Source organism: Microcaecilia unicolor, chromosome 10, assembly GCF_901765095.1.
Source record: "Microcaecilia unicolor chromosome 10, aMicUni1.1, whole genome shotgun sequence".
Classification (NCBI taxonomy): domain Eukaryota; kingdom Metazoa; phylum Chordata; class Amphibia; order Gymnophiona; family Siphonopidae; genus Microcaecilia; species Microcaecilia unicolor.
This window is the reverse complement of record NC_044040.1, coordinates 49,329,039-49,459,900: the sequence shown is the minus strand read 5'-3', so window position 1 is coordinate 49,459,900 and position 130,862 is coordinate 49,329,039. Positions and strand designations below refer to the sequence as shown.

Here is a 130,862-nt window from a genome sequence, read left to right as displayed (position 1 = left end):
GGGAGTCAGATGTATACGTAATATTGCACATATATAAACTTAAATGTGAATAAAGAGTGGACTGGTACTAGATTAAAGCAGCAGTAATGTTTGGAAAATTTATTTTATTAAGTACTGTAAGGAATCGGCTAAGGGCTGAAGCAGAAGGAAGACAGCTGGTCTAATAGAAGGCTTAACAGGCTACCGCGTTCCTTTAGGGGTGGAAGGGGAAGTGGACAGTCTAGGCCTGGCTTCCTCAGAGCAAGCTTGAGCCTACGTGTGTGTAAAAGGTGGTTCTTTCATGCCAAAATCTTTTTGTATGGGCTGACCTGGGGAAAGGAGAATCACCACCGCTAGGGGGAGATGAAGTTGTCTGGAGTCCAGAACAACAGAAGAAATCCAAGAGCTGATGGCAGGAGGGGAGCTTGGTTTCAACCTTAGGAAGATGCAAAGAATGGTGCCAATGACGGTTTCCACTGCAGGGCTTGAAGGTTGGTTATAAAAGCATATCTGCCCAAGGTTTCGGAAGAAAAGGGGCAGAACTGTTTAGAAGTAGTTTCTTGCAGATGTGGTGGCGGTAAGCTCAACCCGTCAGGAGCAGGACGTGATGCTGAAGCCAAACAGCAGGTTCCTGTGGAAAATAGGCCCTGGTTTCGGGGGGAGGGGGGAACAGGACTGTTTGTAGCTCCGGATGCAGGATATCCCAGGCTACAGGAAAGGAGCCAGTAGGTGGCTACTGTATTTTTTTCACGGGGTGCTCTCTATGGGCCAGGTGAAGCTGGGTAGCAGCAGGACTTTGGCAGAATCAACAGGGCCACTGTGAGAAGCAGGGGAACTATACCAGCCATTCCCAACCCAGTCCTTGGGGCACCCTTAATCCCATCGAGTTTTCAGGATATGTACAATGAATATTCATGAGATAGATTTGTATGCATTGCCTCAATTACATGCAAATCTAACTCATGAATATTCGTTGTGGATATCCTGAAAACCCGATAGGACTAGGTGTGCCTCGAGGACTGGGTTGGGGGAATGACTGAACTGTACACCGATGTTAGAACTAAGGAGGGTTATAACATAAGTCTGTAGATAGTATAAATAAGTTGACATGTCAGTGTTAGAGAGCAATGTTAAGGGCTGAGAGGGGCTTGAGCATTGAAACTTCTAGAATAAGACTGCATGTGGTAGTGTAGTAATTTTTCTACTGCTGCTAGCATGGGTATCTAAGATCATGCACAGCCAGGACCCAGTAGAGTAGTACTTTTCACCATCCATGGAGATGTACCAGAGAAACAATATTACCAGCTAGAGGAGTTTGAAGAGTGATGTATTAACAGCATCTTAGGAAGACCCAGTTCCATTCCAGGAACAGTGCATCCCAACCACTGAAGATTCATGTCTACCAGGAAGGAACCCCTTCAGCCAGCACCCCTTAAATAGATCTGAGTCCATGAGGTTGAAGAACCTGAATGCAGGTTCTTTCTAGATAGGCACTTTGAGGGTACTGACAAATCACATTTGTTGAAAAAAGAGCCATAGATGCTGTCGCTGAGGTCATATCGCTAATTTACTGAGCCATTGTTTTCTGAACCTTAGTCCTTTAAAGTTCCATTTTTGGTTCTCATGCCACATCTGAGTGATTCCTTCATACTGGTGGAGAGCAAGCCAAGGGTGCAAATGCCCATGCTATTGGAAGAAAGGCACACTTGGTTTGTATACGTGAATCCTAGAGAGAGACTGGGAGATTTAACCAATTGATGAACATTATTCATAGAGCGCCCCATTTTCTGTGCATGTTTGTCATTCCTGAAGAGAGATCAGTATCTGAAGTTTTAATGAAAACTTGTCTGCATGGGGGGAGTAGTAACATCAAGTTTGGGAGCAAGGCTAAAAGAGACTAAACAGATTACCTGGGTTACTTTCCTGAGCAGGTGTTCTTCATGATCAATTTCTAGAAGCTTTTTGTGAATTGCCACAAATGTGCACAACCTCTCACATTGTCATCACATGGGGGCCACCTCAGTTCTTAAAAAGCTTACTTAGAAAGGGGGGGGGGGGACTTGATATACCACCTTTCTGTGGTTTTTGCAACTACATTCATAGAGGTTTACATAGTATATACAGGTACTTATTTGTACCTGGGACAATGGAGGGTTAAGTAACTTGCCCAGAGTCACAAGGAGCTGCAGTGGGAATTGAACCCAGTTCGCCAGGATCAAAGTCTGCTCCATGAACCACTAGGCTACTCCTGCTGCAGTACTAGACAACCTGTAGGACAGATGGGAGGGTAAATGGAGATTCAGATTCTGTTGAATACATGTCACAGTTTGGTAGCTTTTGTTTTCTCTGAGGATAAGTGGAATTATTCAATCTCACAAATGGGACTTCTTAGATACAGGTTGTCTTTAACAAAAAGGGGAAAACGGAAACGAGCAGACATCAAAACTGTTTTGGGGGATAAGAAGCCTTTTATAGTGGGCGTGTGTCTATGGGTGTAAATTTTATTTTATTGTTTGAAAGCAATCTGGAAATTGAAGGGCTTCTTTAAGGCAAGCAGACCCCTGTTAACATGAGGCTACTTCTAGAGGTTAACACTGCCATTTTTAAACCTGGAACAAGACAGGGTGAGAGTGGAGGTGGGGGGGAGATCACCTCTGGCTAAACCTAGAAGTGGTGGTGCAGGAGGGGTTGGGTTGGGAATGGTGGCGATCAAAGGACCTCTCAGATTAGCTGTGGGTGCTGAATTTCAGTGTCAGTACCTACGTAGCTGTAATGAGCAGCCATAGATAGGACAATCTTTTATGTGGTTGGATCTGGCCACTTAACTGTGTGGGCACCAGTGCTGAATATGGCCTGTGTCCACCTGAGTGCCAACTCCACCCCTGCACTGCCTGGGTAAATGCCACTGAATATCAGCACCTGGCCTGTTTAGTGTGGTTTAAGCAGGAAGGAGCCTGTCCTGCTGGCTTAAACCACACTGAATTAAGGACCCCTTAACTTTTACTTTTCTCATTTATATTTTTTATTCATTTTGTTTTTTCATGCTTTAATCTCAATATTAACAAACAAAATAATGCACACTGTTGTGTGTTAGCGTATACTAAATCAGTGCACAGTAAACAAGTAGTGCATAACAAATGGAACAAAAACACACGTTCCAATTTCCTAATAATAATGACCTGGTGTAGATCATCCTCCAGTGCGAAGAATACTGGAAAAAATGTTCATGGGAACTGCAACAGCATTGCAAAGGTAATTCTAGGAAGCTGGCTAAGTTAGATGGCATTCTAGTCGTTTGCATAGCTAGCCATTATGGTTCAGATTCTGTAAATGGCGTCTAAAATCTAGATGTATCTGATTAATGTGCCTAAAGTTACGCACAGTATATAGATTAGCACATAGGACCGAGGCACGGCTATATATGCCACTGAAAACCTGGTATAAATACCGCACCTAAATGTAGACATGTTCCCCCAAATTCTATAACCATGCACATAAATTCAAGTAACGCCCCTGATACGCCTCCCATGGCTGCACCCCTTTTCAGCTATGCACATTGGAATTTACACATTTAGAATAGGCCTAAAAAGCACCTATAAATTCTAATTATTGCCAATTTATTTATTTATTGCATTTGTATCCCACATTTTCCCACCACATGGCAGGTTTAATGTGGCCTTACATATTGCTAAAAAAGCGGTTACAAAATTAGTGATAATTGGTGGTTGTTGGCCAATTATTGCATATTGGCTCATTACTCAATTGAGTACATAAATTTGTCATGCGCACAATTTTAACACATGCTACTTGCTGTGACTTATATAGAATCTGGTCCTGTCTGGCTACAAGCTATTCTGTAATTAACCATATATCTCTGATAGCAATTAGCAGATGAGTGGTCACATAAGCAGAGTTTGGCTGGAGAGTGGGTGAGGTCCACAGTTGCATGAATACTGCAAGTTATGCACATACCTTCCAGATCTAAGCATAAGTATTTGCACTAGCTCTATGGCTGGCTTAAGTGGTTGTGCATAATTACATATGTGCATATATACCTGGTTATGCTAGTATTCTTTAAAGGAAAATAAGTGCTTGCTTATCATAGGTTTTTTTTTTACATATGTGCTCCTTTCATAGAGCTTCTCTCAGAATGTATAAGCTTTTAAAGAGAGTAGCCTAACTTTTACAGCAGTGGACTAAGAACCAAGGAAGCCAGGGTTCAAATCCCACCACCGTTGCTGTTGCTGCTTGTGATCTCTTGGTCAAGTCACTTAACCCTGTATTTTCTCAGGTACAAATTTAAGATTGGGATCCCTCCAGGGACAGAAAAATACCTTCTGGACATGAATGTAACTCACGCCATTACTGAAAAGGCATGAGTTGAACCAGAATCATGTTTCCTAATGGTTCTAGATTAAACCAGTGTCACAATCATTACGTCACGTCTGTAAAACCATATTAGCCACTTTGGAATATTTTACTTCTTCAATGTGTACTTTTACATGGACTGCATTTTTCTTCTTCAACCCAAAGCACTTTTGTATTTTGAAAAAAATATAGGCTGTAAGAAATTTTCATTTGTTTGAAAGCATGCCCATAAGCAGTATGAAAATGTCTAGTGCTGCAGACTTTGCAATTAATTACAAAGTTTTCTTGATCTGAAAAATTAACAGCATCATAAAGTATTTTTAACTGGCAAGTTTTTATGTTTTATATTAATATAAATCAAAGGAGAAATTTTATAACTCTCTGCATGGGTAAAAGCTTTTTTCTCTGGGCAAACTTTGGCAGATTTTCAAAGGTAATACTTCCACTCTGGAAATTATTCAAGAAACTATGCACGTAGAATACTGTTTTCAGTTCTGGAGGTCATGTCCGGTGACAGTCCAAAGACAACAAAAATGATGAAAATTAAGGAATTAAGTACCTAAAAAGTTGTCAGAGGAAGTGGTAATAGTGGTTAGTGTATCTGGGCTTAAAAAACAGTTTGGACAAGTTCCTGGAGAAGTCCATAGTCTGCTATTCTGACAGACATTGGGAAGCCACTGCTTGCCCTGAAATTGGTAGCATGGAATATTGCTACTATTTGGGTTTCTGCCAGGTACCTTTGTGACCTGGATTGGTCACTGTTGGAAATAGGATACTGGGCTAGATGGACCATTGGTCTGACCCAGTATGGCTATTCTTATGTTCTTACATATTGGTAATGTTCACAAAGCAAACCTTTTTCAATGGAAAGTAAGATCTAGAACTAGGAGGAATAATGTAAAGCTCCATGGGAGTAGACTGGGAACAGAGAATTATTTTTAAAATCCAAAGGGAGAGCTTGCGATTTCCTCCCAGAGGAGATGGTAGAGACACATACAGTAGCTTAATTTAAAAAACATTATGGCATAAACAGGCTCTCAGGTGGCAGGAGGATGGAAATGGAGCACTGGATAAAATGCATGTAGTGGTAGTTGCAGCCCTATAACTAATGAACTCTGTGGTAAAGTATTAGAAGAGAACTTGCATGGAGCAGCAGTTGCAACCCTAAAAGGCAATAGTATTTCTCTAATAAATTAGGTAAAGGACATTGGTTGATGCATTCACCAAAATTCCTTTATGGAACCCAACCCCAGACATTCTTCTCCTAAGTGAACAAATGGTCACAGTGCATAGTGAATAGAACACAAATACAAAAGAGAAAACCAGCACAGATTTTAAAACCGCCACAACAGCAGAGGGAACAACCTTATAGTAGATGAAAGATTTTTCTTCAAATGTGTTTTTTGTTTTTTTTTTTTGTGGAATTTTAAATTCACAAACACTACATTCCCAAGTTGGCCATGTTTCAGCATATGCCTGGTTGCTGGTCTGTGGTGAGTTAAATGGCTTATAGATTCCTCCTTCCTTTTTCCCTTTTTTTTTAATTTCCTTTTTAAGCTGTTTTTGTTTGTTTTATGATTTTCTGTCTTATTTCTATTTATTGCCATTTTCAGTATTATCATTTACTATGTACATTTTCTACTATTTCTTACTTGTATTGCCTACTTATAAGGGTATGTTTACTAAGGTGCGTTAGCATTTCTAACACACCTTTAAATTTAAGGCGCGTTAAACGCTAACACGCCTATACATTTCTATGGGCGTGTTAGCGTTTAACGCACGTAAACCATTTACACGGGTTAAAAACACTAATGTGCCCATAGTGCACCTTAGTAAACATAGGCAATAGTTTGGTCTGCATTCTCATTTTCAGTAAAGACTAGGGTGTAAGAGAGTAGGTGCTGTTGGGTTCAGTATTCACTACTATCTGAAAGATCTTTGCCCTTGTATTTTTCAGGTGTATTTATGGCTGTTGGGGTTATTTTTTTTTTCTTCTGATGTATTCTGTAATGTGCTGCTCACCTTTTCAAACCTTGTATGTATCTAATTATGTATTTACAAGTTTTGTTCAACATTTGTATCTGTTGCCCCTGATACAGTTCTATACCAAAGCTTGTGCAAGTTGGGCTTCTAGTACTTATGACCTGGGATTTGTTTTTCTTCTGTTTTGTTTAATAAATACTTTGTGGAATTAATCTGCTGAATAGTCATTCTTCCATGGTTCTAGCTGTAGGCAGAAGGAATAGGACATTCATAGATAGTGGGGTTCCCCAGGAGTCTGTTTTGGGACCGCTTTTTTTAAACTATTTATAAATGATCTAGAGATGGGAATAACTAGTGATGTAATTAAATTTGCTGATGACACAAAGTTATTCAAAGTTGTTAAATCACAAGAGGATTGTGAAAAATTGCAAGGCCACCTTAAGAGACTGGGAAACTAAATGGCAGATCATGTTTAATGTGAGCAAGTACAAAGTGATGCATGTGGGAAAGAGGAACCCAAACTATAGCTACGTGATGCAAGGATCCATGTTAGGAGTCACTGACCAGGAGAAGGATCTAGGTGTCAACACTGATACATTGAAACCCAATACAGAGAAGGGTGACAAAAAATGATTAAGAGGATGGAACAACTTCCCTATGAGGAAAGACTAAAGGAGAAGAGACAGCTGATGGGAGAGTGGCCTAGTGGTTAGGGTGGTGGACTTTGGTCCTGAGGAACTGAGTTCAATTCCCTATGTAAGCCGCATAGAGCCTGCCATGAGTGGGAAAGCGCAGGGTACAAATGTAACAAAAATAAATATGATAGAGGTCTATAATATATGGAACGGATAGATGTGAAAATCATTTTCCAAAAATACTAGGACTAGGTATGCAATGAAGCTACTAAATAGTAAATTTAAAGCAAATTGGAGAAAATATTTCTTCACTTAGCATGTAATTAAGCTCTGAAATTTGTTGCCAGAGAATGTGTTAAAAGCAGCTTAGCGGGATTTTAAAAAGGTTTGGATAATTTCCTTTAAAAAAAAAAGTCCATAAACCATTATTAAGATGGACTCGGGGGAAGATCCACTGCTTATTTTTAGGATAAGCAGCATAAAATCTGTTTTTACTGTTCTAGGATCTTCGACCATTGTGCTAACCACTAGGTCACATTCTCAGTTTAGCAGTGTGTTGGGGTTAATTTATATACAGATGCTTCCATTGTCAAAAGAATGTGTATACCCCAGGAGCTTGTCATGCCATCCTTTGAGGAATCATGAAATTGTAGGCTATCATCATTTCTAGCTTAGATTCCTCCATCTTTTCTATCTTAAATAAAATGGTATCCGTAATGTGTCTAATACAGTGCTTCTCAATGCAGTCCTTGGGGAACATCCAACCAGTCAGGTTTTCAGGGTATCCTCAATGAAGATGTAAGAGAGAGGCTTTCCTTCACTGCCTACTTCGTGTGCTAATCTATTTCATGCATATTCATTGTAGATATCCTGAAAACCTGACAGGCTTAGTGTGTCCCAAGGACTAGATTGAGAAGCACTGCCCTAATAGCCTCTAACAAAGATCCCCTCAGATTTCCCCCCCCCCCCCCCCCCCCGCTTGAGAGAGGGGTCCAAGAGGAAACCAGTTAAGCCCTCATTTATAAAGAGCTCCGCTGGTTCATATTCTAAACTCCAAAAGTGCTCTGATTCCAGCTCAGGTAAGTACTACAAAGGAGAAATCTGGGCCTGTCTGAATAATAGTCAAGGCCTAAGTCAGGGTAGCTCACTTGCCTTGATATGGATGTCGATATTAAAATGTTGAGTTGGTTTGAGTCAGGTGAGCCACTCTTCGATCTTCCTATCAAACTGTTCCTCAAAGACTGCTAATGCCAAGGTTGAAGAGGGCATTGTAGGTGAGACCATGTTTTGTTGATTCATCTGAGGTGTATCAATGGGCTTGTTCAGGGTCCCCGGAGGATGGCACATCCTATTCAGCATCAAGGAGTATGAGTTCCCCTCCACCTCCATTTCCAGGCAGTTGGTGTATATATCAGCTGCCAGTATCTGGGTACGCTCACTATTATACGCTAAAGAAGACCAATGCTGATGCAACTTTGTCTCCACTTAATGTGCAATAATGCTAGTTCTTGATGTCTATGAAGTAGCCAAATCCTCCTTTGGGTGGCAATGGCCCCAGAATACCTCCTTTTAAAAGGCCATTAAAAATTCTCATTCTCTGAAAGATGGAAATGGGGAAAAATATTTTTATGCCAGGGACCTTTATCCAGGTAATACCATTGAAATGTATCATCATGACTACTTACTGTAAGTCATGTTTAAAAAAAAAATAATAAAAACAATTTGTCCTCTGTTCATTTTATCCCTGAAGCTTTTGTAATGGCTCTTACCTTTCAACCTGAAAACCACTTCCTTTCCTGTAACATGGTGGTATCTGGGCCAGAGCTAAGGAAATTAAGCAAGACAGTGAAAGGCTGATATGGAAAAAAAAAAGCAACACTTCTTTTAAATTTAGGTCTCTAGAACAGCTGCCTAGCACTGTCAAGGCAGGAGCAACTAGAGACTGCTCCCTCCTGCTTTGTACTTCAGAGGCCACAGATGGGGTAAACAATGCTGCAGAGGGAGATCTAAGAGGAAACTGGAGCCACAAAAATGAGCAGGCCCAGAGGCCTTTAAGGGCCTTGTTTACTAAGGCACGGTAGTGTTTTTAGCGCGCGCTGTGTAGACACCCATAGGAATATTACAGTTGTCTACACGGTTAGTGCACGCTAATACTTAGTGTGCGCTAAAAATCACTACCGTGTCTATAGCACGGCTTAGTAAACAGGGCCCTACATTTTATAAATTTGGCAGGGGAGGGGTTCAGGCTCAGAGCTGGCTGCTAAATGAGACGAAACAAAGATGAAAATTCATTTGGTTTGTTTTTCCCCTTCATTTTTTAAAATTTATTTATTTCTCATTATTATAACTATTACACAAGCAAATCACTTGTAGAAGAAAAATATCCACTATACAATTAAGTCCTGCAGTAATATTCAATACACAAATAATAAATTTTATAGCTTCATATAAGTCCACTACAGCAGTCCAATATTCCTATATTTGGAGAAAAAAAAGAAAGGCAATAATTTTTCCAAATCAAAATGAAATATAGACATGCTTCAGTTCAATTATCTTCAAACAGAGGCTCTTTTATCAGTTATAAAGGAGGACAATTGATCTGGGTCAAAATATACATATTTCACTGCTTGGTAGGAAATCAAACATTTACATGGGTATTTAAGATAAAATGATGCTCCCAATCGGAGTACCTCCTGCTTCATTTGCAAAAACTTTTGTCATCGTTTTTGCGTTTCCCTCGATAGGTCTGGGAACATACGAGTTTGCAACCCACGAAAAAATTTTTCTTCTGAAAACTTTTTTTCAAAACCCAAACCTTATCTGAGGGTAACGCTACTGTAGCCAATAGAGTAGTAGCTGTTATTTGCTCAGTATCCAACATTTCCAACAAAGCTGAAACGTCAACAGGAATCCTGTTCAGAAGGAATTGGTCCTAAGGAGCTTAGCCAAGCTTGGGTGGCAGAGCCAGTGGCGGGAGGCGGGGATGGTGCTGGGCAGACTTATACGGTCTGTGCCAGAGCCGGTGGTGGGAGGCGGGACTGGTGGTTGGGAGGTGGGGATGGTGCTGGGCAGACTTATACGGTCTGTGCCAGAACCGGTGGTGGGAGGCGGGGCTAGTGCTGGGCAGACTTATATGGTCTGTGCCCTGAAAAGGACAGGTACAAATCAAGGTAAGGTATACACAAAAAGTAGCACATATGAGTTTATCTTGTTGGGCAGACTAGATGGACCGTGCAGGTCTTTTTCCGCCGTCATCTACTATGTTATATGTTACTATGTCAAGTGGTTGATTATTTTGAATATTATTTCTTTGTTGATTTTCCATTCCAATCCCTTCATTTTTGAAATGAAAAATAAGTAAAACTGGGAATTAAATTAAAATGTTCTATTTCAAACGGCCTCAAATTTCTACAAACCTTTGGGCTTGCTTAGTCCGGCCACAGAGGCGACTTCAGGAGAACACCTCTTAACAAGGCAGTATCCCACACCAAAGCATGAAGCTATGCACTTTAATTTTAACCCTTAATTGTTCTATGTGAATTTGTTGATAAAGGCTCAAATAAACATCAGGGTGTCTTGTCTATAAGTTCTTTGACACAGCAGACATGCTGTGTCTTAAACCTTCAGGAAAGTAGGGTGTATGAGGCCACAGATGGAATAACGAGATGGACTACTTCAGGAATTAGAGAAGGCAGATGTTTTATTCATAACCCGACACGAGCTGCATCAGTAGTCAGTCAGATCTAAAACATTGATTGGAAAGTCCTCCTTATCAATGACAATACAGTAGAATACAAAGATTATTCTCCTCACAACTCATGAGACATGCAGTGGAAGTTTGCGAGCATTGCTAATCAAAACTTTGTCTTTATTTGTATTCATGAACATCTCAGTGTTGGTAGGGAATGGTGTGTCTGGATAAAAAAATATATATATACAGAATTCAAGTGTGGGTGGGGAAAAAAAAAAACAGGATTCCTATATAGAAAGAGAATAGAATCCAAAGAAAACTTGACCTCAAGGTTATTGATGTGTTGTGATGGGAATTAAGACCAGTGCCCAGCAGACTTCCACAATCTGTGTCCTGAACATGGCAGACAAAACAGTATCAAGTATACTTTTTTAATATCACATACATACATTCATTTCATGTATGCTATGAATGCAGGTGCTGTGTATCCTCGTGAGGAAGGGAAAACATCTTAAGGTTGAAATGTCAAGTTAGCAATTGATAAAACCATAATAAAACCACTCTTCAGACTGCCCCAATTTGACTACCCCTATCGGACTGACTGTCTTTAGATTGTAAGCTCTTTGAGCAGGGACTGTCCTTTATGTTAAATTGTACAGCACTGCGTAACCCTAGTAGCGCTTTAGAAATGTTAAATAGTAGTAGTAGTAGTAGTAGTATCATTGTTGTGGTGTTTCAAGATTGCATGATATTGAACTGCCTATATATGGTTAATATGGTGGTGAATTGCCAGCTGCCCTGGTTATGATACCAGTATTCAATCCTGAAGGTGTGTAACCTGCATGGAGTGGTGGGTGTGACTGTTCACCTTGCTGGGCAGACTGGATGAACTGTGCATGTCTGTATCTGTCATTTACTATGTTAAATGTGGTTAAAACTTTAAGCTGTTCTATATTTTGAGCCCTACAGTTTCCTCCTGCTCCTCCTTTGGCTTTGCAGTTCAATTGGAACCAGTTTTTTGTGCCATCAACTATCATTCTCAATTATGCAGAGATTTTTTCTTCCTTTTGTAGCTCCTCCCAGCCAGCTCTATATAGCTCAGTCACTACAGTGACAGACCTCAGCTAGGATCCATGTTTAAGGCTCCTTCTGGAACCCTGCAGACATGGGCCTAAATTTGACCACTAGATGTCACCAAACCAAATGACTAAGACACCCTCCCTCCTATGAGCTGTTCAGCCCTGAGTAGATGTCCTGACCTAGAGGTGGTACCTTATCTGTTGCAGTGCAGCCACTAGGCTAACTAACCATGGGTGGCCTAAAAATACCCCCCCCCCCCCCCCATTTTAATTATTTTTCTTGGCTTCTCGTTTGGTTTCACTTTGAGTCTAGCATCCTTTATCTTTGTTTTCTGTATGTTCTAGGAAGGCTCCCTGAACTTCAATACATTTATCAGAAAGTAAATAAAACTCTGCACTCAGCTTTTCCATTGTAATTAACACTTAAATCAGTGGTTCCCAAATTGTGGTATCAGTGGATCTTCATCAGTGAATGGAGTGACACATAGGGCCACTACCCCTCTCTTTGCACTACTGTTGTGATCTTTGCCCAGTAGTGGCAGTGAGGTCCTGCATTTACAGCTGGCATAACTGCTGCTACTGACGTCCTGCTTTGGATGGGGGGGGGGGAGGGGGAGAGTAGAACTCTGCTAGTATGTTTCCATTATCGTCTGAGGTCAGATGAATTTTCAGTTGCTAAAATGGGATCATACTAGATGAACGTTTGAGAAGCACTGGCCTGAATTTTCCCCAATCACTTTTCTCCCTAGGGTTATAAGAATTTTCCAGTGTTTTGCAAGACCTATGAGTCACACAGTGTGTTACTAGTTTTTACATTTTTTTAAAAATGTTTGAGGACATATTTAAGTGAAATGTCTTTGGACAACTTATCCCATAAAAGAGGTCTAGTCAAAATCTAACTAACCAATCAGTTTTTGAACCAGCCAGGTAAGTACGCTGCCAGCCAATGGTTCAGCATGCCAGTTTGCTTCTCTGAGTAGCTGAATGGAGCTTCTCTCTCCTCTATAAAATCATTTGGTGTAGCATTTTCTCACAAAAACATACATACATGTATGCAACCCCCCCCCCCCCCACATACACACACACACAAAGGGTTGCTGAGGATGTTGGGTGGAGGGGGGAGAGGCTGCTGAGGCTATAGGAGAAAATAGGAGGCTAGGGAGGGATAAAAGCAATAAAGTTGAAAGAGGACACAGACTGGCAGAGAAACCAAAATTAAGGCAGTGAGGGGTTGTTAGCAGGACACAGAGAGGGTTAAGTGAGACTTGGTTGGGAGGCACTGAGGGTAGGGTGGAGCAAGTGGGAGAGGGGGTTAAAGGGCTGAAGATTGAGTAGGCACAACGTAGCCGTGCAATGAGTAGAATTTTCTGTAAATTTTGTCTATCTTTCCAGTCTTCAGAGGTAGCAGACTGGGTGTGTACAACACCATGAATTTTCCAGTGCTCAAATCATGTCATTTTGATGGGCCATGCTTCTCATTTTGTATAATCTACATCTTCATTCATAATGTTTTCTACTTTGTAGTTATTTTCAGGCGTATACACTGTTAGAAGTTAGGTTCACACACATAAATCAGCCATGTGTGGGACAGTGGATGTAGGCCACCTGAAGGTTGATGAATACTTTTCATAACATTCATAGAAGAATTTCACAGGACCTTTTGGAGGGCTTGCATGAAACTTTACACCCCTTTTTTGCATTGTGTTCATATAAAAAATGGAAAATTGAGAACACAAAATACCTTTTTAATGTCCCTTAACATAGTCATAAACCAAGCAATGTAACAATGGGCAGGAGATGCAAGTTCTTTAACTGAACTTTTACAGTATTTAAATATTTGTGATCCCAATATCACGTTTACATCTACTATTGGACATACAGAAGTTGATTTTTTGGATATTCATGTCAAACACCAATTGGGTATTTTTTCCACCACCATTTATAGGAACCCCACCGATCGCAACACCTTACTACATTATTGCAGTCATCATCCAATAAGTTTAGGTGACAGTATCCCAGTAGGTTAATTTCTGAGATTAAAAAGATTGTGCTCTTCAGAGCAGGATTTCAAAGCACAATCCCAGCAGATGGCAACCAAGTTTCAATAACGAGGTTATCTGCCATGAGTAGTTAGGCAAGCCTATAAAAGTGCAACACATGCACATCAGGATTAGCTCAGCTGCTTAACCCCTGCGTCCATGAACAGGACAAATCTACAGTATGTGTGTTACCTCGTTCGTCACATGCACTTCTTATTCGTATCATTATTCGCAAACATTGGGATATTATGAGTGATTATCCAGAGTTTTCACAAATACCTAAATTTGCATATACAAGCGGGAAAAATCTGGGAGAGATATTAACACATGATGGAGCAGGGGCGTAGCCAGACGGCTAATTTTGGGTGGGCCTGAGCCCAAGGTGGATGGGCATGGAATTTGCCCCGCCCCCCCTCCGGTTTGCTCTTGCTCCTTTCTCCACCCTTCCCTGCCCACAAACGCCAAATATTAAATACTTGAGCTGGTGGGGATCCCCAAACCCTGCCAGCTGAAGATTTCCTCCTCCTCCTCGAGCATTCAGCACACTTCCAGATGGCAGCCAGCAGCACTTGCCTCACACTGATGCTGCTGTCCAGGCTGTGCATGCTCAGTGCTTTTGCATATGTGAAAACTGAGCATGTGCAGAAGGGCCGGTCTCAGCGCCAGCTCAATGCAAGTGCTGCTGGCTGCCATTTGGAAGAGCACTGGCTGCCCAAGGAGGGAAAATTTTCAGCTGGCAAGGTTGAGGATCCACACCAGCCCAGCAAGAGTGTCACAATTTTGGGTGGGCCTGAGTCCAAAGTGGGTGGGCCCTGGCCCTCCCAGGCCCACCTGTGGCTACGAGAGCCTTCAAAATCTTGTTGGACATTTTCAGAATGAGCACTGTAGTTGTTGCATGTATGCGTTGATAACCAACTGTGTAGTAAATCCTAGGATTAACAATCTATTTCTAGTCAAGTGATGTATGTAATCAAGTATCCATGCTCTTTATTTTTATACTGGGCAAATACATCGCAACATCAAGTACCGCACTTCAGAAAATTTGAGCAATATAAGAATGGGTCAAGCAGAAGCACCTTTGGTAGTACATTAGCAAATAGCCCAAGAAGAGGAGACAGAGCTGCATTCTGTGGTTGTTACAACTATGGTTGCCTCGAGGTGGCGATATCTCATGGACTTTTATTAGAAAAGAACAAAGTAAGTTGGGGGATACAGTGCAACCAAAGAGATTAAATAAAGAAATAGAGTGGTCATTGCTCTAATTTATTATTTACAAAGAAGAGATTTGAATTACCCAATCGTGTATAGACACGTCATCCATGATTTACTGCATGTCATCAATTTATTAGCATTCAGCATCCCTGGTTGTTCAATTGCTGATGTTGGCATGGTCAGTGAGTTCCCTTTTTCAGGATGTCATTCAATGTAACAGTTTTTTTTTACTTTAATATAACTATATTTATGTCTTATCTCCAAAAGAAGCAGTGAAGCAAAGAATAGTACTATGCCAAGAAAAGACATTTGTCGTTTTTGGAGAATAATTTTCAGTTCAATATATGAGCTCAACTTCATTTATGCACTATCAACGGTTTATTTTGTGGTTTTGGAACATTTGAACTTGACACTGGCTTAACTGCATGGCAGATGTTACACAGCACTTCTCCAAGATAAAGTTTTTTCTCTATTTTATTTAGTTACATTTGTACCCCACGCTTTCCCACTCATGGCAGGCTCAATGCGGCTCACATGAGCAATGGGGGGTTAAGTGACTTGCCCAGAGTCACAAGGAGCTGCCTGTGAGAATTGAACTCAGTTCCCAGGACCAAAGTCCACCACCCTAACCACTAGGTCACTTTTAGAGGTCATTTGTTTTTACAATTATTATTTATTATTATTATTTATTGCATTTATACCCCACATTATCCCACCTATTTGCAGGCTCAATGTGGCTTACAGAGTGTTGTTATTTTTTTTTGTTACATTTGTACCCTGCGCTTTCCCACTCATGGCAGGCTCAATGCGGCTTACATATTGTATACAGGTACTTATTTGTACCTGGGGAATGGAGGGTTAAGTGACTTGCCCAGAGTCACAAGGAGCTGCCTGTGCCTGAAGTGGGAATCGAACTCAGTTCCCCAGGACCAAAGTCCACCACCCTAACCACTAGGCCACTCCTCCACTCATAGTCATGACAGGGTCTTAGATACAATCGGTAGTAAGCAGAAGATGTATGAGGGATTAGAGAAGAAAGTGTTAGATAGGGTGGTGTAAGAGGTGTATTTTAATACTTGGGTGGGTTAGGTGGTGATTTGTGTCATTAAGGGTTCTTTTTGTAGGCTTTGTTGAAGAGATGTGTCTTCAAAGATTTGCGAAAGTTGATTAGATTGTCCATGGTTTTCAAAGCTGTGGGTAGTACGTTCCATAGCTGTGTATTTCTGTACGGGAAGGTAGTGGCGTATGCCTGCTTATATCTAAGTCCTTTACAGCTGGGGAAATTCAGATTGAGGAATTTGCGGGCTGATCTTTTGGTGTTTCTGGGCGGTAGGTCCACTAGGTTTAACATGTAAAGTGGGGCATCTGCGTGAATTATTTTGTGTATGGTTGTGCAGATCTTAAACTCAATGCGTTCCTTGAGAGGGAGCCAGTGTAGTTTCTCTCTTAAGGGTTTCGCACTTTCGTATTAAGTTTTTCCAAATATGAGTCTGGCTGCGGTATTCTGGAGTCACAATGAAAAACTGGAGTCAATCAGCATCGGTAGGAACAAGATGATTCTTTATTATCCTTTTAATCAGCAACTATAAATAGCGGAGAACCCGACACAGCTGTGTTTCAGCATAAATGCATCAGGGCAGGGGTAACAAAGTGTCTTGCTTTGTAATTTTCAGCGAAACATCTAGTGCTGAACGGCTTTTATAGCCGTTTACTTTACTTGCTATGCTTCATTGACGTTGATTCTAAAGGACTAAATGAACATAGAACCAGCTACTGATTCATTAATTTTTTTAAGATTACAAAGCAAGACATTTTGTTACCCCGATGCAGGCATTTATGCCAGCACAGCTGTGTCAGGTTCTCCACTATTTACAATTGCTGATTAAAAGGAAAATAAAGAATCATCTAGTTCCTACCTATGTTGATTGACTCCGCCTTTTGACTCATCTGTAGTTCCTACCTATGTTGATTGATCTCACTTTTTTGCTCATCTGTGGTTTGTTCCATTCCATTTTGAGTCCATGCAGTGATGGAAATACAACTGACAGTCCTAAGTGTTAGAGGGCACATGGGTTCCAAGTATGCAGTCTTGTAATGATTGAATTATTTATGAGATTATTTTGCTCAATACCTTCTTTTATTGTTATATTGCTCAGTTACTGTCTACATATACACTGTGTTTCAAAAATAACTAAACAAAACTTGTTTATGCATAACTGTCAAACAAAATTTAAAGTATGTTGACAATAGTAAGGGGGGGAAGGGGACAGGGATGGAGGATAGGGGAGGGGGGAAATGGTTAAAAGCTTGATGACTGCCTTTCTTATTCTATGGTCATTGTGTGTATCGTGATATTTGAATTCTGTACATTCACATTGTTGGAAGTGTTTATTTAAGACTGTCATCAATAAAAACATTGAAACATAAAAAAAAGGAGTGGAGGAGTGGCCTAGTGGTTAGGGTGGTGGACTTTGGTCCTGGGGAACTGAGTTTGATTCCCACTTCAGGCACAGGCAGCTCCTTGTGACTCTGGGCAAGTCACTTAACCCTCCATTGCCCCATGTAAGCCGCATTGAGCCTGCCATGAGTGGGAAAGCGTGGGGTACAAATGTAACAAAAATAAAATTAAAGCATGTTTTCTGCATAGCTATGTCAAAACTTGACTAATTTCAATAAAATTTGGGATATATCATCCTGAATAAATTTGCAATATGCCTACACTCACGCTGGGCATCTCACCTAAATGATGTTGCCACCACCTAGCGATTATCGTCATGATACTTGCTGATGCCATTTTGCTTTAAACATAAATAGTTATCATGGTTTTTCAGTCAGGAGGATCTGATCCTTATTAAAAATTTGTATCTGAGAAAAACTGTGGATCTTAGTCTAAGAGTTTCCAGAAAAAAGGTAGAAAGCGTAGAATATGTTTTGAAGAAATTGTGACAAACGGACTCAACTGATCGCCAGTCAGGAAGTGGCAGGGCCTGATCACTTCACACTGAATAAAGCATTGTTACAGTTGAAGAACCAGGTAGTGAAGTGACGTAATTTAGGTGAGGTGGCCAGTGTGAGTGTAGGCTTATTATTATTATTATTTATTGCATTTGTATCCCACCTCTTTGCAGGCTCAATGTGGCTTACAATACATCATGGATAATGGAAGTGTGAGGAGAGTACACATTTGGTGTTACAGAGGATTAGGTTACATGGTAGAGTAGTACATAATAATAAGAGACAGAAAAAAACCCAGAAGGCATTCATTTACATTCAGGGTATATGTGGGAAATTCAGATGACTTGGTCTTTGTGATAGGTCTTGTTGAAGAGATGGGTCTTTAGCAGTTTCCGGAAGTTGGTCAAATTATTGCAAGTTATTGCAAATTTATTCAGGATGATATATTCCAAATGTTGTTGAAATTAGTCAAGTTTTGACATAGTTATGTAGAAAACATGCTTTAATTTTTTAAAGTGTATATTTAGCTGTAAACCAATCCAGTTTTCAAGTTCAGTTTAGGTTGTGTATGGTCTTAAAAGCATGAGTATAACTTGGCTATTAGGCCCTGTTGAAGATTTACCCCCTCTATATAAAAACAAGCTCATATGGGTGAGATCTTCTTGGCCACAATGGTGCAAGAACATTTCCTTGTCTTCCACATTCAATGACCCTCCCAGAGACAGAGCCCATTTTTTGCAGTAGTATGCTATCTTCAAGTTAGACACTTTCTATCTAAGAAGCATATTACTTTTTTCCAGTGTTAACACACTACCCTAAGATTTGTTTTTATTATTTTATGTAAGTAAGCATGATTGTGTTATAACGTTCAAGCCTGTCCTTCAGCTGCTGCATACATCATAAGTACAATTATCATTTAAAATAATAAATCCAGAAGTTGGGCTGCCATTTCTCTGCAGCTGTGCCGTGAACATTGGTACTCAGCATTATTAAAAGAGAAGAAAGATTTTCATCTCACTACATAGGGAAATACCATCTACAGTATCTGATTTGTTTTTACCCACTCATGAATTGCTGATGCAACATTTTTATCATGGCCTCATCGCTTAGGGTTCCACTTAGTAGAAATGTCACATGTGAAGATCCAGTATGGCAATACTTATGTACTTATGGGGATTACAATAGGTTTGGATGGCTTCCTAAAGGAAAAGTCCATAGACCATTATTAAAATGGACTTGGGGAAAATCCACTGCTTATTTCTAAGATAAGCAGCATAAAATGTATTGTACTTTTTTGGGATTTGCCAGGTACTTGTGACCTGGATTGGCCACTGTTAGAAACAGAATGTTGGGCTTGATGGACCTTCGGTCTGTCCCAGTATGGCAATACTTATGTACTTATGTAAGTGAAAAACTATGGTTCCACCTTGATACAGTTCAACAGGATATTTGAGGGTTTCATTTAGTTTTATTGTTCTGATGCTGTATAAGTACAACTACTAATGGGTGAAAGGGGAGGTCTTGCAAAACTGCATCTTTATTTTAGTGCTATAACTTGCAATTTTAGGAATTATTTTCTCAAAAAGAAAAGGCCTTATGGTCTGATCTATTCTGGGTACTTTTGTTCTGCTCAATTCCATGTAGATTCTGAGCAGATTACAATAAGTCAGCACATATGCTGAGAATTACGTAACCTAGAACATGATATAAATTTGGATCAACTAAACTAAAGCTTAAAATATTTAGGACTTCTTTTACAAAGCAGTGCTACCAATTAGTGGTGGCTCAATGCAAAGAAGCCCATTCAGTTCCCATGGTCTTCTTCGCATTCAGCGCATGCTAATTGTTAGCACCGCTTTGTAAAAGGCGCCATAAATATTTTAAGATTTAGTTTAGCTGATTCAAATTTACTTTACTTGATCCAAATTTATATAATGTTCTAATTTAGTGCAACATTGTGCAACAATTGCAGTTTTTGTTATAATTTAGGAAGTCTGTTTTGACATCTAACTGTTCTCTTCTATCTGAAGATACTGTGGTGAGGAAGGAAACATGAGTATGACTGACATGTACCACTGGATATATATGTCCACGTAACCTATAAGAATAGGGAACCTGGTCACAAGCCATACAGCTGCTCCATCAATCACCTGTAGCTTTGAGCAACATTCTACTCCTGCTTAATGCTTGCATATCATCTCCAGGATTATTCCATTTTAATTCAGATGTACAATCAAGTTGCCATGTTTTATGTCAATGACAAGGAAGAATGGATTCCCCCTCCACTCCTCCCCCCCCCCCCACTGACGCTGGGAAGTACCAAGAATTTGGGACTTTGATTTCCAAACACATTCAAATTCAGGCCATTTACACACTGGGTGATCAGAGCCATATGACCAACTGGCTCAGTAGTGTTCTACAGCTTCATCTCTGGATTATCCAACCCTATAGGACATTTTTCACACCTGGCAAACTCCTCAGACAGACCTATTTGCCAACAGCAAACATACAAAATTACCACTCTATTCTTCAGTACACACATCCCAAGATTGACTGGTGAGGGATGCACTGGAGATAATCTAGACTTCATCACACCTTCATGCTTATCTTCCCAGCTCTCTCATTGCAACAATTCTGCACAAATTTCAAAAGAGATTTGGTCCAGTAATGCTCATAGCACCATGGGAACTGGCACAAAATTGCAGTTCTCTCTCCAGGCAGATAAAAGGATCCCTCCTACACAGGGCCGGTCTTAGGCAGAGGCGACCAAGGCGACCACATAGGGCCCCGCGCCTAAGGGGGCCCCGCGCTCAACTCTGCTTCACTCGTAACTCCACTCCGACCTCCGCCGCTGCTCGCCTTAGTCACCTGAGATGATCCTCATTCCCACGGCTCGGCCGCTCCGCTCCTGTCACCACCGGCGCGGCGCCCACTCCCGGCTTGGGCTCGCTGAGCCCGCCATCAGCTCCCGAGTCCCCGGATCCCGGCGACTAACTGAGCGATGCCAGCGAGCCAGCCCAGGCAGCGACGGCCCTGACGGCGACAACAGACAGTTGCAGCGCGACGGCTCACCTCCAGGCTCCAGCTTCCCACTCAATGTCCCACCTTCTGATGTATTTCCTGTTTCCGGAAGCGAGGGCGGGAGTCATTGAGCAAGAAAAGCTGGAGCCTGGTCGGAGTTGGTGAGGACGTGAGGTGAGCCATCGTTGCTGACGCCAACAGTTGTGCACTTATGCCAAATCGAAATCGGATTCCATGCAGGCAGGAGATCAGGAGAAGTGTCTCTCTCATCTAACGATGCTTGCGGACAGTGCAAGGGTTGGTAATGTCTGCCTCCCTGAGAGGAATTTGGCCCAACAACATTAGTTGCTGGAGAAGCAGAGCAAGTAAGATCTTCTGGCTTGGAAGAGGCTGTTTCTAACATATCTGGGTTATTTTCACATAGATCTGCAGATATTTATCCTGATAAAAATTTAGATGGCAATAGCAGATTTAGCTAAAACACTGCTTCCAGTAATTAATGATATGACACCTCGAATTAATCATTTGGAAGCTAGACTGCAATCACAGGAAGAAAAGATTACTACACTAAAATCTGAGAATGGAAATCATGAAGTAGCAAAATCTGATATAAAGTAGGTACAATCAGTTCAAACTATTTAGTAACTGATGTGGCTACTTGCCTCTCTGGTTTGATGGGTTACAGAGTAATAGGGGAATTTGAAAGCTCTGGATCTTTTCTTAATATTTTTCCTTTATTCTCCTTTGTTATGAGAATTGGAACTACTAATTGTAGTGGACTTGAACTGAATAATTTCTGGGGAGGGGAGGTTTCATGATAGCCTTGTGCTTATTATTTCAATCAGTTTTTTGTACAAGTTTAGCTTCATTTGCCTTTATTTGAAATTTCATAAATAAAAAAATGTTCTAAAAATGGAATAATCTTATCAACGGGGTGGAGCTAGGGTGGGGACGGAGCTAGGGTGGGGCAGGGCTAGGGTAGGGCGGGCTAGGGTGGGCGTGGCTAGGATGGGCCCCCACCAAATTGGTCTGCATAGGGCCCCGCACTTGCTAAGACCGGCCCTGTCCTACATCTGAGCCACTGACTGCCTACGCTCTCCCCCCCCCCCCCCCCACCACCACCACCATCACCACCATCATCACCATCAAAAGTAAATGACAGGGATTAGGTCTTCTCTTTCCCATGAAGAAATTCTTCTAATTGTAGTGGATGACCTTGAAAGAAAACCAAACACTTACAAGGGAACCAATGGAAAACAAAATGGTACCACTTGTCTGGGACCTAGCTCTCAGCAAGAAAATGACTTCCTGCATGATCTGGAAAACTCTGAATTCAAAATTGTGTGAGGTAAAAACAGAGGTTCCCTACATAGTAAGTGGAGGGAATAAAAGCAAAATTTAAAGACCTTCACACTTAAACAAGGGCTAGAGAGATGTAACCTGCACAGAGAGGAAGGTACAACTAGACTAGATGACCACACAGGTCTATCTGCCATCATTTACTGTGTTATTTTGAATCTTCTGTCCAAAAAATCATGTGTCCTTTTTCTTAAAGTACATCTTCAAAACAAATAATTTATGACTCAAGCTAAGAGGCTAACATAGTGTGGATCTCAAAGAAATTTCACTAGTGGATCTTTGTATTTCATTGGAATGGAGTTTTTCAGCATTTCTTTTGAATTACCCAGTGAAGAACTTGGGGCACTATGCTTCCTGTTATCCATCAGGAAACAGTTGCTGAGTTATACAATTATTTTTGTGTACTTTTTGGAATCAGCAAGCACAAGCCATCACTCCAGAGCATCCAGGCAACATACAGATTAATCAGACTGTAGTTCAACACATGAAACCTTATGGTAAAAACTGTAATTCAACACTTCAAACCTGATGGTAAAAATCTTCATATGACTAGAGAAGGTTGGGTTTGTGATTTTTCAGGCCATCTCTGGTCAGCAATTTATATTATCCCCATCACATCTGGGCTTAGTAGAAATTCACTCACCACACTGCTGAGCAAGAATGTTAGAAAAATATTTTGAAACCATATACAGAACAAACCTTTTCTGTGAAAGGAGTAAAAAATAAAAGAAAACAAAAATCTGTGAACTCCAGTCACTGAAGCAAGATATGTTTTTACAGGTTGCTTTTATAACTCATTCCAATGCATTACCTCAGCAGGTTAACCACGTTCATTACAAAAAGGGGTTTCCGAGAAGCGTGAAGGTTTCCAGAACAAGCCTGAGCTGGTCAGGACATTTGATGGTCTCTCCGCATCAGACAGCTGGTTGTGAAAGAGGGAGATAAGATGAGCCACGCTCATTTCAATTTGAACAGGCTGTGAGATCTTTATCTGACATAATTTTCTTATGATGCATTGTGCCCATCCATATCAACTACTAAGCTCTACAATCCCTTCCTCACTCTCAGAGATCTGTTGAATGGTTAAGAAGCTCTGGAGAGGGAAAAGTCTTTATCCAGTCAATATTCAGCCTGCAGCAATCAACATTTTTGAATGCCCTGACGTCAGCTAAATTAGACCCAAATATTCAATGCCAGATCATGTCCAGATATCGGCATTGAATATCCAAATATGACCGGTCAACAGTTGGCCACCAGAGCTTATGCAGGTCCTGACTGAAAGCCAGGACTTGCATAAGGGCTATAATCTGTTCAGGAAAGACAGGGTAGGAAGAAAAGGAGGGGTATATGTTAACGATAATATTAAAGCAACAGCATTGCAGGACTTACAAGGTAAGGAAGAGGAACTGCGGATCAATATGGAAAGAGAGAATGGAAAATGTATTTACATTGGTGTGATATATAGGCCTCCTTCATAGGCAGAAGTCGACGGAGATTTAATTGAAGACATTCAAAATATAACTGTGAAAGGGGAAGTACTACTAATAAGTGGTTTTAATATGCCACATGTTGATTGCAGGGTCTTCTAGAAGTAGGGAGATCCTGGATTCTCTACAGGGAGAACTGTTCCAACAGTTGGTAATGGAGGGGCCATACTGGAATGGGGAAAACCTTTCTGACATTATAGTGGGTGATTGTGACAGAACAGTGTGTTTTAAACCTGTAAAATTGCCTTTATTAACTTTTGAAGTGCATTTCTCTAGTTTGGCCAGCAGGTGGTGCATGTTTTATGTTAAAGCTGTTATAGAAAATGCATGCCCTCTTTTAGTTTCATGTAGTGAAGAAATTAATCTAAAGTACTGTGAGCAGTATACTTTTAAAACTTGTTGACTGGGCTGAGGGATCTGATTGGCCTGGAGTTTGAAATTACCCAGCAGCGGTTGCTGGCTGTTGTTTCAGTCTTAGCCCAGGAGAAAAAAGAGACAGATCTCTTTGCTGAAGCTCAGTGAATTATATGTCCTGATCTTTCCAGGTACGGTTTAGACACTATACAGATGTTTAGTTAGTGTTATAATTGATCCATATTTCAGTTACCTGTTATTGTTTGCTTTTTTTTATTTATTTATTTATTTATTAAATTTCAACTTTTCAAGTATACAAACTTGTTCAGAAAAATTGGATATAATGAGGTTACAATATAATAGGCAATATATCATTTATGAAACTTCCCTCAAACCAATACAAGTCCTCAAATTCCTGTTATTGTTTGCTAATTGCACTATTTAGTTCCACTGTTTGATTTTTAAAAGACAATAAACAATATGGCTAGGTGTTTCATAACAGTGATGATCTGGCATCCAGTGTTCACCTGATGGTGTGGTTCAATATTAAGAAAGGTATGGAGAGGGTTCATTCAAAATTGAAGGTTCTGGACTTTTAAAAAAACTAAGGGGCACTTTTGCTAAAGCTTAGAATACACTAACGAACATTAGCATGCACTAAGTACCACATGACCCATAGGTATAAAACAGGATGTGCATGGTTTAGCATGCAATAATTCAGTTAGCATGCACTAAGCTTTATTAAAATGGCCCCTAACTTTGCTGAGATGGGGGATTACCTCAAAGAGTTGTTAGCAGGATGGGAACATCTGAAAAAAGTAGGAAAGCAGTGGGCAAAACTGTTGCCCCTAAAATAGCTCCTTTCAAACCTTTTTGTAAGGAAAGTAAATAAAAGTAAGAGGAAAAGAAGGCCACACTTGGTTCTCAAAATTAGTATCTGAAAAGGTAAAGGGTAAAGAGATTGGCTTTCATAAATTACAAGAGCACAGAAAGAGGAAGACAGGCAACCATATCTGAAAAAGCAAAGAGAAGCTGGTAAAGTAGTCAAGAAAGCAAAGAAAGAAGAAAAATAGCCAATACAGTAAAATGAGGCACAAGGTATTCTTTAGATATGTTGGTGATAGGAGGAAAAGTAAACATGGCATTGTGAGACTCAAGGGTGAAGGGGAGGAATATGTAGAAGCTGACAAAGATAATTGCTTGACAAATATTTCTGTTCTTATTACATTTGTACCCTGTGCTTTCCCACTCATGGCAGGCTCAATGCGGCTTACATGGGGCAATGGAGGGTTAAGTGACTTGCCCAGAGTCACAAGGAGCTGCCTGTGCCTGAAGTGGGAATTGAACTCAGTTCCTCAGGACCAAAGTCCACCACCCTAACCACTAGGCCACTCCTCCACTGTTCTGTGTCCACAGATGAAGGGTCAGCAGTAGTATTGCAGAAGACAAACACAAATAGGAATGGAAGTGTGCTAGACTCTGAATGATTTTCAGAGGACTGTGTTCATGAGGAGCTAGCTAAACTAAAGGTGGGTAAGTGAAGGGACCAGAGGTTGGGAACTACAGACTGGTTAGTCTGACCTCTGTGGCAAGTAAATTAATGGAAACACTTTTAAAACAGAGAATGTGACGTTTATGGAATCCAATGGATTGCAGGACCTGAGGCAGCATGGTTTTACTAGAGGCAAGCCTTGTCAAACATTTTTACTGGATGATCAGCAAGTTGGATTGGGATAGTGCTATATGTGGTACTTTGATTTTAGCAATGCCTTTGACACAGTTCCATCAGGGGCGTAGCCAGGGGTGGGCCTGGGCCTGAGCCCAAAGTGGTGCAGAGAGAGAGACGCTGCGGCCAAAAGAATTACAAAGATCCACTGCCGGCCTTCTTTCCCCTCCCTCCCCCTCGGGCAGCGCAGTCTAACACTACAACAAAGCTGCACCAGGTCCGTCCATCCTACCGCTACGCTGCTGCCCTCCGGCTCCATCTTTGTCTGTTCTTCTTCTGCTGCTTATCTGCAGCAGATCCGCGCGCTGCCAGGGCTGTCGTCAGTGTCTGTATGCTGCCTATGACTGCTTCCTCTGCGCTGGCCCTGCCTAAGGGGCGGGGCCATCACAGAGGAAGCAGTCGCAAGCAGCATACAGACAGCCCTGACTGCGCACGGATCCGCTGCAGATAAGCAGCAGAAGAAGAACAGACAAAGATGGAGCCGGAGGGCAGCAGCGTAGCGGTAGGATGGACGGACCCGGTGCAGCTTTGTTGTAGTGTTAGACTGCGCTGCCCGAAGGGGAGGGAGGGAGAGGGAGGGGAAAGAAGGCCTGCAGCCAGCGTGCCAGTGGTGGCTGGGGAAAGGGAGGGAAAAAACCTGCAGCACATGCTGGCAGGTGGTTGGTTTGTTTGTGTGTTGGGGGGGGGGAGAGAGGAGCACTGTTGGGATGAGTGAGTGAGACAGGGTAGAGCTAGGTGGGGGGAGAGACGGAGAGATGCTGCAAGGGGAAAGAGAGGAAGAATTGTTGGATATGGGTGGGATGGGGAGAGGGAGGGAAAGGGCATGAGAGAAAAAACGTGTTGGACATGGAAGTGGAAGGGAGAGATGAGAGGGGAAATGTTGAACATGGCATTGAGGTGAGGGAAAGGAAGGAAGGCGAGATGGTGGTAGGTGGGGGGAGGGGTAGAGAGAGATGTCAAACCAGGGGCTCAAGGCAGGGAGAGGGAGAAAAGTTGGACATGAAGGTGGAGAAGAGGAGAGGAAAGGAGAGATGCACAAGTGGGGGAGGGGAGAAAGAGGGAAGATGGATCTAGGGAGAGGAGATAGACAATGGATGGTAGGGAAGAGAAAGGGAAAATGCTGGACAATGGGGGAGGGGAGAGAGATGGGACAGGAAGATGCTGGTGGTGGGAGGTAAAAGGGATAGGGAAATATCAAGCTACAGGGTAGAAAGAGGGAACAGATGCTGGGCTGGAAGCGTGGAGGGAGGGAGACACTGGGAATGGTGGAAAGCATGGGGGAGAGGCCCAGGGAGTGGAGATGACAAGGAAAAAAATGAGAGAATAGTGATCACACGGGGTGGAAATATGGTAATAGCATGTAGATCGAAGATGGAAGGGAATGGAAGGCTGGGAAGGAGAGAGATGGGGAATGGGAGAGCTAGTGGGTGAAAGGAGATGGAGATGTGATAGATATCTGAAAAGTAAAAAGAAGGAAAAGGTTTAGAAAGAGGATGAAATTTGAGTGTACAGAGGCAGAAAAGAAAAAAAAAGGAAAGTGGTAAAATGGAAGAATCAGTATTTCAGAGGTAGGTGTAGTGAGGAAATGAAACGACAGGAGAAAAAAGACAAATGGACAACCGCTTGAAGAATTAGCAGAAGACAGACAGGAAAGCGGGAAAGAGAAATTGGAACCAACATAATGGAAAAATAAAATGTCCAGACAATACAGGTAGGAAAATCATTTTACTTTGAATATTTTAAATGGAATATGTTAACTTTGGGAAATGTGGATAGCGGATGTCTTTTTATTGTGTTAAGTAGAAAAGGAAATGTGCTTTTGTTTTGGGGTTTTTTTCTCCAGTGTTGCAGTAAATGCTTAGGTTCCCAGTTCAATTTTGTCTATATATTTTTATTTCTAATTTGTGATCCCTTGTTCTGTAATTTGTGAGGGTCTGTTAGTGTGACTTTAATGGCAGATGAGGAGAGGGAATTGGGGGAGGGGCTTTATTTTCTGCCCTGGTCACCAGCATGGCTAACGGCAGCCCTGACCCTTGCTGTAGCTAGTGGGGATTCCCAAGCCCTACTAGCTGGGGTCTCTTCTGAAGCTGGCCAGAGATGCCTTCTTCTACTGAGCTTGGCAGATGGGGGCAGCATCCTGGAGCCACTGACAACTAAGCATGTATGGGGTGCTGGCATCAGTGGCTCGAGGAGTTGCTGCTGCCTACTGGGCTTGGTGGAGAGGAGTTCTGGCCATCTTTACTGGAGGCCTTCAGCTGACAGAGATTGGGGATCCTCATCTGCTAAAGTATTTATATTTTGAATTGGGAAGTGCTGGGGGGGGGGGGAGAGAAAATTTTGTGCCCACCCACTTTGTGCTTAGGCCCACCCAAAATTGGCTGTCTGGCTACGCCACTGAGTTCCACATAGATGACTTACGCCCTAAAGTGACTAACTTGGTTAGGAAATGATTGAGTGGAAGGCTAGAGGGTAGCGATAAATGGAGCGTACTCTGAGGAAAAGGATGTTACCAGTGGTGTGCCGCAAGGTTCAGTTCTTTTTAACATTTTTGTAAGCAATATTGCTGACGAGCTGTCTGGCAAGGTTTGCCTCTTTACTGATGATATCAAAATCTGCAATAGGGTAGACACCCCTGATGGTGTAGATAACATGAGGAGGGACCTAGCGAAGCTTGAAGGATGGTCCAGAATTTAGCAGCTTAGATTTCATGCTTTAAAAAATGCAGGGTCATGCATTTGGGTTACATAAACTTGAAGGAACAACACAGTTTTGGGGGTGAAGTACCATTGTCCAAGGAAGAACAGCGAGATTTGGGTGTGATTGTATGTGATGATATGTATCTTATTTTTGTACTCCTCTTAGGTTTATGCAGATTATAAATGAATGAATGAACCATCTTGGTTCATTCATTCATTTATAATCTGCATAGCAGGTAGAAATCTGTCTAATAGGCAGAAAACAGGTATAATCTGCCAAACAGGTAGAAAAGGCTACAGTGAAAGATAGAAGGATGCTTGGGTGCATAGAGAGAAGAATGGCCAATAGGAAAATGGAGTCTATAATTCCTCTGTATAAGTCTTTAGTGAGACCTCATTTAAAATACTGTGTACAATTCTGGAGACTGGACCTTCAGAAAGGTGAATCTGCTATCAGGCTCAGGAAGGAGCCCGACTTAAACAGCAAAGTTTCACTGAGCCCTGCTTGCCCTTTCACGCCTCCCCCTCCAGGAGTATTGCGGGAGCTTCAGGAGCAGCGGCAAGATGAGCTTGGGAGTATGTCTGGACTCATCGCTTCAGTTTCCCAATTGTCCCCAGAAGAAATACAGCCAGTGGAGGGATTGCCCCTGGCCTTGTCATCGGGTGGAGTGTCTTCCCCAGCGGTCAGTGGTGGTGAGTTGTGAGTTTTGGATGGGTCATCTTTGCTGGCTGGCATGTTTCTGTTCTCAGTGGAGTTATTTCTACTCTTCCCAAGCCACTGGTTAAATCCGCCATGGCAGATATGGAAGCCATCTGGGGAGCCTTAGAAAACCTTCATCAGGTACACTCTTTTCATTTCTACAATTACTGAGTCTTCTTCTTAGTTGAAATCTTGGGAAGATACTACCTCACAGCATTCTGCAAGGCTGGGAGCACTTGAAAAGGTAGTACTGATATTAAAACAGTAGTAGATCTGTACTCTGGGGATAAGATTTTATTTCTACACAAAATAGGGAATCTAGAGAATGCAAGCATGAATTTGAACCTACGTCTACTTAACTTTCCAATTTCAAGATTACTTTCACCGAAGGAACTATTTAATAATTTTTTAACATCAGTATTAAAATACCCAGATTCTAATATGCATCTGTTACAAAAGATTTACTATATTACTTTTTCATCTGTGGAAGACTCTGAGAACTTGAATGTTTCAGCTTTATTGGAATCCTCTCAAGTGGAAATATCAGCAAGATCTTTTGGTTTCATTTGTTTTCTTGCAAGATAAAGAATCTATCTTGAGACTGTTCTATAGATCTGCGAATGCTGTGTTCAATCATAGTAAAGATTTTGTACTTCCTGATGTATCTAGATGGACTCAGCTGAGAAGGGAAAACTTTCTAGCTATGTGCCAATCAGTTCTTGCTTTGAAGGCATCTTTTTAACTACATTTCCCCTGTAAATGTGATTTCTTATCAAAATGTTAAATATATGTATACTAGTAAAAAAGGCCCGTTTCCTAAACAGATGAAACGGGCGCTAGCAAGGTAATCCCCACTCCCTCCCTCTTGAGTTCCAGAGCCCCCCCCTCGGCGCATCACCGAAGACCCTCCCCCCGGCGCATCACCCAAGCCCCTACCCCCCCTCCCCGGCACATAAACCCCCTCGCCACCCGCAGCCGCCAATACTAACACTGTCCAGCCACTGCTGCTTCTCCTGTTGAGCAGCAGCGGCCTGGACAAAAAGAAAAAAGCAAGAAATCATTTAAAACCTAAAACAGTGCTCTGTAGACAGCCAGCTGGCATTGGCTGTCATCTCTGCAGCCGCTCCTCCTCTCCCCCATGACATCGCTGCGCTCCTCCGGGGTCTTCCGCCAGGGGCAGTGACGTGCAGGGGACAGGAGGAGCGGCTGCAGAGATGACAGCCAATGCCAGCTGGCTGTCTACGGAGCACTGTTTCAAGTTTGATTTTTGTTTTTTTCTTTCTGTCCAGGCCGCTGCTGTTCAACAGGAGAAGCAGCAGCAGCTGCGGGTGGCGAGGGGGTTGGTGTGGGTGGGATATGGGCTTGGGTGATGCGCCGAGGGGGGGTGGGGGCTTGGGTGTTGCGCCGATGGGGGGGGGGCACTGAGAGCTATTTCGTAGGCAGGGAGAGGAGTGTTTCCCTACTCCTCCCCCTGCCTAGTTGGGGTGTTGATGTTTGCCGGTTGGGGGTGTGGCTGTGTTGCCCCGCTCCCTGCCACTTGCTCCGAAGTGGCAGGGAGCGGCGCACTGACAGATGATTCCCAGGCAGGGGGAGGAGTAGGGGGAAACACGCTCCGCGTGTTTCCCTACTCCTCCCCTTGCCTTGGAATCAGCTGTCACTGATGTCTCTGACGTCAGTGCGTTCTAGCCTGCCTAGAAGACCACCTCCGAGGGAGCCACGGTCCCAGGCAGGTTAGAACATTGGAGGTGTGTATTATTATATAGGATTATGTTTCTTTGCAATTGCAGACTTTTCTTCAAACTAAAGGCATTTCGGGGACTTCTGCAATAGCATTCTAATAGTAGGCATTATTATGTACATTGTGGGGGTATATGCTCAGATGCTTTTTCTTTTTTTTTTGTTTTTTTTCTTTCTCCAGCTTCCTATGGAGTTTTTCTTTAGGCTCCTCCCCTTTTTTTGTGGACTGTATTGGGTGCCTTGTAGTTAATATGTTATTATGAATTTTCTTCATTATCATTTCTGGATTTCTTATCAAAGTTGAATCTTTGATGTATAATGTGAAATGATATACATTAAAAAAAAAAAAAAGAAATGGAAGGGGCCACCAGAGTACGGGCTCCTTCGCGGAACAGCATCTGCTTGCTGAGGCAATACAGGCGAGACATGAGAGATGGCTACGACCAACTGAGAATCGGCAGAATTGTACGATAGCCTGAAAAGCCCTCCTGACTCATAATGTTAATAGGTCTCCTTCACAACTGGACTATATGAGAAAAAGGGGAATAGAGATTGGGGGGGGGGAGGGGAAAGAGGGGAGAAAAGTCTGAAAACTTTGTTGATGACAATCTTCTTACTTACGCCAATGTATGAAGTAACTTTGCAACTTTGTGTTTGTAGCGCTCTAGTTATATGTATCAGGTTAAGTCATCAATTATAAAAATTGTTGAAACATAAAAAAAGAAATGGAATGGAATGGAATGTTACTATTATTTGGGTTTCTGCCAGGTACTTGTGACTGGATTGGCTACCGTTGGAAACAGGATACTGGGCTAGATGGGCCATTGGTCTGACCCAGTATGGCTATTCTTACGTACTTATATACACAATGGAGGGCAGCTACTAAAATGGTCTGAGGAGTGGCCTAGTGGTTAGGGTGGTGGACTTTGGTCCTCAGCAACTGAGTTTGATTCCCGACACTGACAGCTCCTTGTGACTTTGGGCAAGTCACTTAACCCTCCATTGCCTGCCGCATTGAGCCTGCCATGAGTGGGAAAGCATGGGGTACAAATGTAATAAAAATAAATCATAAAGAGTTATGTGGCAGACAAAGATCTCAATATGTATGGTATAATAGAGATATTTTAATACCTCCATGACATAAATGCACAGAAGTTGACTCTTTCAGTTGAAAGGAAGCTCTGGAATGAGGGGGCGTTGAATGAAGGTGAGAGGGGACATACTCAGGAGTAGCCTAAGGAAATACTTTTTCATTGAAAGGGTGTATCCCAGCTTCACTGCTTATTCCTGTATGGATGACATATGAAAAGCTAATCTTTTGTACCGTGCTTCTGCAAGAATGGTTTTGAAGTACTGCATTGTGTTTGATTTTCAACAGTAGCCATAAGACGTGGTGGGCAAAAAGAGGTGACAACCCAGGGGCCTGGCTGGAAAAATGCCGCACAATAGCTGCCACCTCTGTCATCGGTACTATACAGTGGCAGCAAAATTAAGTTCATGTCTTTCTCTGCTATCATTTACTATATTATTATGTGCCTCCACCTCCTAGGAAGGAAAGTGGCTTTAGGAGATGGTCACATGGTTATGGTCCTCCCCAGGAAAGCCGCAATGTCAGACGGGTCCCCCCCACCCCTGACCACACAGGATGTGCTTAGCTCAGCAATGTTTCTGGCCTTAAGGACACTTGCTAATTGTCTGTGATCTCTTGTTTACCCTTCAGCTCAAACCAGGCCAATTAATCTCTTTAATCAAACTAGAAGCTTCTTTTCATGCTGTTTAAGGACTCGTAGCCACTTTAAGCTGTAGTTCTAGCAAAATACTTATCTAATTCAGCATGTAAAACTATCAATATTAAGCTCTCCCTCCAGTGTCTTTTTACAAATACTGTAGTTTGATGACCCTTCATAGGTTATTATTGAGCAATCATTTGCTGACCAATAATAACATATGTGTTGCTTTAAGGGGAAAAAAAAGGTTTAAGAAAGCAATCAGGCAACTGAAATAGTTAAAAGTTTCATGGGTGGCTACCAGCCGCAGATGCATAAATTCCTCCCTCCTCTTGTGGTGATAGGTCAGACAGTTCCTTGACTCTGGAAGATGGGTGAGAGAGCTAAACTAATTCTGTGGAGCTTTGAGCTGCTGTGCTTCCTGCTTGCCTAACATTCCATTTTCTGCTGGAATTATCAATTATTATTGAACAATACATAAATGCCCAATAATATATTGTAGTTCTCTTTATAAGGTTCTAAAAACTTCTACATAATGCATTTCACCATGTTTTGATTTCTGTACTGTTTCTTGTCCCCACCATTGAGATTTTTCAAGGAAAGAGTGGAGGAGGCATGGAACAAATATTTTTTTTTATATTATTCTTGGGTTTAACCCTCTATCATCACCCATTCCAACTGTTTTACCTTTAATATATTTGAATGCCTCTATTCTATCCCTCTCCTTCCTCTTTTCTAGGGTGTACTTAGATCCTTAGCTCTAATTTAGACTCTTCAAAATGTTGGTAACCCTTCTCTAGATTGCTACTACCCTGCCTATAACTGCAATGAATATGATACAGGTTATCCTCTATCCCTTTTTCTTCTCATGTATTGTGCTACCCTGTGGTGATTTTCTGAAGGGGAAAAAAAAAGAAGATACCATATTGGCTTGTGATGAATCAGCAGAAGGGGAAGGAAGGGGGATTATATCTGCATTGACCTCCCCCCACCCACCAAGTCTGCCCCCTCCCCTCCCCCATCTATGCCCACCACTTCTTCTCTGTCTCATTATCTAATTTAAAACAGGTGGTAATGCTGCTTCCTCCTCTCTCTGCTCTTCTGTACCTCCAGGTAGCAGTGATTCAAGCTCATGGGGTTTGTGATCTTCCCTGCTTTTGTCCTCCCAGCAATAGTGTTTAGGGCTACTGGGTGCCATAACTGGCCTTGTTGTTTTCTTCCTAATGTTTCTTCAGAGACCATGAGCGGGCAGTTTCTCTTTTGCCTCATAAGATGATCACTGTAGCTCCTTAGCCAGCTCTGATTCTCTCCTCTATCTGTCTTGTGGCTCAGACACCTGCTCTTTAAACATCAGGTCAGTGATCTTACATCCTATAATTAACTAAATGGAGTGAGCACCATACAAGAGCATGCTGGATCCAAAACTGAATATAGTACCCCTTGTGGGCATCCCTGGTGTTTTGGCTTGCAACGATGCCCAGAAAAGAAGAGAGAGTACACAAACTTTCCCAAAGATAAATGCAGTTTATTTACAACTAGTACCACACTTTTAAAAGCAAATACAATATATTTAAAGCTAATAATAATAATAACAACACATCACCGCAACAAATGACAACATCCTGTCTCAATCACATCGTTCAACTTAGGCTGGGAAAGTCCCTCCAACCAGCGGGCAAAGTCAGGAATGGTGTTAACGGGAGTTCTCCAACAACTCGTTTGCCCTAGAGATAGGACTTACAACTTCTAGGACTTTGCAACCTAGTTAGATAATGGTGTTTCTTCCTGATTCACATCCTACCTGTCTGGGTCAGCCAGCAGTAACCCCAACGAGCATGCTTTGCTTAATTCCTTTTATGGGTTTTCCTCTCAATGAGCATATAACAATCACAGGTATACTGCATGATCAGAACAAACCAACTTATATAACATGAAGCAACAGAGCATGTGCAAAATACAAGGGCCAATTAGAGGACAGCAGATGTTCTAAGAGTCAGCTGACATGTTTACATAGTGTAAGCCAGAGGACAATGGACAATAATATAAGTTATTACCACTACATTTGGGTCCAGGGCCAACCTGGCAGTTGTCCCCTTGAACATGCTCTGTTTATCCCTAAATGCTTTGGAACCTGGTACTTCCACCTGAGGAAGAAGGGTGTCAATAGGTGAGATTCCCCCCCCCCCCCTTCCACCAGGAAAAAAAACTGTGACCATAAGAAAGGCTGGTAGTATTTACAAATACTATGAACTTATTCTACTGTATATGTTCTGCCCCCATTGCTTGGGGCAGCTTGTGCTGTCTGTTTATAACAGATTACATGTGTGTATATTTTTTAACTATGTAAATGGACCAGGTCCATGTATTTCTGCAGTCCACTTTGATTAGCCTCTATGAATTCCTGCGTTCTGCTCTCAGAGCTTTGTTAATGCTTGCCTCTGGGCATACTGGGAGAAGAAGAAGAATCCCCCTCTCTCTAATCTAATTGCTCTGTGTATAAGAATTGAGAGAGATGGTAGCTGTACCTAGGTCATAGATCCAGTATGTAGAGGTCCACTGCTTGTTTTTTCCTCTCAGGGTAGTAAACCATAGTGATGTTTTACCTGTGCAGTTACCAGTGCTGCTGCTGTGATTTCTGTTACTTCTGTTTTTCAGTATTCAAATTACCAGGCATTAACAGGTCCTCATCTCAGGGAGAGGGGGCTAATCACATACACAGACTCACTCTGTAAGTACAGAATCCCTAATCTGCTGCAACACAACTGTAAGTGATTTGTTTTATCTTATCAGCAATTGGATTAAATAAAGAACAGGATTAAGGATTGGAGTTTATTCTTGGTAACCAGCAGCCCCAGGTTTAAGTCTCTGAATAGACTCAGTATATAGCACTGAGTTTAGGAACAGGCTCAGTACATAACACTGAGTTGAGTTCAGAAGAGTATGCTTACAGCAAATACCAACAGAGCACTCAACCCGATGAGGTGTTAAATTCCATAAAGCATAATAATTCCTCGGGATACACCAAGCCAGTCTGGTTTTCAAGATATTCACCATGAAAATGCATGAAATAAAATTACATGCACCCAGTGGCGTAGCAAGGGGGGCTGCCACCTGGGGCGGTTCGCCATTGCACCCCCCCCCCCGGGTACAGCACGATGACATCCCCCCCTCGGCACATCAACACCCCCCCCCCGACCCAGTACCTACCCTCCTCAACTCTGTCCAACCAGCTCCCGCACCCTACCTTTAAAGAAATCTCAGAAGCCGTGGCGAGGCGCAGCGCCTCGTGTCTGCATGTAAAAGAAGTGTGGATCATCTCATCGGGCCTTCCCTCACTCTGTCTGTTCCACCCTTGCGGAAATAGGAAGTTGCGTCAGCGGAGGGCGGGACAGACAGAGTGAGGGAAGGCCCGATGAGACGATCCACACCTTTTACATGAAGGCGTGAGGCGCTGAGCCTCGCCTCGCCACGGCTTCCGAGATTTCTTTAAAGGTAAGGTGCGGGAGTTGGTTGGACAGAGCTGAGGGTAGGCACTGGGTCTGGGGGTGTTGATGCACAGAGGGGAGGGGTGTCATCGTGCTGCACCTGGGGGGGAGCTGGCAGGGAGCACCCCCCTTGAGCTGACATCCGGGGTGGACCGCCCCCCCCCTTGCTACGCCACTGCATGCACCACCTCCATTGTACGCAGATCTATCTCATGCATATTCATTGTGGGTACCCTGAAAACCTAACTGGCTAGGTGTGTCTCAAGGACTGAGTTGAGAACCTCTGCTATAAACTATTCACATAAATTGAAGTACCAAGCGTAACAGAGTATTCCCAGCTAGGTAAAGAGCCCTAATATCTCCCCCACTCCACCCTGATTGCATTGCTAGCTCTCCTCTCTATTATCCTTCCTACCATACCCCAAGTCTTAGCAGGCTGCTCCTTTCTCCTGCCTAAAGAGGTCACCAGTCCACTGCTACTCAGCTGCAGGGCCTTTCTCCCATCTGGAGCGTACTACTGCCTCTCAGCAACTGCTCAACAAGTCGGCAGGACCATTTTATTTGGGAAGAGTTTCTATGACCATGAGTTGCATCCCTGCTAGGTCCAAGGCACAATAGCTGAGTCACTAAGATGACAAATTTGCAAGACTTCCCTTTGTCAATCTCAACTTCCAGTCACTCTAGATCCAGGACCCCATGTACACTACCATTCTTTTTGGTTAGGTTTGAGAATCTATCTTCCAGGGGCATAGCCAGACCTCGGCGGGAGAGGGGGGTCCAGAGCACAAGGTGGGGGGGGGCATATTTTAGCCCACCTCCCCCAGCCGCCGACCTTCCCCTGCCACTTTCGACCCCCCCCCCCCCCACCGCCGCAAGGTACCTTTGCTGGCAGGGGGGTCAAAATTGGAGCGGGACTAAATCTGTGGGGGTCCATGCCCCAGTGGCCCCCACCTAGCTACGCCCCTGCTATCCTCCCGATGAAATATATTCCTGTAGCCTTCTCATATAATGATTGTAAGCCCTTCTTACAATCCATTGTGTCAGGTACAAACTGACATTGTGAGCCCTCTAGTGACAAAGAAAAAAAAGCCTACTTAAAACTACTTTACCTGAATGTAGTAAACCACTATGATAGCTTTCAGGCAGTATATAAGAAATATATATAGTCACCTTATGATGGTGGTACAGCTCTGATATATAGGAAGAGTCTGGCTGGACTATCAGGAGGTGGATCAGCAGATACGTTTGGAGGATAGTATTGTTTCATGGCAGGGCGTAGCCAGACAGCAGATTTTGGGTGGGCCTAGGCAAGAAGTGGGTGGGCACCAAGTGTTCTCTCCCCCCCAACCCCCACAAAAAAATATCTCAGCTGGCGGGACAATGCTTCTCTCCACCTTGGCAGCCTGCAGCAGGCATGCGCTGAAAAATGAGAATGCGCAGATGCCAGTATTGTGGAGAGCAGCGTTTTTGTTATCATCAGGATGAAGTCTTCAGCTGGCGGAGCTTGGGATCCCCAACAGCTACCGCTAAGCGTATGCTACTGTTGGGTGGGCCTGAGCCCTTACTGGATGGGCCTTGGCCCACCCATGGCTACACCACTGTTTCATGGATACCCTTATATATATATATAGTTTTTTTAATTACATTTGTACCCCACGCTTTCCCACTCATGACAGGCTCAATGCGGCTTACATGGGGCAATGGAGGGTTAAGTGACTTGCCCAGAGTCACAAGGAGTTGCCTGTGCCTGAAGTGGGAATTGAACTCAGTTCCTCAGGACCAAAGTCCAGCATCCTAACCACTAGGACACTCCTCCACTAAATAAGTGCTGTTATTAAGAGTGTAAGTTCATAAACATCCAATAACAAATGCCAGCAATTCCAAAAAAATTGTAATCAAACACACAAAAGAATTTGTATACACTTGGTGATATCTGCTCCTAACAGAAGGACAATAAAGTTAACAGGTTTTCTGCAACATCCTGCCAGGGTTCACAGCTGAGGTAAGCAAGTCCAGGCTACAGCTTTTCTAGCTCCTCAGCCAGGGCTGCAAGCATATCACACACAGTTTTTCAGGCTTTCTTTCTCTCTGTAATCCACCAGCTGGGAAGTGCTTATACTTATTAAAACATACTCTTCCTTTAGTTATCTTCTAAATCTCCTTATGTACTTTTGCCTTCATGGGATTTACGTAAGGCAAAGGGGAAGGCTCCAAACTCTTGCCATGCTATGTGGTTTTCTGTTTTCTCCAAAGCTTTTTGAGTTTTACTGGAGCCTTAATTGCTTCACAAGTACTGATTTTTCTACTCTTTAGTGCCATTCAGAATAGAAGGGAGGGGCTAGAGCTCTTCCAGATTAAGCAAGGAAAATATCTCACAGCTTGATGATCAAAAATAAATACAAGCACTAGGCTTCTAGCGGGGGACTAGCACCCGCATTTACCTGCGGGCTGAAGGCGCCTGAGCGAAGCTATAATGCAGAGCTCATTTAAATTAGATTTAAATGAGATCTGCTTGTATTCCACCCCTAAGATCAGAGAACAGCACTCTGATCGTAGGGGCAGAATAGCACCTTAACCTAGAATTAGGGTTAAGGCTCCCCCCCCCCCATCAGAGTCAAGCAACCCAGGCTGTCACTATGTCCTGGAGGTCCATAGGACCCTCAGATCCACCTTCCAAAACAAGGCCCTGTGGCCTAGTGCCCCCTCCCCCAAGCATCAACACCAACCCCTGCCATGAGGACATATCAGGCTGGAGGTCTGGTGGACCTACGCCGCCCCCTGACCGCCCCCTGCCATGAAGGCACTGGGGGGGGCCAGATGTCTGGTGGATCTCCAGCCCCCCAGCCCCCCAACACACAAAAAAATATACCTGGTGGCCCAAATGGGCTGCTGATGCAACTCCCCTCCCCACCCTCCCTGGTGGTTTAGTGGTAAATCCTCCTCCCCAGTACCTTCATGAATACCTGCCACAGATGCCAACGCAGTCAGAGGTGGACAGTGTTTTTTCTATTTTAAATGCATATTACAGTATATATTTGTACAGAAAATGCTAAAGATACAAACTATTATAAATGAAATTATATATAATACAGAAAAAAAAATCACAATAGCATCTATCAAACCCACACTAGGAGGGAGACCAGGACAGAAAATTGAGAAGAAATGTCAGCAATAAACAAACAGCAAAAAAAAAATACTGCCACTCGCTATGCAGCTTTACCGGCTTGTAGGAAGCTTTTCTAGTTAGCCTGGGTTTGCTATAGCTGATGTAACCGACATAGGCTACATTTAGCCAGCTGGAATGGAACAGAGCACATGCCTGCCTGAGAGGATGTGGTATTTTAAAATTTGTAAATTCCTGACTTGGTTCTTTTTTGTTCAGAATGCCTTATTCCTTTAAACAAAGTCATGATTTTTTTTTCCAGGGAATTGTTAATGCGGAGATAGGGAGTGGGATTCTGTTAGGGCTCATGCAACTTACGAGGTTTGTATTTAATAGCAGTAGGAGTGTATGCTGGGTGGGTATGAGGCATTGTTGAACAGTTATAATAATAAGTGGAAGGGAGGTTTTGATGAGGACCCAAGATGGCGGCGTGAGTAGAAGCACCCGTGGGAGCTCCTGAACCCTGCTCGAAATTTGCGCAACTGAGCTTCCTTAAACCCGAAATGGGAAAGAGGAAAGGGAAGTCTAGCTTGCCTGTCTCCACGGGCAAGGTCGACCCCCCTCCGCTGCATCAGACAACGTTACAGGAATCAGGCCTTCGAGTGCTTGGAACCGGAGGCAACACTTTGGGAGGTCCGGGAGATCTTGGAGACCGGAGCGCAGAGGGAATTTCATTGAGCCCTCCCCAGATAACAGTTCCCCCAAGACCGGGGGTTGAGGCGAAGACAACGAGGGAACGCTTAGCAGAATCCGGAAGTCGGTCCCCTGCAGGCGTGGATGGAGACCCCGTTGCTTCTTCGACGCCGGTGAGAACAACAGCCCAGACAGGTTTGCTGTCTGAAGGGAAGTCCGGCGAATCCCCGTGGAACCTTGGAGGATTGACTAAACCACCGACTGTTACACTTGATTTATTATGGGAAGCAATTCAAGGCTTGAATACCAACTTGCAGCAAATTTCAGGTATATTGAGGGGAGAGGTGACTGAACTAAAGCAAGCTCAAATAGTAGTAAAATCTGAAATTGCAGAACAGAAGACCAAAATGGAGACTTTTGATAAAGATTTAGTAGCAGTGAACTCTTCAACTTTAACGTTGATAAAAAATAGCAACTTCCAGCAGCGAAAAATAGAATATCTAGAAAATCAGATAAGAGGCAATAATTTACGATTTCTTAATTTTCCTAAAGCCCCCCTCACTCCGGCCTTAGACATGCTTAAAAAATATTTTTCAGAGGTATTAGGTATTCCCCTTGAGGGACTACCACCTATTACCAAGACACAATATATCTCTGGAGCTGGTCTGAGTAAGTTGCCTATAAAGCCCCAGTCTGATGTAAATTTGACAGAATTTTTAGAGCAATCTCTGGAGGTAGTGACTGAAAGAACTACACTGCTGGTTACATTTGCTTTACAACTGGATCGGGACAATATATTCAAACTTTATTTCAGACACATGAACTCTCCTTTTCTTGGATCAAAAATACAGATATTTCCAGATTTTTGTAGAGAGACTCAAAGAAGAAGAAAGCAGTTTTTGACGTTAAAAGAGAGGGTTCTCCGAATAGGAGGATCCTTTATATTAAAGTTTCCTTGCAAGTGTTATATTTCTCTGAATGCTGTTAATTACATTTTTTTTGACCCAGGGAAGTTAATTGAGTTTATTTCAACTAAAGAATAACTGCTGTGAATTCCTTGATTGCTAGCGCTTAACCTGGCTGTGATACTGAAGGTTCTATCTACTCTTTATTTTCCTTTTTTCGTTTACCTTCTTTTTAATTTCCTAGATCTTGGGTCAATATTTGTGGACTAAATAAGAGGATGTTTTTGCCTTTTTGATATATTTAGTTAATACTTTAATGTGTGAAGTGTGTATCTATGTATTATTGCATAAATGTAAATTTAATAACTTATAAATAAAAATTAAAAAAATAATAGGTGGAAGGGTTAAGGGAGGGAGATTGAGATTTAAGGGTGGTGGGTAGCAAAGTGGGATGTTGAATTGGAATCAGATGTTTAATAAATTGTTGTTAACTTATAGGATGGGGGGGATAAACGGTTTAATTATTTGATGACATGGTACTCTTGACTACTATTATGTGTATTCTGCTTTCACACGTGAGTGTGTTTTCTGGAGTTCTATTTGTGAAGTCTTAATATTGGATTGTCGTCAGTAAAAATGTTGAAACAAACTAAGTCATGAATGAGGCAGACTCTGGCGTCTCCACCTATCTTATTTTTTCTGTGTGTTTCAGAGCTTTGTGGTGCTTGCACTAATAAAACCAGTTCCCAGGAGTTACTGGCTTCAGACATCTCAAGAAAACAGCGTCATTATCTTACCATCTTTCACTCTGCACACAGCATCTTCTGCTGGGGAGGGAGAGAAGGAACAAATGTTTCTTCTACAGTCCATTGATCGTTATTAAATTTTGGGGTTTTGCCAGGATTGGCCGCTGTCGGAGACGGAGTGCTGGGCTTGATGGACCTTTGGTCTTTTCCCAGTGTGGCAGTGCTTATGCTTAGCTTATGACTTCTTTTTGCTGCCGGGAAGGACTTCTTCATAGCTGGCACTGTATGTGTGAGAATGTGGGGCAAGTGATTTGGCTCAGATTGTAAGCTCTGTTGAGCAGGGATTGTCTCTCTGTGTCAGGTGTTCAGCGCTGCGTGCGTCTGGTAGCGCTATACAAATGCTATTAATAATAAAATAATAATAATAATAATAACCTTTCATTGGAGGAGAGAGCAACACTCCTTCCTCTTCCAGCCAGCGCTGCCTACAAAATGGCAGTTCCCTGCCCTGCTCAGTTCATCCCAGGATGCACTGGGCAGGGCAGGGCAGGACGCTACCATTTTGTAGGCAGTGCTGGCTGGAAGAGGAGGAAGTATTGCTCCCTCCTCCAACTAGAGAGATGGGGGGGGGGGGGTTACCATTAGACCACCAGGCACCAGAAAGGGGCGGTTGCGTTGGCAGCCCACTTGGGCCACCAGGTATATTTTTTTGTGTGTTGGGGGGTTAGGGGGCCTGGAGATCCACTGGACCTCCAGCCTCCCTATGACCTCATGGTGGGGGTGTTGGGGGGCCATATGTCTTTGTGGTGGGAGGTGGGAGTGCCTATGGGGCAATAGGCCACCAGTAACTTGTTTTGGGAGGTGGGTATGGGGTACTATGGACCTCCAGCCCCTGTGTTTGATAGGTCAAACAAGTGTGGAAGGATTCCTCCCGCACTTTCCCAGAATGATCAACACTAATAATACACATAAATTTTTCATGTTATTAGCATTGATCATTCCCTGCGCTGTTACAGCACTATTTTTAGGCACTGTTTCTGAACAGAGCATGGAATTGATCATCGGGGCATCAGACTTGAACCTGCCCATATGAACTACATCAATAACAACAACAATAACAATCAGAACAATTTGATTGTCCTCTACCCAGGGCTGACCCAAGGATATCAGAAGCCCTAGGTGAACCTTCATCTGCTTTGCACTGTCCCAGGGGTGGCTCAAGGCCCTACTCCCTCACCCCTGTCCCCAGCATCCCCCCCCCCCTCCTGTCTTAATCTCACCCCAGTGCCAGAATATCCCCTTCCCCTCTCTACTTACATAAGTATTGCCATACTGGGAAAGACCAAAGGTCCATCATGCCCAGCATCCTGTTTCCAACAATGGCCAATCCAGGTCACAAATACCCGGCAAGATCCCTTCTGGCCAACATCTCATTTTCTCATTCTTACTCCCACCCCACATCCATCACCTGCTACCCTTGAGCACTGCTTAGGCCATGTAAGTACATCCCACCACCTCCACTGAAAGTGCAACCATCTCCTGCCCACTCTAACAGGAAGTCTGCATGGGGAAGATGCAAGACAGTGCTTGAGCACAAGCCTGTCTTTACAGGGCTCATGCACAGCTCACTCTATAAGCCTGGGGCTACCATAGTAGGATGTTGGGAGTTGCAGCTGCAGGCCCAGCAAGCAAGGAGAAGACTACTGTTGCACATGGGTAAACCATGCTGCCCCCAATGGATGCTCAGTCCATCTAGTGGCAGAGCCAGCCCTATCTCTATCGTCATCGCTTCATCCCCTCCTCGGTAACTTAATTGGCAATACAATTTTACATGTTTTGCCAAAGTAATACATATAGGAGTGAAAAGAAAAAAATTTAAAAAGACGAGAAAATTTACAAAGCAATAATAACAACAACAACTGCCTCCTATTGATACAGGAGTATCTCTGATCTTCATGAATCCACAATCAGAAGGGACTAAATGATGCAAAGAAAGAAACTGTTGCTTTTACTGCCACTTCACGGTGCTTTACTTGTAGTAGCAAGTCCAGAATGCAATACTCAAAGTACACAGTAGTTTAAATTGATAAAAGGTTTTCGCAAGGACAGGCTCTGACTGCCAGGTTTTAGAAAGGGCGGGGTGGGTGTGGAGAGGGGGGGGGGGGGTTGCTCGCCTGCCACGTGACGGGGAGGGAAAGGATCGCGTTTTGTTCTATCAGAGGAGGTGAGAGTCTGTCTGTGACAGTGGAAGAAGGGGGGGGTGTAGAGAGTGACAGCGATTATGTGTGACAAAGGCGGCAGCACTTGCAGGAGGCAGCAGGCACTGTCCACTGCGAACAGACAGTCCTGACCTGCAGCAGCAAGAGCTTGGGCCGAGACCCCCCCCTCCTCCCTAACTGGGGGCACTGAGGGAGAGACCTCCGGTGATCCTCTCTGCCCCCCCCCCCCCTCCGGGACCGCGCGCGGACCATGGCTTCCCCCAAGAAAGGATTTTACCGCCAGGAGATCTCGAAAACAATGTGGGAGGTACGGGAGAGGTACCGGGACCTGGTGGCCGTGGGATCCGGAGCGTACGGAACAGTCTGGTAAGGCTTCTAGTCCCCCCTCCCCCCTCCCCTTTATGAACAATACAAAGGACAGCCCCAGGGCTTTGTGTCTGCTCCAGCTGTCAGCCACACCACTGCTGCTGTGTTTGTGTGCAGATGTGTCTTTGTACGTACAGCTACGTTCTATGTATTTTTGTGCGCCCCCCCCCCCCCCCTTCTCCAGGATTTACTTTCCTGCACCTTTTGGCATGTGTTGTGTTGTGTTGTGTTGTGCTTCGGGGAAAGGGAGGCGTTTCCGTGCTGCTTTTATCAGCTCGGACTTTGTTCTGGGCTCTCTGGAGTTTCTCTCGCAGCTTCTCTTCCTGGTTTCAATGAGAAACAGTCATCAGTTTTCTTTGCCTCGGTGCCCAACTGATAGCTCAGCCTCAGGGAGTTTTCTTTTACTGCAGCTCCTCTTCTGTTCTGTAAAAAAAAATGCACTTTTTAAGCATCTCATCATGAAATGGTTAGCTTCAAAGAACACAGATCCGATTAATTTTGCAATGCCTCTAATTTCTCATATAGTGCAGACACAGAAACCAGGATATTAAGTCACTTTCTGGTGCCACTGTGTACTTTTGGCAGAAAGCGATTTTCTTGTTAACAAGACTTACCAACAATCTCGGACCTAATGTCAGATTTTGTTTTTTTCACCCCAATCCGATTTTATACTTGTGCAATTATTTATGCTAAGTAGTATGTTTTACTGTTCATCACATTGGATCCCTGTAGGGAGAGAGCTCTACAGCTATGAAATAAAATACAGGCCAAGGCCATTCAGATTATCTGAAGACACTGGACTCATGAAATGCCTTTTCAAATATGGATAATTCAGAAGGTGGGGATGGAAGTGGAGGTGTTTCCAGCAGCAAGGTCTGCTAACAGGTGCCATCTTTACACTCTGTGTTTCCAGCTCTGCTATAGATGGACGGACAGGAGCTAAAGTGGCCATTAAGAAGCTGTATCGCCCGTTTCAGTCCGAGCTGTTTGCCAAAAGAGCTTACCGAGAACTCAGGCTCCTCAAGCACATGCAGCACGAAAACGTGAGTACTGTGTATCTGCTGAGCTGAAAGGCGAGAGGGCTCACCTCCAGCACTGCCGTTTGATCTGGGTCCATGTGAGTAGTATTGCTGAGAAACCAATTTACAGGAAAATCAGATTGGTCCTTGCAAGCATGCAGGGTTGCTGTCAATAAATTTAATGACAATAAATTAAAAAAAAAAACCTGACATGTCCATACAAAAAGCAAGTTACAAATTCAGGTATAGTTGAAAGGTTCCTGCCACAGAGGGTTTATAATGTAAGAGGATGATATTCGAAAAGGTTTAACCGGGCAGGAGAGGCTCCTGCCTGGTTTAACCCCGCTGAGATGGCCGGCAGCTATTATTCAGCAGAACTTAACTGGGTAGTGCTGTTGAATATCTCTGCTAAACGGCCATCCTCTAACTGGCTAGGTTAGGGGTGGAGCATGGGCTGATCCAGCAGGTAGCTGGTTAATGGTGATAGTCAGTCCGCCAACTGGCTAAGGAAGCGTATAAAGTTAGGTCAGAAAAAAAGGCTAGCTTAACTGTATGTGCCAAGTTAATTTGGGGGCCCTTTTACTAAGCTGCATAAAGCGTCTACGTGCACCCACCCAACGCATGCCAAAATGGAGTTGCCACCTGGCTACCGCTTGGCTCTTGCGGTAATTTCATTTTTGGCATGCGTCCAGTACGTGCGTCCAAAAAATAATTTTGGGACGTGCGCCAAGTGGCATTTGATGCACGTAGGTCATTACCATCCGGTTACCGCATGAGACTTTACCACTAGGTCAGTGACTGGCGGTAAGGTCTCAGACCTAAAATGGACACGTGCCAATTTTGATTTTGCCCCACGTTCATTTTCGGCAAAAAATTTGAAAAAGGCATTTTTTGCAGGCGTGCTGAAAAATGGATCTGCGCACCCAAAACATGTGCCTACACTACCGCAGGCCATTTTTCAGCATACCTTAGTAAAAGGACCCCTTTATTATTTATTTAAAATTTTCTAATCCACCTACAACTAGGTGGAGTACATAAAAACATTCATAATAAAATCAACAAACAAAACTGTCCATAATCTACATAGAAAGTCAACCCCATTCTTTAACAAAAAAAGTGTGTTTTTAGACCTTTCCTGAATCGCTCTACACTACTACATAACCTCAAATAGCCAGGTAGCCCGTTCCAGATTATAAGCCCAGCAATTGAAAAAGCTGTTGCTCATGTTTCTGCATAAATTACAACCATCAATTTATCATTTGAAAGTAGCATAGTAGATTCAGATCGTAAGGTCCTGGCTGGTCAGTAATCACCTGCTTAAAATACCATGGAACAGAAGATGAATATAAAATCTGATGGATCAATCTCACAATCTTACAGAGGTAGACTGACCATTCGGTCAACTGGGCAGTGCCCGAGGGCCCAGAGGCTGTGCCCCATTGCCCTTGCCTGCCGCTGCGGCTGCTTTGCACACCGCAGCTGCCTGTGTCCTGTGCCGGCTCCACGGTTTAAAATGGTGGCCACTAACTCTTGCGTGACTACAGTGAGAGGTCGCAAACACGGAGACACCATTTTAAACTGTGGAGCCGCAGCAGCAGCAGGGATGGAAGAAGATGGGAAAGGGGAGATCGGAGGACATGCTGCTGGACATGGAGGAAGGTAAGGGCTGCGGGGATGGTGGTAGCGTGTGGGGGGCAGAGGCAACAGGGGCAGTGGCAGTGGGGGGGGGAGGGCGATGGCAGTGGGTGGGGCAGAGTACTTTCAGTGCCCAAGGGACCAGAGTACTCTCAGTCCACCCCTGCAATCTTATATTGCACACAAGAAGCAATTGGCAACCAATGCAAAGATTTCAACACCAGGAGAATGTACTCAGATCTCAATACTCCTGCTAATAATCTAGCTGCTGCAGTCTGTATAATCTGTAATGCATGCATCCTAGACTTCACAATTCCCAGATAAAGCACCAGGCTCTGAATATTGACGTGTGCCTGGTTAACTTCCAGGTCAGTGCATATAACCAAATATTCAATGCTGGGAGCCATGAATACCTAGGATTAGTTCAACCTGTGGCTGGGAGCAGTTCACAAGCCGCTTATCGCCACAGGCTGAATATTACCCCTTATATTTGTACCCAAAGTAACAGAGGGTGAAGTGTCCTACCCAAGGTCACAAGGAGCATAAGTGAGAGAAGAGGGACAGGAAGCCTGACTTCCGGAGCCGGTGCAAGGGTACTAGGCACCCTAGGTGAACCATCAACCTTGTGCCCCCTCTCAATTAACTTTTCCATTCCTAGCAACTCCCTACCCCCCCCCCCCCCGCCAAGATTTTGATAATTAAACTCAAGAATCATGATCATCCCGGCACCATCGCTCCCAGCACAATCCTATAAAAACATATTTGAACATCATACTTTTAAGTATTACAGTTTCGTTTTATAAATAATGTTTATATATAATGATGGCAATTTCCAAAAGCCATTTACGGTCAAATAAGCTATTTGAAAAATTGCCCATTCTTCTTGCAGCTAAAATTACACACTGATGATTCTTTGAGTTTGTCTGGCTGTCAGAACTTATTTTACTTTGACTGAGGGGCTCTTTGCTACCCCCCCCCCCCCCACCCCCAACAAGCTGCTGCTGCCCTAGGTGACTGCCTGGTTTGTTTAATAGTTGGGCCTTCCCTTGTTCTCAGTCCACTGCTCTAAGCACAAAGGCCACTCGTTCTGTCATGAGCATGTTGAGGTCTTGGGCTCTGTGAAGCTGCAGTCTTTGGAAGTTGAGAACTACTTTGTGGTGCATATAGGGATGAATTTTGGCTCAGTGGGAGTAATTTTATAAAGTCATTTTCCCTGTATATGGTCACATATTTACATAAGTGGCCCTTTATATAATTCTAATTGGCGTAAAAGTATATGGGATCACATGATGGTTTGTACTCCTGCACAGGGACAGAGTGTGGACAGTGTTTGCAAGTAGATTATAAATACACTAATTTTTGTAGTATTTTAATAATCTAGGCCAGTGGTCCCCACTTCAGTCCTCAAGGAAGGGCCACTAACAGATCAGGTTTTCAGGATATCCCAATATACATAAAAGAGATTTACATGCCTACTTATCTCCATTGCATGCAGATGTCTGTTATGCATATTCATTAGGGATATCCTGATACCCTGATCTGTTGGTGGCCCTTGAGGACTGCAGATAGAAACCACTGATCTAGGCATAGACATTTACACCTGCTCCAGGGAGGGTGAAAATGACTATGCTTGCAATGGAGTCACGATTTATTTATTTATTAGGATTTATTTACCGCCTTTTTGAAGGAATTCACTCAAGTTGGTGTACAGTAAGAATAGATCAAACATGAGCAATAGGCAATTACAGCAGTAAAAATATTCACATAACAGTACAAAGTATGGCATAGTATACTACTTACAATGTCAACACAATACGTAATAGAACATTTTTATTGATAGCCCTAGCTGAGATAATATTTAACCATCTCTCTGAGCTCATGTGCAACTTTCTTCAAATCAGTCACCTTACTTTCTAAGAGTTAGAAAGTAAGGTGACTGATTTAAAGAAAGTTGCACATGAGGTCAGAGAGATGGTTAAATATTATCTCAGCTACGGTAGGAGTGGATAAACATGTCCTGCTGCAGTATGTGCAGCCCGTGTCACTCCTTGTGTGTGTGAGTGAGACTAACAAGTTAGTTACTTCTTCCATTAAAGGCCTGGTTGAAGAGCCAAGCTTTCACCTGCTTCCTGAAGTAGAGATAGTCTTGTGATAAGCGGAGCCTTTCAGGGAGTGCATTCCAGAGTGTGGGGGCTACTCCGGAGAAGGTTCGCTTGCGGGTATCACATCGTGTAATGTGGTTAGTGATAGTTCTTGAGAGGACCTTAGGTGTCCTTGGCGGTGTGTAGAGGATCATCCTATTTCTGCCAGTTATGTTACTATTTTATAAAGACAAGTAGGTGGCTACTTGTTTAAAAAAAAATGATTTACAATAGGCTCCTGAAAATACTACTACTACTACTATTAATCATTTCTATACTAGACATACACAGTGGACACTGCCTTATAAAATTACGCTCCATATGCCCAACTGTGCACTGAATGCTGGTAGTATATATGTATCAGTGAAAAAGTCATGTTAGCAGTAAAAGTTTGGCACAATGTCGTAAAAAATGTTTTCTTCAGTTGGCAAACCATGTTAGTGCTCGAATATTATTAGTACTAGCGTAATGCTTATGGTCTGCAAATACCTTGTGAGTTCAGCGCAGATTATATAAAAAGAATCTAGGCATATCCAGAGAATTACAAGCTTATAATCACTTATAACAAATATATCTTAAATAACCATGTCTTAAGAAATTTCCAAAATAATAACAATCTGTTGACTTATCTAAGACTATTGGGTAGACCATGCCACAGTTTTGCTGCTATAAATGAAAAAGAGGGTTGATAAACTTCCTTATATCTAACCCCCTTAATCAATGAAAAATGTAAGATAAAAAAATCTCTTATTCTTGGGATAATATGACATGCTGGGAGGGCTACCAATTAAAACATATACTAAGGAGCAATTCCATATAAAATTTTGTACAAAGCTTAAAATTTATTCTGGCCTGATTAGGTAGCCAATGGACCTTAACCAACAGAGGAGTAACACTGTCAAACTTACCAGCTGACTGTGGGACTCATTTTCGAAAGAGAAAAACCTCTAAAAAGTGGCATAAACCAACATTTGGACTTTTTTCTCAAAAAAACATCCAAATCAGTATTTTCAAAACCTATTTTTCAGATGTTTTTCATCTGCAGTGCATCCAGATCTCAAGGGAGCATGTCAGGGGGCATGTTAAGGGCATTCCTAAGATTTAGACGTTTTTCAGCCATAATGGAACAAAACAAAACTAAAGAAGACATTTTGAACTAGACCAGTTTTTATAATGAATAAGGCACAAAAATGTGCCCTAAATGACCAAATAACCACTGGAGGAAATCAGGGATGACCTCCCCCAATACCCCTCCAGTGGTTATTGACACCCTCCCAATCTCCAAAATTGTGAATAAAAATATGATTTACCAGCCTCTATGACAGCCTCAGATATAGCCAGGTCTATGAAAGCAGCATGCAGGTCCCTGGAGTAGTATAGTGATTGGTGCAGTGCACTATGGAGTGGGGGACTCTGGTCCCTATCTCCCTCTACCTGTCACACTTGTGATGGAAACTGTGACCCCTCCCAAAGTCACCCAAACTCTACTATATCCACATATAGGTGCCCCCTTCACCCATAAGGGCTTTTGTAGTGGTATACAGTGGGAGGCAGTAGGTTTTGGAGGGCTCAGAGGACAAGATAAGGGAGCAAAGGTGAGATGTGTACCTGGATTTTCATGAAGTGCACAGAAGTGCCCCCTAGGGTACCCCATTACTCTCCTGGGATGTCTTGGGGACCAGTCTGCTAAAAGTGCTGGCTCCTCCTACATCCCAGTGGCTTGATTTTCTACGTTTTGCACTCATTTGGGGTTTTTTTTTTTTTTTTTCGAAAATGGACCAAAAAACAAAATGTCCAAAGCACAAAACCTTATTCAAAACAGTATTTTCGATTAAAAAAAAGAGACACGTTTTTCTTTTTCAAAAATGACCTTCTTTCCTATTCAGATTTTGAACATTTTGTGCAAAATGTTCAAAATCAGACTTCGACGTCATATCGAAAATGTTAACCTAACTACAGAAGTAAACCTGTGCAACCTGCATGTAGCATGTTGCAGTAATCCAGTTGGTTTATTACCAAAGCCTGAACCATCTTAAACTAAGCACGTTCAAAACAAGTGTCTTGCTCTTTTTAAATGCCTTAAGCATATACATTTTCTTTGACAGCAGAGTAACATATTTGTCAAAGGATAAATTACTATCCAAAATGACTCCTAAAACTTTCAGTTACCAAAAAGAAACTAGACCCATTAATAACTAGACTTTGATAAAGAACAATCTTGTTTTGATGGATATGATAAAAAGAATTTAGGGGGTCTTTTACGAAGGTGGAGTTGCGTTTTTAGTGCAAGCTAAACGCTAGAGACACCCGTAGGAATATATGGGTGTCTCTAGTGCTTAGCGCATACTTATTTTTAGCACACGCTAAAAACACTGGTGAGCCTTTGTAAAAGGACCGCTTATTCTAAATTCAATTTTAACCGGTCTGCAGTAATTCAGTTTTCAACCATATTAACACAAAATTCTGCACTAGATCTTATATCAGTTGTGGAATACACAATAGGAAGCATGAAGTAATGTTGATTAGGATTATTTTGTGCTTCTTAGAGACATGTCAGTGTTGAAAAACACGAGATAGCGCAACAGTGTGGAAAAGGAACTGCCATACATATGTATGTGTTAGTATCGAAGAATTCTGCTATCATCAGTGAAGGGTGATTATAGTTTTGCCTTAAAAATGAGGGATTGGCAGCCCAAAAAATGTTGTTGCATTTTGTTTCCTGTGCAGCATTGTTCGTTTTGGTTACACTTCATTTTTGTTTTGGGAGCAATGTTGTTAAGAGTGTGCTGTCTTTGCAAATAGTGCACACTATTATTGGCAAATTAAAAAAAACATAAAGGGGCCCTTTTACTAAGCCACGTAAGTGTCTACGCGTGCCCAATGTGCACCAAAATGGAGTTACTGCACGGCTACGGTGTGGCTCTTGCGGTAATTTCATTTTTGGCGCGCATCCACTACGCACATCCGAAAAATACTTTTTTATTTTCTGGCGTGTGTCAGCTACGTGCACCAAGTGGCATTTGATGCGCATAGGTCATTACTGCCCAGTTACCACGTGAGTATTTACCGCTAGGTCAATGGCTGGCAGTAAGGTCTCAGACCCAAAATGGAGAGAGAGAGAGAGAAAGGTAAAATGAGGTGAAGCATCCAGCTGCTGAATGGAGATGCACAGAAGAGAGAGAGAAAAAAAAAGATGAAATAGAACAGTCAAATGTCAGAGACAGATGTAGAAATGAAAGGAAAACAGGAGAATAAAGAAGAAATGAAATGAGATGAAGATGACAGAAGGAAAGTTGAAAGGAGAGACTGGGAACAAGAGGATTAGTAAATACAATGCCCAGACAGCAAAGGGAGATCACACGTTTTCAATTAAGGGACTGGAATATGTCAGCTTTTCTAATGTACAAGCCCGAATACATTTCTGTTTCTTTATAAGACCAAACAACAGAATGAGAGCAGTAACTTTAGAGCAAAAAAGTAACCTAATACAAAGAATAAAGCTCTAGTGGCAAAATACGTGCTTACAAAAAATGAAGAAAAAGCCCTCAGAAACCGTGGGTAAAATACCCAGGGTTTAGTGCGCGGTTATATTATTCTTATAACACACACCACGGTTCTATCATTGGGCAAAAAACTTCATTCCGGATAAATTTACAATTTAATGGCCTCTAATACGGCTTATATTTCTATTTCTCCCAGGGCCACCAAGAGACTAGGCCGGGCCTGGGGCAAGGCCACCCCGCCTCTGCCCCCTGCCGCTGCCACCCCCCCTTCACTCCCCTCGCTGCTGCAGTCCCCGGTCTCACCTGCCTGCCTTCTCGGCTCCGGGCCCCCTTCATTCAAAGCGACAGTTGCAGATCGCGTCTCTTCTGGCCTTCCCTCCCTGTGTCCCGCCCTCATCAGATGTAACTTCCAGTTTCTGCGAGGGCGGGACACAGGGAGGGAAGGCCATAAGAGACGCGACTGCCGCTTTGAATGAAGGGCACCCGGAGCAGAGGAGGCAGGCAGGTAAGACCGGGGACTGCAGCGCCGGCAGCCTAACCCCGCCGCCGGGCCCCCCTTGGAGGCCTGGGCCTGGGGAAGTTTGCCCCCCCCTCTCGGCAGCCCTGGTTTCTCCTGCGTTGCAGTGCATTCAGACTTCTCGGAGTTCCTAATTTATTTATTTTTTGTTACATTTGTACCCAGCGCTTTCCCACTCATGGCAGGCTCAATGCGGCTTACATGGGGCAATGGAGGGTTAAGTGACTTGCCCAGAGTCACAAGGAGCTGCCTGTGCCTGAAGTGGGAATAGAACTCAGTTCCTCAGTTCCCCAGGACCAAAGTCCATTACCCTAACCACTAGGCCACTCCTTGTTGGTGGTTGATTATTTGAGGTTCTGTCTTTGTTCTGCAGGAGTGATAGAAGTGAGATACTCTTAGTGTGTTTTTTCTAGCTAAAAAAAGGTGTTGGTACTCAAATGTCAGGCCATTCTTCAGGAGTGGATTGATCCTGAGGGATCTGCCCCACAGCAGCCAGGCCTCCTGCAGCCAGGCACAGAATCTATGAAAAGACAGAATAGGTATGCAGAGACTGGGCTCTTTCACTAATACCTGGAGACAATGGGTCGATTTCAGCAGACAATGGAAAAGGTAGCCCTGACAAAAAGCTCTGGGTATTCTACTAGTGTTTAGTTTCTGTCTAGGGATCTGTAGCAATCTGACTTGTTCTGTTTTTCCAGAAATAAGTATATTCATGTTCTGAGGTGCTGCCTTTCTATAGGTAGGGTTGTTGCTATTTGTGTCCTGGATGTAACTGCTGAATTCCACTACACAGAAGTCCAAAACCCTTTCCCTATACTGACTCACACCTCAGTCTTCACACTTACTGCCCCCCCTTTCCTGACTGGAGCTGTGAAAGTGACCCCCTCCCCCACCCCCAAGTCCTTACAGCTTTAGAAGACATGGTGTTACAGGAGCCCATTTTTACTCCTTCAGGTCAGTGGCAGGGGACCATCAGGCAATCAAAGACACCTGCAGACAACCAAAGACCGAAACCCCAAGAACCAAAAGGGCATAACCTAAGCTATATCTCCGCCAAATTCTTCCCTCCCTGTCAGTCTTCAGCCCCAGTGCATTCTCAGTCACTCCCCTCAGTGACTCTCTACCAGGGCTTACTTTTTTCAGTAATCCCAGTTTAACCAGGGATTACATACAGAACTCCCCCTGGAATATTTTATGTAAATAACTGTTCGGGGGTGTCTCTGTAAGGCCTAGGAAATAGTGTTAAATGTCTGGGGAATATCTTGTCCTCTAAAGATTGTTCTTTGTATATATTAGCTTTGCCTTAAGAACCTGAGGGCTTGTTGCGGTTTGAGTAATTTGCATTCAGGAACTGTAGCATCCTTCATAAATTTTTGAATATTTGCTGTTAATGTGGGGGGCTGGGGGTGTATGTGTGTGTGTTTAGGCCCAGGTTTCTGCATTGGAACAGTCTAGAGCCAAATTTTGATCCTGTTGCTAGTATGGACCCTGACCCACAGCTGAAAATAAAGTATGTTGACTGATCTTCAGGCAGCCTTCCCTCACAGTTTTGTTTTGGTTTGTTTTGAGTGAGGGTTTTTTTGTTTTGTTTTTAATTAACAGAAGGCCACCGCAAAGCCTTGATGTTTGCTGGCATAGAGGCCTGTGCTGAAGTCTCTTACTACTGCTACCTTTTAAAGGTGTAAATGCACAGGAAGTGGACCTCTTTCAATTTGAAAGAAAGTTCTGGAACGAGGGGTCATAGGACAAGATGAAAGATAGTAGACTCTGGAGTTGTCTGAAGAAATATTTCTTTATAGAAAGGACGACGATTGATGTGGGAGCAGCAGTACGTCTTTTGGGTTAGCGGGGGACCAATCCAACTTCTGCTCCTGCCCCTCTCCCCCTCCCTAGTTGCAGATGCTGTGTAAGGCAGAAATTTGATAAGGCCACAGCCCCTGTGGCCCACCTCATTCTGATGCTTAGGGATGGATCCATGGAAAAATCTCCCAGTGGAGATGAAGTTAGTATCTGTATTGAAGAAAGCATGGAAGAAACACATAGGAGATTTTTCTAAAGGAGAACAAGAGATTGTATCAACCTTCATGTTTTCTTCTTCTATGCCATTCTCTGATTTGGGGGGGGGGGGGGAGGGGAAGCTTTAATGAAACTTCTGATCCAAGAAACCCTTCCAAAGGCATTTTTTCAGAATGTTTTCCTTTCATCATGCCATTTACTTGTAAGAGTAGTGTTGACTTTGATAAAATTATTTCTTTTCGTTGAAGAATTATTTCTTAAAAGCAATTTAATGAGATCTACCTATGATTCATAGAATTTTCTAGTTCATAGGCCCCGTATCAAGAAACAGAAAGCAATGTTTCATCCCTTTTGTGACCGTCTTCCAGTGTTCTACCATATCTCCTATAAGTTGCTTCTTCTGGTCCATAAAATCTATTTTACTGGTTGTCCTTCCTATCTATTGCAATTCTTGCTTCCTTACCTCCCTGCACAGGTCCTTCAGCATAACCTTCTTCAGGTCCCTCAAGCCATATTGTCCATCTGTCTGCTATCCAGCAGAAGAGTTTTAGCATCAATACAAGTGGACCTACGATTTGAGCACTGTTTGGCTCTGCCAAGTCTAAGCTTAAGACTCGTTGATTTGGCAAAGCCTTTGAGTCCTGAGCAGCTCCTTTGCCACCTGATTGAATTGGGAGTTTGAAGTGCAACAGCATTGGTTTTGTGTTTACCCCCCTTCTTTCCTTGGCATCCCTCTGCCATTCCATTTTTCTCCTATTTTTTGATGTAGTTCCTTTCTAACAGTTTTTATTACCTTTTATTTATTATTGTAAACCGCCTTGATAGGTTTTCTCTAAGACTGTGTGTCAAGTCTGAATAAAGTTGAACTTGAAACTTGATGAGTATATATTTTTATATATAGGACATACATGGGGGCAATTCTGTAAGTGGGCACCTCCTTTTAGGTGCCCTGAAGCATGATAGGAGCCTTTTCTATAATGGCTCCTGGGCACCCAAATTCTATTAGGGAATACTACATGGCTTGGCCCAGCATCGGTACACATTCTACAGATGTGGTATAACTTCAGATATCTAAATGCAACAAGGGCATGTTTAACTTTTTGTATTCTGTAAATTGCATATTTAAGTAACAGCACCACCCATGCCCCTCCCATGTGAATACCCCCCTTGCACTTACACACTATGCTGCTTACACACACCCTTGCAAAATAGGGCTTAATCGTTTTCCTGCCACTCGACGCATGTAAGTATACACTTAGGCCATAATTCTATAAAAGTTATGCTCCTAATTCATGAGCATAATTTACGCTCCTAAATTTTTGCTCCTAAATTACGAGCATAATCTATTTTGAAGCCTAGAGTATGCTCATAATTTAGGATCGTAAATTTAGGAGCATAACCTTTGTAGAATAAGGCCTTAACCTGCAAAAGGGCCAATATTCTTTACAAGTGATGAATTGCTGTTATTGTTTCTAGTATCGCTATTCACTCTCACGATTCCTGGCACTGTCCATGGTTCTGCTTTGCGTGGACGGTCCAACCAGTGCTTCACTTTTGGCTTGAGCTCCAACAATAAGGGCAGACTTAGAGTGAGGAACATGATGTCATGATTGCCATGATTATAATTACCATTTTGCATACATGTGTGACGGAAGGTGTGCTTCTGCTTTGTTTAGAGTTTGCTGCAGTTTCTTGTTTTGTGTTGATAGCATGTTTATGGTCTCTGCTCTTGTTTTGTGTTTTAGGTAATTGGAATACTGGACGTGTTCACACCAGATTCAACGCTGGAGAAATTTAATGATTTGTAAGTTTTACATTTCTGGCTCTGTGCAGTCCTTGGTTTGAAGGTGTGCCTGGAAACCTGATGCTGAAGTGGAGGCTCAATAATGTATAAACTATGAGTTTAAATTTCACTTCTTGGAAAGTAGCATTGTTACGTTTAAGCTACTTTGTATAAAACAAGATATGGTTTATTTCACCTTAACACATTAGTGCCCAACGTTGCCATATGGGATTTTATTATGGGAACATTGGGCACTAATGGGTTAACATTATGTATATGTTGTGTGGGTGACTGAGCATCCAAATGGCAGATGATGTTTAATGTGAGCAAGCGCAAAGTGATGCATATGGGAAAGAGGAAGCCAAACTATAGCTACGTGATGCAATGTTCCACATTAGGAGTCACTGACCAGGAAAGGGATCTAGGTGTCATCACTGATGATACATTTAAACCCTCTGCTCAGTGAGCAGCGGTGGCTAAGAATGCAAATAGAATGTTAGGAATTATTAGAAAAGGAATGAAAAACAAAAATGAGGACGTTATAACGCCATTGTATCGCTCTACTGTGTGACTGCACCTTGAGTATTGTATGCAATTCTGGTCATCGCATCTCTAAAAAGATATAGTAGAATTAGAAAAGGTACAGAGAAGGATGATGAAAATGATAAAGAGGATGGGACAACTTCTCTTTGAGGAAAGGCTAAAGTGGCTAGGGCTCTTCAGCTTGGAGAAGAGATGGCTGAGAGGAGATATGAACAGGTAGATGTGAATCGCTTGCTTACTCTTTCCAAAAATACTAGGACTAGGGGGGCACACAATGAAGCTACTAACTAGTAAATTTAAAACAAACCAGAGAAAATATTTGGCCACTCAATGTGTAATTAAACTCTGAACTTTGTTGCCAAACATTGTGGTAAAAGCAGTTAGTTTGGCAGGGTTTAAAAAAGGTTTGGATAATTTCCTAAAAGAAAAGTCCATAAGCCATTATTAAGATGGACTTGAGAAAATTCACTACTTATTTCCAGGATAAGCAGCATAAAGTGTGTTTTAGTGTTCTGGGATCTTGCCAGGTACTTGTGATCTGGATTGGCCATTGTTAAAAACAGGATACTGGGCTTGATGGACCTTTGGTCTGTCCCAGTATGGCAACACTTATGTTCTAATGTAGCGCTACTACTAATACTACTTATCATTTCTACAACACTACTAGATGTATGCCACGCTATACACGAAACACATAAGAGATAACTCTCTGCTTGACAGAGTTTGCAATCTTTTCAAGACTGATAAACAGGACAAGTAAGAAATTAGAAAGTATTGTGGAAATGATTAAAATAGACATGGGTACTGAACAGGTGCATAGGACTTAGGAGTCCTTGTCACCTCTCGTTTAGACTACTGCAATCTGCTTCTTGCTGGCCTCCCACTTAGTCACCTCTCCCCTCTCCAGTCGGTTCAAAACTCTGCTGCCCGTCTCATCTTCCGCCAGGATCGCTTTACTCATACTACCTCTCTCCTCAAGACCCTTCACTGGCTCCCTATCCGTTTTCGCATCCTGTTCAAACTTCTTCTACTAACCTATAAATGTACTCACTCTGCTGCTCCCCAGTATCTCTCCACACTCGTCCTTCCCTACACCCCTTCCCGTGCACTCCGCTCCATGGATAAATCCTTCTTATCTGTTCCCTTCTCCACTACTGCCAACTCCAGACTTCGCGCCTTCTGTCTCGCTGCACCCTACGCCTGGAATAAACTTCCTGAGCCCCTACGTCTTGCCCCATCCTTGGCCACCTTTAAATCTAGACTGAAAGCCCACCTCTTTAACATTGCTTTTGACTCGTAACCACTTGTAACCACTCGCCTCCACCTACCCTCCTCTCTTCCTTCCCGTTCACATTAATTGATTTGATTTGCTTACTTTATTATTTTTTGTCTATTAGATTGTAAGCTCCTTGAGCAGGGACTGTCTTTCTTCTATGTTTGTGCAGCGCTGCGTATGCCTTGTAGCGCTATAGAAATGCTAAATAGTAGTAGTAGTAGGAGTAGGAGTTAAAAGCAGCTTTTAGCCTAGATTTGAATACTGCCAGAAATGGCGCATGACTACTGACTCTGGAGTCTATTGCAGGCATATGGTGCAGCAAGATAAAAGGAAAGGAGTCTGGACATGGCAGTGGAGGAGATGGGCATAGATAAGGGAGACTTACCTGACGAATGGAGTTCCTGGGGAGGAGTATAGGGAGATTATCTATCTATTTATAATATTAAAGCAGTTCTAAAAGACTCCACTTCTGATAGTAAATCTGCACTGTAGCATACTGGGAGGCGAGCTTGCATTTACCTAAAACCCCCAAGCATCTATATCTCAAAATTACACCAGATGGCTTTTAATCATTACCATGGGTGATTTTCATCTTTGTAATATTAGCTCTTCCATACCTAGACCCATTCTTTAAAAGAAAGGTCTCACACAAATTTATTTTTTTCTGTCATTATATCCTTTTAGATCACATCTCTTATGAATAAGGTAACCAGCTGGCTTTGTTTTGCCAGGACAAGTTACCAAATCCTGGTTCCCCACCCCTACCCCCATATGCATGGGATAATTCCGTACAGCCCGCCAAAAGATAGGTGCCAAAAAATGCACGCGAAATGCTGGGTACTAAGCGCTGTTCTATAAAAACATCTGGACACCTAGATGCTATTATAGAATAGCCCACAAGAGAGATGAAGAGGAAGGACGTGAAACTCGGCCATGTTGGCAACACGTCCGGTCTTATCAGTCAGTTGAGCAATGTTCATAAGCTAAGTGCTATGATACTATTTGAAGATGCTAACTGAGCAACATTCTGTGACATCAGACTTGAAGATGTTTGTTCTACACTGGAAGTTTGAAAGACAATTGCAAAAGTAAAGTTTTGTATAAAAACTGGGACCTGTGAGGAAGAGGCTATTTTTGCATTATAGACGCATCTGTGCTTCAATGTGCCAGTTGTTCTGAGGATCCCTAGAAATGCAGTTATCAGTAGTAGAAGATGAAGAATTCTATGAATAAAATTGCAACCTAATAAATGAGTATATTAGTGTCACTTTTTACTTACTGATAGATTTGGATTATAGAATAGTCGGTATTTACGCAGCAACTTTAGGCTCAGGCACTTATACCTGGTCTTTCGCAGATATAAATGTTCATGCTTGCATGTTGCACTTTAGCATATAATGTATAGTATTCTGCAAGTTACATGCATAAATGTGGGACCCACCCACATCCCCCATGGTCACGCCCCCTTGCAAAAGATGCATTATGCACGTTGCATGCATAACAGGGGCGTAGCTACGTGGGGCCATGGGCCCCCATAGATTTGGCCCTGGCCCCCCCTGCCGATGACCCTCTCGACCCCCCCTACCGCCGCCATCGCCGTCTGGTACCTTTGCTGGCGGGGGACCCAACCCCCGCCAGCCGAGGTCATCTTCTCCGGTGCGGCTGCGTTGCTGATCTGCAAGGCTTCGTTCTGTTTCTGTGAGTCTGACGTCCTGCATGTACAACGTGCAGGACGTCAGACTCACAGAAACAGAACGAAGCCTTGCAGATCAGCCAGCAACGAGGCCATGCCGGAGAAGAGGACTTCGGCTGGCGGGGGTTGGGGTCCTCCGCCAGCAAAGGTACCCGACAGTGATGGTGACGGTGGTGGCAGAAGAGGGTTGGTGGCGGCGGGAAGGGGGGTCAAAAATGGCAGGGGGGGGGGTCGGTGGCGCCGGGGGGGGGGGCTAAAATGTGCCCCCTCACCTCGGGCTCTGGACCCCCCTCTCGCTGAAATCTGGCTAAGTCCCTGATGCATAATTTACAGAATAGCGCTTAGCGCGCACAGAAGGGTTACACACTTGACTGTTACATTCACATATGTAGGTGCTGATGCTCTAATCATAGTACACAAATGGTGCTTACATTTCAGTGCTAAGATTATAGAATGAGAGGGTTATAGTCCCCCTGCTTTCTTTAGGGATATCAGAACCAAAGTCCACCACATCGGAACCACCATGAATGCACCTATGTATGTGTCTACCTGTAAAGTATGTAAGTATGTGCTATGTAAAATATATGCTTATTTACAGAATAGTGCTTTGGTAGAATTTTGGCATTTACACATGTTTATATGTCATTATTCTAATCATGCATGTAATTGGTTTATAACTGTGAGCATGTACTTCATAGAATTGCTCTGCAGATGTGTTTGTGTTCTGGACAGTAAAACACTAACCTTCTTTCATCACCTAATTATATCCCCCCCTAAATGGAGATATCATTAGGAGAATTACTTGCACTTCTGGGACACTGAACTGGGAGATAAGGGGTGCACCTATGATACAGATTCCTTCCACTTCAGTACTAAGTCTCCTCAGTTTTGAAATAAGGGTGTGCTTGGGAGACAGATCCCTCTCACAATTCTGAGCTGTTCTCCATCTTCCTTCCTTCTTCCCAAACAGATGAGCCCTTGGTTACCCCTTCCCTTTGTACCACCAGGTTCCCCTGAAAATGAACTCTGTAAGGAAGTTCTCGCCTTCCAGATCTCTTTGGATTTGTCATCTGTTTCACCCTTCGGTTCAGCTTATGTTCCTCAGTCAAGCCTTGCCAGTTTGTGAGTTGCCTGCAGTCTGTAGCAAGTGGCTGGGCTGGTCACATAAGATGCAGCATCCATGGCTATGTGGTAACCAAGACAGTAGCCATAACCACTCCTGTCCTCTAGACTCCTAACTGGAAGGTATGGGTTCCTTCTTCCATATACTTCCCTCCCAACTGGAAAAGTGGGCAGTCTTAATGACCTCAGTTTACTATTAGGATCAGAACAGGAGCAGGAGCTCTAGAATGTTCCTCTTTGGGAACCTACAGGGCACATGTTGGTGATCCTGCTACATCTATTTACCTCTTTCATCCCACTTATGATTTTATAGGCATCTACGGTAACTCCTCTCAGCCATCTCTTCTCCAAGCTGAAGAACCCTAACTGGTTTAGCCTTCCTTCATGAGGGAAGAGTTTCATCTTCTTTGGTTGCCCTTCTCTGCACCTTTTCTAAGTCGGTCTATTTCTTTTGAGATGGGATGAACTGCACACAGTACTCAAGACATGGTTTCACCATGGACCGATACAGAGGAATGTATTTATTTAGCAGCATTTTAAGGCAAAACTTCTTTTCTTCTCCCTATGATTTAGGACTTCAGTTTTTCACTTCTGTTCCAGCATCTCAAGACATTATAACCACTTCCTTTGTTCTTTTCCTTTATCCCCATACCTTTACTCTGTCATAAACCTTTCAGTCCAGTTTGCCACCGTCTCCCCTCCCCTCCTGTCATCCTTTTGATTCCTTTAATTAATGCACTGTACTTCTGCCAGGTCATTTGTCTGCATCTCTAAGTAGATTATAATAAATTGATCATGCTGTCTCCATCCTCCTTGTATAGATTTTTCTTGCATTATGTCTGCCAATTAGCTTTCACTTCTGTACACAGCCTTGATGTTTCTGGTAGAAGGCTCAAATTAATTAAACCTGAAACTTTTCCCCTTTCTCCAGGAACTAAGCCAATACCTAAGGCAGAGCAGGAATACTGCATAGGCGAACTAGGCATGTGCCTAGGGCCCAAATATTTATGAAGGATCCTTTCAAATGTGCTAATTCAGTGGCTTCCAAGGCAGAATTTTGCACCGGTAAGTCTGCTGCTAGCAGAATGAAGTGGGGGTGGATGAACCAGAGCCACTGCTGTCCATAGAGGTCTCTCTGTTCTCCCTACTGTTGTGCATTGTCCTCCAGTCAGCAGGTGGCATCAGTGAGCAGCACTCCTTATCTACTGCTTCCTCCTCAGATGATTTTTCTTTGCAGTAAGAGCCAGGTAAAGTCCCATCTATGGGAGTTTAATTTCTATTTACATGAGAATGGAGGTTCAATGCATTCATTTGCCTAGAGCCTACCAAAGGGTTAATCCTTCCCTGTACCCAAGACCTAGCCTCTCTCGGATATCTTGTGTTTCCTATTGTATGATGGCAGAAAAAGAGGCAAAAGACAAATTGGGTTCTAATGCCACTCTGTGACATCGCTTAACCTCCTCTCATGGCCATTCCCAGTGGGGAAAGCCATCTCCATACTCACCCCCATATTTCTGCATCATACAGGTATCAGGCAAGTTGTACCCCTGTAGTAGAAAGCATATTAAGCCCCCAGACATTGAATTAATAACAGAGGAATGCACCATGAGAGGGTTCTTAGAAAGCCAGGATTGGCCTAAAAGCTCCCTCTTGGGCCTGGATAACTTGGCAGCTTTATATATATATACATACAGTGCAATCCGCTTAAGTGCAAGGGTCTGGGACCAAAGAAATGCATGCAGTTAACTGGAGTGTGCACTTAACTGTTGTGACCCAAAGAAGCTTGACATCTGATAAATATATGTACAGTACTGTTTATTATTATACGTACGGTATACAGTCTCCGTTAACTGACGTTAGGCTTACTTGAAGTAATCAGTTATAGTCCTCTGTACACTCTTGGGTCTGTGAGTTCCATAGACTACGTCTGCCAGGCGGTAAAAACTGTCATAGCACTGACATCCAGTGGCCTCCAGTTAGGCCCGCACGATGTTGAGACTCTCCAGCGCTCTTGCAAAAGTGACAGGAGGAGGTTGTTGAATTTCATCAGCATGGTCTCGCTGCTCATTTCATCATCTGTTTCATCATCCGCCGTTGTTGACTGCGTGTAGGCGCATATATGGACATCAGTGCTGTCGTCAGCTGTTTGTAGATCGTAATCAACAGCTACGGAGCGATGAAACTCCTCTGTAGTAACACTGGCTGGGATGTCAATAGCCTGTTCATCTGACACGTTTGCAACAGCTGCATCTGTTTCGTCTCTCTCCACATCCTTAACAAAGCTTGCTCGCTTGTAGCAGTTCACAATGGTTGCCTGTGTAACATGATTCCAGGCTTCTTTCTGCATATGTAGGGAATCCAACAGTGATAGATTTTGAGCCAGTTCAACAGCACGTTTATCCTTGGCAGCCTGGTCATCCATAACGCTCATCAGACGACGTTGCACAAGAGCCAGATAATGTTGTTTGAAATTGGCTATTATGCCCTGATCCATAGGTTGGATCAGAGAGGTAGTGTTTGGTGGCAGGAAGACCACCTTGACATTAGATAGCCTCACATCATCCCTGTGTGCAGCACAATTATCACAAAGCAACAAACTCTGACGCTTTTGTGCCCGCAATCTAGTGTCTAACTTCTTTAGCCACTGCTTCCAAATTTCCCCAGTCATCCATGAATTTGCATTAGCCTCGTATGACACAGGAAATTGCTTAACTTTCTTAACGCAATGGGGCTGTTTGCTCTTTCCAATGACGAGGGGTTCCAACTTCTCACTCCCATTCATATTGCAGCAAAGGAGGATCGCCAGTCGGTCCTTCGACGTTTTACCTCCAGTAGTTTTGGCATGTTTGAATGCAAGTGTTCCATCAGGAATCGCTCGCAAGTAGAGACCGTTTTCGTCAGCATTGAAAATGTCACGAGGTGCAAACTCGTTCAAGATGGTAGGAAGAACTGAAACAACCCAATTTTCAGCACCGAAGTCATCAGCGTCTTATTTCTCATCATGCTGTTTCTTGAATTGTTTGTTGTTCCTCTCCTTCCATCTTTCCAACTATCCAACAGTGGCTTTGAATTCAGTTAGTCCAAGACTTCCAGCTAGCTGGTTAGCTTTCTCCATAAGCAGTGGACCACTGACAGGAAACTGTCTGCTCCTGACTCAAGAAAACTACCGAAGAAGAGCATCTTCTACCTCCTCAGCTTTTCCTGCCCTTTTACGTTTCCTGTGTGGATTTGTATTGTTTTGCCAGTCTTCCAGAAGCTGATCTTTGACTGGGATTTGACACCATATTCTTTAGCAATAGATGCTTGACTTTGTTTGTTTTCTAATTTTTAAGAACTTCTATTTGTTCAGCCAGTGCTAAAGTCTTACAGTTCCGCCGCGACGACGACCACTCCAGTGTACACTTTAACAACACTCTTTCGCTTATTCTACCTGTGGCAGTTAAAGGTGCAATAAATTTAAAATCTGGTTGGTTGTCACATGCCAATCGGCTTCCATATTCCGTGCGCGCGCTTATGCGGAGTCTTTCCTGCAGAGGAGCGGTCTTAAACCATGCATATAAGCGAATCTTGCACTTATCAGTGGTGTGCTAAACCGAAGTTTGTCCCCATAGAAATTGATGGCACCAAAAACGGGACCAAAGTACGGCATGCAGTTAAACAGAGCATGCGCTTATCCGACGTGCATTTAAATGGAGTGCACTGTGTGTGTGTGTGTGTGTGTGTATATATATATATATATATATATATATATATATATATATATATATTAAGGTGTTTCATTTGTATTGTGCTGACATTGTATTATATCTATATTATATAAATGTTCTTATATGCTACATATTAAGGTATCATTTGTAATCCCCTGCCATTTATCATATTTCTGTCATATGTTTGTTTTACAGTACTGTATGCTAATCTTATTACTAGGATTCAATTTGCCATCTCTGATTTTACCTCATTGATTGTAATATATTTGGTCATTTCACTATTGCTATGCTGTTAACAAAATTTGTAAGTTTTATGTCAAGCTGTACCTGCTGAACACTGCCTTGAGTGAATCTCTTCATAAAGGCAAAAAAATAAATCCCAAAACATAATAATCTGTTTATTTAATTTATATTTATTGATTGATTAATTGGGATTTATTAACTGCTTTTAAGAAGAGATTTACCCAAGGTGGTGTACAGTAGGTTCAGTTTAACAAAAAATGTATTCACAGAGGCATTCAGAGGGTCACACAAAGAGGGGAAAATGTTTTCTCTTATTTTCTGTCCTCTGTATTGTGGGTTAGATGCTTTTGCAGTCCATGTATTGCTGTTTCAGATCCCAGTCCCAAGCTGTAAACAGATGAAAATCCTGTTTCAGATTCCTGCTGTTGCTTGTTTTTGAGTATACTGGAACAAGCTTACTCTGTAACAGTTATGACTGTCTAGGGAGGGGCCAAGACTGTCTTATGCAACACAAGAGACCACAAGACCACAGCCGTCTCCAGAAACAAATGAAAAAAGAAAAAGAAAAACAATAGCTTCCAGCAAAGAGCTCTTTTTAGTCAGTCTTTCAGAAACTGGAATTTAAATTTAATACGGTACCTTGTAAGCCACATTGAGCCTGCAAATAGGTGGGGAAATGTGGGCTACAAATGAAATAAGTAAATAAATAAATAAATTCCTTAGTCCGGCTCTGCACTTGGAAGTAATGATGAAAGACAGTGTAAATTGTGATTGCATTTAGCCATGTTTTTTCTGCAGTAGCTAATAGTGCATTTCGGGAAGTTTGAGATGCTGAGTGTCCTAACAGCTTCCACCAGAGTGATGTAAATAATAGGTCTGAAATCAGCTGTGGTGAAAAGGCTTCTTTTTCTATTTTGCACAAGTCTTATTAATGGGGAAGTTCTTTTCAGTGGGTGAATTTGGACTTCAGATCCTTGAAAAACTGTATTCCTTTATTTATTGATTGATTGATTGATTGAGGTTTATTAATCGCCTTTATGAAAAGATTCATCCAAGACGGTTTACAGCAAGTACAGTTTAACATAAAACTTACAATTTTTGTTAACAGCATAACAATAGTAAAATAACCAAGAATAAACGTAAATACAATAAGGGGTCCTTTTACTAAGCCGCGTAAGCGTCTATGCATGCCCAACACGCGCCAAAATGGAGTTACCACCCGACTACCACGTGGCTCTTGCGGTAATTTCATTTTTGGCGTGTGTCCGATATGCGCATCTGAAAAATATTTTTTATTTCCAGACACACGGAACGGACGTGCACCATGTGGAATTTGATGCGCATAGGTCATTACCAGCTGGATTCTTTACCACTAGGTCAATGGCTGGTGGTTAGGTCTCAGACCCAAAATGGATGCGCGGCAATTTTGATTTTGTTGCGCATCCATTTTTGCCCCCCCCCCCTAAAAAAGGGCCTTTTCCAAAAATGGATTGGCACGCACCCAAAACCCACGCCTATACTACCGCATGCCATTTTTAGTGCGCCTTTTTAAAATGACCCTGGAAGATTGGAGGGTGGCCAATGTAACGCCGATTTTTAAAAAAGGTTCCAGAGGAGATCCGGGAAGTTATAGACCGGTGAGTCTGACATTGGTGCGGGGCAAAATGGTAGAGACTATTATTAAGAACAAAATTACAGAGCATATTCAAAAGCATGGACTAATGAGACAAAATCAACATGGATTTAGTGACGGAAATCTTGCCTCACCAAGCTACTAAATTTCTTTGAAGGGGTGAACAAACATGTGGATAAAGGGGAGCCGGTTGATTGTGTATCTGGATTTTCAGAAGGCGTTTGACAAAGTACCTCATGAAAGACTCCAGAGGAAATTGGAGAGTCATGGGATAGGAGGTAGTGTTCTATTGTGGATTAAAAACTGGTTAAAAGATAGAAAACAGAGAGTAGGGTTAAATGGTCAGTATTCTCAATGGAGAAGGGTAGTAAGTGGGGTTCCCCAGGGCTCTATGCTGGGACCGCTGCTTTTTAACATATTTATAAATGACCTAGAGATGGGAGTAACTAGTGAGGTAATTAAATTTGCTGATGACACAAAGTTATTCAAAGTCGTTAAATCGCAGGAGGATTGTGAAAAATTACAAGAGGACCTTACGAGACTGGGAGACTGGGCGTCTAAATGGCAGATGACGTTTAATGTGAGCAAGTGCAAAGTGATGCATGTGGGAAAGAGGAACCCGAATTATAGCTATGTCATGCAAGGTTCCACGTTAGGAGTCATGGACCAAGAAAGGCATCTAGGTGTCGTCGTTGATGATACGTTGAAACCTTCTGCTCAGTGTGCTGCTGCTGCTAAGAAAGCAAATAGAATGTTAGGTATTATTAGGAAAGGAATGGAAAACAAAAATGAGGATGTTATAATGCCTTTGTATCGCTCCATGGTGCGACCGCACCTTGAATATTGTGTTCAATTCTGATCGCCACATCTCAAAAAAGATATAGTGGAATTAGAAAAGGTGCAGGGAAGGGCGACGAAAATGATAAAGGGGATGGGACGACTTCCCTATGAGGAAAGGCTAAAGCGGCTAGGGCTCTTCAACTTGGAGAAAAGGCGGCTGAGGGGAGATATGGTAGAAGTCTATAAAATAATGAGTGGAGTTGAACGGGTAGATGTGAAGCATCTGTTCACGCTTTCCAAAAATACTAGGACTAGGGGGCATGCGATGAAGCTACAATGTAGTACATTTAAAATGAATCAGAGAAAATTTTTCTTCACTCAACGTGTAATTAAACTCGGGAATTCGTTGCCAGAGAATGTGGTAAAGGCAGTTAGCTTAGCGGAGTTTAAGAAAGGTTTGGACGGCTTCCTAAAGGAAAAGTCCATAGACCGTTATTAAATGAACTTGGGGAAAATCCACTATTTCTGGGATAAGCAGTATAAAATGTTTTGTACATTTTTGGGATCTTGCCGGGTATTTGTGACCTGGATTGGCCACTGTTGGAAACAGGATGCTGGGCTCGATGGACCTTTGGTCTTTCCCAGTATGGCAATACTTATGTACTTATGAGGTAAAGTTTAAAACAGTAAATTGAAAATAATAGAACTACCATGAAACAGTATCAAAAATATACACATTTAACAGCACTGGAATTCAAATACCAGAGATATAATACAATGCTAGCGTAATACTAATGATACACCTAATAAGCATGCATTAGAATATTCAACTAACATAGATATGATGCTAAATATTTTCTACAGTACTTTATTCTAAGGTTTGATGCTTTTCTGTGGAGGAGAGCCTGCTAGAACTCAGTATTTCTTGCTGAGATCAAAAGCTATACAGAATATTTGAGATTTATGGTGTTTACCTTAAGGTTTTTCCATACTTATCCCAAACCTGTTTTAGCTTCCTTCCTGTACTGTGCTCAATTCATAGTTTAGGCTGCTCCTGTCACTCTGCTGAAAAAAAAAAACAACTCACATTTTACTTTGTGAAAATACTTTGTCATGGAAGTCTGCAGATCTCAGAGTGAAAGCACTGCTCTCATTTCCTATTCCTTTTGACAGTTTTTAAAAACAAGCATCAATAAAATTTGGTTCCATTTTCATAAGTCTTTTTCCATCTTTACTGAGGTTTTTTTTTTTTTTAATGGTTACAAAAAAAATCTATTGCGGTTTCTAGTATTGCTCCATTACTTGTAGAAAAAGACATGCAATCCCTTTACAGTCTCCTGTTCTGTTACAGCAGTTTGGAGAATTCTGAAGCCTTGTACCGTACAAAAAGTTTCAAAGCTAAACAGAGTGAAGTTGGTTTCACTAGGGCAACAAATAACCTCCTTATAGCAGCATTCCACCTTTTACCCTCCGTTACTCTCTCCTTTGTCCTCCCTTCCCCTGTATAATTTTCTCTCCCTCCCAACCCAGCCTGACACCAGCACTCTCTTCACCTCCCTCCCCCATATTCTAGCACTCTCTCCTCTACCCCTCCTCCTGTATTATTTTCTCTCCACTTCTTCCAGCCCAGCCTGATTACACTCTCATCTGTATCTTTCTGCAAAATACTCCCAGCACTTCCTTTCTCCAGACCTGCCACAGCACTGTCTTTCTGTCATCTCCAGCCCAACCACAAAACCTTTCACCCTCCCTAGTTCTGATGGCTGGCCTCTTTGACAGTGGCAGGAGCTAACACAATGATTACGCACTGTCTTTCTCTTTCCTACACATTTCCCTGTGAGTTAATACTAAAAGCAGCCTGGCAGGCACTCTTGGTTTTGTGACTGCTGTTAGTATAACATCCCAGGCCTTTCCTTGTTGCAGCCCCTAAGCTACTAGGCCTGGATTAAAAAAATCATTTTCGGGCCTCATTGAACCCCAGAGTAGAGACTTGCACAGGAATAGGGTTCGTGGGAATCGTGGGAAAGCTGTTCCTGTGGGATTCCCATGGGGATGGAAACAGTTCCTGCGGGGTTCCCGTGGAAGTGTACGCTGCACTTGGGCCAACCTCTGACTTACCAAGTACCAAGTTCTTTGAGTTCTGTCTCCTTCTCCTCCTCCTTGCTTTAACAGCACAGGTGTGGAAAGTCTCCATTAAGAAGGTGGTAAAGACACAAATGGTGATGAAATTCAAAAAGGGATGGGATGAACACAGAGGATCTGACACAGGCAAAAGCATCAGATGTCACCTGAACTTACTGGCGCGTGCATGTGGTGACCTCTTAGCACACAGTGCCAGTGAATCAGAGACAAGTCTTACATACTACTACTACTTATCATTTCTATAGTGCTACTAGATGTACGCAGCGTTGTACACTTGAACATGAAGAGACAGTCCCTGCTCGACAGAGCTTACAATCTAATTGTGCCCACCAGAGTGTTTCAGCTTCCAGCTTCCGTTCCTTCCTTGCCTGCAGTGCTGTGGCTCGAACCCAGAGAGAGACTGAGAGAGCTGACCGGGATTATTTTTTTAATGTACCATTAAATTCTTGTGGGGATTGGTAAGATTCCAATGGGGACGCGTGGGGATGGGTAAGATTCCAGCGGGGACGGGTGGGGACAGGTAAGGTTTCTGTCCTCATGCAACTCTCTATCCCAGTGCAGTCCCCCCATCTGGGCTGCCTGCCAGCATGTAATTGTGTATGCTTTTGCTGTATACACATCTCAGCAGCCTGTGTGCGAAAGGTGATAGGTGCACTGGAACCAAGAAGGTTTAATACGACAGGAGAAGGCATGATGTCACAAAGTTGAAGTCGGTTTCCCTCAGCAGCCGCTATATTGGTGTATCCAAAACAAATCCCTCAAAATCCCCAACCCTCCCAAACTCCCTAAATTTAGGCGTACTTTATAGAATATACCTAGGCGTATTTTTTGATGGCGTGGATTTTTCATGCACCATATAGAATCTAGCCCACAATGGGCCAGATAGGCTCATGCCATCTCCTGTCTTATTAATAAGCCTGATAACATCCAAAAAACAAAGTGTCCATAGTATTTTCGGGAAAAAAAAAGATAGACGTTTTTCTTTTTCAAAAATGACCTTCTTTCCTGTTGAAAATTTAGACGTTTTGTGTAAAACGTCTAAGTTCAGATTTAGATGTCATATTGAAAATGCCCCTCCACCTAACTTTGTGAGTCTAAGTGCTTTGAAAATACGCCTTCACAAGTTCTTGGATAGTCTACTACATATGCTATGTTTATTGGTTGTGTTTTCTTGATCTGTAGACTTTTAAGTAGATCTTTGATGCAGTGTAAATAAAGATATAAAATAAAACATAAATGTGATAGTTCCATGGATTCCAGAAGCCCCATTAGTCTTTCTTCTAATCTCTGCCTTCCCTATCTCTCTCTAATCCTCTTCTCTTCTGCCTGTCCTTACTTCTTCATGCCCTTGCCCTTTTCTTCTGTCTCTCCTTCCTGTCTCTTTACTGTTCCTTCTTCCTTCTCTGTCTCTTGCCTAGTCTTTTGCTTGCTGTCTCCACATCTTTGAGTTTCTTCCTCTCCTTCCATGCCTCAGAAATTCTCTGATGTATTCAGTTTCCTAATGAAGTCAAAATCTAACTTATATTTCATAGAACTGTAAGGTGAGATGAGAGAAATCCATTTCTGATAATTTGTGGTAAAGCAGTGCCCACAGTCTGTCAGAGCAGCCAGAAATTTGACTTTTGATCAATTCTTACATTACATTCTTTAATATTGTTTCTATAAATTAATTTGTAAAGCTATTTTTTTCTAGTTGGCTATATCAAGCACATCAGAACTATCACCATATCACATTTTTATTTATTTCAGTGTTTAGCCCATTGTGAGGGGGTATACAGAGCACTGCCTCTCACCCTTAAGAATAGTCCCTCAGATAACCTGAGCCATCTCAGTCCCACCCAGGGAGGAAGTGAGACGGGAGGGGTGGAGCCAAGGGGGCAAACACCAGGAAGTATAAAAGATGGGGCCAGACTGGGTTAAGAAGGCTCAGAGAAGGAAGAACTGAAGCCTCAGCATTTGCCTTCACAGCCTACATCTAGGGACTGTGACGTGGCTGAGGTAAGCCTACTTGTTGTTGGATTTGAGACTTGTAAACCTTGCTCTGAGGTCTGGCAGGAGCCAGACCTGGAAATTCATAAAAGACAGAGAGAAAGGGAAGAACTAAGGCTGTGTTTGGGCCTTGTCAGTCACAGGCCCTGGTTAAAACTGTATTCGCTAATCCCAAGAGACTTTTTCACCTTGTGTTCCTGGCCCTGTGACATAACAGGCCTTAGGTTTATGTTAATAAAGCACCTGTTTCATTTTTACACCTTTGTCCGACTGTGTTATTTTACAGACCCACCCTCAACCCTCACTCAAGGTATCACACCAATCTTAACATGAGTCCCAGAGCACATTACAATCAATATACATGAAAGTTAGACATAAAAAAAACAAAATCCCACAATAATCTCAATCTACCTGCAGAATCTCTCCCCCAAAACCTCCAAACAGCCATTGGTAATCACGAGACTATATCTAAGTCTTAGATTGTTTCTGGAAAAGAAACAGTATTGATAATTACCTCAGGGTCCAAGAACGCTTATTCCACAACCTAGGACAGGAATTTCTGTACCCAATCCCTCCCCCCTCCTTCTCTTCTCTCCCCAACACAAGGAGCCCTCCTCTCCCAGAATCACATTAGACGCTCCACCTACCTTTTGGGCCTACTGTTTTGTTGGTGGTCTAGAGGGGGTAGGTGTCATCCCTAGTAATTCCTGCCCATGCAGGCTCCACTAACAAAATGGCTACCAGAACCTCCTTCTGGAGCTGCCATGGGCAGAAGTGACTGGGGATTGCTCCTGCCCCACTGATGCAGAACCTTTGAAGAGAGTTCACAGAACCAAGTTTGGGAATGAGTTACCTAGGAAAACAAATGGAAGATATACAGGCATGAACTACTTCTAACCCAGAGATTACCAACAAGCTCTCATTCTCTGAACCTAGACTTCTACATGGTTTATACCAGCCTACCTCAGTTAATATAGATGAAATATGCTTCCTAACATTTCCATTCTTTAACACCCTAGCAGCCACGTTCTGGTCCAATTGAAGCCCACTTTGACTTCTTTCTGGGAGTCCCGAATAAGGGAGACTGCAATAGTCCATACATGTAATAGACATCTAGAAAAATCACTCTTTGAGAAAATCCCCCAAACTTTCCTCAGCTGCCTTAGTTTGTTTGTTTATTTATTTATTTAAAAAAAAAAAAAAATTATACACCGCCTATCCCCTAGGTGGGTTACAAAAAAACATACACATTAAAACAAAAATATTACAAAACAAATAAAATAAACTCATCATCAAACAAAAAGTTGCTCTTCATAGATACACAATCATAACAGGCTGCTCCTACCTAAACGCATCACCAAAAAAGCTGTATTTTCAACAGTCCTTTAAAATGCACTACATTCAAGCATAATTGAATTTGTCCAGAAAGGGCATTCCACAATAAGACACCAGCAACAGAAAAAGCTGAAGCCCTAGTGTCAGCATAGCAAACTTGCAGTACAGAACCTAGCGATAGCCACATAGCATATTCTGATCGCAAAGATCGAGGTGGACAATAAACATGCACACTTTATGTAAAATATAAAGGAGCCACCAAATATACTACTTCACGTATCAGTGATAAAACCTTATACTGAATTCTGTAGAACATCGGCAACCAATGTAGTTGTTTCAGGATTGGTGTAATATGAGTAAACCTACAGATCCCAACTACAAGCCTAGCCACTGCATTTTGGACCAACCGCAGCGCCCTGCATCTGGCGCTAGACCAAGATACAAAGCGCTATGGTACTCCAATCTGGATAGCACCATACTCTGCAACACACTTTAAAAGTCAGATTGTGACAGCATTGGCTTTAATCTATACAGGAGATGAAGTTGTACAAAAGACGTTTACATGATCCTAACAACCTGATTCTTCATGGACAACTTAGAATCCAACACCACACCCAATAACTTCATCTCATTCAGAATTACAAACTGTATACCATTCACACTCAATCAATGAGGCCAAAGTTCTGCATCCGACCTCCCGACAATCATAACTTCTGCTTTTGCTAGATTTAACATCTGCCTATTTTCAGACATCCACAACATTGCTGAAATTTGAAACGTCGTTGATAAATTGCTAAATCAACACCTAAGCAAAACACATGATCTTGCACCTTCAACTCAAATTCTAGCCAAGAAATAATAATCTCTTCCCGCTGCATAGTTGATTTATGGACCTACTGGACCTCCATCTTTTGTAGATGTAACTGTAACCTATTTTTTCTTGTTGTTTTGTTTTTTTATTGCTGTTGTTTTATCTCTACCTTTTTCCTTTTGTATGTCCATTTTGCTGACCACAGAAGATTAGGAGGTGCACGCCTCTTGCCACTGTGACTGGTGAACTTAAATGGCCTCAGTTCACCTTAACTTATTCTTGTTGCCCTGCTACAGAGGAATTGAACTATTCAATTCCTCTCTAGCAGGGCAACAAGAATATGCCAATATTACACTTCTCTTTGGCTACTGGAGGGTTACTATGATTGGATACTCTTTCAACAGGAAAGTCAACACAGTCTTTCTAACTGTACTGAATTCCTGATGTGATCACACCTATGCCGTTGCATGTTGAGACTGGGCCTTTCCTTCCCCTCCCTCTTACATCCCACCTCGCATGTTGATTCCAAGGTAACATAATGGTAGACTCTCCCTGAAACACCATGAACTTGAAAACTACACAGTCATAAACAAAAAGAAAGACAATATAAGATGACTCCTTTTGACTGCACTAACTTAATATATTTCTTGAGTAGTTTTTGAATGCAAACACTACCTTCCTTAGGCCAAATTGAAAGAGAAAAGAGTGACATTAGCAGAAGATATAAGTGAATCATAAAATGAATTCCATTGATACTGTGAAGGGAAAAGGGAGGTGGAGTTGATGTGTTAGATGTTAGCAGGGACTGTCTCTTCATGTTCAATGTACAGCGCTGCATATGTCCAGTAGCGCTATAGAAATGATAAGTACTAGTAGTAGTAGATGATCTGAAGGCAGTGGAATTGCCTGGCAGGTAATGAGTTAAACATAAAACAGGTTTCGAAGTTCTTTAATTACTAGATTGTAAGCCCTCTAGGGACAGGAAAATACCTACTATACCAGAGTGTAACCTGCCTTCAATTACCAAGAGGAGTGGGGGGAGGGGAGCTAAATCCAGATAAATCAATTAAATAGTACTGCCTGAAAGACTCCCTGCATTGTTTTGCTCTATCTTTGGCTGATCCTAATTAACAGTTTGTGTTTATTCGGGCTGTCCATTAATTAAAAAGATCCTTTTGTGCTGTTGGCCATAGTACAGAGAAAATGTCACACAACATAAAAGGGGTCTTTATTTATTAAGCAGCACTGTGGGTGCTCACAGCACCGAGTAGGAGAATTCACATGCTTCCAGCATGTGTGGCTGCCACAGTGCACTAGCCATCTTTATGGTCTTAACATTTGAGCTGCAACAAGTAAAATTTGCTCAAGGTGACGTACTGAGCAGTAGCTAGGACAGGTTCTTGGCTTTGCGTTTTCATCGTTACACAACACAATACTGGCACCTCAAACAATCTGTTTTACTTGGCTGTGGAGCTCCACAACACATAGGAAAGGCAGAGCCAGCCCCAGTATTACCCCCATTACATGTCTGGCGATCTAATTCTTAAGAAACTGGAGCTATAAGCAGAGCCATTGTAGTGAGAGTAAACCTAGGACGGATTCACCAGTAGCTCCTAATGCCTTTGGAAGAGGTTTGAGACAGGGGTGTAGCTAGACAACAGATTTTGGGTGGGCCTAGGCAAGAAGAGGGTGGGCACCAAGTGTTCTCCCCCCCCCCCCCCCCCAAAAAAAAAAAAATATCTCAGCTGACGGGAAAACGCTTCTTTCCACCTTGGCAGTTTGAAGCAGGCATGACTGAAAACTGAGAATGCACAGGTGCCGGTATCATGGAGAGTAGTGTTTTCATTACCATCAGGGGGAAGTCTTCAGCTGGCCAAGCTTGGAATCCCCACCAGCTACGGCTAAACATGTGCTACTGTTGGGTGGGCCTGAGCCCTTAGTGGGTGGGCCCTGTGGCTACTCCACTGGTTTGAGATACAGGGAACATTCTGGCAGCTTTTACCAGTGCAGTGTAAATAATTTCTTTCTGTACTTGGATTAAGTTGGAATATACCGTGGTGATAATAAACGGCTTCTATTTCAATTTTGCACAAGTCATTAACAGGGAAGTGCTTTTCAGTGGGTGACTTTAGGCTTCAAATCCTTTATTCTGAAGTTTGATGCCTTTCTGTGGAGGAGAGCCTGCTAGAATTTGGTATTTCTTGCTGAGATCAAAAGCTATACAGAATATGTGACATCTATGGTGTTTACCTTTAGGCTTTTCCATACTTAACATATCCCAAACCTGTTTTAGCCTCATCACTGTATTCTGCTCAATACATAGGTTAGGCTACTCACTCTACTGAAAGAAATTCACATTTTATTCTATGAACACACTTTGCTAGGGAAGTTTGCAGATCTCCTTATAATGAAAGCACTTCTCTCATTTCCTATTTCTCATCTATCTGTTTTAGTCAGCTTTTGAAAATAGAGGCTATTCATAGAGCCATGTGGTATACTGTTGTAATCTTCTCAATTGTGTTATGTTTGTAGTGAGCCTTGTTGTTGGATTCCCTGATGTATGTCTGAAACATTGATGTTGGTTTTTGTTATTTGATATTGTTCTTTACAATTTCAATATAAAGATTAAATAGATGTAAATAAATACCAGGAGAGAGGAAGTTGTACCTGCTCATTATGAGCCAGATGTGGTGGTGCTAAGAATGGGAAGCCCAGTTGGGGTGGCCCTTATGGTCTACAGATGAGAGATGGTGGAGTTGAGGCCAGGATTGCTGGGGAAGAACAGTCTTCCCTCCCTGTGATGTTCTCAAAAGGACCAGTGTTAACATGTAAAATCAAGCCTCTCTGCAGCATGTGGCCTTGGGTGTGTGACCAAAGGGGTGTGCCTTTTTGATGCAATTTCGAGGCTCGTTTGGAAACATTTTGCCTTTGAAGGTGGATGAAAGGAAGATTAAAGTAAGATCAATTGCTCTTGGGTCATATCTGCTATATAGGGCCCCATGGACAGGCATATACAATCTCCCTCAAGTTCCTCTGGTAGCATTATAAATCAATGGGTAATAGATCCTCGCCAGAACTTTAGAATCCCACCACTCCTACCCAGTGAAGGAGGAATGAGGACAATCACTCTGTGACCATGATGAAATATCAGGACTTGTGCTCCCTTTTGGAAGTCTTAACTTAGATTTTTATTTAATCTATCCCTCAGAACTCTAAGGGAGTCTCCCTTCCCTACAGCGATTTCTATAACTGTGGTCAGACATCCATTCGGAGGGATGTTTCATCAGAAGTCTGGGATGTGTCACTTACTTGAAAAATCATATCCTAGACAGACTGCTTGCTTTGTGGTTTAGCTGAGCAGATAAATGTGTTTGAAAAAGAGAAGATTACAAAAGTAGTTGAACATGATAATAGAATCAGGCAGGTAGAGGCCCAGGTCTCTAAGCTGCAATCCTATCGGGCATTTTCGAAAGAGAAGGGCGCCCATCTTCCGACACAAATCAGGAGATAGGCGTCCTTCTCTCAGGGTCGCCCAAATCGGCATAATCGAAAGCGAATTTTGAGCGTCCTCAACTGCTTCCTATTGCGGGGACGACCAAAGTTCATGAGGGCGTGTCGGCACCATAGCAAAGGTGGGACTGGGGCTTGATTAAGAGATGGGCGTCCTCGGCCGATAAAGGAAAAAAGAAGGGCATCCCTGACGAGCATTTGGTCCACTTTTTTTCATAACCAAGCCTCAAAAAGGTGCCCAAACTGACCAGATGACCACCAGAGGGAATCAGGGATGACCTCCCCTTACTCCCCCAGTGGTCACCAACCTTCTCCCACCCAAAAAAAAATATTAAAATTTTTTTTTGCCAGCCTCAAATGTCATACCCAGCTCCATGACAGCAGTATGCAGGTCCCAGGAGCAGTTTTAGTGAGTGCAGTGCACTTCAGGCAGATGTAATCTTTGGAGAATTTGGCTAGATTGTACAGCAGAATGGAGTGGGCTGCTGATGCCACAGTCCCATCAGTATAGTCCCAAACACATCATCATATTCTGTTTTTTTCTTATGTAAATGACATTAAAATGGTTCTTGCCCTAAATCTGCTTTCTTGTTGTGTTTGTTCTCGCCAGCTACCTCGTCATGCCATTCATGGGCACTGATTTGGGAAAGATCATGAAGCATGAGAAGCTGACAGAGGACCGCATCCAGTTCCTGGTCTACCAGATGCTGAAAGGTCTCAAGGTTTGTGCTGCCTGCTTTTCTCTTTGGGGAGTTGGCATCCCACTGGGGCTTGAATACAGGAAAATGCTTATTTACAATATGCCGACCCTCCAGTCCACACCTAGTACTGTCTAGTTTTTCCCGTTTCTTCCAGTCAGACTGCAGAATAAGGACTACTCTTAAAAAGGTTGTTCAGTGGCAAATATAATAGATTGGAATGTTTCTTCTGCTGCTGCACACATTCACAAATCTATATTATTTCTGTATTGTCTTTGGAAGAGAATATTATTTGAAATGAAAGTTAATGCTGCTGTATCTTTCTCTTGCCAACTAATTAACCTGTCCTTCCCCAGGCATCCACTGACCCCTGCTGAGCCTTATCAAGGTCTCTGCACTGTTGGAGTTGATATTTAATGGGGCTTGGCAGGGGAGCACACTACAGCAAGGAAACTAGTCTAAGGGTGATGAGTGTCTATCTCAAAGAATAAAAGTAAAGTAGTATTAACCTTTTGATGCAACAGTTCCTTCCACCCTCCCTCTTCCCTGAATGCTTTCAGAGTTCTTTTGTGACAGTAGCTCTATACATTTATTTATTTAGCTATTTGCACTCCACTTTATCTGAACAGTATAAGTGGAGAACAATAAAAAGATACAGTCTTAATCAAAGATCAATTGGATTCAAACTTACAACCTTCAGTCTATTCCGTAGTACTGTTTGAAAGAAATGTTTTCAGTTCTGTTTTAAAGTGTCCCGTGATGGTGGTGGTGGTGGCAGAGCCGCAGTCAGAGGCGTATGTGGACTCGGGCGGTAGGGGTTGGCCAGGGCCAGAGGGAGGGGGCACATTTTAGCCCCCCCCATCACCGATCCCTCCCCCGCCATTACCGATCCCCCCCACCATTGCCAGACCCTCCCCGCCACCAACGACTCTCTCCACCACCCCTCCTGCCGCCAACCCTCCCCCGCTGCCGTCGCTTACCTTTGCTGGCGGGGGACCCCAACCCCCCGCCAGCCGAGGTCCTCTCTTCCGTTGCAGGCTGCAAGTTGCAAAGCTTCCTGTTCTTCTGAGTCTGACGTCCTGCACGTACAACGTGCAGGATGTCAGACTCAGAATTTGAAACTGAGTCTGACGTCCTGCGCGTTGTATGTGCAGCCGGACGTCAGACTCAGAAGAACAGGAAGCTTTGCAACTTGCAGCCTGCAACAGAAGAGATTACCTCGGCTGGCGGAGGTTGGGGTCCCCCGCCAGCAAAGATCAGCGACGGGTTGGCGGCGGGGGGGTGGAGAGGGTCGTCGGTAGGGGGGTCCAGGCCAAAATCTGCGTGGGCCCAGGCCCATGTGGCCCCACGCAGATACGCCCCCCTGCGCTGCATGTTCTATACCTTTTCTTAATATGTAAGTTAGTTAAAATATTTGGAGCTTTTCTCCTCATCCTATCACCTGGTATGACCTTCTGTCCTCTCTATGTCCCTCCTCCTCATCAGAACGATACTCTCCTGCTCCTTCCCATTGGCAGGTGAGCAACGCTTTTTTTCCTCTTCTGACAGCCTCAATCCAAAGCCTGAACATGCAATACAAACCAAAAAACTCATGTGAAAATTGGAATAATTCAGAAAGAAATCCATTTTTTTGGCCATGCACGTCCTTATTGTATTTAATGGAATTCCTGAAGATTATCATCACGGTATATATAGTTATGTCAACCGTCTCTAAAAGGAGGAAATTTTCCCAGACAGGGGAGGGTGTTATTTTGTAAAGGTTTTTCTGCATGTAAAAGGCCTTTTATAAAATTGGATGGTGGTATATACACACTTAGAATTATGTGTAGTGTCAAGATACTGTGCAGGCATTCCTGGGCATATAGTTCGAGCAGAGCAGGTGCAGAGTTGCAATGTGCATGCAAACATTTTTCAATAAAATACCAAAGCACACTCAAGGGCTCTTTTACAAAATGGCGATAAGCCCAACACAGGCTTACCGCTCACTAAAAGGGAACCACTGGGCTACCACAGCAGCCCGGCAGTAGTTCTCCATCCCCAGCATGCGCCTTTTCCGGCCGGGTTAGCGCAGGACCCTTACCACCACTTCGATGGGTGGCGATAAGTGCTTCCACCCAAAATGGGCACACGGCAAGTGCTTCACTTGCCACACATCCATTTTTTTTTTAAACCCTGCCTTTTACCGCTACGGTACAAGGCCTTGGTGCGCATCAAAAACACAAGCCGATGCCAACTCAGGCCCCCTTGTGCCACAGCTTCATAAAAGGACCCCTCAGAGAGTTGTAAATGTGCTCATAGGCATTTGTGTGCTAGTAGGGCTGGTTCTGAGGCCTGTTTTATAAATACGTATAGATGTCTATATTGCCTTTTATAAAATAGGTACTTTTTGTAAACTCTTACAGACATCCGGTTGTAAAATTACCACCATAGTGCTCATTCCACACTCTGGTTGTGATTACACAGCTTTGACCTAGTTTCTGATAGGCTTACCTTTCTGAAGTAGGCTGTGAAAACTCTAAGGGTCCTGTTCACTAAGCTGTGCTGTAGGTGCGCTAGCGTTTTTAGCATGTGCTAAAAATGATCTCACACTAGCATTTGCGCATGCTAATGGATTTATGGGCTAACTCCTTTCAATTAAAATTAAACACTGAAAAAACACATTGTCTTATCCTCTGATCTGCATACAATAATTATAAGCCTACAACCCTAAACACTCCTGCTTATTCTCTCCCTATATCTGATAGCCTTAAAATATTAGGAGTTATTATTGATAGCCATCTTACTCTAGAGAGCCAAGTTAATGCCAGCAGTGGCGTTCCTAGGGGGGGCAGTGGGTGCGGTCCGCCCCGGGTGCACGCCGCTGGGGGGGGGGGGGTGCTGCGTGCGCCTGTCCTCTGTTCGTTCCATGCTTCTTCTCTGCCTCGGAACAGGTTACTTCCTGTTCCGGGGCAGAGAAGAAGGACCGAACGGAGGACAGGTACGCACGGCACCCCCCTCCAGCGGCGGCATGCACCCGGGGAGGGGTTCTTTCGCAGGGGGTGTCGTTTTGCCGGGGGAGGGGGGTCCGCGCTGCATCCAGGGGGGGGGCGCTGCACCCGGGGGCGGGGTGCATCGGTGATCCGCCCCGGGTGTCAGTCCCCCTAGGAACGCCACTGAATGCCAGCATAAAGAAGATGTTCTATTCCACGTGGAAACTTAAACGCATAAGACCTTACTTTCCGAGAGGTATATTCCGTAACTTGACACAATCAATGGTATTGAGCCACACAGATTATTGCAATGGAATATATGCAGGTTGTAAAGTGCAGCTTCTGAAAAAACTCCAGACAGCCCAAAACACAGCTGCCAGACTGATCTTCAACAAATCAAAATTTGATAGTGCAAAAACCTCTTCGATAAAAACTTCACTGGCTCCCTATCATAGAACGCATTACTTTCAAAATTTGCTCTCTGGTAAACAAGATAATCTACGGCGAGGCCCCAGGGTATATGATTGACTTAATAGATCTCCCAGCCAGAAACAGAATCAGTTCATCAAGTACTTACCTGAACCTTCACTATCCAAGCCGTATTGGTCTCAGATACAAATCAACCTATGGATCCAATTTTTTCATACTTAAGTACGCAAATGTGGAACGCATTACCGAAGAGGGTGAAAACAATACACGACCATCAAAACTTCAAACAAACTTTAAAGACCTATCTGTTTTACCTATCTGTTTTACAAGGCCTACTCTATTGGTTCTACTTAAAAGCCGCATCTATACCTACATTGCAATGGACAATTTATTTCCTATTCCCTTAGCGCTTATTGTACCTATTTACCCCTACCTTATCTGACCCATTATCTAATTGTATTTGTTTAATACCTACCGTATATGGAATTCACCACTACGGTATTTTGTAAGCCACATTGAGCCTGCTAATAAGTGGGAAAATGCGGGGTACAAATGTTTCTAAATAAATAAATAAATAAAGTAAACAGGGCCCTAAGGCTGTTTATAGTTATTTTGCATGCTGTCTTAGATTCTTTAATATGTACTTTTTCAATCTGTATTTTGTGTTTCTTATTTTTTCATTACTTTTTATTGTTTCATTTTTATTAGGGCTGCCTTTTGTTTAAAATTCGTCATTGCGATTAATCGCGTGTTTATTTTGATTAATCACGATTAAAATTTTAATTGAAATGCAGCCCTAGTTGCTGAGGTTAAACCACTGTCAAAATAACATAATTGATGTGGGGAAATAAGGACAAACTGACCCATCCAGTGTGCCTGCTGGTTTCTGCCTTTTTTACATCTTGTCCTTAGCTTCAGTAGCAAATATAACTCAACTGCACTTGCCCCTTCATTGCCTAAGATGTTTCATTGTATTGTACATTTGTATCATATCTATGTTATTTGAATGTTGTAATGCGTGTCTGTTAAGGTATTTCATTTATAATGTGGTGATATTGTGAGTATTATATCTATGTTATATGAATGTTCTTTCATGCTGCTTATTATGGTATCATTCATATTCTGCTGGTATTTATCATATTTCTGTTATATGATTGTTTTTACAGTGCTGTTAAATGTTTATATTTCTGATCCTGTATCATGTCATTGCTATTACTAGGATTCAATTTATCATCTCCCAGGTAACCTCATGGACTGTATTTGTGCATATTTTGGTTCATTTTACTATTTTTTATATTTTTAACAAAATTGGAAGTTTTTTGTCAAGCTGTACCTGCTGTATACCATCTTGGGTGAATCTTTTCATAAAGACGGTTAATAGATCCCAATAAATAAAATATATCTCGGCTGTAAGTTCAGTCACAGTAGGATATCATCCCTTATCCAAGTCAGTTTTGATGTGTTTTCATCTTTGGTCCTCTACCATTCTAGGTAGATAAGCATAAAGCACAAGCTTCCATACTTAACTCAACACTCAAGACCTCCCACACGTCTTTATCCAGCTTTTCAACCCTCTTCTTACAATTGTCCTCTCTTTCCCTTCTGTCCCAAGCACACTTAACTTCTGTCCCAGATTGGCTTTTATCACCAGCTCATTTTAGTCAAGAAAGGGTAGACTAACTTTGTTTATGTGAAAAATGTAGCTATGATCAAACTTAAGTATTTTGGTTAGGTCCACCGCAGTTGATAAAACCATACCAAACTTTAATATTAGGTGGTACCTCATTGCATCTGGAGGACTCACTAAAAAATTTAGGAGTCATTCTAGACTCCACTTTGTCTTTTGTTCCACAGGTGAAAATTTTTTTTATGATGGTTCAGAAACTTCAAAGACTCAGACATTTTGTCATGTTTGATCGCTTTAGAATTTTGGTGCAAGCTCTTTTATTAAGTTAATTGGACTGTTGTAATCTTACCTATATTGGATGTCTGAGTTCTGTAGAACAGAAATTACAAACATTACAGAATACCACAGCCAGTTTCTTATGTTCAGCTAAATGTTATAACAGGATGACTCCACTGGTCTGTTCCTTATATTGGCTTCCAGTACAAGCATGATCGATTTTTAAGTTATGCACTAGGATTTTTTATATTTTACATTTTCAGTCTCCATATAGGGGTGCTTATTTTCAAAGTACATGGACTTACAAAGTTACATGTGCTTTGAAAATGAGCCTCTATATGTTTCATTTGCTGCCACCTGTATGGCAATTTAATAGTTGATCTCTTCAGTCTTCTCAAAATTTAATTTTCCCAGCCTTATGGGGATGAAATACACAAAGTTATTTCCACAATCATTACCATAGCAAATAGCAAGAATTTGGAATGCTCTTCCATCTGATATTAGACTATGCCACGATTATATGACTACATCTCTTATAATTAGCTGAACATAGATATCTGGAGTTTTCCTAGTGATGATTAATTATCTTTTTTTTTTTAGTCTGAGTTTCTTTATTGAAAAGGATTATGACAAATCATATCATACATATAATATTGTAGAAATTTCAAGAAAATTGTCGAAAAAAGGAAACAAATAACTTTCAGTAATAATAACAACCGGAAATCTTGACGATGTGGACAATTAGGTAGGGCTATTTACAAAAGATGACAAAGGTGACCATTTATCATGAAAATATGCAGTATACACTTCATAATTATACTTAGTACAAACACAATTCCACCCCATATTGAAGTGGACCTTGGATGTGTCCTTCCAAGAAGATATGATAGTTTTAAGAGCTAATGCAAGAAGGGTATCTAGTCAATAAACAATTCTGAAAACAAATGGATCTGAGAATAATGTATTTATAATGGATGACATTTGGAATAGGGAAAATTTTGTACATCCTCTTCCAGATGGAATCCCAATATTTTTGAGAGAAACTACAATCAAATAATAATTGTCTAAGAGAGTCTTGTACTAAAAATTAGTTCGAATTATCTTCAGCAGGACCCATTTTATTCCTATGGGCCCTGCTGCAGATAACTAAGTGAGCCCTGGTCTGTGTTGCAAGACCAACAATTTATAGATTTAGCAGAATTAATATGATGTGACTTAACAGGAGTCCAATAAAATCTATGTGCTAGGAAGTACTTAGCATAAAGCACAGTAACTTGTATATATCAACAATGAACTAGAAGCAGAGCCAAATTTGCAGATACCCAATTCATGTCAGTTGGGAGGCAGATTGTTCATCCAAAAAAAAACCCCCACAAAAAGCTTCTGGATTATCAAACGTTTTAGTAACGTGGTTGGTTACTTTCATTTTGGCTGAATAGAAAAGCCCATACTGGGCACCAAGGGCTTTGAGTTTGGGTCTTAAGTCTAAAAAGCTCTTCATGGCACATACTATAATTTTAATGAAGTCGAGAGTAAAGGTCAGTTTCTTACCTTGGAAAAAAATGGATTTAGTAGATTTGGATGATTTACATTACAACCAAGCATTGCAAATATTGCAAAGTTTCATAACTACTTTGTATGAGGTAGAAACTCCCTATGTAGGCCTTGAAGGAGTCCTGTGTGTGCGTTCAATTTTGAGCAGTGGGTTAAAGGCAATTCCCAGGATCTCAGGTAGAACTGAAGAAAATTGCACAGATCGGCTCCTTCACAGTGTTCTTGCAAACTGAGCATGTGTACGTTATTTCGACGCATTCTGTTAGACAAGTCAGTAAGCTCCGCTTGCATCAGATCTAATCTAGCAAGGTGCTGCTGCGTGGTGAGGGCCTCAGCATCGTGTCCTACCATGTGTTTTTCTAGTAATTCTAGCCAAGCATTTGATATAGTAAGCATGGTGGAAATTTCGGTAAGGTCATTTTTAATTTCAGCAGTACTTAAAAAGTTCTTTTGCATTAGCTCATGAGCGATTTTTATGTCATCAGCAAGCGATTCCTGCGAGTTCAGCTGATCTGGTGGTAAAGTGGTTTGCTCCAGAGAAACACGATCTGTCTTCGGGCGTTTGGATACAGATTGATGATTAGAGGAAGATTCACTTTTCAGAGATTTGGAAGCCATAGCTTACCGAAATAAAAAGCGACATGCGGTTCAGCTCAGGATGGGTTTAAGTAGCTTATATAATAAAGAATATATTCTCATTGGTGGGAGCCGCTCAATCAGGCAGCCATTCCTGAGCAGCTCAATGAACTGCAAGGTAATTAGCGGAATATAAGTACTATTATTGTGTTGTATTGCAATTTTTACATGTAACACTTTGCATACCTTGAAGTACAGTGCAGAAGAGATTCTTTCTGTGACATTGTAGCTTTTGCTAGGCCCTTGCTCTAGTTTCTCTTTCTGTTCTGAATAACGTAGGGCTGCATTACTCTATTGTTTATGTGTTAGCAGAAAGCTAGTTACTGCCTGTAAAAGTGGACTGATGATCCATACTTTTCTGCAGAGAATGTGCCCTTCCTCATTCTAGAACATGTTGGGCCTTGCTTTGTATTCCGTTCAGATTCATTTCCCTTCTCCTCGAAGTTGCATGGACTCTTTTTTTTTTCTTAGGTGTTTTTAGTATGAAGAAGAAATGTACCGCCTCATTTGGCCTCTCTTGGATAGATGAGAATTAGGTATGCCCAATACAGACCAACTCTGGCAAATTTGACTGTTTCGGCCATATCTGTCTCTTCTGTACAGGTGAAAGGCACCAGCCAGAACTGCTAGAAATGAGCTCTGTGTTACTGTTCTGGTAGTCGGACAAAATCTTTTAATAGGGCAAGAAAAACTTGGCTGCTTGTATTTATTGCTGAGGTGGAATTCTCTGAAACACCCCAGAGTTTGTTTGCTTTTAAAAGAATTTAAAATATTTAGGAACTGCTTCAGTCTCTGTCAAGAAATAGATTGATATCATCAGACTTAATGTTGTAAAAGAAACTTGTGCTTGTCAATGCTTGAATACTAACCTCTGATGCTGCAGACTACATTTTGGCTTCTTAGTTGCAGAGTGAAAAAAGTCACATTCAAGAGGATTTTTTCCTTTTGTATAGTGTTAAATGTTAGTATGTATACTTGTTTTATTCTGTTTTATTATTGTTTTATTTCTTTGTTGTGTCATGATTATGTTTGTTTATTATTGATTTGAATTATGTCATATATTTTATTGAGAGCTGCTTACAAAGAAATACCAGCTCAGATCTGTCTATAAGTTTTAACTCAATATAACAACAGATCAATGGTCTCCACCCATTTATTTATGCAGACGATGTCACCATTTACATCCCATTTCGTAAGAGCTTCGCTGAAATTACTGATGACATCAGCCTTGGAATAAATACCATGCTCACATGGGCCAACGCCTTCAGGTTAAAACTTAATACCGACAAAACTCATTGCCTCATTCTAGCCTCTCCCTTTAATAAATACAGGCCCACTAACTTAACCATGCCAGGCTTTACCTTACCCATCTCTGAGAGCTTACGTATACTAGGTGTTATTGTAGATCGGAACTTAACGCTACTTGATCATACCATCTCAACTGCCAAGAAAGCGTTCGCCTCTCTCTGGAAGCTAAAGCGAGTGAAACCTTATTTCCCAAGAGGAGTTTTTTTGCAATCTGGTCAGATCGTTAGTCTTGAGCCGACTAGATTACTGCAATGGCATCTATGCAGGGTGCACAGGCATACTCCAGAAGAAGCTACAAACCGTCCAAAACACAGCAGCTTGACTAATCTATAGAGTGTCAAAGTTCACCAGTTCCAGTCCTCTTCGTGAGAAATTACACTGGCTTCCTGTACAAGAGCGTATAACTTTCAAAATCTGTACCCTAGTCCACAAGATTCTCTATGGAACAGCCCCAGCGTACATGGATGCCCTTGTCCACCTACCACCAAGAAATTCACTCAGAACTGCCCGTTATTATTTAAACCTCCATTACCCTGCGTGTTCAAAACTGAAGTATAAAACCATGTATGCTTCCACCTTTTTGTACGTCAGTACTCACTTGTGGAATGCACTACCTAAATCAGTGAAAATGGTTCAGGATCATCTGATTTTTAGGAAGTCACTTAAGACCTGCTTATTTGAGCAAGCGTACCCCGCAGATACTGGCCAACCTCACTGAACTCAGGACACTGCCCTTATGGATTAACCCATTTCTTTCTCCTTGCCTCTCTGCCCTTGCCTATCCCTTACTATTTATTGTGCTCACCTAGTTGTAATTTAAATGTTGTAAGCCACATTGAACCTGGCAGCGGTGGGAAATTGTGGGATATAAGTGCTGTAAAATAAATAAGTAAGTAAATAAATAAATAAATAAATAGGTCTTAACCTTCTTACAGAATCTCAAATAATCTCACTCATCCCCACTTTTCTAGACGTTACTGAAACTTTTTCTTAGCCAGGCTTTTTTCTGCTGGCACCAGCACTTTTTTTTTCAGCTACTAGGACCCTGATGGCGAACCTATGACACGCATGTCAGCACTGACACGCGTAGCCATTTTCGATGACACGCGGCGCCGCCGCAGTGTGGTCCGCCCTCCCTCCTCGCTCCCGGAAACTAACCTTAAAGCCTCCTTTCACGTCGCAGCAAGCAGCAGCGGGGCAGGCCACTCCTTCCTTCCGTGTCCTGACCTCGCCTGACGTAACGTCCGCGAGGGCGGAGCACAGAAGGAAGGAGGAGAGGTCTGCCCTGCTGCTGCTTGCTGCGACGTGAAAGGAGGCTTTAAGGTTAGTTCCGGGCCCGGTAGCGGGTGGAGGGGGGCCCGGCGACCTCGGGTGGGCAGCGATCTCGGGTAGGGGGGGCCCGGGGGCGGTCCTAGTAGCAGTGATTTTTCTTGAAGTGACACACCACCCGAGTTATGCTTGGTTTTTTGGTGAATTTTGACACACCAAGCTCAAAAGGTTGCCCATCACTGTACTAGGAGCTGATAGGAGTGAAGGAACTGGATTAGGAAGCAGAGTACTACTTACTACTACTACTTAACATTTCTAAAGTGCTACCGGGGTTACGCAGCGCTGTACAATTTAACACAGAGGACAGTCCCTGCTCGAAGGAGCTTACAATCTAAAGGACAAAAAGTGCAGTTAATCAAATTGGGGCAGTCTAGATTTCCTGAATAGAGGTATAATGGTTAGGTGCCAAAAGCGACATTGAAGAGGTGGGCTTTGAGCAAGGATTTGAAGATGGGCAGGGAGGGGGCTTGGCGTAAGGGCTCAGGGAGTTTATTCCAAGCATAGGGTGAAGCGAGGCAGAAAGGGCGGAGCCTGGAGTTGGCGGTGGTGGAGAAGGGTACTGAGAGGAGGGATTTGTCCTGTGAGCGGAGGTTATGGGTAGGAGCGTAAGGGGAGATGAGGGTAGAGAGGTAATGAGGGGCTGCAGATTGAGTGCATTTGTAGGTTAATAAGAGAAGCTTGAATTGTATGCGGTACCTGATCGGAAGCCAGTGAAGTGACTTGAGGAGAGGGGTGATATGAACATATTGGTCAAGGCGGAAGATAAGACGCGCAGCAGAGTTCTGAACGGATTGAAGGGGGGATAGATTGTTAAGTGGGAGGCCAGGGAGGAGTAGGTTGCAGTAGTCAAGACGAGAGGTAATGAGAGAGTGGATGAGAGTTTGGGTGGTGTGCTTGGAGAGGAAAGGGCGAATTTTGCTGATGTTATAGAGAAAGAAGTGACAGGTCTTGGCTGTCTGCTGGATATGCGCAGAGAAGGAGAGGTAGGAGTCGAAGATGACTTCGAGGTTGCGGGTAGATGAGACAGGGAGGATGAGGGTGTCATTCTATGCTCTATTTTGTCTATGCCAGTCTCACCCCTCCCCTCCTGTTTTCCACCAGCTGCTGCCTGAGAGGGGAGGGGTTTGCAATGAGCAGGAAGCTGTGCATGTCACTGGCTAATACACACGGGGAACCAGTCCTGGATGCTGTGATCAAGGACATTATAAAACAGCACTAGATGGGTAATTGTCCATTCTATTAACCATTCTCAACCCTGGAATTTGAATTACTGTTCTTAACACCTGCATATTTTTCTATTCTCTTTTCCACCTCTTTCCTGCAAATTCTATGTAGTGCGACTAGAGTTGCGCATGCAAATCTGGGCATATTCTGATTTGTGCGCACAACTCAATTGGTTAACAAGCCAATCGGTGCCGATAATTGGATGTTAACAAGCAATTATCGGCACTAATTAGAATTTACATGCACTACTCGCTAAGTGTATTCTATAAAGTAGTCCGTGTAAATTCTACCATGTGGATCTCAAAAGTGGGCGTTGCCATGAGAGGCGTATGGTGGGTCATGGGCGTTCCTAAAATTTACACGCAGTTATAGAATAACTTGTTCCATGCCTAAAGTTAGGTGTGGGCATTTACACCAGCTTTTCATTGCCTACGCATATCCTATAAACTGTGCCTATTTAGGCACAGTTTATAGGATACGTGTAAGCATGTTTTCCATCTGCATTAATTTTTTCAGTGCCTAATATAGAATCAGACCCTTTATGTATTATTACTTTGGCAACACCTATAATTTTTGTTATGCTAATAAGTTTCTTGAATCTGAGAAAAACAGCAGTAAGGAAGGGAGAAGAGATGAGAACGCCACCAGTAAGAGGGAGGGGAGTGGAAGAAGAGATTCATAATTTCTTATCTTCTAAAATACTCTTACCACTCTCTCTCTCTTATCCCCTAATATCTCTTTCACATGCATATACAAACCCCCCTCTCTTTCTGAAATACATACCATATCTACTAAACCTTTTAATTATAGATTGTAGGGTGTGACTTTTATTCAGTTGAACAAAGATCGAAAACTAGGGGCTGGCTTACCCATGGAGATCTGCTAAGTGGGAGACTGGCTGGTCATTTCCCACAGTCCCACTCAGGTTAGGGTTACACTAGCAGCGTTGTTGAAGGTCAGTCTATCCGTCTGGTGTTTCTCCATCCATCTGTACATGTTACACGTGGAGATAGAATGCTGTGGTTGGTCATTGAAGCAAAGTCCTCAACCTCAAACCTAAGCACTTATTTGGCCTTATAGCAGTGAACGGAAAATAATTTCACTGACTCTCACCACCCACTGGCTAAATAAGATGAGGGAACCTGGGCCCTCTCGGTCAAATGTCATGGCAGGTGGGGAGCCCAAGCTCCACCTGCCAAACAAGTGGAGCAGGTACAGATAGAGGAAACAAGGAGAAGTTGCCCCTCAGCTCTCAAACCCTACATCCATCAATCTCAAATCCCAAGACCTCCTCACACCATATTCACTCATTCAGCTTCCCCTGCACTCACAAGTTCTCCTATCCATTCACTCTCTCAGCCTCTCTGCTACTTATAAACCCTCCTCCACTCATTTATTTAGCCCTTCTGCCATTCATAACCCTCCATCCACTTACTCAACCACCTTACATCCCTAACCCCCTACATCCACTAATCACTTACTTAAGCCACATGCTGTTTGTAAACCCTGCATTTACTCAGCCCCTAATCCATTAATGACCCCATCCCCTCAATCACTCAGCTTCCATACCTCCCCATCTACTCACTCATCTGTTGCTGTTAACTGTTTCATTAGTCACAAACACACACACAACCACAGTGAAACACATCTTTCAATACTTAGAACACGCACTTTCAACTTTGCGATGAACAATATCGTTACACAGTTTATCCCCAAAGTGATATGCATTCCATTAACATGAGCTGTTACTGTGCATTAACATGTGATTCACAACCATACTGCAGCTTAGAGCTGTTTTATGACCTCTGTATGACACTGGCTTTTAACAATGCTTGTTTTGTCTGGCAGAAAAGGTGCGGGTACTCGCATGTAGGGCCATCCTTAAAGGGTGGCGTGAACACTGAGGGACCTACTCCCCACAAATAACCATGCTCCCAGCAACCGGTTATTACAGTCTATGAAAAGGCAGCTTTGCAAATATTACTCCAGTCCTTAGAACGCACCATTTAATGAAAGAGAAAGAGAAACCATGTGCTCACAAAGTACCTTACCCCGGTCGTATTTGCAAAAAAGGATACAGCATTCCCAAATTCCAAATAAATGGTCACATATTAGAAACAGAAATGTGTCGTCATAAAATGAACCAGAAATTCCAAGAAGATAGACTCTGCTTGCAGTACAGCCCTGGAGAAATAGCAATGCATTTCCTTCTATTAAAAACATATCAAGAGATGTTGCACAGAGCCCCAAAGCTGGTGTATTGAAATCACGAAAAGAAAACTAAACATATTTTTACACGTTTAGGGCTAGATTCTATATATGGCGCTTGAAAATTCCACGTGGAAAAAAAATATGCCTGGGCGTATTCTTGAAAGCACGCCTATATTTTATAGAATGGGCTTAAATTTCTACACAGTATAGAGAATACGCCGAGCACCTCTCCACGTGACCAAATTTAGTCATGGTTATGTGTAAATCCCGACACCTAAATTAGATGCAGAGCACTTGTATTCTCTAACAAAGTGCATAGATTTTAGAAATGCCCATGGCCACACCCCCTTTTTAACTATGTGACTTAGTGGGGTCTTTTACTAAGGTGTGCTAGAGTTTTTAGCGTACACTAATATTTAGCGTTTGCTAAATATTAGCAATGTCCATATATTTCTATGGACGTCACTAGCAATTAGCATGCCCTAAATATTAGCACACACTAAAAACGCTATCGCGCCTTAGTAAAAGAGGCCCTTAGAATTTAAGTTCACCTCATTATAGAGTTTACTTAGCAAGTTGTACGCATAAATCTTAATGACAATTAGTGCTGACTAGTAAAAGAGGCCCATTTCCAACAGAAATGAAACGGGCGCTAGCAAGGTTCCAGGGCCCCCCTCCCTACCTCCCTCCCTCTCTCTCTCCTCCGAGTTCCAGCCCCCCTCCCCTCCGAGTTCCATGCCCCCCCCCTATCTGCTTCCCTCCCACCTACTGAGTTCCATGCTCCCCTACCTGCCTCCTTCCCTGTCCTCCGAGTTCCAGGCACCCCTCCCCTTTGAGTTCCAGGACCCCCCTCCCCTCCTCTTCGAGTTCCAGGACCCCCCTCCCCTTCAAGTTCCAGGGCCGGCCCCCCTCCCATTCCAGTTCTAGGACCCCCTCCCCCCTGCCGTTCCAGTTCCAGGACCCCTCCCCCTCCCTCTCCTTGCCTGCCCTCCGAGTTCCATGCATCCCTCGTGCCTCCCTCCCTCTCTCTCTGTGGCCTCCGAATGGAAGCAGGACGTGTGCGGTTGCCCCTCCCGTTCGTAAGTGCCGGATGTTGTTTAAAACATTTTACCTCGTGGTCCACCAGCAACAGGAGGTAAGAAGTTTTAAAGAACAGCCGGCACTTACGAAGGGGAGGGGCAGCCGCACACGTCCTGTTTCCACTCGGAGGCCACAGAGAGAGAGGGAGAGAAGCACGGGGTGGTGGAACTCGGAGGAGAGGGGGGCGTGGAACTCGGATGGGAGTGGAAGGAGGGAGGAAGGTTAGGGGGCATGGAACTCGGGGCTGTGGAACTCAGAGGAGAGGGGGCGTGGAACTCGGACGGGAGTGGAAGGAGGGAGGGAGGAAGGTAGGGGGTCATGGAACTTGGAGGGGAGGGGGCTGGAACTCAGGGGGGGGGATTCTGTACTCACCTCCGGTGGCTGGTGCTGGCTTCCCTTCCTTCTCACTTCCCATTGGTCCGCCCTGTGATGTCATCCCCAGGGCGCACCAATGGAAAGTGTGTTACGAACCCAGGCATCCAGACGGAGGTGCAAATTATTATATAGGATAATTGCTTGTTAACATCCAATTGACAGCACTGATTAGCTAGTTAACCAATTAAGTTATGTACACTGTTATAGAATACGCTTTGATTTCAGCGTAGAAATTAAGGCGCAATATATAGAATCCCGGGGTTACTGCTTGAACAGCTCAGCTTCTGTAGCTCGTGTCTCCTACATTTACTTTGTTGGGACTGAGCTATTACTTCCTGGGAGCACAGGCCCTTTCATTAATACTTGGGGTCAATGGATCAGTTTTAGCAAGAAATGGAAAATATATATTAGTACCACTGAGTACCCCCAGAAAAAAAGCCCTGCTTTTTACAGGTTCTATCTACGGCCTTCCATAAAGTTGTATATCTTCCTGTGACATTAGACAGGTCAAGCAGTTGCCTTGAGCAGTAGCCTGAACTAATATATAAGTATTGCATGAACTTTAACTGTATTTCATTTGTTTTATAGTACATCCATTCTGCAGGTGTGATTCATAGGGTAAGTTGAAATCAGTTTCATAATCTAAATTATTGAACTATATTACTGTGTTGTATTTACATGCTACACATTACATCCTAGGACTTCAAAGTGTATTGTGGGCAAGTTGTACATTATTATTCATAGAGTACTATGGTTGGCCACAGTGTTTCCTTTTAAGTAGTTTTGAAAAGATGAATTGATTCAAGTACAGTTTATAAGCACTGAATAGTGCCCTATTCCAAAGACTTAGAATCTGAGAGAAGGAGAGACAAGGTATGTAGGAAAAGAATACATAACAGGAAGTGATGAGTAAACATGGTATTGCTGTTACCCTCTTAGAGTTGATTGTGCTTGTATTATTGGATGAAAGGTAAGATCACCCATGATCTAAACCTCTGAATAATAGGCTTGCACTGGTGTTATGTTGCTGAGTTACTCATTGCTTAAATCACCTTGAAAGAATGAGTTTTAGCTCCCCAGCAGGAACCTTCTAATTGCTGCAACCATTCACCAAGTTCCTGACTCCTCAAGTCAATTTCTGCCTTGCTCTCCCCAGACCTCACATAAGCCAACCACTATGATTGTACTTTCTGCTTCTTCTATGTAAAATTTCTCTTTTAATCTCTTTATAGGACCTAAAACCTGGGAATCTAGCCGTCAATGAAGACTGTGAATTAAAGGTAAGTGACCTTGAGTGGTCTCTGGTGATAGTCGCCTATATAGAAGTCTCTAGATGGAATGATTATGTTGTGAGATTTCTTGTTTACTTGGTATTATTATCAGGAATGTCATGTGCTTGTATTTAATAATATTATTTTGTTCTCTGTGACAAGTGTTTATACATTGTGTTGGCGACAATAAAAATTAATTAAAAAAAAAAAAAGAAGTCTCTAAGGGACCCTTTTACAAAGGTGCATAAGGCTCTATGAGCAGGCATCGTGTGCCGAAATGAGACTACCGCCTGGCTAATGCACCCCCCTGGCAGTAATTTCAGATCTGGCGTGTGCCCATACCGCCAGGACAAATTATGTGTTCCCTACCATGTGCGGTGTTTCTGGCGTTAATAAGCAGTTGGCTCATTCTGTTATATGCTTACATAAATTGAGGGTTCCTCAGAGTATGAAAAAATATTTTAGAGGTTCAGCCCCTCCCTACCTCTCTACCCTCATCTCCCCTTACATTCCTACCCGTAACCTCCGTTCTCAAGATAAATCCCTCCTGTCGGTACCCTTCTCCATCACCGCCAACTCCAGGCTCCGCCCTTTCTGCCTCGCCTCACCCCATGCCTGGAACAAACTCCCTGAGCCCATACGGCAGGCCCCCTCCCTGCCCATCTTCAAAGCCTTGCTAAAAGCCCACCTCTTCAATGTCGCCTTCAGCACCTAACCACCATACCTCTATTCAGGAAATCTGGACTGCCCCTACTTGAAATTTCGCCCATTAGATTGTAAGCTCCTTGGAGCAGGGACTGTCCTTTTTGTTAACCTGTACAGCACTGCGTAACCCTAGTAGCGCTCTAGAAATGTTAAGTAGTAGTAGTAGTAAGTAGTAGTAAAAAGTTTGGGAATCACTGCTATAATGGTATATGGGCGCCCAGATTCTATCATAGAACATTAGCGTAAGTCAGCATGATCCTTTACTCCATCTTTTATAGCAGGTGTAAATGTAAGTGCCAATAAATGCTTGTTAAAGCCAAGTATTGGTACTCATAACCGACTGACTTCCAATTTAGCGCCAATTAACTAATTAGCTACTACTACTACTATTACCACTTATCAGTTCTATAGCACTACTAGACGTATGCAGTGCTGTACACTAAGTTATGCACATAATTAAGTTACATTCATAACTGGTGCTATTCTATAACTTGGCGTCCAATTATTTGCTTAACAGTACATGCCATGTATAGAATGTCTGAACTTGCGTCCCATGACAGAATATTAGAAAGTTGTAGACTGGGAGGCTGAAGTCCAGGAGCAGAGAATCCACCTTAGAATCCGCCAACTTGGCATTGATTAAAGGGAATACAGCATTGCAGAAAGGGATAGAGAACTTTGAGAATACTTTACACTGCAATAATTTATGATTTTTCGATTTTACTTTTCATAAGAAAAATCTACTTTTGAAATATTTAAGGATTATCCCCCGGATTATACATAGCATGACCGAAATCGGATGCGCAAATCCAGTCATAATCTGGATTTGCGCATGCAATTTAATTACTTAACAAGCCAATCAGTGCCAAATTGCTACTTAACAAGCAATTATTTATACTAATTAGCATTAATTAGAATTTATGCATCAGCTTGCTAGGTGTATTCTTTAAAATGGTGCTTGTAAATTCTAATGCATCCTGTCAAAAAGGTGGGGGTCATGGGTATGGAATGGGCAGACCATGGGTGTTCCGAAAATCTAGGCACATAGTTATAGACTACACCAGCTCTGTGTCTAACTTAGGCGCCAGTATTTACTTGGCATAAATGGCTGCACCTAGAGTTAGGCACAAGCATTGCTGCTAGGTGTATTCTATAAACCACTCCTAAATCTAGGCAAGGTTTACAGAATACGCCTAGGCAAAAATATTTTCAGTGCCAATTTTTCAGGTGCCATATTTAGAATCTGGTCCTATGTGTTGAATGTATTGAGTTCTATGAGAAGCATGTACATATTAAGTAATATTTCAGTAGCCTGGTAATTATTCTAAAATAAATACTGAAGACAGAAAGAAGCAGCAGCAAGCATAGTCATGGTTTTGCACCATGTTAGCGGAATCTACCGCTTTGTTGAGGAAATCCCAGCCTTCTGTAACGGATAGTAGAATTTTGAGTTGTGACTCAAGCTGTTGGTTCTTCCTTGTTTTCATGGGGAAAGTTAAAATGTGAGGAACCAATTGGTTGCAATGGGCAGAGTTTCCTAGACAGTCCTACTGAAATAGCAAAACACTAGCCAATAAGAAATCCAGGTTTCTGTGAATGCAGTGAGAATAACTATACATGTTCTTCAGTAATACAAATTGTGCCTAGAATTCAGGAGCTCTGTACAATGCATGCCCTGGTTGGGTCTTTTATCACTATAATGGTCTGCTGTGTTGTTCCAGTCTATTACCAGTCCATCAATATATAACCTCAAGATGAATCTTCATTGTTATCTTGAAGGGGTTTTTTTTGTATCTATCTTTCAAGGTTCAAGTCTCCATAATTTTCAATGTAAAACCACATGCTAAGCATATTTCCAGATGACCACAGTCTTGTCCAACTCATGACTTCTTTTGTAAAGCTCATTAATTGCTGGTACTTGCTTTTCATTACAGATCTTGGATTTTGGCTTAGCAAGACACACCGACAGTGAAATGACAGGTTATGTGGTCACCAGGTGGTACCGAGCTCCTGAGGTCATCCTTAATTGGATGCATTATAGTCAAACAGGTAATGCGCACACATCAGCTGTCACATCGGTATAGATTTCCTGAGTGTGATGAGTCATTTGGCATGCACACCTGGAAAAGATGTAGAAAGCAATGTAAACAAAACTGTGATCACACTGGAACAAAAGCAAAACCTCTGGTATCAAAATTCTGTTCTTTCAGAATACTTCTGTGGCTGCCTAATACTCAGCACTGATATTGAAAAGACTAGATTTTGATTCCCAACCCCAACTTAGGATCCTTGTACTGGATGGCATGGACAATACTGTGAGAGTAGGGTAGAAGTCCTAGTCATTGCTCAGCACTACCTGCTGGTCAGATTTGAGGTGCAGGTGTTCTAGTGTAAAGAGGGTCCCTTTTTGCTCCCTTAACGAAAGATCCTCTCCCAACTGACAGCACCGGACATGGGTGGAGGAGTAGCCTAGTGCAGTGTTTCCCAAGTCCAGTCCTGGAGTACCCTTTGCCAGTCAGGTTTTCAGGATATCCACAATGAATATATATGAACTTGATTTGCACACACTGCCTTCATTACATGCAAATCTCTCTCATGAATATTCATTGTGGTTATCCTGAAAACCTGACTGGCAAGGGGTACTCCAGGACCGGACTTGGGGAAGCACTGGCCTAGAGGTTAGAGCACCAGGCTAACAATCAGAGAAGCTTGGTTCAAATCCCGCTGCTGTTCCCTGTGGTCTTGGGAAAAACCCTCCATTGCTGCTTTAAGTACAATATTGTAAACCCTCTGGGGTCAGGGAAATATCTAGTATACCTGAATATAGCTTACCTTGAGCTACTAGTGAAAAAGTATAAGCTAAATCCTAATAAACATGAGAATAGTTACTGAGCTGTGATTTGAGCTAGGAGCAGCAAGATATAGCCCATTGGTTCCCAAACCTGGTCCTGGAGGCACCGCAGCCAGTCAGGTTTTCTGGATATCCACAATGAATATTCATGAGAGAGATTTGCATATACTGCCTCCTTGGTATGTAAATCTCTCTCTCATTAATATTCATTGTGGATATCCAGAAAACCTGACTGGCTGCGGTGCCTCCAGGACCTGGTTTGGGTACCACTGATATTGCTTGTTCCCAAAGTCTTCCCTGGTCCAGCTGCCAGGCAGATGAGGAAAAGGACAAAGTGGGGATGTGACTCTACAGTTGAAGACTTGGAGTTGTCTTCTCTGCTGCTATAGTGAGATTGTGTGAAATGTATCATTGTATCAGTTACGTTCAGTAAAGATCTTCTGTTTGGAACAGCACTCACGCCTCCAGAGTGATTTGTGGGTAAAGGAAGAGTACATTCACACTTTAGACATCGACATCGCTTCTCGGCCTTTTGGCTAAGATCAAGTGTAGACATTGAGGTGGTAAGTCCCTTCCCCCCCCCCCCCCCCCCCCATCAAGATCCACACCGAGATTTGGCGAGAAGGAAAGGATGGAATACCTGCCCCTCCCACTTACTTATTTATTTATCAAAAGGGGTTCACACCAGCTTTTGGATGGAGCTGTGGTTTGTGGCCTTTATGGATTGCCACTGCAGTGGCTGGGCTGGACAACAGGAAGGGCTAAAGTTTAGAAAAATCCTGTATTGTTGGAAAGGAAGGTTTATTTTATTTATTATTATTATTATTATTATTTATTTGGATTTTGCTCACACCTTTTCAGTAGTAGTTCAAGGTGAGTTACATTCAGGTACACTGGGTATTTCCCTGGCCCTGGAGGGCTTACAATCTAAGGGGTCCTTTTACTAAGGCGCGCAAAAAAAAAGGGCTGCGCTAGTGTAGGCATATGTTTTGGGCGCGCGCAGATCCATTTTTCAGAGTGCCTGTAAAAAAGGCCTTTTAAAAAAAAGGTTTGCCAAAAATGTATTTGTAGTAAAATAAAAATTGGTGCGCGTCCATTTTGAGTCTGAGACCTTACCGCCACCCATTGACTTAGTGGTAAGGTGTCACGCAGTAACTACGGTAATCAACTACGCACATAGAATGATTACCACCCGGTTTCTGCCGCACGCAGGAAAATAAACATTTTTCCAGCATGTGTAGTGGACTCACGTAAAAATTGAAACTATTACCCGGGCCACATGGTAACTCCAAATTGATGCGTGTAGGACGTGCATACACACCTATGCGGCTTAGTAAAAGGGCCCCTAAGTTTTACCTGAGGCAATGGAGAGTTAAGTGACTTGCCCAAGATCACAAAGAGAAGCAGCAGGGATTTGAACTGGCCACCTCTGGACATCAAGACTATTGCTCTAACCCATAGGACACTCCTCAACAGCAGAGTAGCCTTGAAACTGCCAGACCATTAAAAAAAAAAAAAACAAACATGTAGAAGGCCAAATCACATTCTTACAGCAGATTTGGCAGTTATAGCAGAATGGAGAAAACCACATTGTACCAAAGTCTCTTTCACAAAAGGGCATCTTCCAACTGAAACAACCTATCGAATGTTCCAGATTCTTCATTATCATACCCATACCATTTGTGAAATCTTCATCAGAAAACAACTCAAGCATAATAGTAATTGATAAGTAAATCAGTAACTGGTTTCACAGGTCTCTCTGACCGTGTGGGATATTTTACCTGCAGTAACTACGGTGCTCAGGTGTCTCCCAGGTGCTTCCCTTCCTGTAGTTTAGTGTTGGCTTGGCACTGGTTTCTTCTACTCCAGCTTCAATGGAGGACAAATGACCATCCCAGAGCTGCTTGGGCAGTGGCGTAGCCATAGGTGGGCCTTAGGTTCAGGCCCACCCAACAGTAGCACACATTTAGTGGTAGCTGGTGGAGATCCCAAGCTCTATCTGCTGAAGACTTCCCCCCCATGGTAAGCCAAGGTGGAAAGAAGCGTTTTCTCACCAGCTGAGATATTTTTGTGGTGGTGGTGGTGGTGAACACTTGGTGCTCACCCACTTCTTGAATAGGCCCACCCAAAATCTGTTGTCTGGCTACGCCCTGGGTGGAGCAATTTTTAGCAAGAGGTTTTTGGCACATGGCCCACCACTGCTTTGTCCCCTCCCCACTGAAACGTCAAATCTCATGGGTTGTCTCTTTCTGCTATTGATCTCTCTAGATTAGAAGTTGCTTCTGATGCTCACAAAGAAGAAACTATTCAATGAGCTGCCTTGCACCAGGTTTCCAGTGGTCTTCTGCCCAGTTATGCAACACTGCCTCTCAAATCTCTTGCTTTGGGTGGGATTTTCCCACTCTTGCATGGAAGAGCGGGAGATGGTCTCCCAAAGCAGGATACTCCTGCTCAGTGCAAGAGACTTGTCAGCTCTCCGTAGTAATTCAGAGCACCACAGCCCTTCTCACACTCCTAGATCTCTTTTGAAAGTTGCATCTGCTCCTCAAAATGTGATAAATGTTCTTAGCTGTTGAGGTTTGCGGTCTGCTTGTTTCTGTGGCACAGGTGTGTTGATTGAGTGGACCTGTGCCACAGACATGTCTCCTTTATCTTTTCTGTCCCATTCTTGTCCTTACTTTGACCTCCTTTCCTCTATCCTATTATTTGCTGGCAGTCCTTTCCTTTTCTAGTAGATTTTGATTAATTTTACACCATTTTGCTTCCTGTGTACTAGAGGTGGTATATTAATTTGCAATAAACCATAAACCATTTCTGTACAAATCCCTGAAGTTGCACTACAAATGAAAGGTAAATTATTCCAGCAGGGCATAATCACTCTTTCTCGGTTCTCCTGTTCTTCACAGTTGATATCTGGTCCGTTGGCTGTATCATGGCAGAAATGTTCACTGGACGGCCTCTCTTTAAAGGAAATGATCGTATCCTTTTCATATTTGTACTTGCATTCCTTGCACTAAGATACTGCATATAAGAAATTAATTGTTGCAGCACTGCCTGTGAAGATGTTGAAGAGCTGAAGCACAGGGAATGGCATAATTAATTCTACATGTCTTAATTCTATATATCAATTAAAAAAAATAAACCTTCATAAGTTTCATCCATGCTGCTTGCAAAAGAAGCAGTTTTTCTTACAGTTCTCTCAAGGTGCATTACTAGCCTTGCATACATTAACTGAAAAGGAGTTTTGGATACCACTGTTAGGGTGCCAGACTTTTGGCTCCCAGACCCTCTGGCTGCTGCACTTTTAGGCACCCCAATGGTGGCATTTCAAAGTTCTCTCTCTACTTCTCTCCCACACTGACTTCCAATACTTGTCAGCAGATGCTGCTTGCTGCTGGGGATCTTTGAAACAGAAGGGAAATGTGGACTGCCTCAGACAGTGCCTGTGAAATAGGATGATGTTTCAGGAAGCCTCCTTCACAGGCACTGCCTCAGGCAGCTCATATTTCCCTTCTGCACCAAGGAAGGACCCCTGGCTGAAGCAGTGAGCAGCTGTGGGCCCTGCTCTCTGCTGACCAGTACTGGAGATCAGTGCATAAAGAGGTCTTATAGACACTGCTGTTTGGGCAGGGTTACCATATGTCCAGTTTTACCTGGACATGTCCTCTTACTGAAGACATGGCCGGGCAACTGGGCGGGTTTTGCCAGCCTGCCCGTTTGTCCGGATTTCCGGACAAACGGGCAGGCTGGCGAGCCTAGTGGTGTCTTATCCTCCACTCCACTCCCCTTACCTTATTATACTGCCCTGGTGGTCTAGTGACCTCTTTCCTGCCACTACTTCCTTGCTAAGGGTCCCGGCACTGATTCAAGATGGCCACCAAGAGTTGATGTCTCGCAAGGCCGCTTCAACTCTCGGCAGCCATTTTGAATCGGCACCAAGACCGGAGTCAGCAAGGAGCAGTATGCAGGCACACTGGGCAGGAAAGAGGGGGCTCTTTCCTGCCCCAAAGAGGTCACTAGACCACCAGGGCAGTATAGTAAAGTAAGGGGAGGGGCGGATAGGACACCCTTAGCGGTGTCTGATGGGGGGATGAAAGGGATGGGGCGGTATGTGACAGGGGCAGGGTGGGGTGTGTGAAAGGGGGCGGGGTATGTGTCTTCTTTTTGTGGGGAGCAAATATGGTAACCCTATGTTTGGGTGTCCAAATTGTGGCACCAAAGTTCACATACCCTACATTAACACAGTTCGGAGGCAACTCTATAACTGTACACCACCATTTTGGTGTCCTAATAATGTGGGTAGTGAGCGTATTCTATAAGGACACTTAGATAAATAAATGTCTTTATAGAACACTAGTGTAACCTGGCATCGATGCACCTAAATGTAGGCACACACATTTACAGCAGCACTATGCTGTGGCTATAAGCTGTAGGAATGCACGCAACTTACGGAATTACATAAATTGCACATGTAAATATTGGCCCCACCTATGAGCTGCCCGTGCTCCACCCATTCTCCACCCTCCTTTATATGCTATGGCATTTTAGTGCACAATTATAGAATAGAACTTAGGCGCACTACTGCCATTTGCACACATAAGTGTACACTTACCCATGTGAATGGAAGTATTCTATAAATGTAATTGTGCAAAAGCCACTTAAATTTAGGTGATTTATTTATTTATTGCATTTGTATCCCACCTTTTTCCCACCTATTTGCAGGCTCAAAGTGGCTTACATAGTTTTGTTAACACAATTATTCTTAGATGTCAGGTACAATTATTGTTGTACAGAGATTAGTTAAGGGAAGAAGTAGAGAGTAGAAGGGAGGCATTTATTAGGTATAGTGAACGGTAGGTTGATCTGTTTATACAATGAAAAGATTAATGCACGGTATTAGTAACTAGGTTCCACTGTATAAATGGGGCTTGCAGTAAAATGGCAGCGTAAGTAACTACAGCCTTAAGCTGGGAGAGCTTATTTGCGGCTCACAATGTTCTTCTGTACTGTACTGCTACTATTTCTTAGAACAGCACTATAATTGCCACCGAAGTCCAGGAGAAAATAGTATTCAATTTTGGGATGCTGTGCTGTGCATATAATTTAGTCTGAAATGGAAACTTAATTGATCTTGACATTTCTAGATGACTGCATGTGTCATTGTGTACTGCGGGTTAGACAAAAAAAGGCCATGTTTTGTTCTTTCTGTGTATAGCCTACTTTCCAAAGAAAAAGGGGGGAGAGGGTCATATAAACCATGTTTTGTGTTCTAGCCACACTAAATTTTCAGGATATATCAGGACGCAAATGAAAATTCTGAAATTCAGAATAGCTCTTAGCAGTGGCGTAGCTATGTGGGGCCACGGGGGGCCTGGGCCCCCGTAGATTTGGCCCTGGATCCCCCTGCCGATGACCCTCTTGACCCCCCTCCCGCTGCCAACCCGCCCTCGCCGTCGCCTACCTTTGCTGGCGGGGAACCCCAACCCCCGCCAGCCGAGGCCCTCTTCTTCCTTCGTTCTGTTTCTAAGTCTGACATCCTGCACGTTGTACTCAGAAACAGAAACGAAGGAAGAAGAGGACCTTGGCTGGCGGGGGTTGGGGTCCCCCGTCAGCAAAGGTAGGTGACGGCGGGGGAGGGTTGGTGGCAGGAGGGGGGTCGAGAGGGTCGGCGGCGGCGGGGGGGGCAAAGTTGTTGGTGGTGGTGGTGGCGGCGGAGGGGGGGTGGCAATGTCGGGGGGGGGCGTCGGCAGCGCCGGGGGGACTAAAATGTGCCCCCTCACCTCGGGCTCTGGACCCCCCTCCCGCTGAAGTCTGGCTACGCCCCTGGCTCTTAGGCATTCTGACATATATGCGAATAAGTGCACACATACACAGATGTATATCATAGTAATCTATCTGGTCGATATTCAAAATGATTTAACCAACCTGAAATGGCCGCTGACTGGTTAAATCACTTGTTCGGGGCTATTTGTTCATTTTTAGCAGCACTTAGTGGCCCTTTTATTAAGGCGCGTAGGCACCTACACGTGCCCAACTCGTGTCAAACTGGAACCTACCACATGGCTACCATTTTTGACGAGCATCCAAAACATGTGGTAGAAATTTTCTACCACGTGGCGCTTACCCGGCGGTAATCGGCAGTGTACGCGCACTGACTACCACCTGGTTAATGCGTGAGACCTTACTGCTAAGTCAATGGGTGGCGGTAAGGTCTCAGGCTCAAAATGGACGTCCGGCAAAATTAAAACCAGCGCGTGTGCATTTTCAGCCACACAAAAAAAAGGCCTTTTTTGCAGGCGTGCTGAAAAATGGACTGCATGCATCCAAAACACTTACCTACACCAGCGCAGGCCATTTTTCAGCGCTCCTTAGTAAAAGGGCCCCTTAACCGGTTATTGCCAGTGAAAATTAGCAGTTAGTGCTTAAGTGAATGCCAGCTATTTTGGGGGTGTTCCGGGCAGTGGCGTAGCCACAGGTGGGCCTTTGGAATCGGGCCCACCCAAAATTGTGACACTCTTGCTGCAGCTGGTGGGGATCCTCAAACCTTGCCAGCTGAAGATTTTGTCTCCTTGAGCAGCCAGCGCTCTTCCAAATGTCAGCCAGCAGCACTTGCCTTGAGCTGACGCTGAGATCAGCCCTTCTGCACATGCTCAGTTTTCACACATGCAAAAGCACTGAGCATTCACAGCCTGGACAGCAGCATCAGTGTGAGGCAAGTGCTGCTGGCTGCCATTTGGAAGAGTGCTGGCTGCTTGAGGAGGAGGAGGAAATCTTCAGCTGGCAGGGTTTGGGGATCCCCACTAGCTCAAGTATTTAATATTTGGGGTTTGTGGGCAGGAAGGAGTGGAGAGAGCAGCCAACCGGAGGGGGGCCAGGGAGGGTGAATTCCATGCCCACTCACCTTGGGCTCATGCTCACCCAAAATTAGCCATCTGGCTACGCCTCTGATTCCGGAGGTAGAATGGGCACATGACTAGTTAAGTCGATATTCATTACTTAACCAGCCAGGATAACCACATAAATAGGACCACATAAAACACAGCCTTATCTATGTGGCAACCCCTGGCCAGTTAAGTTCTGAATATTGACTTAACCAGCCATGGGTTAGCCAGCACTGCACAACCCGGATATTCAGTGCCGAAGCCCAGACATGGCTCGGCATTGAATATCTGGGAATAACGCCAGACACAGGTCAGCAAAATGCTCACTGTCACCGGCTTAATATTTACCCCTATGTTAATACCTAGGGGCCCTATTACAAAGGCGCGTTAAAAAATGGCCTTCGGTAGTGTAGACATGTGTTTTGGGCATGCGCAGAATAATTTTTCAGTGCACCTATAAAAAATGCCTTTTTAACATTTTTGTCAAAAATGGACCTGCGGCAAAATGAAAATTGCGTGTAGCAGATGCGCATCAAAAATGAAATTACCACAAGGGCCATGCGGTAGCTGGGCAGTAACTCAAAACTGACGCGTGTTGGGCACATGTGGGCACCTACGCAGCTTAGTAAAAGGGCCCCCTAGTTTATACACAGCCTGAAGGGGGCACTGGAGGAGGAGCATGAAGGTCAGAAAACAAACACATGGAGCCTTTGAGATATGGTGTGTATTGGGGGGCACAAATGAACACATTGGCCCCCAGGCACTTTAAACACTCGATTTAGGGCCTGTCTGAGCCTAAGGTGATTTCCCTTGTTTTCTGTCAAAGAAATGTGAATTTGCTAGCATGACAGTTTTGCTTGTAGCGCACTTCGTTTACCACTGAGACTTAGCACAACAGGAGCAAAACAAGTCTGCTGCTTTTCTTGCGTCTGAGATCTGACATTTGATTCTTAACCTAACGGCCTTCAGATCTGGACCAGCTAACAGAAATAATGAAGGTGACTGGCACACCAGCTCAGGATTTTATTCAGAAATTGCAGAGTCCAGACGTACGTATAGATTTTGTTTATAGAAATGAAAGGGAATATTGAAAACTTCACTGATCAATATTCAGCTGGTGCGGTCAGCATTTTTTTTTTTCCTGGTAAACACTGACTGTCGCTGGCTAAATTAGGCCCTGATATTCAATGCTGGGCTGGGGCAAGTCCAGACACCTGCACTGAACATCAGCGACATGCAGAGTGAGGATGTTTCTATTCCAGGTCCATTAAGAGCTACAGTGTAAGGCTTATATTTGTGAGTTGATTAAAGTCGTGATTAATTAGGCAATTAAGATAGCTGTCCAGCAAAGTTTTGAGCATTGCTACAATTCTTACTGCAACTCTTGTCTTGTATGGCCTTTCAGCTTCTTTGTTAAGAGCTTTGCTGAAGGTTCAGATTTCTGTGGTCATTATAATTGTCAACAGTGCATTTCTCCTTTATAAACTGGATTACTCTGTCTCCTGATTGAGGAGAGGATTGTTTTTAAGATCTGGTGTTTCAGATTTCAGATTTTACATGTTGATGGTCCTAGTTTATCTTATTGATTGTTTAATCTTCCATTAATGTAATCATGTGCTTAGATCTACAGGATTGAATCTGTTTTACGTTCCTCCTGTTGTTAAAGCTAGCCTGACAATTACTTGGTGGACGGCCTTCTCGGTGGCAGGTCCTGTCCTGTGGGATGCCTCCCTGATGGGCCAATGCTCAGAACCTGATTCCAGTGCAAGAGCTGATTAGCGGTAGACTAGTGCCGAGATTAATCTGCATAGAATGTTCAGAGGGCTGCAGCGCAGGAAATATGCACATCAAAGATTAGCGCAAATTGTATTTAAATAATTGGGGTGTTAGAAGAGAGGATTTCTAATTTTTTTCCGCTTAAAATCTGCCAGTTTTGATTTATTTCAGGAGTGGAAGAAAGCCTGTGCAGGCCTCTAAGTACTGGGAGTGAAAAACAAATGTGTGCGGGTCCAAGCAAACTTGAAATGGAAAGCACACATTGGTGCCTGTTTTCTGCACTTTACTATAAGCCTTTCAAGTGAAAAACAAATTTGAGAAGCTTCTATTTAAAGGCACCAAAGAATGGTGCCGATGTCTGCTTCACTTCCTGGTTTGCTTTCACACAAGAGCTGTGCTTACTGCAAAACTCTTGTATGCATGTTCCTGACATGTTCCTCCCCCTTTCTTTCAGTCTAATGGTGCACATACCATTTGCATACTATTAGCATTGGGGAAATATGTTTTGGCACAGTTCTCACGGTATGGGCTGAGCGTTGTTCCCTATAGCGTGGGAGTTCTGAGCGTTGGCCCAACTCAAATAGCAATGTTCTATCCTCGGCACACTCATGGGCCCCATGAGTGTGCGAGGATCATAGCTGCGGAGAGGGGGGGGGCGGGGGGACAAAATTCCCTGGGCCCGGCACCACAGTCCCACGCGCCCTCCATCGTCGACTGTCTGCCACCAGGCTGGGCCCCCTGCAATGAAATCACAGTGCCTCTCACCTCCATATGAAAGCGCTGCAGGCAGCAGATCGCCTCCCTTCAGGCCTCCTTCCCTCCCTGTGTCCCGCCCTCGTCTGACGTAACTTCCGCTAGGGCGGGACACAAGGAGGGAAGGAGGGCCAAAGGGAGGCGATCTGCTGCCTGCAGCGCTTTTACACGGAAGAGGCGCTGTGATTTCAATGCAGGGGGCCCGGCCCAGTGGAAGGGGGGAGCGGCGACCTCGGGGGGTGGAGGGGGAAGCGGCGGGGGCGGGGCCGGCCTTGCTCCGGGCCCAGCCCAGTCTCTCGGCGGCCCTGCCGAGGATAGAACATTGCTATTTGAGTTTTCAGAAGAGATTAAAAAGAATTTTGTATTCTCAATTTTTTTTTTGGGGGGGGGGGGGGTTCTTTTAGAAACAGAGTACATTGATTGTTATTGGAAGGTACTAGATTTTTCTCTATTTTTTAAGAGCTTTTTTGACTGTTGTGCTCTGCCAAGATTAAGTGTGATTACATTATACAGAATGTAAATGATGATTGAAAAACACATTTAAATCATCAAATATTTTAATTGATACTGGATTAAAATATTTTACTTGTTTCTTTTTTAGGCAAAAAATTATATCAAAAGCCTCCCAAAAGTGCAGAAAAAAGACTTTGCTGCAGTCCTCAGATATGCAAATCCTTTGGGTAAGCATATTTTAGCCCAGCATTCAGAAAGGGAAACTGGCCTTATAAAATTATTATGTCAGTGTTTTCCCCTCACCCCAATAGCTTTTGAACCATTTACGCATTCAAATTTCTTTCACAGATGCTTGAGAACCTGTGACCCCAGCTCAAACTTTTCATGTTCTGGGGTCCATGGAATGTAGAATTTCTGTTTATTTTCCTTTTGTATAGGGAAACAAACCAGGTTGATTCAGGTGCGATCCCAGGGAGATCAGAACAAACTGTGATATTTTTGAGCTGTCTCTACCCTTGATTAGTACCTGTAGTTCCCTGATCACATGGCTGATATATAACAACACAGAGAACCTGAAATCTCAGGGAAGTCAGAATACATTGTGCTTTCACTGAATATTTTTAAAGCTGCCCTACCATTGGTTGACTTCAAGTATTTTGAAAGGTACCTTGCCATTAGTTAACGGTCATGTTAAAGGGTAAAGGGTAATTAATTTGATATACTTAGGGTTACCATATGTCCGGATTTACCCGGACATATCCTCTTTTTGAGGACATGTCCAGGCAACTGAGCGGGAGTTTTGCCAATCTGCCCGATTGTCCGGATTTCTGGACAAACGGGCAGATTGCTAGCCTCCCCTCCCCTTACTTACTACTGCCCTGGTGGTCTAGTGACCTCTTCCACCTTTGGGGCAGGAAAGAGCCCCTTCTTTCCTGCCCGGAGTGCTGCCCTGCATGCATCCTTCCTGTTGCTGATCTCGGTGCCGATTCAAAATGGCCGCCGAGAGTTGAAGTGACGGGGGGGGGGGGTGATGGGGGTGTGGTGGGGCGGGGCATGTGTCCTCCTTTTGGGGGGACAAAATATGGTAACCCTAGATATACTGCCCTTCTGTGGTATACATAGTATATTCCGGTATCTTCTTGGTCTCCAGGAGGCTCACAATCTAAGTTTTGTACCTAAATTTACATGACAGTTACCTGTATAAAGCACTATTCTACAAATGCCTGCTTAACTCACATAGCGCATACTTGCAAGAGGCAATTGACATGGGCAGGGCTCACACTTTTCACTGCTACATTGCAACGGTATCTTGTACTTTTTTAGAGCTCCATTTGTGTGCATTGTGTGATTCTGAGCAGTCTCATTCCAGTGACTACTCAGATATATCGACTTCTGAATTGCTGAAACTTGGTTCCCTGTTGAGTCTGATCAGCTCTTTGGACAATAATCTCGGTACATTACTCTTAATGACCTCTGGCTTAAGCACATAAGAATAGCCATACTGGGTCAGACCACTGGTCCATCTAGCCTAGTATCCTGTTTCCAACAGTGGCCAATTCAGGTCACAAGTACCTAGCTTGGGTTCCTTTGTGGAAGTCCATTGGTCCTTCCCTATTCTGTGTTTCTGGTCTTCACCTTCGTAGGGTATTTGCCTTTTTTTGTTCCCGGGGCTCACACTTATGCATATCTAGAATGCTATAATCCAGGCATGTACCTCTGGCATTTAGGCGCTAGCACACCGGCACTATGTCTGCCATAAGTGCTCATACCTAAGTAAGCACCTACTTTCCTTTATAGAATTGGTACTAAGGTGCCCTATTATAGAATTTTCGTTACAGTGCTTGCCAACCTGAATTTCCATCTCAGGAGATAATTCAAGAACAGTATATGAGGAAGGCAGTATAAGTGCACTACCACCCCAGCGCTTGGAAGAACGAGAGCTATGAAATGACTGAAAATTATGAGGATGGGATTTAAAAAGGCATGCCCTGTATTCACACTCCCCCCCCCCCCCCTGCAGCGGAAGAGCTATCTGTCCTCACAGCCAAAAATGGTTCACGTAGGAGGAATGGAGATGGGGGCAGTAGTTGTCTGAAGCTAACAGAACCTGGGGAACACTGCTAGCCCTGCAGCTTCAGCTTCTGTTTGGCTGGCAGGACCAAAGAAATACCACTGAACCTGTTGAAACTTCCCCCCTGAGCCCATCTTTAGTGAATGTCCGCTAATACTCCTCCCATAGCCACACCCCCTTTTCAGTTGTGTGCTAAAAGATTTACATGTGCATCTTTATAGAATAGCGCTTAGCAAGATGTGCACGGAAATCCAAATTGTTGCCAATTAATGGCAATAATTGATGGTTAATCTCCAATTATTGGCACCAATTGCACCCAAATCTGTGCACAATTTTGAGCACCATATATATAGCATCTGGGGATATATGTACAAATGTTGCATGGGAAAACCACTGCTTGCACTGGGATTGGTAGCATGGAATGTTGCCAGGTACTTGTGACTTGGATTGGCCACTATTAGAAAGAGGATACTGGGCTAGATGGACCATTGGTCTGACACAGTATGGCCATTCTTTTGTTATTTACAAGCGTAGAAGATGCACAAGGCTTCTAAAATGGCCTTCCTAGTTTCCTAAATAGTTTAATAACTTTTTTAATTGAAAAAATAATTGAGCATGCGCATCCTGAGCAATGGTCTTTCTCTCTCTTGTCTTGTGTCTGTTTTCTATTTATTCTTCTATGCCAGCTTTATGAGATACTTTTCTTTGTACTGGGCAGCGGTAAACCTCCTGGAGAAAATGCTAGTATTGGATCCAGAGAAGAGAATAACTGCAGCGGCGGCACTGGCTCATCCCTATTTTGAACAGTTCCGAGATACCGAAGAAGAAGCGGAGTCCAAGCCATATGACGACACATTTGATAATGTTGACCTTCCCCTTGATGAATGGAAACGTAAGTGTGATGAGGCCAGAATAGGATCAAGTAGAATCTTCCACAGTGGGTTAGAATTGACTGCAGAGACAGAGAGAGAATGTTTTCTTGAAATTTTCTTGGCTAAGTGACAGCTTGATGGGTACTGACAACTTAGTGAAGAAACCAGATCCACTGCATATTCAGAGTTTCTTGATTTTCTGTCTTCTAATTTTTATTTTAAATTAGTAGTATTTAGCTCATGCTTTTCTAGTGTAGTTCAAGATGAGTTATTTCAGGTACAGTTGGTATTTCCCTGTCCCCACAGGGCTTGCTCTTTAAATTTGTACTTGAGGCAAGGGAGGATTAAGTGATTGTCCAAGGCCAAAAGGATGGTCATTGGGATTTGAACCCTAGTTTCTCTGGTTCACAGTTTGCTGCTCTAAGGCTACTCTTCCACTCCACTGATGCTTGATGGATCTGTTATAGTACAGAACCTAGTGCAATGGGTAAATTTTCTATAGTTTAATAGCTTCTGCTGCTGGTTGTTTTATTGTTTAGGATTACTACAATGCACAGGTTTGGTGAAATGAATTGAAGACGACAAGCAAAACCTGTATGTTGTCACAGTCTTAAACAGTAAAAAGCATTGGCAGCAATATGTGTTTTTATAATGCATCTCTGCCATAACTTCTTGTTTCTTTGTGGGCGGAACACAGCTAAGGGAAAGCTCCCGGGCTGGCTGCATTTAGTGTATATGAATCAGTGCTGCTGTGGGCAACCTCTAGAAGTAAAGACAAATTTTAAGTTATAATGGTGGGGGGGAGGCTGAGAGAGAGGGGGAGATGCTGGACTGCTGGTGGGAGAGGGGTGAAGGGGAAGGGAAGGAGAGATGCTGGACCTGGGACCAGAGAGGGCAGAGAGAGAGAGAGAGATGCTGGACAACAGGAAGGAGGAAAGAGAGAGGGAGAGATGTTGGACCTCAGGACAGGGAAGAAAGGGAGAGATGTTGGACCCGGGGGCAGAAGGAATGGAGAAAAGAGAGAGGGAGAGATCTTAGATCCAGGAGTGGAGGGAAGAGAGAGAGAGAGAGAGAGAGAGAGAGGTGTTCGACCCAGGGGGGTGGAGAGGAGACATAAGAACAGCCATACTGGGTCAGACCAATGGTCTATCTAGCCCAGTATCCTGTTTCCAACCATGACCAATCAAGGTCACAAGTACCTAGCAGAAACCCAAATCGTAGGAACATTCCATGCTATCAATCCCAGGGCAAGCAGGGGCTTCCTCATGTCTATCTTAATAGCAGACTATGGACCTTTTCTTCAGGAACTTGTCCAAACCTTTTTTAAACCCAGATATGCTAACTACTGTAACCACGTCCTCTGGCAACGAGTTCCAGAGCTTAACTATTTGTTGAGTGAAAAAAACATTTCCTCCTATTTGTCCCCTAGTCTTTGTACTTTTTTGAAAGAGTGAAAAATTGATTCATTTTTACCCATTCTACACTTCAATTATATCTCTGGCTCAGCCATCTCTTTTCCAAGCTGAAGGGTCCTAACCTCTTTATCCTTTCCTCATTTGAGAAGAAGGGCAACCTTCGAAAGCTAATCAAGAAATGTATTGTTATGTCCAATAAAAAAAGGTATCATCTTATTTTCTTTTCCATGTTTTATTTTGTTTGATTTCTATTGATAACCTCATTTGAGAGGAGTTCCATCCCTTTTATCATTTTGATCACTCTACTTTGAACCTTTTCTAATCTTTTTAGAGATATGGCAACCAAAATTGAACAAAATACTCAAGTTGAGGTTACACCTTGGAGCAATACAGAGGCATCATAGTATTCTTGGTCTTATTTACCATCCCTTTTCCTAATAATTCCTAGCATCCTGTTTGCTTTTTTTTGGACACCACCACACACTGGGCAGAATATTTCAGTGTATTGTCTACAATGACACCTAGATTTTTTTCTTGGGTGCTGACTCCCAAGGTGGACCCCATCAGGTATCTATGATTTGGATTATTCTTCCCAATGTGCATCACTTTACATTTGTCCACATTAAATCTCATCTGCCATTTGAATATACAGTCTAAGATCTTCCTGCAATTCTTCACAGTCTGCATGTGTTTTAACAACTTTGAATAGTTTTGTGTTATCTGCAAATTTAATCACCTCACTTGTCGTTCCAGTTTCCAGCTCATTTATAAATATGTTAAATAACACAGGTCCCAGTACATATCTCTGCAACACTCCACTATTCACCCTCTTCTGTTGAGAAAAATGGCAGTTTAAACCTACCCTCTGTTTTCTGTCCAATAACCAATTCCTAATCCACAGAAGGACATTGCCTCCTATCCCATGACTTTTTAATTTTCTCAGGAGTATCTCATGATGAAATTTATCAAAAGCTTTCTGAAAATCCAGATACACTACCCACTTTATTTTCGAAAGAGATCAATGGCCATCTTCCGACACAAATCGGGACATGGCCGGCCAAATCGGTATAATCGAAAGCCGATTTTGGCCGGCTCCAACTGCTTTCCGTCACCGGGATGGCCAAAGTTCCCAGGGGCGTGTCGGAAGGGTAGCTAAGGCAGGACAGGGGCGTGCCGGGGTGTGCTTAAGAGATGGGCGACTTCGGCCGATAATGGAAAAAAGAAGGGCGTCCCTGGCGAGAATTTGGTCCACTTTATTTGGTCCCTTTTTTTCAGGTCCAATTCCCAAAACAGTGCCCAAACTGACCAGATGACCACCGGAGGGAATCGGGGATCACCTCCTCTGACTCCCCCAGTGGTCACTAACCCCCTCCCACCCTCAAAAAACAACTTTAAAAACTTTTTTGCCATCCTCTATGCCAGCCTCAAATGTCATAATCGGGTCCATTGCAGCAGTATACAGGTCCCTGGAGCAGTTTTAGTGGGTGCAGTGGACTTCAGGCAAGCGGACCCAGGCCCATCCCCCCTACCTGTTACACTTGTGGTGGAATATGGGAGCCCTTCAAAACCAACCCGAAACCCACTGTACCCACATATAGGTGCCCCCCTTCACCCCTTAGGGCTATGGTAGTGGTGTATAGTTGTAGGGAGTGGGTTTTGGGGGGGGGGGGGTTGAGGGGCTCAGCACCCAAGGTAAGGGAACTATGCACCTGAGAGCTATTTTTTTTTTAATTTTTAGAAGTGCCCCCTAAGGTGCCCGGTTGGTGTCCTGGCATGTCAGGGGGACCAGTGCACTTCAAATGCTGGCTCCTCCCATGACCAAATGCCTTGGATTTGGCCGGGTTTGAGATCGCTGGCCTCGGTTTCCATTATCGGCGAAAACCGAGGCTGCCTATCTCAAACCCGGCCATCTCTGACATTTGGCCAGCCCCAACCATATTGTTGAAACGAAAGATGGACGCCCATCTCGTTCGAAAATACGGTCGGCCCCGCCCCTTCGCGGCACCGTCCTCGGAGATGGGCGCCGTTAGAGATGGGCATCCCCGGTCCAAAATGCCCCTCTACATCAACCAATTTACTTTTATCCACATGTTTATTTACGCCTTCAAATAGGTGAAGCAAGACTTCCATTGGCTGAAATCATGCTGACTTTGTCCCATTAAACCATGTTTGTCTATGTATTCTGCAATTTTATTGATTATAATAGTTTCCTCTATTTTGCTCAGCATTGAAATCAGACTTACTGGTCTGTAATTTCCCAGATCACCCCGGAACCATTTTTAAAAAACAGCGTTATATCGGCCACCCTCCTATCTTCGGGTACTATGGACAATTTTAATGACAGATTACAGATCATTTACCATTTATTCCTTTTATATAACGTTTCTTATTGCAATTACAAAACAGAACGGTTTAAATTAAAAAATACATCTCATAACCAAACAAATAGGAACTCCAGTCAATAATAGGAAAGCACAGCAAACCAAAAAATAATAAGAACATAACTAATAAAACACAGTTATCTAAGTTAATACAAATTAAATACAGTTTAGCCTGGACTTTAACACCTACCCTACTCTTATAGATTCTGTTCGATATGTTTGGTAAAAAGAAAAGTCTTTGGCAGTTTTCGAAAATGTGTAAGATTTCTCCAATCTAATCTCTTTTGGAAGTCCGTTCCAAAGAGTAGGAGACAGAAAGAAGAACACCGATGCACGCGTAGATTCCCATCGAGCCTTAGTAGGCGAAGGAATGACAAGCCTATTGTCTGTAAGTTATCTGAGAGTCCATGCAGGAGAATAGGGAATTGTCAAGTTGGATAAGTAGCTAGGATTAAGTAGATGAAATTCCTTATGTGTTAAGACAAGCACTTTAAAGTTGACTCATGTTTCAATCTGAAGCCAATGCAGTAGATCACTAGCTGCAGATCAGCAATTTAATGTTTGAGTTCTTTCAGCACCCTAGGGTGTATGCCATCTGGTCCAGGTGCTATACAAAGAGAAGGAGGGAGGGACGAGGGAGGGTGAGATGTTGGACCTGGTGGTGGAAATGATGGAGGGACAGATATTGGACAACAGGATGGAGAGGTAAAAATGTTGGATTATGGGGGTGGTGGAAGGACAGCAGTAGAGAAGGAGAGATACTGAACCATAGAGAGGAGAGTGAAGCTGGCCCACAAGTGAGAGCAGGAGGGAAGAGAGATGGGGCATTTAGAGCAAGACTCGTTTTACTGTCTCAAATCCAGGCTAACACTTGCGGTTAGACACCAGACGAGAGATACAGATATATATATATATTCCTGCTAAGAAAATCAAGAATTTACTTTTGGTGACAATACAAGAAAACAAAGTTAAATTTGTCAGATCACACAGTGAAAGATCCAAAAAAGCGACCTTTTGAATGGCAAAAAGACTCCTGATGCAGGCCAGATAGGCCAAAACACAGCTATGTCGAATCTTGCTCACTGACCATTCTGTTGTATTTTATTTATTATAATTTTTTGCTCAATAAATTGACCTACTGGATTTTCAACTGAAGCATTGTCTATTTCGTATATAATTTTTGGTCATCTTCGCTGTTTTTGGCTATTGCTCAGATGACATGAAAATCAGAATATGTTTTTGTATGGAGATTTCCTTGGAGAAATGTGTTAGTCCTGATCTACACCTATTGTTGGAGGGAGATTGGACTTTTGTGGATTCAGAGCATGTTTACACTTAGCTCATTAGAACTGCTATACTGTGTCACACCAAAGGTCTGTGAGGGTCATGTATGCAGTTTGTCACCTATGCGAGCATTGTCAATCTAGTGTGTCCCCCAAATGGAAAAAAAGGTTGCAAACCACCGCCCTAGAGCCTCATCAGCATTTAGAAAGCAAAACAACACGCAGATCTTTCCAAATTTATACCCCAGATGCACCACTAGAAAACCTCACTCATTGGCCTTCAACTCACTCATTGTGGTGGTGAATCTCTGTATGTGGGATGAACCACCCTCATCATCTTTCATTACAGTATACCAGGCCTTGGTCTGGAGCCCTGCATTCTCAGGCTTTGAGCTGAACCATTGGGTGTTGCTTTTGCACACTGTCTGGGTCTCTCTGCTTTTGTGGCATCTCCAACCCCAGCTGACCCAGGGAGCAAATCTATAATAAAGGATTTCCCCATTCTCTGTTTTCTGCATGTAGTTGGTTTTCAGAAACTGCAAGTGATGTTGTATTTTGCCTTTTATGCAGGGATCACATACAAAGAGCTGATCAACTTCAAGCCTCAACAGCTACCAGAGCCAAAGGAAACAGCTGTGTAACCAGGACAAACAATCCCACTACACTTATGTGCAGGGCCGCCAAGAGGGGGGGGGGGCAGGGGGGACAAAATTCCACGGGCCTCCAAGGGGGCCCCGGCACTGCAGTCCCACCCGCCCTCCGTCGTCGACCGTCTACCACCGGGCTAGGCCCCCTGCATTGAAATCACAGCGCCTTTCACCTCCATGTGAAAGCGCTGCAGGCAGCAGGGCAGCAGATCGCCTCCCTTCAGGCCTCCTTCCCTCTCTGTGTCCCGCCCTTGTCTGAGGTAACTTCCGTGAGGGCAGGACACAGGGAGGGAAGGAGGCCCGAAGGGAAGAGATCTGCTGCCCTGCTGCCTGCAGTGCTTTCACCCGGAGGTGAGAGGTACTGTGATTTAAATGCAGGGGGCCCGGCAGGGTGGCAGACGGAGGGGGGAGCAGTGACCTCGGTGGGGGGGGGGGGGGTGGCGGCAGGGCCTTGCCCCAGTCTCTCAGTGGCCCTGCTTATGTGAAAGAGGAAGGGCGTCTAATTTTATGAGAAGTGGCTGTAACAACCATTTAATACGTTAACTGGATGTGTTTATCTGTTTTGTAAGAATGATTGGTGCATTTTATTCTAACCAAGGACTTAGTGCCTTTTTGTAGTGGCTTAATTTAACCTTATATTGGCTTTCCTAGGCAAATGGTTACTCATCAATAAAATACATCAAGTAGTCATTCCTGCAAATAGGACATTTTTGTAAAGGTGGCATGAAAGCAAAAATATTAAAGATCATTCCAAGACAGAATTTGTACAGCTCTACCCTGCAGTGCCCTAGGGTTTGGACTGAATTGGGTTCCTAATCCCAATCATTGATCTAAACTGCCATGAAAGACTGTAAGACACGAGACCTTCCAAAGAGCATTTCTTTTCAAGGCATCCATATGGTAATAAAAAAAAAAGTGTTTCCTTAATACAAGTCACACTACTGTTAATACAAGATGCACTACTGTATGAATACAGACCCTGTGTGTCACACACCATACTGTGCCACGTGCTAGTATGAGCTGTTGCAGAAAGAACTAGCCATGCTGTGAGAAATCCTACGTTCCTGTTGGGCGTGTGGCAAGGACTCAATAGAGCAAAGCCCTTGGCCATGTCAATTGTGGAATCCAAGACTAACCACTTTGGCGGTAAAATTAAATCATGGCGTGGCATGGAAGAGACAGAGGGAATGTACTGATGTCATATATTGGATTCACTGTTATCACATGACCTATTTTGATGGATAGCTGAAGTCTAGTGAACTACCGTTGCTTGCTGAAGTGATTTTTATATGCTGCTAATGCCTTTTCTCAGTGGACTACAGCAGGTAATCTGTATTTTCTATAGATAGTAAAAATAACATGTGATAGATACTGTGGAATGCCATGAATCTTATCTTCTTTGGGACCAACTTTTAAAAAGCTGCTAGTAATACAGGCCATAGGTTTGATTGTGATTGCTAAAAATAAGTAATGCTCATAGCGTAGACTTGACTGAAAACAAACCTGAAAGGAGAAGCTATGAAACATGTTTGACTTGTAGCTGAATAGCCTTTGCACTGAATGCAGAGCTCAGGGTGGCTCAAGGGATTGTGGTGCCCTCTGCCAGCTTTTGCATTGGCACTCCCCCCCTTGCAATCTCGCATCTCTCTCCTTTCACTATCCCCCACACTTTCACCTGTGATCCAGTATCTTCCCCTCTCTCTCAAGTCTCCCCCTCCTGCTGGACCGGGTGAGGCAGTGGTAATAAAGGGTGCCAGAATCCCAGTCTGGCATCTATCCCTCTAGGAGTTTGAAGGTACACCAGATTGGGATTTTGGTGCCCTTTATCACCAACGCCTTGGGCCACTGCCTCACCTTGTTCATAGGTTGAGCTGGCCCTGACAGAGCCGATCATCTTCCTAACTTGGCTGGGATTGACCAGCATCATCTTAAAGGCTGGTTCTGATATCCTGGTAAGGGAAATTTGCCGGGGTGTAGACGTTTCTCCATCATGCAGTGGTGTTGATTCAAGAACCCAAAGATTGGCAGAGGAAAACTGGGGTTACAAGGAGTATCCAGCACTGAGTATCTTGTACACATTGCACTGAGCCTCCCAAAGTTCCATAGAAACCTATGGAACTTAGCCTCCCAAACTGCTTTGAAAATATGCCTAGTAGTATGCTGCACTTTGGTTTGAGTGAATTATGTTGCCAGCATACTCTGTTGGAAAATGCTACCATTTCAAATCCCCAGGCTTCTCTGCTGTTTCTTTACAAGTAAAATCATCATACAAAGCTTATGGTTGAGTGGAGAATGAACGAGAGATTCAGTTGCAGAATGAGTCTCTCTCTTTTTCTCTGAGTGATGGCATTTTAAAATATGTTATGTTGAAATATATACCTATATGTATGGGGTTCATATTTACATTTTTGTGCACTTTTAAGGTAGTTTTCCTTGGCCTGTGTTAAAACAAATTGTGCAGATATTTGTATAATTCCAGTCTTGTGTTGTTTGTGTCAGATCCGAAGCTACGGTGCTCTAGTTATGACTCATAAAGTTCAGTTTCTAATGGAATTGTAGCATCCACCACCAGAAAATGGTGTGTTTGAGGGTGAAAGCTATTGAAAGTCAAATGCAAAATGTGCTTTATTATTAGAAATGATGACAAGGAGAGTACAAAAAACTACAGATAAGAGGGAACATGTTTGTTTTAATGCTTTCTATTTTCATGTGTTTCCCAGTGTAAATTTACCCTTTCAGAAGGTTTTCCACAAATGAGTGGAAACTTGTGCACGATCCTCCGGATTCTTTAAACTTGCGTGCTCAAATTTGGACATGCAAGTTATAGAAGTAGATCAGTTGCATGCATAGCTTGATTCAATAGTTGTCTCTTAATGGTAGTTAACAGCCAATTATTGGTTCTAATTGGCTCCAGTTAGCAGCTATTTGTAGAAGTGTCCTTAGTCGCTATTCAATAAGTTGTATGCTGAAATTTCAGAGCGTGCCACTTCAAGGAGGGTAGGGACAGGTTGGGGCATGTCAGGCAGTTATACACAGAAGTTTTAGAATATTAGCATTTGCATGCCTAACTGCCTACAGTTACATGTGAGCATTCACACCAGCCATTGAGCTGGCTAAGTCCTTGCACCTAAAGTTAGGCTCATAAATGCAGACATATGCTAGCGTTTTATAATGGCAGATGCACACAACTGCCGTTATAGACTTCTATAACAGCAGTTGTGTGCATCTGCCATTATAAAACGCTAGCTTGCATCGACCTGGTGCCTACGTTTTGGTGCACCATTTGACAATTTACCCCATTGTACACAGCTGAAATTTGTAGGCTACCATGGAGAATGACAAATGTTCCCCCCCCCCCCTTACATTCTGCTATTGTGCCTGCTCTGCATTCCCTGTATATGGTTTGTTTTTATTCCAGATCTTGACATGAACTGAGGAGAAGCCCTAGGTCCTAGGTATTCACTCCCTATTATTGTGGGCCACCAGCGGGCCACATTACAGGATATCCCTAATGAATATGCATAATATAAATAACTGGGTAAATGAATTCCAATATAGTTGCATAAATTGCATCAAACACGCTTCCTACAACAACTATAGCATATTACAAAATCTTTATTCCTAAACATACATATCGTACAGCAGCTCACCACTCTTACACATTAATCATATCACCACTACACTTATTACCCTAAGAAAAAACAAAGCAAACACCCAGCCTGTTGACAAAACTCTTAACAAGAGTGTAAAAGTCTTGGTACTTATCTTAACAATCCTCTAGCAGAACATTCCAAAATGGCTGTATAGTTCTTCTTAGCAATCGTAATGTAGAAAAAAATCCAACACTTTCTCCACAACTCATGCAGTTATTGATAGTGTAGTACTGTAAATGTCAATCCATTAAATCAATCCGTGAAGTCTTCACACACTTATGATAATGTTCCAGATATCACGTCCAACCAGGCGCAATGGAATACTGCTTGGATATTTCACAAAGCTCCGATGTTAATATTCCCATCCGAACATGACCCATGAATATGCATGAGAGAGACTTGCGAGCCTACTTCTTCCATTGTATGCAAACCTCTCTCATGCATATTCATTACAGAAATCTTGAAAACATGACCTGTTGGTGGCCCTTCAGAACTGGGAGTGAATATCATTGCCCTTAGGTGGTTTCTCTTCTCTTAAATCATTTAAATGGGTTTAAACTGGCAGACTGCATCAAAGCCCTGTGTTACTTAAAATCACAACAGTCTTACCCAGTCTGCACAGCAGATGTATTTCCTTGGTGACCAATACAGTGTTATGAAATCTTTAATACAGGACATACCACTGCTGGGGCTAAGCAACTCAGGAACCAAACCCCAAATTCTGTTTGCCTTAAGGAAAATAAATACATCCTATTGAACCTTGTAATGTGTCAGGGAGAATAAACTGTTTTTGAAAGAACAATGATGGTCTTTGTTTTCTTTTTCTCCCTCCTATTCCACTTCATTTTGCCTGTGTTCTAGAATTGTTCTATTTATGGCCTGATACAACAAGATCTTTACCCATAGCCACATAGGAGTTCATCTGCTCCTTGTGATCTTGGGTAAGTCACTTAACCCTCCATTGCCTCAGGTACACACTTAGATTGTGAGCCCTCCTGGGACAGAAAATATCCAGAGTACCTGAATGTAACTCATCTTGAGCTACTACTGAAAAAAGTGTGAGGAAAATGGAAATAAAATAACTTTTCAAAGCACTCAGGCCCCGATGATCAAATTCCCCACACTGTTCCAAACAGTGCTGAAAAATTAGCACGGGGAATCAAAGCTCTCATGATCAAAACTAATAGCTTGCAAATTTATGCACGTTATTAGTTTTTGATCTTCCTGAAGGAAGATTGTGCCTAGGAGGGAAGGGTGTCGGATCTTCTGTCTGGGGGTGGGGGGGGGGGGGGAGACCTGCTAGCATGTAGATGCAGGCTGGACAGGGATCTCCATTCCTCCCCAATGCTCTGCAACCCTTAACGCCAGCTCCGAGCTGGTGTAGGGTTTGCTGCGAGAGCAGCATCCTTGTTTGGCATGCTGTCTGCTGAGCATTGGGGAGGAATAGGTAATACCCCGTTTAGCATGCATTTGGCATGTTCATTTCATTCAGAGCCGGTGAGCACGTTGTTACACATGGTCGCTGGCTCTGATCATCGAGAGGGAGCAAACGCAGGCACTAGTACAGCATTATTGACCTCTAGCACCTACGTTTCCTTTTCATCGTATGCCTAATAGACTTACAAAGTTCCATAGGTTACTATGGGGCCCTTTTACTAAGCCACAGTAAAAAGTGGCCTGTGCTAGTGTGGGTGCGTGAAATTGGTGCGCGCTGGGCCATTTTTTTACCATGGCGAGTAAAAAGGCCTTTTTCAAAATGGGATGGTAAATGGCCGTGCACTAATATTAAAAGTAGCCTGTGACTATTTACTACCTGAGCCCTTACAGCCATCTATTTACTTGGTGGTAAGGGCTCACACGCTACTCGTGCAGTAATGTGCTGCCAATTACTGCTGGGAACACTCCCCATGGTAGAAAACAGAAAATTGTCTTCTACCAAAGGAAACTGTGCGTGCCAACTTCAGAACTACCGCTGTGCACCCACACTACCCTGGTGGTAGGGTCGATTTGGCACTTGCTACCAGCTCAGTAGCCTATCGCAGCTTAATAAAAGGGCCCCTGTGGAACTTTGTAAGTCTAAGTGCTTTGAAACTCAGCCCCAGAGTAACATACTAGATGTCGACAGTTAAAGACCTGCATGGTCCATCCAATCTGCCCTACAAGGTGGCCAGAGTTGTATCTTGCATTCTGCACAGTTTCCATTTCTTTATGATTAAACACTGGTATACGTGGAGGGGCATTTTCGCAAGGGACATCCGAGTTGCGATTTGGATGTCCTTGCAAAATGGCAAAATCCAGGGGTGGGAAAACCCGTATTTTGGAAACAAGATAGACATCCATCTTTCATTTCGAAAATACTGTCAGGGATGTCCAAATCCTTAAATTGGGACGTCCCTAGATTTGGACGTCCCCAGACATGGACGTTTCTGACTTTTGGCGATTTTCGAAACCAAAGACACCCATGTCAAAAAACAACCAAATACAAGCCATTTGGTCATGGGAGGAGCCAGCATTTGTAGTGCACTGGTCCCCCTAACATGCCAGGACACCAACTGGGCACCCTATGGGGCACTGCAGTGGACTTCATAAATTGCTCCCAGGTACATAGCTCCCTTACCTTGTGTGCTGAGCCCCCCAAAACCCACTGCCCCCAACTGTACACCACTACCATAGCTCTTACGGGTACAGTGGGTTTGTGCTGGGTTTTGGAGGGCTCGCTGTTTCCTCCACAAATGTAATAGGTAGTGGGGTATGGGCCTGAGTCCGCCTGTCTGAAGTGCACTGCAGTACCCACTAAAACTGCTCCTGGGGCCTGCATGCGCTGTCATGGACCTGAGTCTGATATCTGAGGCTGGCACGAAATGTTTTTAAAGATGTTTTTTGAGGGTGGGAGGGGGTTAGTGACCACTGGGGGAGTAACGGGAGGTCATCCCTGATTCCCTCCAGTGGTCATCTGGTCATTTCGGGCACATTTTTGTGCCTTATTCGTAATAAAAATACATCCGGGTGAAAACGTCTAAGTCTAAGGGACGTCCTTGTTTTTTTCGATTATGGGTCAAAGATGTCCAAGTGTTAGGCACGCCCAAGTACCACCTTTGCTACGCCTCCAACACACTCCCTTGAACTTTGGACGTCCTTGCGACGTACTGTAGTTGAAGACGTCCTACATCGAGCTTCGATTATACCGATTTGAACGTCCCTGGGAGAAGGACGACCATCTTCCGATTTATGTCGAAAGATGGACGCCCTTCTCTTTCAAAAATGAGCCCCATAATCTCTGTCTCTTGGCACAGACCGTAAAAGTCTGTCCAGCACCCATCCTATTTCCCAACTACTGGAGTTGCCGTAGAAGCCCGCTTCAGCCTCCAAAATAGAATATTGGTACAGGGATGGAAATATGAAATTTAGGCACCAGTTTTTTTGTGTTGTGTTTTTTTGCTTGTCTTTTCCCTTCTTTTAGTGTATATTTATTAAAGCTTAGTACACATTACGGGTCATCATGGCCCGAAGGAATAAAATGGGCTGTGTGGCACTAAATGGTAAATTCTATAAGTTACACCTAAAAATCGGCACTGAAAATGAAACGTACTTAGCACGATTCTATAAAAAATATGCATCCTTTTCTATAAAGGAATTGCACTTAGTACACAGCTGCAATGAGGCAAAGAGGACCTTACGAGACTCAGAGACTGGGCATCCAAATGGCAGATGACGTTTTATGTGAGCAAGTGCAAAGTGATGCATGTGGGAAAGAGGAATCTGAACTATAGCTATGTAATGCAAGGTTCCACATTAGGAGTCAACAACCAGGAAAGGGATCTAGGTGTCATCATTGATGATACGTTGAAACCCTCTGCTCAATGTGCAGCGGTGGCTAAGAAAACAAATAGAATGTTAGATATTATTAGGAAAGGAATGGAAAACAAGAATGAGAACGTTATAATGCCTTTGTATCGCTCCATGGTTTAACCGCACTTCAAATACAATGTGTAATTCTGGTCACCGCTTCTCAAAAAAGATATAGTGGAATTAGAAAAGGTACAGAGAAAGGCATGAGAATGATAAAGAGGATGGGATGACTTCCATATGAGGAATGGCTAAAGCCGCTAGGGCTGTTCAGCTTGGAGAAAAGACGGCTGAGGGGAGATATGATAGAGGTCTATAAAATAATGAGTGGAGTGGAACGGGTAGATGTGAATTGCTTGTTTACCCTTTCCAAAAATACTAGGACTAGGGGGTCTGCTATGAAGCTACAAAGTAGTAAATTTAAAATGAATCAGAGAAAATATTTCTTCATTCAACGTGTAAATAAACTTTGGAATTCTTTGCCAGAGAATGTAGTAAAAGCAGTTATCTTAGCAGGGTTTTAAAAAGGTCTGGATAGCCTCCTAAAAGAAAAGCTTGGCGCTGGCGTTAGGGTTTGCAGACCATTGGGCAGGAATGGTGAGCCCTGTTAAACATGCATTTTCATGCTAGCAGACCCCCCCCCCCATTTCCCCCAATGCAGCAGCCCCCCTCGCAGCAGAAGGAACCCCGACCGACCCCCCCAGCAATGAAGGTAGGGGGTGGGGAAGGGCCACTAGACCACCAGGTCGGGAGGAGAAGTCTCGTGGCCCACTGGGCCATCAAGGCTCAATTTGAGGGTAAACTAGGGGGGGTTAGAGACCCACTGGATCTCTAGCCCCCCAAGCTTGTGTCAGAGGGGGGTTGGGGGACTGGGGGGGGTTGACTCATGGCCTACTGGGTCACCAGGCCTCCATTTGAGGGGAAGCTGGGGGGTAAGGGGGGCTGGAGACCCACCAGATCTCCTGCCCCACTGAACTTGTGTCGGGGGGTCAGGGGGACTAGAGGTAGGGGTACTTGGGGGGTCTGGTGGTCCCATGGACTTCCAGCCCCTGTATTTAACAGGTCTGGGCTTTTGACAGCCCAGACTTGTCAAACAAGTGCAGGAGGATTGCACTCAGGCACAATCCTCACGCACTTTACCCTATGATCAGAGATAATAGCGTGCTTAAATTTGCATGCTATTATCTCTGATCATAAGGGTGATTAAGACCCGCGCTGTTCCAGCACTATTTTTAGACCGCTGTTTGGAACAGTGCTGAGCTTTCGATCATCTGCCCATGAGCCTGTTAAGAGTACCAGTTCAATCCAATAGTTCCTCTTTCTTTCTCCCAAGAGAACTTTATGTGGTAGGGATTTGTATCCCTGTAGACCACCCTCCATCTTACTCCTTGTGCTGGGTGCATTAGCCAATCCTTCCTTCTTCCTTAGAGTACAATGGCTGGGTGCCAGACATACTCCCTTTCTTCTCCAACAGTAGGATCCAGGCGGTAAGAGCCAAAGATAGAACAAAATACCATGAGCTGGGCATTTATATCCCCAGACTTCATGTCCCAAAAGGAACACCTCCCACCACTGTCCATCAAGATAGGAAAAATAAATATCTCCTTCCAGAAGGATGTGGGGAAAGAAAAACCTAATCCCCAGCAATCTCAGTAGAGCATCTAAAGGTCTCCACACTCTTATACTGGCAGAACCTCAAGGTCTCTACATCAGCAAGAATCAAAAATCTCTTCAACTCCATTCTGAGTCTGATGGCTGACCAATGTTCACTGTCCCTAAGAGTTTTTCTTGGTTGGTAACCCAAGCTCCGGTGAATATGCAAAACACATTTAGCCCTCTGTGATGTACAGCATACAGAACAATGGCCTTCAGCAGTATGTCTGCATTTCCCAGCCTTATCCCTGATGAAACTTTCACAGTCTTTACACACAGTGAGGCAAAAAGGATTTTGAGTTCACAGTGCCTCTAGTGAGGTGCATTTATTTGAAAAGCCATATCATTTCATGTCATCAAGCAAAACATGACAGAAAAAAAACATTACATTTTGTGTTTTGTTTGTTGTTAATAGTGCACACTCTTCTGAAAGACTGCACCTTTTTACAAAAAGCGCACGCTATTCATAAAAAGGCTGCACTCTTTCCTGATGTGCAAGCATACGTATTCTCTGAAAGAATGTGTGTGCTTTCCTAAAGAGTGCGCACTCTTAACGGATAGTGCACATTCCTTTTAAAAGAATGCACACTCTTAATGACATTGTGTCCAACTTTTTTGGAACATGTGCACACTCTGATTGTGCACACTCTTTCTAAAGAATGTGTATGCTTCATGAACAGTGCACACTTTTTTCTGAAACAGCGTGCATTCTTAACAACATTGTTCCCAAAACAAAAATCTCCAGCATCACTGCTCATTAAACAGAAGGCATCTTTACTACTTGTGAATTTTATCTTGACATCTACCCCGTTGATTAATAGTTATCTTGGAAAGAAAACAGATTCCTGTGTAAATTACCCAACAGCTCCATCTTCTGGCTAGAGACTGTATTGTAAGTCCTTCTACAAACCCAGCATTGTGAATTCCTAGTTCTGTCTTCTTCTGGCTGCCTTCGGTTTGTTATAAAACAGATCACTCCTAAACTTCATTTTGAGGGTTCCTTTGCCCACATTAAGAAGTTCTATGAGTAGTTCCATGTGATACCGGCAAGCCAGCCTTCTCTGGAGTAGCTCTGGAATGCACTCCCTGAAAGACTTCGCTTAACAAAGAAGCAGGTGAAAACTTGGTTCTTCAACCAGGCCTTTAATGGAAGAAGTAAATGCCACCGGCTGTACATATTATAACAGGATATGTTTATCCACTCCTACCCTAGCCAAGATAATGTTCATTTACCTTTCTAACCACATTTGCAACTATCTTTAAACTAGTCCCTTGTTTTCTTACTCTATCTATATGTTCCATCTTTGCTTACACCCTATGCTGTCTATTAAAATGTTTTATTGTGTATTGTGTTGGCATTGTAATGTATCATACTATGACATACTTTGTATTGTTGTTTGAATATTTTTACTGCTGTAATTGTCTATTGCTTATGTTTGACTTATTGTTGCTGTACACCGCCTTGAGTGAATTCCTTCATAAAGGCGGTAAATAAATCCTAATAAATAAATAATACAATTCACTTATTGGGATGACCAAGAGAGAAAAAAAACCTCCAAGAGGAACGGGAGACAAGAAAAAGAAAATCTAACAAAAGAGACTGAGCAGATCCCTACAATTAAACCAAATATGACCTATATCACTAAGAAGCGCTAGCGGATGATACAGAAATCTTCTTCCTCCTAAGCTGTATCCATCTCGAGACATCTGGAAAAATAAGCACTTTTTTCCTAGAAAAGAAACAAAGTCTTAAAGTCTTAACTCCATTTCCTTATCTTGTAAAATAGGAACCTAGCAAAGTCGCTCTTCCAGAAACTTCCACTTCTGATGATTCCAAAAGTTCAGACATGTTCAAATCTTTCCCATCAGTTTTTCTTGCCAAATCTGAAAATGTTTCAAAACATATTTTCTGAACAGGGGGAACATTAGAAGCTGGTACTTTCAAAATTGTTGTAAGAAAATTCTTGAAGACTTCTTGAGGTTCCACCAACTTAGATACCGGAAAATTAAGAAACCTCAAATTTGGGAGAGATACCAGTGCCAGAAATGGTATTCAAAGCTGATGAGTCAGAGAAACTGAATGAAATCTCTATAAATGTGAAGGATGTAATTGCTCAATTTGACAAATTGAAGAGTAGTAAATCTCCTGGACCGGATGGTATTCATCCCAGAGTACTGATAGAATTGAAAGATGAAATTGCAGAACTATTGTTAGTAATATGTAATTTATCTTTAAAATCAAGCATAGTACCAAAAGATTGGAGGGTGGCCAATGTAACACCGATTTTTTAAAAAGGTTCCAGTGGAGATCCGGGCAATTATAGACCGGTGAGCCTGACGTCTGTGCTGGGCAAAATGGTAGAAACTATTATAAAGAACAAAATTACAGAGCATATTCAAAAGCATGGCTTAATGAGACAAAAGCCAACATGGATTTAGTGAAGGAAAATCTTGCCTCACCAATCTATTACATTTCTTTGAAGGGGTGAACACACATGTGGATAAAGATGAGCCAGTTGATATTGTGTATCTGGATTTTCAAAAGGCATTTGACAAAGTATCTCATGAAAGACTCCAGAGGAAACTGGAGAATCATGGGATAGGAGCAGTGGTGTGCTGGTAAATTTTAACAACAGGCTCTCTCCTCGGTCCACCTCTGCGTGCCCCCCCACCCCAAATTGCAGAGCTGGCTATACCCATGGAGAGAGCCTGGGGGGGAAATGCATTACTCTCTGGGAAAAAAAATGTTTTTTAATGCTCCCAGGATCCAATCTAATTCATGTTTAATGTGGGATAAAATACCATAAATAAGCAAATAAATAGAAATTCTGAACATTGAGCACCTGATTCCCATAACATGGTGTCTGTTTTAGAAGCCCTTTACCAGGAGACAAAAAAATCTCTGCACCAATAACAGGGTTAGGTGTCCCTATAACCAGCCCTCCAAATGACACACTGATTACGATTTATAACAAATTACCACTCTACCTATGAAAAGTTATTCACTTATTATACTTCCTCTGTGTACATCCCTATGCACAAGCTGGCGGCATTTTTAAAAATTTAACTTTTTTTTATAGTATCCTCCCCACCCCTATTACAGACCTCCTCCTCGCTCCCCCGAGCTGAAGTGTCCCACCCCCAGCAAAACCTGAAGGCAGCGTCCCTGGTGGTCTACTGGATTCTTCAGGGCAGGAAAGATCTTCAGTCTTTCCTGCCCGCTGCCGGCGCTCACCCTCCTCCTGCCATATCTTCTTTAAAATGGCTGCCGAGACTTACAAGGGCGGCCTCACAAGACATCTCCTTCCTCTTTCTTCCCTCCCCTCCATCCATATGCATCTCCTTCCTCTTATCCATGTCCAGCTTTTTTCCTTTCCCCCTTCTATGATCCATGTCCAGCATTTCTCCTCTCTCCCCTGCTCCATCCATGTTCATCTCACTTCCTCTCTCTTCTCTCCCCTCCATCCATGTCCAGCATTTCAACTCTCTCCCCTCCCCTCCATCCATGTGCATCTTCTTCCTCTGTCTGCCCTCCCCTCCTTCCATGTCCAGAATTTCTCCTCTCTCCCCTAAATCCAAGTGCATCTCCTCCTCTCTCTCCTCCATTCATGTCCAGCCTTCCTACTTCCTGTCTTCCCTCTCCTCCATCCATGTCCAGCATTTCTCCTCTCTCCCTTCCCCTCCATCCGTGTGCATCTCCTTCCACTGTCTTTCCTTCCCTCCAACATTTCTCCTCTCTTCCCTTCCCTCCACTCCATCTATGTCCAGCATTTCTCCTCTCTCCCCTCCATCTATGTGTATCTCCTTCCTGTCTTCCCTCTCCTCCATCCAGGTCCAGCATTTCTCCTGCCCTCCCCTCCATCCATCCATGTCCAGCAACTCTCCTCTCTCCCTGTCCTCCCCTCTCATCCATGCCCACCGATTCTCCTCTGCCCTCCCCTCCATGTCCAGCGATTCTCCTCTCTTATGCCCTCTTCTCCCATCCATGTCCAGCGATTCTCCTCTGCCCTCCCCTAACCAGGGCCGCCGAGAGACTAGGCTGGGCCCGGGAAAAGGCCGCCCCCCCCCCCGCTGCCCCCCCCCCCCCCCCCGTAGCTCCCCCACCACTGCAGTCCGCAGTCTCACCTGCCTGCCTCCACGGCTCTGGGCCCCCTTCATTCAAAGCGGCAGTCGCAGGTCGCGTCTCTTCTGGCCTTCTCTCCCTGTGTCCCGCCCTCGTCTGATGTAACTTCCGGTTTCTGCGAGGGCAGGACGCAGGGAGGGAAGGCTAGAACAGAGGCGATCTGCGACTGCCGCTTTGAATGAAGGGGGCCTGGAGCCGTGGAGGCAGGCAGGTGAGACCAGGGACTGCAGCGCCAGCAGCCTGACACCGGCGCTGGGCCCCCCTTGGAGGCCAGGGCCCGGGGAATTTTGCCCCCCCTCTCGGCAGCCCTGCACCTAACCATCCATGTCCAGCTATTTCTCCTCTCTCCCCTCCCCTCCCTTCCATGTCCAGTGATTCTCCTATGCCCCTATCCTCCCCTCCCACCCATGTGCAGTGACTCGCCCCAGCCTCCACCTGCCCCTCTTTTCAGCCCCCGAGTTCCAGTTCCAACCCCCAGTGCCAGCTCACCTGCCAGCCTTCAGCTCCCCGATAGCCTTCCTTTCCTTTCTGCTGCCGCCCTGCCTTTAAATATTTTATTTTACCTCAAGTCGCATGGCAGCACTGAAAGCAGCAGGCTCGGCTCGCCTCCAGCATTCCCTTCCCTCTCAGTGTCCCGCCCTCACGGAAACAGGAAATACATCAGAACCAAGAAGGCGGGACACTGAGAGGGAAGGAGAGCTGGAGGCGAGCTGAGCCTGCTGCTTTCAGTTCCGTCATGTGACTTGAGCTAAAATAAAATATTTAAAGGCAGGGCGGTGGCAGGAAGGAAAGGAAGGCTATCAGGGAGCTGAGGGCGGGCAGGTGAGCCATCGCTGGGAGTCTGTGACC

General features: G+C 43.3%; 1 protein-coding gene across 1 annotated transcript; it reads left to right on the top strand.

Moving 5' to 3' along the window:
- The first annotated feature begins 43,878 nt into the window (after positions 1 to 43,878).
- On the top strand, positions 43,879 to 116,837 carry MAPK12 (mitogen-activated protein kinase 12). Its single transcript, XM_030215846.1, has 12 exons — positions 43,879 to 44,265; positions 45,179 to 45,308; positions 56,842 to 56,900; positions 78,274 to 78,385; positions 93,968 to 93,997; positions 94,612 to 94,659; positions 97,290 to 97,404; positions 101,113 to 101,184; positions 106,057 to 106,136; positions 108,218 to 108,296; positions 110,859 to 111,032; positions 116,662 to 116,837. Exons 1-12 carry the CDS (start codon positions 44,150 to 44,152, stop codon positions 116,730 to 116,732), a joined length of 1,086 nt encoding a protein of 361 aa, XP_030071706.1. The 5' UTR covers positions 43,879 to 44,149; the 3' UTR covers positions 116,733 to 116,837.
- Positions 116,838 to 130,862: the final 14,025 nt, after the last annotated feature.

Excerpts from the sequence above, each read along its gene's own strand:
- MAPK12 (XM_030215846.1), top strand. The coding sequence starts at position 44,150 with ATGGCTTCCCCCAAGAAAGGATTTTACCGCCAGGAGATCTCGAAAACA. Across the intron at positions 97,405-101,112 it reads GATGCATTATAGTCAAACAG|TTGATATCTGGTCCGTTGGC; the intron begins GTAATGCGCACA and ends TGTTCTTCACAG. Across the intron at positions 111,033-116,661 it reads TCCCCTTGATGAATGGAAAC|GGATCACATACAAAGAGCTG; the intron begins GTAAGTGTGATG and ends CCTTTTATGCAG.